At 35.4% G+C, this 115728-nt stretch overlaps 11 protein-coding genes, 1 non-coding gene and 1 pseudogene across 20 annotated transcripts; 6 read left to right on the forward strand and 7 right to left on the reverse strand.

Annotated features, from left to right (window-relative positions):
* Window positions 1–17819: 17819 nt before the first annotated feature.
* On the forward strand, window positions 17820–23119 carry LOC122310844. Of its 2 annotated transcripts, none has more exons than XM_043125040.1 (4): window positions 17820–17978; window positions 18281–18808; window positions 20533–21637; window positions 22644–23119. In XM_043125040.1, the coding sequence occupies exons 2-4, from the start codon at window positions 18343–18345 to the stop codon at window positions 22828–22830; spliced, it is 1758 nt and encodes a 585-aa protein (XP_042980974.1). In that variant the 5' UTR covers window positions 17820–17978; window positions 18281–18342; the 3' UTR covers window positions 22831–23119. The 2 variants fall into 2 exon arrangements, with proteins under 2 accessions (XP_042980974.1, XP_042980975.1); XM_043125041.1 differs by having other exon boundaries at window positions 20536–21637.
* Window positions 23120–23951: 832 nt separating this feature from the next.
* On the forward strand, window positions 23952–25118 carry LOC122311133 (arabinogalactan protein 41-like). The gene is made up of 2 exons (XM_043125547.1): window positions 23952–24184; window positions 24773–25118. The coding sequence occupies exons 1-2, from the start codon at window positions 24073–24075 to the stop codon at window positions 24844–24846; spliced, it is 186 nt and encodes a 61-aa protein (XP_042981481.1). The 5' UTR covers window positions 23952–24072; the 3' UTR covers window positions 24847–25118.
* A 2682-nt stretch (window positions 25119–27800) lies between these two features.
* On the reverse strand, window positions 27801–34589 carry LOC122308741 (mitochondrial carrier protein MTM1). Of its 2 annotated transcripts, none has more exons than XM_043121947.1 (11): window positions 34351–34589; window positions 33941–34238; window positions 33289–33378; window positions 32468–32596; window positions 32056–32115; window positions 31781–31951; window positions 30769–30868; window positions 29639–29730; window positions 29228–29377; window positions 28896–28954; window positions 27801–28266 (listed from the first exon to the last, which is right to left on the reverse strand). In XM_043121947.1, exons 2-11 carry the CDS (start codon window positions 34175–34177, stop codon window positions 28134–28136), a joined length of 1221 nt encoding a protein of 406 aa, XP_042977881.1. In that variant the 5' UTR covers window positions 34178–34238; window positions 34351–34589; the 3' UTR covers window positions 27801–28133. The 2 variants fall into 2 exon arrangements, with proteins under 2 accessions (XP_042977881.1, XP_042977880.1); XM_043121946.1 differs by having other exon boundaries at window positions 34364–34588.
* A 3445-nt stretch (window positions 34590–38034) lies between these two features.
* LOC122311432 (mavicyanin-like) lies at window positions 38035–39594 on the reverse strand. Its single transcript, XM_043125984.1, has 2 exons — window positions 39288–39594; window positions 38035–38575 (listed from the first exon to the last, which is right to left on the reverse strand). Exons 1-2 carry the CDS (start codon window positions 39469–39471, stop codon window positions 38217–38219), a joined length of 543 nt encoding a protein of 180 aa, XP_042981918.1. The 5' UTR covers window positions 39472–39594; the 3' UTR covers window positions 38035–38216.
* Window positions 39595–42745: 3151 nt separating this feature from the next.
* On the forward strand, window positions 42746–43965 carry LOC122311433 (annotated as a pseudogene).
* A 6923-nt stretch (window positions 43966–50888) lies between these two features.
* Window positions 50889–51344, forward strand: LOC122310444 (low affinity inorganic phosphate transporter 4-like). Its single transcript, XM_043124318.1, has one exon. It carries the CDS (start codon window positions 50889–50891, stop codon window positions 51342–51344), a length of 456 nt encoding a protein of 151 aa, XP_042980252.1.
* Window positions 51345–55027: 3683 nt separating this feature from the next.
* On the forward strand, window positions 55028–58246 carry LOC122311697 (plastid division protein PDV1-like). Its single transcript, XM_043126334.1, has 2 exons — window positions 55028–55864; window positions 57355–58246. Exons 1-2 carry the CDS (start codon window positions 55526–55528, stop codon window positions 57868–57870), a joined length of 855 nt encoding a protein of 284 aa, XP_042982268.1. The 5' UTR covers window positions 55028–55525; the 3' UTR covers window positions 57871–58246.
* A 12363-nt stretch (window positions 58247–70609) lies between these two features.
* On the reverse strand, window positions 70610–72504 carry LOC122309057 (ethylene-responsive transcription factor CRF4-like). The gene has a single exon (XM_043122413.1). The coding sequence runs from the start codon at window positions 71960–71962 to the stop codon at window positions 70919–70921; it is 1044 nt and encodes a 347-aa protein (XP_042978347.1). The 5' UTR covers window positions 71963–72504; the 3' UTR covers window positions 70610–70918.
* Window positions 72505–87141: 14637 nt separating this feature from the next.
* LOC122311316 (ubiquitin-conjugating enzyme E2 10) lies at window positions 87142–93776 on the reverse strand. 2 transcript variants are annotated; one of them, XM_043125839.1, is made up of 5 exons: window positions 93575–93776; window positions 93325–93405; window positions 88533–88660; window positions 88020–88124; window positions 87142–87503 (listed from the first exon to the last, which is right to left on the reverse strand). In XM_043125839.1, the coding sequence occupies exons 1-5, from the start codon at window positions 93738–93740 to the stop codon at window positions 87360–87362; spliced, it is 624 nt and encodes a 207-aa protein (XP_042981773.1). In that variant the 5' UTR covers window positions 93741–93776; the 3' UTR covers window positions 87142–87359. The 2 variants fall into 2 exon arrangements, with proteins under 2 accessions (XP_042981773.1, XP_042981774.1); XM_043125840.1 differs by having other exon boundaries at window positions 93325–93431; window positions 93575–93692.
* An 8898-nt stretch (window positions 93777–102674) lies between these two features.
* LOC122311317 (probable inactive receptor kinase At4g23740) lies at window positions 102675–106632 on the reverse strand. 6 transcript variants are annotated; one of them, XM_043125845.1, is made up of 5 exons: window positions 106401–106632; window positions 106139–106253; window positions 105826–105884; window positions 104406–105705; window positions 102675–103623 (listed from the first exon to the last, which is right to left on the reverse strand). In XM_043125845.1, the coding sequence occupies exons 4-5, from the start codon at window positions 105631–105633 to the stop codon at window positions 102941–102943; spliced, it is 1911 nt and encodes a 636-aa protein (XP_042981779.1). In that variant the 5' UTR covers window positions 105634–105705; window positions 105826–105884; window positions 106139–106253; window positions 106401–106632; the 3' UTR covers window positions 102675–102940. The 6 variants fall into 6 exon arrangements, with proteins under 6 accessions (XP_042981779.1, XP_042981776.1, XP_042981780.1 ...); XM_043125842.1 differs by having other exon boundaries at window positions 105826–105904; XM_043125846.1 differs by lacking the exon at window positions 105826–105884.
* Window positions 106633–110669: 4037 nt separating this feature from the next.
* TRNAM-CAU lies at window positions 110670–110741 on the forward strand. Its single transcript has one exon. It is a non-coding gene; the product is annotated as a tRNA-Met (tRNA).
* A 926-nt stretch (window positions 110742–111667) lies between these two features.
* Window positions 111668–112510, reverse strand: LOC122310445 (receptor-like protein EIX2). Its single transcript, XM_043124319.1, has one exon. It carries the CDS (start codon window positions 112508–112510, stop codon window positions 111668–111670), a length of 843 nt encoding a protein of 280 aa, XP_042980253.1.
* Window positions 112511–112516: 6 nt separating this feature from the next.
* Window positions 112517–114583, reverse strand: LOC122310446 (receptor-like protein EIX1). The gene has a single exon (XM_043124320.1). It carries the CDS (start codon window positions 114581–114583, stop codon window positions 112517–112519), a length of 2067 nt encoding a protein of 688 aa, XP_042980254.1.
* Between the last annotated feature and the right edge of the window lie 1145 nt (window positions 114584–115728).

Here is a 115728-nt window from a genome sequence, read left to right on the forward strand (position 1 = left end):
AATTCTTGGATTTTAGTCAACATGGTTTCCTGACTAAGGTTTCTAATCAACAGTTTTCTCATACTACATAAGAGGGAATTTACTTCTGATGAAGGAACTGATGAAGCTTCTTGTCTGCTCTTGCGGCTTAAAGCATCAGCTACCACGTTGGCCTTTCCAGGATGATACTTGATGTCGCACTGATAGTCGCTGATTAATTCCAGCCATCTTCTTTGCCTCATATTAAGATTCTTCTGCTCAAACAGGTACTTTAGGCTTTTGTGATCCGTGAAGACTTCACACTTCTCGCCATACAAATAATGTTTCCAAATCTTAAGAGCAAAAACTACTGCAGCTAATTCCAAATCATGAGTAGGATAATTCTGTTCGTGATTCTTCAGTTGTCGTGAAGCATAAGCAACCACTTTCCCTTCTTGCATTAGCACACATCCGAGTCCTGCCTTAGATGCATCACTATATACCACAAAAGATTTAAGAGGTTCCGACAGTGTAAGTACTGGTGCGGTGGTAAGTCTTTTCTTCAACTCAAGAAAACTTGTTTCGCACTTATCATTCCAAGTAAATTTCACATTTTTCTTAGTCAGGGCGGTGAGTGGTCCAGACAAACGGGAGAATCCTTCCACAAATCTCCTATAGTAACCAGCCAGTCCTAAGAAACTTCGGATCTCATGCACACTGGTTGGTCTCTGCCAGTTCGTTACGGCTTCAATCTTGCTCGGGTCTACTGCTACTCCTCTACTAGAGATCATATGACCTAGAAATTTTACTTCTTCCAGCCAGAACTCACACTTACTAAGTTTGGCATAAAGTTTCTGATCCTTAAGTATAGTTAAAGCCATGCTTAGATGATGTTTGTGTTCCTCCTTGTTCTTAGAGTAGATTAAGATGTCATCAATGAATACGACAACAAAATTATCCAAATAAGGTCTGAATATTTTGTTCATCATGTCCATGAATGCGGCTGGAGCATTGGTTAACCCAAAAGGCATCACTAAAAACTCGAAGTGGCCATACCTTGTCCTAAAGGCAGTTTTCAGCACATCTTGATGCTTCACTTTTAGCTGATGATACCCGGATCTCAGGTCAATCTTTGAAAACACTGCTGCTCCTTGCAATTGATCCAACAAATCATCGATTCTGGGTAATGGGTATCTATTCTTAATCGTCACCTTATTCAACTCTCTATAGTCTATACACATCCTCATAGATCCATCTTTTTTCTTCACAAATAACACAGGTGCTCCCCACGGCGAAGAACTAGGGCGGATAAAACCCTTCTCCAAAAGTTCTTCCAATTGTAGCTTGAGCTCCTTCAACTCGGTAGGGGCCATACGATATAGCGCCTTGTGAGTTGGAGTTGTTGCCGGCTCCAACTCTATTTGGAATTCTACTTCTCTATCTGGTGGTAAACCAGGTAACTCATCAACGAAAACTTCAGGAAAGTCTTCAACCACAGGTATCCCTTGGATTCCTATAGTTTTGGTTGTCTCCTCTACAGTTATCAATAGAAACGCTGAGGCTCCATCATCGATACACTTCCTAGCTTGCAACGCCGAGATTAAAGGTGGGGTGACCTTAATTGATGTTCCTGCGTAACTCATCCTATCTTCAGTTGGAGGTTCAAACACAACCTCTCGTTTCCGACAGTCTATCTTAGCATAGTGCTTGAAAAGCCAGTCCATCCCTAAAATCAGGTCGAATTCCATCTGACCAAATACTAACAAGTTAGCCTTCAGTATCCTTCCTTCTAGCTCTAACAGACAATCATTAACTAAACGGGTACAAGATACTGTATTCCCATCGGGAATTAATACTACAACCCGTCGTGGTAATAGTTCAGTCTGCAAACTACAAATTCGTGCAAACGCTACAGACACAAAGGACTGCGACGCACCTGAATCGAATAATGCACAAGCCGAGAACCTAAACAAATTAACCCTTCCTAAAAAAAATATATATACACCAATATTAATACTAATTCTAACACATTCATAATACCTGCAACATCATAAATACTAAAAGGAAAGAAAAAAAATATAAAATAAAAAAAATACCAGTCATGACGCCAGCTTCATCAGTTTCAGGTGCGTCAACATCAAAATCACCGGGTGTTACTGCATACACTCGTGCCGGGATGTGGGGCCTTGGCTTGCGATCACCAGCTCCACTACCTTGTTTGGCGTTAGGACAATCTCTAATCATATTTCCTGGTTTTCCACATCGGTAACAGACTCCATATCCCTTGTAACATTCTCCAGAATGAAGCTTACCACACTTAGGGCATGGTGAATAAAAGGACGGCTTCTGTCCTCCAATCATTATTCCCTTGCCTTTCTCCAGACTAGAAAAATGCCTCTTTTTCTCAGCACTACTGCTTGTAGTAAATGGCATGGTCCTCTTTCGATCGGTCATGTTCTGGATCGCCAATTCCTTCTGCTCAGCCTCTGCTATTGTCGCTACATTTACCAACTCTTGGTAATTCTCTATTCTAAGGCAAGCTACTTGACTTCGGATTCTAGGCAGAAGTCCTGCTTGAAACTTCTGTGCCTGCATCTTTTGAGTTGAAATCAAGTGTGGTGAAAACCTTCTCAATGCCATGAATTTAGCGGCATACTGCTCTACAGTCAAACTACCTTGTGTTAAGGACGCAAATTCCAGGGCTTTCAATTGTTTGACAGAGTCTGGGAAGAATCTATTGTCAAACTCTTCCTTGAACCTCTCCCAAGACAATGCAGCCATACTACCTAGTTCCCTAACTAGAAGTTGCCTACGTGTATCCCACCATATTCCAGCTTCTCCTTGGAATAGGTATCCAGCATATAGAACCTTTTGGTCCTCAAGACATCCACAAATCTAGTACGTTCTCTCGAGATCTATAATCTATTTCTCGGCTCTCAGTGGTCCTTCATTACCAAAAAAATTTGGGTAACGGTAAAGCATAAACTTCTCATATGGACAACCCCTAACTTCAGGTCTAGGTGCGTTCACTTGTTGCTGTTGCTGATGTCTAAGCACGTCAGTCAGCATACGCACAGCTTCAGCTAATCCTCCATCCATCGGGGAATCATGATTCTCCTGATTGATACCACCTTCAGGATTTTGAGGTATTCTACCATGAGTCATTTGTCCCTTCCTGTAACACACGAGTATACATATTACAATCACATAATACCTCTCATACCTTTAAGAAATTCAAGCCTAATGACAACTAAATTTCAAACCTAATATTTGGTGCATTTCCTAAGGACATGTGGATTTACTACCCAGAGACGTATTGCTCTGATACCACCCTGTGACGCCTCCAAATTCCATTTGGGATCGAACGGAAATTTGAAGCGTCGAGACATACAACACAAGGTTACCTGCCCCCGTTTATGACATATAAGATGCAATGTTCCTAACATGCATCTAACAATATGCAATATTCGTAGCGGATAATTTTTTTTTTTTTAGCAATACTATGCACCAAATTGAAAATATCCCAAATGCTTAAAACATACTCCATACATAAAAACCTATTGAACAACTAAAATCACAACACTAGTCCAAAATAGTTATGATCCAAAAGTACTGGAGATGCAACTCCATCGTATAAGTAGTAATTTAACTACTATATTAACATTAACGACGCACCGTCGTTCAATCGACTGTGTCTAGTTGGTCAGCTCCTGATCCTCCTTCAGGTCCTGTAACAAGATCTACCATTCGAGGGGAATGGTAGTTGGGACTACCACAGTGAGATTTGATTTCAAATTTCAGCAAGTTAACAAAAAACTTCCACACATGCTAATGATGCATGGATGATAGTAAAAGTATAAATGCATAATTAAATTCATAAATAATTAAAGCATAACTTAGCGTACAACATAGCATAATTGACATAACTTAAATTGAAACATGAACTGAACTTGACTTGACATGAACTTGATCTGAAACTTGACTTAGTATGAACTTATTCTGAAACTTGAATTAACATGAAAAATACATACTCCACAGTTGTTGTGGCCCCATATATTTTACGTGTAAATACATACTCCACAGTTGTTGTGGCCCCATGTATTTAGGGGTGTAACCGGTCCGGTTTGGTCCGGTTTTAGACAAAATCTAGGACCGAACCGATAGGTACCGGTTTTGTATTTTTCAAAACCGATTACGCACCTATTTTTCTTATAAACCGGTATTCCGGTTTTATCGGTTTTCGGTCCGGTTTGGTCCGGTTTTCCGGTTTTAATAAAATATAAATTTGTCATTAAAAAATTCTGTTTTTTAAAAAAAAAACTGATTTAAAATTTCTGTTTTAAAAATCTGCTATAAAAAATCTGCTTTATAAAAAAAATCTGTTATGTAAAAAAAATCTGTTACGAAAAATCTGCCTTATAAATTGTTAATATGCTATCTAAACAAAATTCTATTATATAAAAAACTGTTACAACACAAAAACTGAAATATGAAATCTAGTGTAAAAAAAATATGTCCTAAACTTATAAAATAAGTCCAAAATTACAAGTCCAAAATTACAAGTCCAAAAGTCCAATAAATTACAAGCCCAAATTCCAAATGTCTAAATTACAAGTCCAAAGGTCTAACAAATTACAAATCCAAATACCAAAAGTCTAAAATACAAATAAAAAAGTCTAACAAATTACAAGTCCAAAAGTTCAACAGATTACAAGTCCAAATTACAAATCTAAATTAGAAGTTCAAATTACAAGAACATCCAATAAAAAAACCTTACAACTAGAACAAATAGCTAATAATAATAGCTATGCACGTAGCCACCAAGTCCAATAGTCCATTCAACAAACCTTGCAATTGTATTAAAATAAATCAAGTAGTTAATTTCAATAAAAAGTTAGTAATTACATTAAATAAATAAATAAAACTTTAAGAAAATAAAATATACAAGTTGTCCTACCTTAAATTTAATCATCTCCAACTAAAGAAGTGGGTCTTGAAGAACTCCCAAAGTCTTCCATAAGCTCTACACAAAAAGGAAAAAATAAAGCATAATAATTAAAACAAATTACTAATATGATAAACATTTTAAAAACACTTAAATAAAAGGTGAATGATGCTACATACCTGTATCAAATTTCTCAAACTCCTCAACATCATCCATTAAAGTGCGAATGTTTAACGGGGTAGAAGATGAGCGAAGCCAATTTTGTGTACAGATAAGGGCTTCAACCATAAGTGGAGATAGGCTACTGCGGAAAGGATCAAGTACTCGACCTGCTGTGCTAAAAGCCGACTCAGAAGCCACTGTAGATATCGGAACTGCAAGAACATCCCGCGCAACTTTTGAAAGCACGGGGTATCTAATGCTGTTAACCTTCCACCAATTCAACAAGTCAAATTTTGGATCACTCTTTTCACATTTTTCAATTAAATACCTCTCCAATTCAGATTTACTCTCCAAAGAGTTCTCCGACTCCAACCGCATCTGAACTTTTAAACGGATATATGATCCCATTGATCCAAAATCACCTTCACCTACCCCAGGATTTGAACTTGTAGTAGTAACCCATCCCTCACTTGATTGGCTCGTAGTTTGATCTTGTGCCCCAACATTACTTCCCTCATTTGCACAATAACTATCATATAAACGAGTCAAAGCATCTTTAACCAAATCCAACAACATAAGAACTTTTGAAGTGTTATCCTCATAGAATCCTTCAAAAAGAATATCTAGACATCGCATTTTATATCGAGGATCAAGAATCAATGCAATATACAACAAAAGATTCATTTTTTCAATATTTCCCCAATACTTCTCAAATTTAGATTTCATATTAAATGCCATTATCCTCAATTTATGAGGCCCTTCCGTACACTCTAAATTAATTGCAGCATGAATTGTCGCAAGCTCAAATGCAAAACAGTTGCAAGTGACATAATTTGCCCCAGAGAAACGCAAGGTTGCGTCATAAAAAAGTTTTAGAAATTTTACAAACAACCTACTCTTATCCCAATCATCCATGGTTGGAGGCCCTAACTTGGATGACCCTCCTTTACCCAACTCACTAACACCATCCTCCTCCTCACTGTCATCCTCCCCAAGGCTCTTAACATATCCTAAATCTTCATCCTCTAGCCGTTGAAATGCTTTTTGAAACTTTTCAGCCCTATCCAACATCATAAAAGTGGAGTTCCAACGAGTTGGCACATCTAAGCATACACTACTTTTACAAGTAATATCCTCACCATCACAACATTGCTTAAATGTGTTCCACCTTTGTGGAGATGATTTCACATACTTCACAGCTGCTCGAATTCGTGCAATTGATTGATCATATTCTTTCAACCCATCCCGAACAATTAAGTTTAAGATATGAGCACAACATCTCATATGCAAGAACTCATGTTCCAAAATCGTATCTTTTTTATTCCTTGTCTTTCTTTTGATATACGAAACTATCCCATTATTTGAACTTGCATTATCAAGTGTAATTGTAAATATTTTGGGTCTCCCACATTCAAGCAAACACATTTCAATTTTTTTTCCCAATGTCTCACCCTTATGGTTTTCCACCTTACAAAAGCTGATAATTCTTTTGTTCATTTTCCAATCTTCATCAATAAAATGTGCAGTGAGACACATGTAGTTAAAATTTTGCACACTTGTCCATGTATCCGTGGTTAGACAAATTCGTTGCCCCTTAAGAGCACTTTTCAACTTGTCTTTCTCTCTCAAATAAAGTTTAAAAATATCTTTTGCAACCGTTACACGTGATGGAATCCCATTCCATCTAGGTTGCACAACAAGCATAAATTTCTTAAACCCTTCCCCTTCCACAAATTTAAAAGGAAGCTCATCAATAACCAACATTTCAGCTAAGGCTGCTCTACAAGCCTCAACACTAAAAGCAATAGATACAAGCCCCCCACTGCTTTCTCCAGACTGGAAACCTAATACAGATTGTTTTCTATCCATTTTCCTAAGTGGAGACTTCTTACAGGTTTTCTCCAAGTGCTGTAACATTGACTTTGTGCCATTTATATTAGGATCACAAGCATAAGTAGTCCCACAAAAATTACATGCAGCTCTAGGTCTTGAATTATCTTCAGTTTTAATCTTTTTAAAATAGTCCCAAACTACAGATCTCTTCCTACCACTCCCAGGACCACTAGATGGCTTACTTACATTGGAGGGTGGAGAAAGTGGATCATTAGTCGCCGTTGATTCCATGGTCTTTTGACTCATTTCCTTTAAAGGTCTTACATCGTCGGGTGTTTCATTTGATTGATCCATCTATAGTAACAACAATAGACCAACAAACACATTTTATAAAATAATAGACCAAGCAATTTATAATATGCACACTTTATAAAATAATAGACCAACAATCACACACTTTATAAAATAATATGCACACTTTATAAAATAATAGACCAACAAGTAATATGCACACTTTATAAAATAATTGTTGATTTACCATTGTATAAATAATAAAAGACCAAATGAATAGTTCCCACTAGTACCTTTCCTAGTTTTGGGTCGATAAATAGCCTGGAAGTGCATGATCGATTAATTCACTTTTTTGTATGTGGGATTACACGTTAGATGCAAGCTGAAGGCTAATTAATTAATTAATTAATTAAGAACCTGATCATTTTGGCAATGCGAGAAATGTAGGCATGCATGTCAATATGTCCACTAGCTTATAATAAGATCGATCATGATCATCACTTTAATACAATAGTGCTTGTTTGGTTGCATCATGATAACTACTGGCCAATTGGCTTCCAAGGACATGCATCATTTTCCTATGAGCTGAAAGTTTGGTTCGTTGGAACTAACCTAAATATATAAGTTTATTTTGTTTAAGTTCTTAATTCAAAGTAGGCCGGAAGTGTATATTTAGCATTGTATATTTATAAAATAATAGACCAATTTATAAAATAATATGCACCTAAATTTCGGATTCAACAGACAACAACCCTAATAACACAAAAATCCTAAATTTCAGATTCCTAAAAATTACCATGGGTCCGTGAGAGGGGCTGCGTGAGGGGAGGTTCACGGCGTCGACGAGGGCTGTGCGTGGAAGACCCACCGAGATGCACCAGGGCAGTGAGGCACGACGGTGACTGTGAGGTTCACGGCAAGACGGTGACTGTGAGGAGAGGAAGAAACCGAAGTCTGAAGAGTGAAGATTCAAGAAGAAGAATGGAAGAAGAAGAAGAAGAGACTAGAGAGGGGAGATTGGGAGTCGGCGCAGGGCAGCAGGTGTGAGGGAAGGGAGAGGCACGCCGCACGGGACCGAATGAGGAGAGAAGGAAAAAAAAAATTGTATCCTAAAGTGTAAACCTAATTTTCTTAAAACGCACCGTATAGGTATTCTCGGGCTGGGCTATAGTGGCAGTGAATGGGCTAGGCCCAAAACAGAAAAAAAAAACACTTAAATGGTTAAAATAAGCCCAGTAAAAAAATAGAGGATCCAATAAAATAAAAATGGTACAATAAAATAAAGGAAAATGCTACACATCATCTCACACCACACACTTTATATATTAAAATAATATTTTTTATTTTTTTTAATTTTTATTTTATTTTATTCTTATTAAGCTAATTAAATTATTCTATTTATCACCTACACATTACATATTTATTATAGAAAAAATGAAAAAAAAATTAAAATAAGTGTGGTGTGTGAAGTGTGAGGATGATAAGAAGAATTTTCCTAAAATAAATACAAGACAATTAAAAACACTATAACAATTATATTATTAAATATAAAACAATAACTAAGACTATTATAGTATTAGTGTTACTACTACATATAAGTCTATATAGACTATTAGTATTAGTATATATATATTACTATATTAGTATTAGTTATAGTTATATAATATATTAGACAATATAATAGTATTAATGGTAAACTATTAGTATAGCTATATATTAGTATTAGTTATGGACTTTATGGTGAATTGGTGATTTAGTATAACTATATCAGTATGAGTATAACTTAGTCTATATTAGACTATTAGTATCATTATAAATATTAGTATTCATTATAGTGATTATAACTACCATATAATGATATTAATATTTGTTAATTGTTATAGTGAGTTTGTTTTATTATAACTATATTACTGATAGACTATATTGATAGTATTAGTATATTAATTTAGTATTAGTGTTATTATATCATTATTTTATATATGATTATAAAATTATACATAGACTTAAAGTATGATTATAAATATTAGTGATTATTATAACTATATTATTAATAGACTATAGTGATTATTTTATATGTGATTATTTAGTGTAGTGATTTAGTTACTAAAATTAGTATAGTAGTTTAAACTTTAGTATTAGTTTATTATAGTTTATACATAGACTGAAAGTATAATATTAATAGTAAATTAGTAATATAATATTAAACTATTAGTATTTAGTATTAAGTCATAATATTTGACTATTTAGTACTAGTGATTATTTCAAAATTTAGTAATAATATTTGACTATTTGAGTAATTTTTTTTTTCTTAGTTCTTACTTCTTATAATAAAATGTTATTAATAATATATATTTATAATATTATATATTAAAAGCATATGATGAATTAAATTTTTATGTTCAAGATTAAACAATAAACATTTATTTTATAAATTATAAGTCCATTATCTTATATATAATTATAATTTATATTATTTTATATAAAAAGTCTATATAATATAAAACATATTATATATAATATTAATATATATATATATAAACAGTACCGGGCCGGTCCGGTCCGGTCCGGCCCACTATTAAGTGGAACCGGAACCGGACCGGAACCGGCCGGTTTTCTAGTGACAAAAACCGGTTCCGGACCGGACCGGTCCAAAACCGACACAACCGGTCCGGTCCGGTTTGGTCCGGTCCGGTGTTCCGGTTTTCCGGGTTTTTTTTACACCCCTACATGTATTCTACGCAAACTTGACTTAACATGAAAAATACATACTCCACAGTTGTTGTGGCTCCATGTATTCTACGTGTAAATACATACTCCACAGTTGTTGTGGCCCCATATATTCTACACATCACAATGCTATTAAATACATACTCTACAGTTGTTGTGGCCCTATGTATTCTACACAAACTGAATGTACTCAAGATGAAACGTGACTAGAAAACGAAAGGACTGGAGCCCTGACGTAACATAACGTGTTTTGAACATAATTTGAAATACATGACCAACTTGAGATAGAAACATTTCGTAACATGGCATAACATATAATAGACAACATATTTAACATGACATACTTGTAATGTACAGTAATACATGACAGAATATATTATGTAACAGATAAAAATTGATGACAGAATAAATTCTGTATAATAGACAATTACGTGATAACTTGGCATGGCATGACATATATGATAACATACATACATACACTGTAGTTCCTTTACTTAGCACACATACACAGTAGACTGCTAGTAAGTTAAAAGCTAACTTACCTCGATCTCCGCATTTCTTATAAAACTTCAAGTGCGATCATGAGGAACTATAATTAGTGATTCTAAAAGTTAGAACTAAATCACTAATAATTTGAAATATGGAAAATACTAACTTAAAGAGTAAAATTTTCATTTTACTCTCTACATGTGGGAAAATGACCGTTTTACCCATAACTTAAGAATTTTGCATACTAATTCCAAAAGTTTCCAAAATTTACATTACTCATGTAAATTTTGTCCTAAACATAAATATCAACTCAGAAAAATTTAAAACAAAACACAACTATGGCCGAAACATCCATAGGCCATTTCCCTTGATTTTTTTGTTGCAATTCTTTTCAACTTCAAAACTCATGCTTAAATCAAAATTTTACAACAAACATCTTCCAATCCTAAGTTCAAAACCATACTTAAAACATCCATTTAGAAAAAGTTAATAATCAACACCAAACTTTTTTGTAAAAAGATCCAAGCACTTGAATCACAAGTTTTGACCTTAAATCAAAACATCTCCAAGAGTTTCAAAAATTAAATCTTACTTCTAACATATTCATAATATCATCCTAACATCAACCATGCTTTAAATCATCAAACCAAAGTCACCAAAATCACAAAATAACATTTGGAGTTTTTGGTTTTACACTTAGTTCAAAAATAGAAACTTTTTCCTCAACTAGTTTTGATAAATCTCTTGATCTATGACTTATAAATATATGATCTTCAAACCAAACCATCACATGGTTTAAAAAGATGTCCTAAAACATATATAAGCTTCTAATTTAAGATCACATGGTTAGAAATTAACCAAAACATAAATTTAACCAAGAATATCCACACTTTGGCTTATTTGAATATCTCTTTACATAAAATTTCATATCTTTGAAACTAACATCAAATATCTTCAAAATAATAATACAACATGTATATAAGATACTTAGGACCCTCCAATAAAATTATTAAAGTCATTAGAATAGGTTTAGACCACCAAAGAGTTAAACTTTCTCAAAACAGAAACTGTTTTTCTTCTTCCAGTTTCTAAGTTTCTAAATCTAAGAAAATATTTCATCAAAACCTTTAATCATGCAAAAATCCTCAACCAATAGTCACATATACATGTTAAAAATACTCCATAAAAATTTCGGACCAATATCTATCCATTAGCTTGGTCAAAAACTCCAAACTATAACATATTCTCTAGTTTATCTCCCAGAATGACCTTTCTATAGGTTACACAATATTTGACTGACCAAATGGTCTTCAAATGGGACAAATAAGATATCCATGTAAACTATACTAAAAAAGGAACAACTTATATGAATGAGACTTTATGATAAAACACTTACAATAGCTTCGAAATGGGCGTGCAAAAGATCTCCTAAAAGCTGTCCGAGAGAGAGTGTTTGATAATCTTTTATTGGAAGGTGTAATTGAAGATAAGTTCATGGGTGCTGGCTGGACATATTTATGGATGAGATAAGGGAGGTGATAAGGCTGGATTTGAGAGTTGAGTGTGGTTTTCTCCTACCCAAAATATCTATAAAAGATTATCTCATAATATTCTATCCAATAATATCTACAAAAAATCAACTTAAGATATTTTTATCTAATAATATCTATAAAAATCAACTCAAAATATTTTTACCCAATAATATTCATGAAAATTATATCAAGATATTTCTTTTTATTCAATAATATCTATAGTTTTGAACAGACGTTTTGTCCGAAAATATGAAAAAATGTTATTGCGCCATAAGACTTTAAATAACCCTTCGAGTCTAATGGCACAAATCCTAATATATTTTGAAACTTCTAACTATCTCCAATAATCAAAAATACACTTCTGATACCATAGTAAATAATAACACTAACTATGTACTTAGACAAAAACCTATACGATTAATGGATTCGTGAAAACTTATGGGGTTTTCACGAGATTCCTAAAGTTAATAGAAATTTCACAATTGAATTTCTAGCGGGCTGTTACAGTAAATATATTCATAAGGAGTATGCATAGAGCACCACACAAATAGTTTGGAATTGGTTTGTAATTAACCAATTTGTCCCATAGAGCCTTCAATCGAGTGAAATAGGCACTAAAAAATAATTGGCCTTAAACCAAAAGCAAAATAGATTTTTGCAATTGAAAAATACGCTACCCATTCTTTTAAGAAAACCTTTCCTTTAGATCAATCCAAATCTCAAATGTAGAATTAATATAAATCACACTTCCAGAAATTTCTTTGGAAAGAGAATTAAGGAGGCAGGAAATTACCATGTTGTTGCATCGAATCCAAGGAAGAAGCAATGGATAATCAAAAGTAGTAGGTTTGGGGAGAGAGCCATCAAAAAACCTAATTTGTTCTTGGCCATTAAAGCCATAGACATGGGTCTGATCCAAGTATGGTAATTATCATCGGTCAAAGGTTGCATGACAAGAATGATTCCAGGACTGTCACCGTGGTGGGATATCACCGTGGTGAAGAAAGAAAGGACTCGCCATATCATTGACGGCAGTTGAGAGAGAAGCCATCAAAGAGAAAAGGTAAAGTTGCAATCTATTTTCACATCTTACTGTATGTAGTTGTACAAAAAGCTATATATAGGAACATTTACAACTCAACTAAAATATAAACTAAACAGTTACAAACCAACTAAATATGAAGACATCTAGTCAGCATAAATAAAAAATAGTACAAACTGCATTTAATAAGAGGAGCCGCCAAACAATTGTTGTGTGATCCGTAGGTGCTGCCTAAGCCTTGCAGCTTTTTTAGGCATCGACGGTTTTTCTGGCCTCCTACCACCATAGACGTGGCACAATTGGACTCCCCACATTTGGATCCTTCGGATCTTGGTTTCTCTGCTCTGTCCCCGTTGGCATGCACAGATGCGGCTCCACCACGCATTCCTTAGAAAGGCTACCAACTATGCAGATTGTATGATTCTGGCTATCTGGCTTATGTTATAGCTTTTTCTAACCGAAAATTTAGGAGAAAAGGATGTGAAGATCTTCGTCAATGACTCTACAACAAATGATTGTAGTGCTTCTTTATGAATGCAAATCACAATCGCATTTGACAAATCTACTAGTTGAATTTAATAATCGCCATTGTAGCATTTCTTTCCTTGACTTGGCCAAGAAACTAAGCCTCAAGTCTAATTTATTGATCCCATTATCCATTTATTTTTATTTTCTGTTGTATGTGTTGCAATCTTTGTAAATGAGTTTTTGTCAGGATCCCCTACCCTCTCCTCTTATTATCTCTTTTAATTCATGCAAGTTTATTTGAAAAAAGAAAAACTGGGGATCATTTTACCTGAAAGAAACTCTCTTGCAACAAGAGCTAATTAATGGTGGTGCCTTTGGAAATAATTTCATGCATATTAATCCATCTTTGCCACTGCATTAGTAGGTTCTTTGGTGCGGGGTTGAATATAAAAAATCTAAGGAACTAATACATCACTATCTAGCGCTAGCAATAAAACTAAAATTGTTCTGCCAACGTACAATCCCGGTTGCCTTGATATATATCGCACACTTTTTTGTTATAGGTAAAAGAAGAATCTATTCATATGATTGAGAAATAGATAAAGCCAAGTACACAAGACAAGACTTATATAAGAAAAAATATCTAATCAAGAGTGTGAAATGTTTTGCACCATTATCGACAAATTTAACCAACCTGCAACATAAGAAATGTGAGGGCAAAGGTGAGAGCTCGATGGGTGGGTGACAGCTCCAATGCCTAAGTACTTAGTATGTCTCTGGGAGGGAGGTTTTTATGAAAACCTGAGTCTTCTGAGTTTTACCCGTATTTAGGCTTTACACTCCTCTCTCTAGGTTGGCTTGAGCTTGTGCCTTGGGTGTCCACTGATTGTTCTAGATGCCATGTCGTTGCATTTAATTTGGTTGCTCTTGTCAGTTCCTTAGGTCATGTCTCCCATGACAGATGGTGAGGCATGGCCTTTCTCAAGATATCTTGTTGAGGACAAAATTTTCCACTAAGATCTCCTACCTATAATCCATATCGGGTCATTTAATGTAGCGTGACTCACTACAAATAATCCGGGCAGAGTCGTGTCCATGTAAACGCTAGCCCATCTTCCTATGTTGATTAAGGCCTTTTTCTCCCTTCCCATTTGCTAGGCTAGTAGTATTTGGTCCGTCAACCTTGGCAAGGTTGACTAAGCCCAACCTGGTGGGTGATGAACATGCCCTTTTAAAGAGTTAAAAATAAATACAAGAAAATCATGAAAGTCGATTGCCCATAAAATAAAAATACTCAAGAAGAAACAACGTCGAAGAGTATTAGTAGTAGACTCAACAAAAGTTGGTCAAAATTTGACTAGAAAATTCACTTTTACAAATTTAGCCAGTCACTTTTCAATAATACCAAATAACAGACTCAACAAATCTATTACTATTATATTAAAATATTGATTTTGACATTTTCATTTATTTTAATTCTAATTGTAATTTGAATATTTATTCATTATTAAAAAATTACACATTAGTTTCTAATGTTTATATTATCCCAATGGATAAAATTTTCTAACTGCCTTTTATTTATTTATTTTTTTTTACTACAACAGTCATATTTTTTCAATTGATATATTTTTTCAACTGATCATATTTTTCTTAGTGTAAAATTAAAGTGAAAAGCTACGCAAAGGATTAAATATGTTTAAGAAACATAAACTAGGAATGCAACAAGTAAGAACCGAAAAGCAAGCGAGAGAGTGAAATTTTTTATGCCAAAATAATATTTGCCCAACAACTAGGACTTAATAAATTTGGCAAGTGAAATTGATCAAAGCTAAAAACACTATAACTTTGTTGAGTCCACTATAACACCTTCTAATACAATCTACTTAAACTTTGGCCAAAATATAACTTTGTTGAGTCTATTACTAGTACTCTAAGGTAATCTATTGAGCATTCTTTTATCTTGAAAGTTCAAGTTGTTGTCATTAGTTTCCCTTCCAATGCACCATGATAGACATGATATAGGAACCACCAGCCAAACTATACGTACGTTGCAATTTACAAGATGCCATATAAAGTATAAACCTAATTTATAGCTAATAAGGAAATCAACCAGCCCTCCTCCTAGGCATAACCCATACTACTGATCCCACTATGTTGAAGAAATCATCCCACAAGGTCCCTAGCCAGCCACATCACAATAAAGAATTAGATTGTGATATACAACATGCATGCCTTAATTTTAGTTTTCCTATACACACACAAATGTATATATAACACCAATTAATTATTGTTATGTTCAGTCTTACATAAAAAATTAAGAATGAGATAAAATAAGATGAGATATTTCTTATATCTAAACTGGCCTTTAAGTTGTAAAAAAAAAAAAAAAACAGACGGTACAATTACAACAAAAACAACTAGTCGACTTAAGCAAATGCTGGGCCTCATCAATTAAATCGAACAATGTGTTGGGCTTTGGGCTATACAACATAGTCAAGTACATGCACCCTATCCAACCTTCGATTATACCATACAAAGGTGGGGTAAAAAAAACCTCTTGATAATGGGAACTCAGCCCAGGACCATATGATATCACAGTAATCCCTTTGACGAGACAGTTACAGCACAAAATGTGAAAGGAAATAAAAGAAAGAACAATTAGGGAATGTCAAGTACTAACTAAATTAACTGCAGATATGTTCTAGACTTCTAGTCTCAGGCTTTTACAGTGTCTTGTAAATTCCATCAAATGATCAAACAATCAGTGAAAATAACATCTTTAGATTAGCAATTGATAACCTTCTAAATTGTATTATGGATCCAATATTTCTCTTCCTTGAACCATATATTACCAATTTTCCTCTGATAAAAATGACCAATACGCCTATTTTCATGCTTCATTGCTTGGTCTAGAGTCTCTTAAATTTTTTTGAAGAAAAAGATGATATATGTATATTTTTTATATTTAACTTGAAGTGCAAGAGACATTGTAGAAAATCTAAGAACTCATTGTTTGTATTTGTGGGCAACTTCTTGATGTGAGGTGTTGTGAGCCCCGTTTGGACTGTTAGTCTTAACCTATCTCATCTTATTTGATCTAATTTCAATATCTAAATACCACTTAAATATAACTACATTTCAATTTCAAAATTTTAAATTATTAATCTTTTCATTTATTTATTATTTAATCATTACAAGTGCTTTTCTAAACTTCTAAATAAAATGTAAAAAATAATTCAACTTTTTCAAATCTCTAAAACAAAAATAATACTAAAAAAATTATATTTTAACAATATTTTAATTTTATAAATTTTTATTCAATATTTTCTTTATCCTATCCCAAAAACTTCTTAAAAATTTTAATTCAAATTATTTCACTATTATTTGCATACTATTTCACTACTATCTATAAATTTTGTTTATCTTATTTTATCCCAACATCAAAATAATAACTTTTTCAATATTTTATTTAACTATTATTTCATTACTACTGTTGGTAGCTCTTGCTGGTCTTCTTATTTTTTCTTTTCTTTTTTTTTTCTTAATGATTAAGTAATTATTTTTTAATAATGTTGTGATTTTTTAAAAATAAATAAATAAAAGTGTTAAAAAAATATATGTAAAAAAAAAAGTAAATAAAACACATAATAAGTAGCAGTAGCTCTCAACAGTGACTCTAGTGCAATCCTTTTTTGTTTTCACAAACCTATATCTAAACATGATCTTTTGCTTTCTTTATATTTTTTCAATAGAGGAGAATATTACAGGAAAGAAGGAATATGTAGAAGAAATTCAAATATAATATATGCGACTATATGGCCTACTTGTCTTAAATTTAGATTTTTTTTTTCTTTTTTAACATGAATAGAGTGTTCATGAACCCATATTTTGGTGAGTAAGCACATGTTAAAGAAATTGATGCGAATCTATAAGATTGGAAATCTCTTGAACCCATAATTAATTAAAAATTTATTAAAAAAAGTTAATAATTAAATTAAGAAGATCTATACCCGTTAAAATCTTCTCCACGGTGCCTATTAGAAATGTTTGAAAAATAAGATGCGACCAAAAATTTGTCAATAATAATAAAATAGATTGAGTTGAAATATTTTATAAAAAAATGATAAAGACACGTAAGTTTTCATAATATTTTACAAGTTTCTCTTTTTACCTTGTTTGGTTTAGTGCCAATCATTTTATTTTATAAAGAATGAATTTGAAAGAGAATTAAAAGTTAAATAAATTTTTATGAAAATATTATTTTTTAATATTATTATTATTTTAAAATTAAAAAATAAATTATTTATTATATTTTATATAAAAAAATTAGAAATATTATAAGGATTAAATAAAATGAAACAAGATAGATAAGATGACATAACTCAGAATCCAAACACGAACTAAAAACCCCAGGAGTAGCGAATAGAGAGTCCCTCTTCGAAATCGACGTTTTATTGCAAGTTCCACAGCATTACGACACCTTGTTTGTTGATAAGAACATTACTTCTCTTTCTGATCACTACTTTTTCAGGTAAGTTTCCAATTTGTTATTATCTGTTTGGTTCCCGAGAATATTTGGTGCAAAAGTGTATTTTTCATTTTATTACGAGGCTTTTTGTTTGCTTTTGCTTCATCAAGTAATGGAAAAACAATAAATGTACTAATTTTAACCAAAATTTTGTTTTATGCTGAAATGGGTATCGGCAAGGCTCGATGTTCATTGTAGTTGTTGTTGAGCATTAACTTTTGTTGGTTTGTCTTTAAATAACAATGATTGACATGTTTTGGTCAAATTGGCTTTTTTCGTACCATAAATTGATTTCTCGAATGCAGGCTTGTTCAAGTTGTCTGGGTTTTGAGTGGTTATTTTGAGTCGGGTAACTTTGAGAGTGAGTATGGAGATGGATTTGGAAGAATCGAAACATGAAGAAGTCCCAAACTGTAATAGCGTTTGCGACAGGGAATTGGTACATTGTCGGTGCGGTGAATTGGAAGAGAGGAGCAAGAAAGCTGAAGGGAGGTGTGTTGAGTTGGAATTGGATATTCTAAAGAAGAAGAGCGAAAATGAAGTACTTGAGGCCAAATTGAGGGCATTGGAAATTGACAGGCTTGCAATTGAGGATCAACTTCAGGTATTGAAAAGAGAGAATGGTGAACTTAAAAAATTCGTTAGCGGTTTTGAAGGTGAAAGTAAATTTAGTAGTCGAAGAGAAAGGATTGTTGATTTGACGGCTGAGAATGAGGACGAAGATAATCTCTTTCAGGCTTTGATTGAGAATAAGGTTTTGGAATATGAGAAGAGAAGAGCTGAGAGTGAGGTTGAGGTTTGGAAGGAAAAGTTCAGGTGTCTGCAAGCAACAGGTACGAATCACGGACTACCCCATTGCAATAATATTTTTCTAAATGCAAGATTTAGAGGTTAGGTCTTGCCTTATATTAGCAAATTGATTATGTTTTCTCAATTAGCCCCAGCGACTCCAATGATAACGATAATTAGCAATAATATAATTTTAATGACTTTTTTTTTATTTTTTATAAGTAATCAAAATTGTATTAATTAAAGAAAAGACCTAGCCCTGTATGTACAAGAAACTGCCCCTTTAGGCGGAGGCAAGAGAGACAAGAAAATCATGGAGGATCATTCCATTGAAATCAACAGCAATGGCCCAATTACAAAGCGCACTAAAAAACAAAGTCAGCAGCTCCTCTACTGTTCGCTCCATGTCTTCGAAAGTCCTTGCATTCCTCTCCTGCCATAAAGACCACATGATACAAAGTGGTATCATCCTCCAAACTGCTGAAATCTGGGGCTGGCCTCCTATGTTGGGCCAGCAGGCCAAGGCTGCCGCCACTGTCCTTGGCATAGCCCAGCCCAACTCCACTCTACTTAGCACCTCATCCCACAAAACCCTTGCAATCTTGCAGTGTAGTAAAAGATGATCTACCGACTCGCCCCCTCCCTTACACATACAGCACCAATCTGCCACAATAATCCTCCTTTTTCTCAAATTATCAGTTGTGAGGATCTTACCCAAAGCAGCAGTCCACACAAAGAAGGTCACCTTAAGGGGCGCCTTATGTTTCCATATCCTTCTCCAAGGGATTTGACAGTTGGGATTTTGCTCGAGAGCAATATATAAGGAGTGAACTGAGAACTTACCTTTCTTGTGTGGGACCCACCATAACCAGTCTTCTTGTTGATTGCTTGGCTTCATAGAGTACAAGAGACTATAAAAACCCACTAAGCTATTCATCTCCCAATCTTGCGCCGCCCTGCTAAAACTTATGTTCCAATGAAAATGTCCCCCCGACAAACCCATAACCTCCGCCACTTAAGCCTCTTTATTGCTGGCAATTTGATAAAGAGAGGGAAACAACTCATGTAACGTCGTATCACCACACCAAATATCTTTCCAGAATTTGATCCTGGTACCATTCCCCATCTGAAAACGGGCGTGCCGACATAAGACTGTCCAATAATGTTAATGACTATAACAACAATAATAGTAATAATATAATACAAATAAAAAGGGTTCTTATTTGGGGAAATACATTAGTTTGCCAGTACCGTTTGATTATCTGCATCCATAGGGCTTAAATTTTTTTCCAGGCGCTGGAAACTATAATTATATTTGGTGGGCTCAATCATTTATACACTCATTTCTGCTTGAGTTTAAATAAATTGGGACCGTAGCTGCAGATTGCTGAACTTATAGGTTGGTTTGTCGATATACCTGAAAACTGTTATAACTTGTTCCTTCAGCATCTCCTCAGTGAGCTACTTTAGCAGTACGTTGTGATAAATCTCATGCTCTTTATAGTGCAGTAACTTAATGAGGTAGCAATCTCTTATTCCTGGAGGATAGAATGAGGACTTTTTCTGTGGGCAGGGGTTGTGTTTTAACAAATATTTTTCTTATGCATATCAAATTGCCATGAGGCCTTATTTTTTTCAGGAAAAGAAATTTAAATGATCAGATATTTAATGATGCTTTCTGATTGAGATTACATATCAAAAAATTAATTCTGATTGAGATAGATCAGCAAGTCTTTGAAAATGTTTGTTTTTATTTCCTGTTTTGTAGCAGGCACACCTTTAAATGACTTTCCATATAAACTTGATGCTCGTACTGAGGAAAAAAAGAAAGGTGTCTGCTTGGAATATGGTAGGCGCGCAAGAAAACAGTTGACATTTGAAGAAGAGAAGAGCCCCAACAAAAAGTTGGCTCCATCCACTCCGGGTGGTGCTAGACCTGCTTCCCTTTGCATTCTGGATATCAGTGACAGTGAGAATGAACAAACTACCAATATCCAATTACCTGCTTCTCATAATGAGGGCATTCAGAATGTTCAAATTTTAGGGGATGGTACATTAGCATCACCTGTGGGAAGTGAAAAGGAATTGGTTTATGGAAATAGTTCGAAACAGACACATTATGATGAGAATGATGAGGAAGATGTGGATGCTTGCAATGAGAACCTTTTATTTACTCCGACTTCCAGAAGAAAACGAGTATCGAATATTGTTACTAGTGACAGTGAGAGTGATGAGGATGATATTCCAATCTCTAAACTCAAGCGGATGCGTCTTCAGGAAAAAGTTCCTGGTCAAGTAGTTTCTGAGTTGAATGGCTGCTCAGTGACGGCTACGACTACTCTGGGTGACAATGTCAAGGGCAGTGTAACCCCTCCAAGGCGCCGTGTGGCAACTTTGAGAAAACGTGAAGGACAGGGCAGGGTTGAAAGAAATTCTTCAATTCAGGCTGGTGAGTCTGTTTATCATCGAGGAATCCCTACAAGTAACAATGTTGAAGCTGATTCAGAAGAGGTTGGGTCAGACAGTGAGGGTGAAAGTTTGGGTGGGTTTATTGTTGAGAGCTCTGATGTTTCTCATGCTGATGATGCTTCTAGTGAGTCAACAGAGGTATCAGATGAAAATACTAGTGAGTCAACAGAGGTATCAGATGAAAATATTGACTTCGGTGAGATTTTATCCAAAATTCAACGGAGGAAAGATGGTAAATCAAAATGGGAGTTTGAGGGGGACATGCTTGCAGAATTGGGGAAGGATTCTGAACTATGCATGAAGGCTGTATGTGCTCTGTATCGACGGCAAACTTCTGATGAAAAATTTAGTAAGGAAACATTTTACAACAACCACCAAGGTTTTAGCACGTTTGATGCCCCAAGGTATGCATTTGACTCCATGGCATACATAATTATTTTATATAATTCAGGTCTTAGTTGAATTCCTCGCACTTTTAGATGGAATTTACAATATTTTTTTGATAAGTTAGATGGAATTTACAATTCATTCAGCCTATTGGTTTTATGAGTTCTAAATGCCAACGTATTATGGCCATATACATGCTTGTTATTGTCTTACATTCCTGTTGTTCTAGAGAAATAGAATATGTTGTTTGGTTGGTTATCTATGTTCTTTTTTTTGTTTCTTTTTTTTTTCTTTTTTTTTTCCGGGTTTTCATTTAATATTTGCTTCCTACTGCATCTGATTCAAATGAGTGAGATGATGTGGGTGTAGTTTACTTTCTTTCAATAAACTTCCCCCCGTTCTCAATCAAATAGCCCAACACGTCTCCAGTTTTAAGCTTAGCCTGAGTCAATGAGATTCCCCTTCTTATCGTTGTGCCATTTGTTTTTATTCATTCTAACATCTTAAAATTACCTTGTTTTTAAATGAACCCCGTGAGATCCCCCTGGGTTTGAAGTTTCATTCAGTACACATTGGAGCAGTGCACTATCCCTGCATTTGCATCCAGGCCTTGTTTCCAGCCAGTAAGCACACTAGATTTCCACTCAGATAAGGGAGAAAACCTAAGTCAACTTTAGTACTTACGCCTTGCGCTAACCAGGCACCACTCCATCTGGTGCCATTTGCCCAAATAAAGTTTAAATTACCGAGTCTAGGCCAAACAATAAGATGAAATGTTTTTATGAGTACAGACTTGTCAAAAAACAAGTGTAAATGTGTTGTTGAAGAGTGAAAGGATTTTTTTCCCAGATGTGCCATATATGTGATTTCTCAATATGTTAGTGAAAGCAATACGTGTTTCTGTATCTTTCTTCTCTTTTGCCTTTCTTCCTGTTCCTTGACAAATTTTTTTGTTCAACTTGATCGATTGATTCTGTCAGTTCCGTAAATTATATTTGTTGAATTATCTATGCTATCATACAGGGCTTCTTTTTTGGCCGAGTTTCTCACAGATGGAGACCCTGAAGGTGGTCTTAAGAAATCCGTTACAGAGTTACAAGAGTACGACCCAAAGGCAGTGGAGTTTTGCCGAACAATGGCAACTCGCTACTCTAAACAACTGTTTGAGATCTACAAGATAAAAGAGGATCCTCACTTTCTCCCTTCTTGACATGACTTGCTACTAATTCAGACAGATGTTAGAGATCAAAATCCTCGACTGGTGTTCCACTCTCTGCTAGATATTGGTTTGTATGTATATCATTCAGGTTGTTCAACGTGTTCTTGAAGTATGTTTATTAGAACAGGTACCTATATCTATTCTTAGGAACTGGATTCGTAGCTGTTTGTATGAAAATCTAGTGAATATGTCTTCCTTATTGTTTCATTAATATCGAAAGCTTCGAACAGAGATGTTGTATTACACACTTTTTTCAAAGGGATTATGCGGTGCTTGCGTATTCTATAACTGTAAATATCATTTTTATGATAAAAACTCACTATATTTGCAAAAATATTTCACCATTTCTGAAACAAAACTCTGGCCGTTGTAGATAAGATACGACTCAAATAGGTAAAACAACATTTGTGCCATAAAAGCTAGTGTCATTAAAGAATCTGAACGCTGCCATTGCCCAACATATATGTAAGTTTAGAAGAAAAACTTGCAAACTAAGAAATTTATCGATATCATATGATAAATTGGAGACTTTATGTTCGTACTTGTTATGAGCAAAAGTATTTTCTACTTTTCTTTTTATAAAGATTCCCAAAAGTTTTGGTGAGTTGTCTTAAAGATGTTTAATAGGTCACCTAAATTAATATTACAACCCTTGCCAGTTGCCATAACGCAACTTTCCATTCTGAAACGATTCCCATCCTTAATCCCCACAAAAAAAAAAAAAAAATATGGCAACAAGAAATTTATTAAGTATCCCGATCATGAGATTCTTCTAATTAAGAGGGACAATGAAACCAACATGAACAATGTAGACAGAAATGTCAGCATCTATGCTGGCAGCAACTAAGACACAGCTAGCTTGGAACTGCACTAAATCAATTGACAAACAAACCAACAAACCATAAGCATATTAAATCATAAACAAATAAATAAATTCATTTACAGCCAAGAAAAGCACAGGAATTTAGAGGTCACAATTACTCAGATCACATGGATGTATGTACGGGTCCCCTAAACATGCGGGTCCCTCCTTCCCACAAAACACTCTCATGCACACACGTCCCAGGTCCTCTCGTTAAAGCCAACACTATAAAAACCCTTCCTTTCTCATTGCCACTTTCACCACCTCCTTTTGATTCCTCTCGATCTTTTTTCTTTGTTAAGAATTTTTCTCTCTCTATCTCCCATTTCTCAGAGAGAGAAAAACAAATTGTCAAAAAGAGAGAGAGAGAGATGGCAGTTTCTAAGGTTTCATCATTCGGGGTGGTCGCTATCATATTCGCCATCATCTTGCAAATGGCTCAGGCACAATCTCCCGCTCCTGCTCCTGCGCCCACAAGTGACGGTAGGTTAATTTTCCTTTTTATCCTCGATCTCCTTGTTTTCTGTTTGATTCCCAAGAAATAGCACTTCACGTTCACGATATGATTCGACAAGTTTTGGACACTACTTTAATTCCCAGCCCAGGCTTTCTTGGCCGGCAAACATGAGAACCTAGCTAGCTATATAGCTCTTTTCTTTAATGAAAAAAGAAATCTTTCTGATGCGATTTAATTCCATGATCGTTGCGATATTTGTGAATGATCCAAGCAAAGATAATCAAGGTACGTAGATAAACATGTCCCACAAAGACAAGTTACAAGGATGGATGGCCTAGAAGAGCTGTCATTGGAAGGTCAACTGTTCCACAAATAAAACCATGAATGAATGTATATGTACATGATTTGGAATAAACTTTTCATGTTTCTTGTAGTAATTATTTTTTAAACATGTCAAATCCGTTTCTCAGTAGTAGTCGAGATTCTCGAAGGTTTCCTTTTTTAAAAACTGATCATGAAAAGTATATGATCATCATCAATATTTACCATATTGATCTGATATATATATATATATATATATATATATATATATATATGCTTAAATTAATTTGCAGGCTCGTCAATAGATCAAGGAATAGCATATGTGCTGATGCTGCTGGCTTTGGCGCTCACATACATCATCCACTAAATCCATATTGCACGTACCGTCAATAAATAACCGATCGATCGAGTGCCTCATTGTGTGCGATATCTAATGATGAATGTATTCTATATTTACATTAATGTACTGTAATTGTTAGGAAGTCATGATGGCGAGTGCGTTTTTGGATTGCGTGGTGTAATTTATCAGTCTGGGAAATGGGCGGATCATCATGAGATTTCATTTAGAAGCCCTTTATATGTACGTATCTACGTACGTACTTAATTTTGTAATCAAATGACAATCCCTTTATACATTAATTGTGGGCGTTTTCTATTTCTATTTTTATTTTTGCTTAATTAATAATCTTTATTCATTAATTTGCCATATTAATATATTCCACTTCCCTTCATATATAGTTAATTTGGTATATATTTCGAGAACATCTTTATAAAATGTCAAGAGAATCGGACAAATTCTGATCGCTAAAGCATTAATTCTAACATATAGTACTCGGAATATATATTTCGAAAAAAGAAAATAACTTTAAAACTCGACCGAGATTTTGGATCTCTTCAATTACTAGCTAGAAGGATTTTTTTTTTTTTTTTTCATTGAAATACATGAGTTTGACGTTAAATATAAAGTTATTTTACTCATCATCTTTACATCACGTACCTGTTAAGAGAAAAATAAAAATAAAAAAGAAAAAAAACAAAACTATATGTATAATATAGGGATGATGAGTAAATTCTCTTTAAAGATATTAATTATATATATATATATAGATAAATGCCTTTATGCATATGTCACATAGGATGATTCTTTCGATTTTTTTCCCAATATAAAAACGAAATCTTTTCTCTTCTTCACCTTCGATTTGTTCTTTTTTATTTTTCCCAGTATCAGAACATGTGCCCACATATGCTACAGTGATTATTTCGATTCTCTATGTGCACCGACAGATAGAGATGCATCTAATAGACTAGATATTCTACAGAACCACAAATATTTACTACCCCACGCCTTTCATTTTGGCTGCACAAAGATTGAATAATATACCCTATTTCATGCATGCAACCATGATCACTACAAAGCCTGTTTTCACGAAGTCCTAATTAACAAGTTGAAAACATTCCTAATCCTTTCTGCTGAACTCAAGTTACCTGGTCAAAAAAAAAAAAGCCCCCCCAGGAGAGATCGAGATCCTCGTGAAAAGGCTTCGGCTGTTTTTGGTTCGTGCAGTTTATATTTAAACTACACTCAACATCCAAACACGGTTTATACCATGAGAGAGCCTCCAGGCCGGTCGGGTGTTCATCTTCATTTTACACCAGCAAATTACAACCTGCCACGTAGGAGTTGTAGCACATTACAATTTAAACTCCACAAAGCTGGATATTTTTTTTTTACTACCCTCCCTCCCCCCCTCTCTCTCCCTCCCCCCACCCCGTCACCTGCTCTCCCCCACACCCTCCGTCGCTCTCTTTCTCTCTCTCTAGAATATATACGATCTGTGGCCACTGTATAAAAGCTGTGTTTCTATCTACATTTCTATCCCCCTCTCTCCCTCCCTCCTTCGATGGTTGCTCCGGGCCCAAAACACTCGATGAATATAAGAGGATTTTATGTTATGTCTAAATTCCTCCATATAACTTGCATGTATGCCATCTAAGGCACATCTGGTGCACAAACTAGTTCCAAAAGGGATGTCGGGCATTTATACCAACGGCTATATCTTCAAATATTGTACTCTTGTAGGGTTAATGGCTGATGAGACCACAAACCATAATTAACTTACACAAGATGTAATTAAACCCAAAAGACAACAAAGGTGGTGTGGTGATAGAAAAATACTGGTAGCTTCTACTATCTTAGAACATGTAAATTAAATAATATCCATATATGATTTGTATAAGCAGTTCCTCCTTCAAATTGAAACCCAGCTGTATGCATTTATAGGACATGTGAGCATATATAGATGAAATGACATTGAAGTAGTTGACGTATCATTTTCTCCACAGAGCCCAGAATCAATTTCAGAATGCCTTTTCTCAATGATTAATAATCAGTGGCAAGCATCAAATCTTAAAGGAAAATTGGGGTTTTTATATACAATTAGAGCTCAGCCTCTGGCTTTGGCACCAGAGATGCATTCTCAACTTCTAGTTCGAGTGGGTTCAAGATCAAAATCTCTTGATAGAGATGGGTTCGACAGAGGACATGGGAGAAAGGTTTCCAACGACAGAACGAAGGAATAAGAAGAGAGCTTTGAAGATGAGTTTGGAGATGAGATATGTTGAAGAAGACAAAGATGAGATCTGTGGGATCTCTTGAAGGTGACAAAGATGGGATCCGGATCTGTTGAGGGAGATGAATATGGGATATGTGGGATCTCTTGAAGATTGTTATGAAGCTAATGCGAAACGGTGAGGTTCATAACAGAAGAAGATGAAGATGAGAGAGTTTCGGGAATAAGAGGGAAGAGAGAAGGGAGAAGAGAGGGGAAAATAGATGTGCACCCACAGTAAGTTTGGAAAGTCCCGTGTTACAATTTTACTAACATGTGTAAGAGTGAACGGAACACACCGATTTAAGTCTCTTATACCATCCTGAGTCTAGTTCAAATTGAATCCATCACAGGGCCCATAACTGACAAGCTTTAATGGCTCTCCTTCCCAATTTTCCATCTCTCTCGTGGGGCCCCCAACTTCGTGCATATATATATATATATATAATATTTAAACACATTTTAACATCCAAATATACTTAAACTCATCTCAAGTGAACCCCACAAAATTCACTCAACTCACTACTCAATTCAACTCAACTCAGCTTAACATTCAAACATAGAAATCTTTTTTTCTCCACGTATATCTCTATAAACATGCATAACGCCCATTTATGATCCTCTAATTCCTTTTTACCACAGAAACTCCGTGTAGCCAAACAAAGTCCATTAAACACAACCAGATTAATTTGAATATTTCTATTCTTTAAAATTAAACGAAGAAGAGAATGAAGATTAGTATTAGCAAAATTTCTGCTCCTACAGAGCAATAAAAATTACAACAGAAGAATGTCCAAAACTGGGGATCAGGAGTCACTTTTGCCCTTCAGGGCCTACAGAAAAGGATCTACCATGGACAAGAATCTAGACCTGCATACCATATTTGCATGCTATAAACCAAAATAGCAGAGCTTATAAAAAAATCAACAGATAAAAAAACTTATTTGCTTTCGGGTAAGTGTCTCTCTCGCCAAATCACCAAAATTTCTTCCAGCCTTCCACTTGAAGAAGTCAAAACTGGATAAAAAGCAGCCGCCGCTCTATATCATGAATTTGCATAATGGTTCTGTAGAACATATTTAACAACTTCATAAAATGAAACCACAATCCCCACTGAAGGGCCTGCACGGCCAACACGAGGACCAACTCCAGTGAACAGCCCCTTCATCCCTCCATCCCTGTTGCAAGAAAATTTAAAATTCAAGACTGGTTAAAAAAAAAAAAAAAAAAAATTGATCATCGACTTAATTACTAACAACGTATAAAGATCAAAAGAATATATCAGACAGCCAAGACATCAGCCTATATATTAAAGGAAATCCCAACGTTTGGCTCCCCACTATAATAATGTCTGGCAAGTACAATATGAAGACGGAATGCTTGATTGCAGATTCAAATGTAGCAAGCAGTACATGATTGTTTTCCCCATTTGATCAGCACCCTCCTTTTATTTTATTTTATTTAATGAAGTACTAGAGCATGCAAAGAAAAGTAGCTCACACCTTCATGCCACCTAAGAAAGCTCAAACACATGATGATAGATTGGCTGCAGACACTTATACTATAGAAATCCTAACAAACTTTTTTCAACATTACAAATTGTTGAAGACATCTATCCCTAAAAGGCATGGGAATCTCGACTCCTTAGGCAATCCTTGTTACTTCTGTCTATCCTTCTTATAAAAAAGGGTTGAGATATCTATGGGTGCAACTTTTTTTTTTTTAATTTCTGTGCCGTTCTCATCAAAACTATAAATTGAAAAAAGAGGATACATTTATTGTACAGTTGTATAAACTAGAGACACACCTCCAAATTTCCACAAGTGTTTGCCTTGTTGTCATTCTTAATTGCCTGACAGGATCCTTCTGCAAATTTCAAGAAATAAAAGGTAAAGACAACATCGTTATATGAGAAAACATACTATAATGTTAAAAATATATATAATGTTATTTATAATACACAATCAAATATATGAACAGAAAGAAACGAAGCCAAGACACCATCCCAGCACATAATAGCGTCAATTCAGAACTTTCTAAATGAACACTCAGGATATTAAAAGGAAATATCATATAAGAGATTGGTGACTAAATCACACAGCAAAATCAAGCTTAAGTTTCAGTTTAAAGGGAAATGACCTCTATCTGCCTTCGAGTTTTCACAACATCTAGAGGACATGTAGCAGCAGCAGCAAGGCTTCCGGCAACAAAAGCAGCAGAAAAATTTGCACCAAGGATACTGGCTGCATTGGCTTCATCTCCCACCAGACCAAGGAGTTTTTTCCTTATCTGAAAAGATAGAGATCAGACATAATCATCAAACGAATACATAGTGTGATACCCCATGATAAGGGTAAGGGTAGGTGGTGAATAGGATTCCACATTGCTTGGGAAGGAGTTGTTCTTGCTCTTTATAAGGTTCCAATGAGACTTCAATTGTATAATTGATTAGTCCTTTTGGAGTAAAGATCATGTGGTTTGGACCTTCCAGGTGTTACACATAGACCCCTGATATTCATGAAAGAAGCAGTTTCAAGGAAAAAACATTACTGGTTCAAGAGTTGACCAACAGATTGCAGAGAAGGGAACATCACGAGCAAGCTGTGCTCCCATGCCTGTCCAAAGGACACGATAGCCTTGAACTGACAGGGAAAAAAAAAAACAATTATGTCAATCACAGTTAAAATCGAGTATAAGACTACTTACAAAAAATTAAAAACAATAATAGTAATATTTTATTCAACTTACTTATCAAAAAAAAAAAATACTTATAAAATAAAATAAAAAAAAAAAAAGTTACAATAGAGTATAAGATACTTATGGGGAAAAAAACAATAATCATGTGTAGTGCATCCAATATGAAAAAAGATGTGTGATAAGTACAATACTTTCTTGCATCTTCTCTTTAGTTGGCAAGTCATTTTTTCTAGAAAGCCACTATGGGAACTGATACAATAGAATTTTGTTTATGGAACTTTTTTTTAAAACCAAAGATGAATAGTTTACTATGGACTTGTTCAGTTGATGTTCTGTGGAGGGAACTTTGGGTATCACATATCAAGCTGCCACTAATACAATCATAACATTTTCACAAGTTAAATTTTATTAATAATCAAAGTGGTGAAATCCAAGCACACAAGCAATATGCAGGATCTACACCAAATCAGCAGAAGAAAAAAGTAAAAGAAAATCCTGAAATGTTGGTTCAGAACTTCCAAAAGTTCCACAAATGAAGAACTTATGGGCCAACAAAACGTTGCCACGTTTGGGTACCAAGAGTACCTGAGGTATTCTCAAAATACTTCACTACTATTCATTACTTTATTATTACTTTTCACCTACCTTTTAGTACTATTCATTACTTTTTACTATTATTCATTACTTTATTACTACTTTTCACCTACTTTTCTCAACACTTCTCACTACCCAAACCTATCTGTCTGATCATAAGCCGTCTCGCAGCTGTCTAGTGTTAATGGATAACTTTAAATCAGCCAACACGACAGAAGATATTAATCAAACTTAAATTTTCCAAAATTTACTTCAGAAATAGGGACCTTGGGCAACTAAATAGAGTCAAAATACAAGGGTAACACGCAATGAAAATAATTATTTTGATTAACATATGCCATCACATCATGTCACCCCAAGTACCATAATCACAAGAAAAGTCAACTTACAGTTGCTTTGACCACTGGTGCTGTTAACATGGGAGATGATCCCAAGAAGAGTCTGCCAGACTCCGGGAGGCTTTGCACCAGTTTGGGTCACCTTAAATGCCTATTGCCAAAACAAACAAAAAAAAGTTAAAAGATAAGAAGCCACTACAAAAACAAGAGTTGGAGTGGCAGAATGATGGAAAAAAATGCCGAAGAGCATACACCATGAACAATCAAATTAATCATGTTTGCAAAGACTTCTGAACGACATGGAAGACATAAATTCAAGAAACCAAAGGCTAACATGTAAAACATAACACAACTGTACCAACAGAAAAGGTATGAGAAACATCTGGTCTTAAGTTATTTATTACTTAAAGAATGAGACAGACATACAACTTATTATACAGAAAACATCACTGATGTGGCAAATTTTAAAGTGTATCAGAAAGTATTGTCTACACTTGATGATTACTGTATCATTAGCAAAAACATTATTATAGTCCTAAAACCTAAAGGTAGAGGAACATATGTGTGCTGAAGAAGGAATGACGACTGATGGGGTGGAAACAGTTCTCTCTAGACCAGAATCACTTTTGACAAAGAGAGAGCAATTTGTCAAAATTTCCCACTTACTTTCTGTCTCTGTTTTCCCATCCAGCTGGCATAGCTAACCACATTAAAAAATTACAAAAGGATTTTTTAAAGAGGAGCATGTGGAGGACCAGAAATTTCACGTAGTGAGCTGGGCCAAGGTAACCATTGATAGGTTGTTATACCATGTCACCACAAGCCCACTATCTTCATAAAGATGGAAGATGAAAAACAGATATCCAGGCTGTCTTCAAGGATGTTTGACAATAATCTGTTATTTCCCAAGTTATGTCCGTGTCCAAGAAATATGCACATGGTAATTCAGAAGTTTTCAAACTTTCTTAATCACAACTCAAGAAAAACATCATCCCCAAGAACATCTAAAATGTCCAAACTTCAGAGTGGGACAATAGAATGAAAACATCAATGTTCAAACTACCTGCATACGAGTTCTTGCCAATTCAATTGGGTAACAAGTTGTGCAAGCTAAAGAGCGTGCCAATGAGCCTGCAAATAAGGGGACATATGGAGTCACACTTGAAGCATGCTGGGCAGTTAGCTCCTCTAACCAATTGCGAAATATTTCGTAGCAAGGTAGGTAGATTCCCACCTGGTTTTCAAAGGAAAAAAGGACAATTGAGTAATTTCAAAAAAAGTATTCTCAATGGCAAAGATTACACTAATCAAATCCCACATATAACATAAGGAACTTACTGTAGGAACCGCAAGCGCCAGGCCTGCATTTGTGCCTCTCCATAGCCTGGCAAATCCTTCCTGCAAAAAGTGATTTTCCAATTATACCATTATGGTTAAAACATTATAGCGAACACTTCATTGAGAACTTAGACCGAGCAGATAAAACCTATTAATTCTTAACCATTTTTAAAGTTGTTTTGTTATTTAGAGCCTGCATTTATCAAATCAAATTCTCAAACTTTCTGAAACATAATGACTTCATTCAAACCTAGCAGTTGCCCTGTCCGGGATATATATACAAGCACTCAACATATTTAACCATCAAGCATTAAAGCAGGATACGTTTCACTCAATTTCAGCCACAGCAAAAACATTATCTTCCTCGTCAAAACAAATTAACTATATGCCCAAAAGTGACAAACCCACAAACCTGACGTATAATTTTGTAGAAGACATCTAGCGTTCCTTTGTATTGGAAACAATCAGGAGGACATATTGACACAGTACCATGAATTCCAGCACGTGTACATGTTGGGGAACATCTTAGATCGGCAAACATCTGTGCCAACATATATAGCAAAGGAAAAGTTAATTGACTACATACTGTTTGATGGTAAACTTTAACAAAAGAGCAATGCTCCTCAGATTGTAAACACAGAAGCAGGCTGTTGACAATAATATTAGAAAAGTGAGCCTTATAACAATCTGGAAATTCTTTCATTTGACACCCCACACTCCAAGCCCTTCCCAACCACAAAAAGATAAATAAAGTGATCAACCCCAGAAAGAAAAACAGAATAAAGAAGCTACACACGCATATGCCCTTAATAACATTTTCTCATTGGCCTCATTGTAGGTATGGAAATATATACAACATTTATGCCTCCTTCACTAATATGAAACAACATCATCCCCCCCTTTTATTTCCCTTTAACATTTTTAGCCATCACAACGCCCAAAGCTTCAACCAAAAGTAAATTTGGAAACATCATCACTTCAAAAACACTACTGGGGACCAAACAGAACAATAAATATGCACCAAATGTTATATGCCATTTGAAATTACAATTGACATACATTTTTCATGGGGTATTCAGGATCACCCCAAGGTTACAAATTTGCAATTACTAGTCAGTTAAACTAAGAAACTCTAGTAACTACTCATGTTTAAACCAACTACTGTAACAGTCAATTTACAATTTCAATTCAAACATTTCTAATGATCGAGGAATGTAATTGCAGAAAAATTACCGTTCTTGGTCCAAAATATGCCATGCGACTAATAATATTACTTAAAGGATGCGAGTAAGAAACCCCTGCAGCCTGTGCTTGCAACCTTGTCTGATAGACAGGAGAGAAGAACACTGGTTAGGCTTTATGATCCATAATTAACCATCTCGATAACAAGAAGAAAAAATATTTTGGTAAGAGCACGTGCTATATTTAATTGGAAGCAGAATTTAAATGATATTCACTACAAGAAGCAAAATTAATGCGGTACCCACAAAGCATTTTTCATCAACAACAACGTAAAGAACGCACCACAATAAGATATACTAACAATTTTTTTATTAGTACCAAAGACAAACAATTGAGAACCTCAGCAATCGAACCACCATTAAAGAATCACAATGTCAATTACAAACATAATAGAATAGTTTTTTAAGCCCTCTTTGAAAAGTATGAAAAAAAAAGACACAAAAGTGATATATTACGTATCAGAACACCAAGCCTTCCATCACTCAAAGCCAAAAAAACTTACAGGACCCTTCATCAATAAATATTTCCATTCATGCAATCAGAAGCTGGTTTTTTAGTCCATTCTACACAGTACCAGACCAACCATACGCATCATTAACCAACAAACAAGAAATAACAATTTTTTTTGGATGTGCTTTCTTACCTTGGCTACATCGAGAGGGTTAACGATTATCGCGGAGAGAAAGGCGGCGCCAGCAGCTGAGAAAGCTCGCTCTCCGATCCCCAAACTGCCATCGGAACCACCGTTTTTTGAACGCAAGGTTTGCGGAGCACCGAATCCCAGCTCTTCCATCATTTCGATCGTAGATTCCGGCGAGGCGGAATCATGGCCATCCATTGTGTTGACCCACGAATTTTGGGAGCCCTCTGAATCCACCATTCTCACTAGCTCTGCTCCTCTCTGTGTCGTTCGGTCTCCCAAGAACTTTCTAGAAAACAATCTGAATACCCGAAACCATAAGACTTATGCTATAATATTGTATTTAGGAGACCTAAAAAAAATATATATATATATATATATATATATGATAGAATAGAATTAAGGGAACACACTGGTAACTGATACCTCCTTTCCTTAATATGCGTTGGATGTTGGAATATATTTTCTCAGAAAAATACCATACATAGGAATAAAGTCCAATGCTAATTTTCCTGGTTGGTTCCTTGGAGGAGAAGTAATAGGAAGCCGAGAAAAACGCTCCCCGTCTCTCTCTGGCTCCCTATCTCTCTGACTCTTACAATACAGAATAGGGGGGAGGCTACGTTTGTTGACGCTACGAAAACTACAGAATAACTTAACAGGTTTTAGGGTGGAAACAAACAAGGCCTTTATTGTGTAATGGATTGCCGTTGGGCTTCTTTCTAGGGCTTTCTATTGCCGCGGTTCACACCAGATTCGCTTGCCGATGTGAAAAATTGTTTGATTTATTAATTTATGGATAAATAAATGCAAAAAAGTTTTATTCCTTTTTTCTTACCTTACTAATATAATTTTGTAAGCCACGTGAATAGATATTATTTTATATTATTTTTTATTAAAAATGTTATATACAGTCTTTGTTTATTTCTTATGTATTATATTAATATAATTGATTATATTATTTTTGTAATAAAAATAATTATATATATTAGAACTCTTCCTTTATATTAAACATTCTTTTTGAATAAATGAATTAATCGATTATAGAAAAATCAGGCAGACGATGTGAGCCAATTTATTTGAGCAGTGGGGCCCGCACATCCCTTTTCCATGGATTGCATAAATTTTCTAAGATTCGATAAGTTCATTGCAATATATCTCTAAAGAATAAAATCATTTCCATCTCACTATAAAGTAAGTAGGCATTTGATATAAAGGTGAATGATGCTTTATATACAAAAGTAATTAAGGTGTAGTACATAATATAAAACTTGCTCGATAAAATTGGTAAAATAGTGCGAGGAGTAACTGATCCGAATCTCTTATACATAATAATAATAATAATAATAACAATAATAATAATAATATATGGGTAGCTAAATTGTGGTGAATGTAAATATTTTATGAAGTCCAATCTCTCCATAACATATTTGATAACAGGTGGATCTCACTAATTATGAACTGCATTACTTCTGTATCTTATTTTATCATATTGAATTGAGAGGCGAGATCATCTTTCACACCAACTAGAGGTATTAGATAGGGAGATCATCTTTCCCCTTATTTATTTATCCTATGTATAGAAGCACTAACCTGTCTACTGAAGCAAGCTGAGGCAAGAGGAAATGCACCTATTGGCAATGGCCCAATTCGCATTAATCATATTTTCTTTGCAGATGACAACCTTCTATTCTATAAAACTAACTCTTTGGAATGGAATAGGATCTTACAGCTCTAGGAGATCTATGAAAAAGCTTCTGGCCAAGTGCTCAATGAGGAAAAGACCTCTATTTTCTTTAGCATGAATACTCTCATGACTAATGTTCAAAGAACTATCTTGAGGATTTTTGGAATTAAATCCTAAGTCTTTTTTGAGAAATATTTGGGGTTACCTATGTGGTTGGTAGAGTTAAAACTGCTGCTTTTCATTTCCTCATTGCTAGAACTTGGGCATAGATCACAAATTGGAAAACTAAGTGCCTCTCAGCTACAGCTACAGGAAAAGTTGTCTTCAAGACTGTCCTCCAAGCTATTCCAACATGCACCATGGGCATTTTTCTTCTTCCCCTCTCTATCTCTCAAAGGCTCAACAAGCTGTCAAGCAAACGATAAGGGTTGACTAAGATTTAGAGACTTCATGAGCTTTAACCTTGTCGTGCTTTATAAACAAAGTTGGCATATGCTTCAAAACCCAAATTCCCTTCCTGCTCAGATTCTCAAACAAAAATATTTTCCAAAAGGGACCCTCTTGGAGGCTAAACTAGGGTACATACCTTCTTATACTTAGAGGAGTATCGTAGTAGGCTTACACCTACTGAAGGAATGTCTAATTTGGAGAATTGGTAATGGTAAAAAAGTCAATATTTGAGGGGACAACTGGATACCAAACCCTCATACCTATAGAATTCAGTCTATAAGGGATGAGCCTGAAGAAAATGTGTTGGTGGCTAATCTCATTGACTTGGAAGGATGTTTTCACCTCAAAAAGTTGAGCTTATCAAGTCTATTCCTATCAACCTTGGTGGTAGAGAAGATCAGTTAGTCTGGAGATGCACCTGTAATGGGATATTTTCAGTGAGGAGTGCCCACCACTTGCACGGAGAAATTATGTCTAGATCTGAAGGAGGTCCTTCTCATGACAGATTGCAAGCTGAGATTTGGAAGCCTATTTGAAAACTTTAAGTTCCTAATGCTGTGAGGATGTTTGTTTGGAGAGCATGTAATAAAGCATTCCCTACCCTGTCGAATTTGTTTAAAAAGAAAGTGGTGGAGGATAACAATTGCCCAATTTGTCAACTTGAGATAGAAACTTCAGGGCATGTACTATGGGGAGTTGCTAAAGATGTATGGGGCCAAGGGTGCAGGAAGATAGAAGTTGAGCTTCAAATGTTCTTCTTTTCTTGGTATTAAGGGCTTTCTAGTTAATAACTTGCAGGAAAATGATCTTAAGGAGGTGGCCATGATTGCTTGATTACTTTGGTCTAGGAGGAATGACTTTGTTCATGGTAAATGATTCATTCATGGTAAATGATTCATTCATCCTAACCTGCTCATTAGTAAAGCCAAAAGGGTTGAAGCCATTCATTGACTTAGTGGTATTGATGAATTTGGCTTAAACAAAGGACAAGGGTTCGAACCACACCATAGACAAGAAAGCCAAAAGGGAATTAGAGCTTTATAGCAACTTAAAGAATACCCAACCTCTAAGCTTAGACAGGATCAATGGAACTTCCTGTTCTTTATGGTTGAGACCTTCTAAACGGAACTACAAGTTGAATTGAGATGCATCTATTAATGTAGAAGAGGGATTAGTTGGTGTTGGTGCAATTTTGAGAGATTGTATTGGCCAGGTCATTGGTACCCTCAAAGCTAAAAGAAATCTAAGAGCAAACTCTCTTAATGGTGAAGCCTATACTATGATGCTTGGTGTTCTTTTCTGCAAGGAAATTGTCGTCACAAAGTTCACCCTAAAGGATGATGCTTTGCAGGTGGTAAACATTCTAAAGGAGCCGAAATCTAATTGGAGTTATGGAGGCTTATTGATCAAGGTTGTAAGGCAGGTGCTGGATTCCTTTGCAATTTCACTACAAGAAAAACAGGTTTTTGTGACCAATTTATTGCAACTAAAAAATGTAACTAAACACTGTTAGCCATTATATTAAACGAGAGGCAAACAAGGTAGCTCATAATTTAGCAAACTATGATCTTAATTTTACTGAAAACTTGTATAATTTAGAAGATATTCCAAGTTATATTCGGCATATTATAATAAGTGAGATGATGTAATTCCCTTTATGAGCAATAATATATCTCTTTATCAATATATATATGAAGTTTTTCATTATAAGCTTGAAGTATTACTCAATATTTCTTCATAATATATAATATTGGATAATCAAGTTTAAATACGTAATTAATTAATCTTTTTCTTGTTTGATTTAATTTTTTAATTCAAAATCGTACTATTACACAAGTTAAAAGAGAACAAGATCCTCTCGGTTTCATATTTCTAATTAATCAAGATGATGCAGTCATTAATAATTAATTAATTAGACGCATGAATTAATCATGTGTTAACCATCCCATTTATACGTATGTACCCAACAACAATACCAAACTAAGAGTTCATGAAAACATGAAGTCACAATATTTGAGAGTCTAAGTACATGAAGTACTACTGCATGCCTGCTAGCTAGCATCGATCTCACATTAATGCTCACAATTAAAGATCTCAAATCTCAATTAATTTACACAGATCGAGCTGATCATCGTCATCATTTTATATAAAAAATATGATATTGATGATCATCATGAGTGCAAGAAGCAAACCCGAAAGCATACCGAGACTGTAAATGGAATCGGCCGAGCTGGAGCTGGAGCTAGACTTGGTAATTATCCCAAATAAACCACCACCATCGGAAGACGTATCTCCGTTCATCACCCTAATGCTCAACTTTTGGCCACCGTTGCAGAACTGATTGCTGAGACCACAAATGAAGAAGTGATCACCAGGTTTGGTGAGCTCAAAAATTGCTGGTCCATTTGTGTAAGTTTTGATCACATGCTTCTGGGTGCACTCATCATAATCCTCCTTTTTAACCTCTACCACGTTGTGCAAGCCCGTTGTGAACAAGAAGACTGTCAAAATTATCAAGATTTAGTTGAAAAAAGAGTATTAAATTAGTTATTTCTAGATCATGAGCTTAAATCATATTGTATTAACTATATATATATATATCATGCATGCAGGCGCTTAACCGACTAAATTTTTGTACGTACCGATTCAAATGTCCAACGAAAATTTTATTTGCAAGTCGATATATACATAGATCAGCAAGCACTACAGATATATATATATATATATATCGGATTACAAAAAAGAAAAGAAAATATTATAAATTTTAAACTTTTTACCAATTCAACTCTTGTTTTATGTTATATACGGGTTTATCCTCTACATGACTAGTTAATTTGCCACTAGAAATTGCTACTCTTTTGTAATTTAATATTAAAAAATAAAATAAAATACATGAACCATCAAATGAAATAACATACTTAAGAGGCATTGTATCATTTTCCATTTAATAGTTTGTGTAGCTAAGGTTCGTGTACAGTTTTGCTGCTGTTTCTTTTGGATTGAAACACCTTAATCATCATCATGCATTTCATGTGAAAAATTTGCGCAATGATATATATATATATATATATATATATATATATATATATATATATATATATATATATATATATATATATATATATTGTTACAAGTTGGTGACCCAATTAAAGCCCCTAGCTTGTAGGCAAAACACAAAATCTAATTAATTAGAAGATCATGCATTTACGTTACCCAGTTTGTCTCCGGCAGTGAAATTTCTCGGCCTGGCCCAATCTTGGTAAAAGGAAATATTAGCTGAAGGGAGACGCCAGCCATAGCTTCCTCCAACGATGTGCGTCATTGCACGTACCTGCAGCCCGCTTAGAAAACAGCCGATAGTTGCAAACAATATTAGACAAAGTTGCAGCTTCGCCATTTTCTTCACGAGACGACCTTCTTAATTTCCTAGCTAGCTTTGTGGTTTTAATTTCCAGACTTGTGCGCGTTGGAGGAGGATGATGAGGGTTTGATTACTTCCTCCATCACCTCCAACAAATTATTAAAGAGGGATATTGACCATGAATGGTTCCAATATTGTACTGAACTTACTATTTATAGCCTGGCCTCTATTATTAGATCCTCCCTAAAATCATCCCAATTGTATATATCATCATAATTAATTGTTAGAGAAAAGGTGTTCCTTCATCTGTAAATGTTATGAATTACCTAATCAGTCAAGCCAATAAGTATGATTGAGAAAAGGAATTTAAGATTAATAAAAAAAAAAAAAAAAAAAGGTAGCATGCATATATATATATATATATAGATAGTGAGGGGTGAAGTATCTAGGCTAGCCTAGTACTGGGCCACCACTAGGAGACAAGAGGAAAAGTAAAAAGAGAAGAGTCTCTCAAGAAGCAAGGGGTATAGTGTTAGGAGAAAGTGAGAAATTGAAAAGTACTCAGACACGCAAAACAAACTATGCCTCACCACGGCTGGGGGCAAGCGGAAAGAGGCATTAGATAAAAGGGGACGTCCAAAAGATTTCGACTTCTTCAAACTCTCGAAAGGAGTTTCGCTGAAAGAATCTTCTCCAGCAAATAGATTCAAGATTTTCATTGTACAGTGAAAAATGAGAGGCTATTAGAGACTGTAATAAGCATATTATCATAGATTTCTCCTCCTCAAATGCTCGTGGACGTAGGCATTATGCAAAATCACGTAAATCTGTGTGTTCATATATCTTACTTTTTCTGCACTTATTTTCTTTTCATTACCGTGGATGTTTGCATTGACACTGTACAATTGTACTGGACAGTTGCCAAGGGTATCAGATTACACTGAACAAGGCTCAAATGGTCATAATGGGCCAAAAATGACTATTTCTCCCCTCCTGACCTGTTGTACAATTTTTCAGGCATCAACATATTATATATTATTACTCTAATTATAATAATAATCAATCTATATATATTGGGCCAGAAAATCCTCTATTTTCTTTCAGTTTTAAGTGAGAAGATGCCATGTGGGCAAATGGAATCCAAAAATAAACAGCTTTTAGCTATATTTACTCTCTTAATTTGTCTATCTCTTTCATGGATATTGGATATCCTCGATCCTTTCCAAGGCTTTCCATATATTCTTCCATGCATCTCGATCTCTACCACTCTTTGCTCAATTTTTAAAAATACTTTGGTTGAATCGATCTTAATTTACACTGGAATAACCACCTTGTACAAAAACTTGGGTACCTGTACCTGACCATTGGTATCAATTTTGTTTGGGAAATGGGTGCTGATCATGGCCTGCCGGTGATTCATTGTTTTCGTAAATAAGCTAGAGACCAGTTAGTCTGCATGCATATAATTAATTTTCTCATCTCGATCAACCGAATTCTAATCCAGTCTAGTAGTACTCCTAAATAATTATAACCTCCCTAGCTAGGTCCCATGCATCTCAAGCTGATCACTCCATGCAGCTTGCCCTTGCCATCGAATTCTATAGTACCCCCAAGATAGAAACTAATTGGTTGCCTAGAAGAAACTCATATGGTAGTTTCGATGGATATATATCATGGATATTACTGTAAGATATCCGCTAGCTATAAAATTCCTTTTTACTGTACTTAGCTAGATCAGGAGCGCATAAGCATTACCCCGATCGACTTGATAAGTTGATCCGCTCTCATGAACCACTGAAATATGAATCTTGGATTAGAATTGAGGCAACCTAGCTAGCTAATTATATATATAGCTAGTCCCTGAAGAAGGATCTGATCTTAATAATTACAAGCAAAAACGTACCTTATAAACAGCATGCATCAGGCGCCATAGGGAATTCCTCTTCAGAAAACCTAGCTATGACATCCTAATTCTCGATCTCATGTATAACATGACCATGATATAATGTTGTACATCCTAAAAAACCCAAGCTAGGCATCCTAATGATTCTTATATAAGAAGTACTGCAACATGTATAAAAAAAAATTATACAAAATAAACCCACAAACTAATGTGGTTTCATAGAATCTATTAAATCTAATATTTTATAATAAAAGTAATTTTTCAATCTGACTTACCACATCAAATTACATCAATTTGTGAGTTTACTTTTATGTAATTCATTTGTAATTTAAGTATTTTCCTTCTTGTGTGTGTATATATATATAGTGTTTGTGTTTGTTTTATATATAAATTTATTCATGCAGAATATGTAATTTCAATGGACATGACGACATACTTAAAAATTCATAAATATCGATCTGATATATATGTCCACTGTTTTAAAATGATAAATACAAGAGTACGTCCGTAGTTTTTGGCCATTTCCTTCCTTGAAAGACGACGTAGTACTACTTGTGAAACAAGAAATACATATATCAACGACAGGCTAGCTAGGACATCATGTAGCGCTTAGGTTGATCAGAAAATATCATTTAAATTTAACTTAAAAGTTACAAGGTGGCAAGCGACAACGTGGATTTAAATTCTTGTTGGAAACTTAGAATTCCACAAATATCCGTATTGCACCACCTCGAAGTCTAAATCCGGCCAGTTTCCTAGCTATTGCTTGAACTAGTATCTAGTCTATCTTTTGTGCCGGCAGATCTAATTAAACGAGTTGCAAGGTAATAGTACTGTCCAAGAAAACAGATCCCGTCGATGTAGCTAGAAATTAATGTAGTATTTGCATGAGATCAGCGCAATAGATGACATGCCAAACTCGATCATTACCGTGCAATATAACAGGAACTATATATTGATGATCTCTTGATGTAATATTATAGGTCGTACGTCGATCTTTGATTTTGCAAAAGTAAATATCTTAATAATTGGTATATTATATTATATAATATACAATTAATTTTTCAAAATCATGTTCGGCCGGGCATTTATAGCGGAATTTGTACAAGTTTTCGGCTGTGATCGAATGAATCATGGTCGATTAATCAATTCGACAGCATCATGCATACTGGCTAAGCATTAAGGTATATCCTCTATTGTATCTATGCAAATAGAATATCCATCAAATTAATAGCTTGCTACTTAATTTTCTTTCATTCCCCACCCCCGTACGTGGCCCCAACGACCCAAAACATAGGATTAAACGTTCCTGAGTCCTCACCTCCTTAACATTTCTTCACAGATCAGCTATATATAATAAAGTGAGCATGCAGCTAGAAAAGTGTGAAAAACAGCCCACGTACAAAAATGACTTTAGCTGTGCTTGATGCCCTGACACTGCCCGTACACAATGGTACCATATAACCACCATTGTCATTGCTAGGATGGGCTTTTTCACAGATGCATATGACCTTTTTTGCATCTCAACGGTGTCAAAACTCTTGGGCCGCCTTTAATACTATGACACTGCCACGGGAAAGCCTGGAAAGGTCCCTCATGATGTGAACAACGCCGTGGTTGGTGTTGCCCTTGTTGGGACCCTAATAGGTCAGCTAGTCTTCGGCTGGCTTGTTGACAAGCTTGGCCGTAAAAAAGTTTACGACGTCACTCTAATTATCATGGTGTTTTGCGCCATATGCTCCGGCTTGTCTTTTGGTTCAAGTGCACAATCCGTTATTGGAACGCTTTGCTTCTTCAGGTTCTGGCTAGGGTTTGGTATTGGAGGAGACTATCCTCTCTCGGCCACGATCATGTCTAAATACGCCAACAAAAAAACTCGTGGGACGTTCATTGCAGCGGTGTTTGCAATGCAAGGTGTGGGGATTGTATTCGCAGGCCTAGTCTCCATGGTATTCTCAAAGATCTTTCTCGAATCATGCGGACACGTTGGCACATTCAAAGAAGAACACTTGTTTTCCACACAACCACAGGGAGATTATCTATGGCGGATTGCGCTTATGATAGAAGCCCTTCCGGCACTCTTAACTTACTACTGGTGAATGAAAATGCCCAAAACAGGTCGGTACACAGCCATAATTGAAGGGAACGCACAACAAGCTGCTGTCGATATGGGACAGGTACTTGATCTTGAAATTCAAGCCCAACAGGACAAGCGCCTGTCTGAGTTCAAGGTTGCAAACCGCTATCCATTACTCTCTAAGGAGTTCTTTCGGCGGCATGGGCTTCATCTAATTGGCACAACAACCACATGGTTCTTGTTGGACATAGCCTTTTATAACCAAAACTTGACCCAAAAGGATATTTTCCCAGCAATGGGTTTAATAGAAAAGGACGTGGAAATGAATGCTCTCCGAGAAGTCTTTGAGACGTCACGTGCCATGTTTGTCGTTGCACTGCTCGATACCTTCCCTGGTTACTGGTTCACCGTGTTCTTCATTGAGAAGATGGGATGGTTCATGATCCAACTCATAGGGTTTTTCATGATGTCGGCCTTCATGTTTATCATAGGGCTCAGATACGACTACCTCTGTTAGGCGGTTGTGGTACGGGGCATACAATTACAACTGAAGTAGAAATGAGAAAGAATAAGGAACTCCAATTGTAGAAGAATTTCACTTATAGCAAAAGGATTACAAGAATTTCTCTCTTGAATAAGGAGAGCACAATTGACAATACCCTCTCTTATAAAAGGAGAAAACTCACTCTTTCTTATAAAAGGAGAGACAATATATAGGAGAAACCTCACTATTTTTCTCTCTAAAACTCTCTCTCTTTCTCTAAATTTTTCTTTCAAAATGGGATAGGTTTCTAAAAGCAAAAACATGTATTTATAGGAGTTAAAGGAGGTGGAAGATGGCGGAAGCAACTGGAAGATGGCGGAAGCAACTGGAAGATGGTGGAAGTAAATGTGAACGCAAGCTTGATGTAGGTTGTCAACTAGCCACCATTTTTGACCCATAAAGGTGGCGGTGGAAGATAGCGGAAGCAAGTGGAAGATGGCGGAAGCAACTGGAAGATGGCGGAAACAAATGTGAATGCAAGCTCAACTAGCCACCATTTTTGACCCATAAAAGTCCATAAAAGTGGTTTTACCGCTACATATCTCCCACTTAAAGTCACTTTTGTAATCTTTCTATCTTTTCTACATTTTCCATCTCCATGCCGCTTACATATCTGCTAGGCCTAAGGAGGATCGACACCAGATAAACTTGTCATTATTAATTGGTTTTGTTAATATATCTGCTAGGTTGTCTTTTGTATGGATTTTTTGTATATCCACACTTCCTTCTTCCACCTTCTCACGAACGAAGTGATACTGAACTCGTATGTGCTTTGTCCTTGAATGAAATGCTGGATTCTTTGCCAAATGCAAAGCGCTCTGACTATCACAAAATAAATCAACCTTCTCTTGTACGTGTCCGAGCTCTTCCAGTAGCATTTGCAACCATATTGCCTCTTTGCTAGCTTGTGTAGCTGCGACATATTCTGCCTCCGTTGTAGAAGTAGCCACGATAGACTGCAATTTTGAAACCCAGCTTACAGCTCCTCCAGCAAGAGTAAACACATAACCTGAGGTGGACTTGCTCTTGTCAAGATCACCTGCATAATCTGAATCAACATAGCCTCTGACAGTAAAGTCTGATCCTTCATAACATAATGCGACATTTAAGGTACCCTTGACATATCTCAGGATCCTCTTTACAGCACTCCAATGCTCTTTACCAGGATTCGCCATGTATCGACTAACCACTCCCACTGACTGTGCAATGTCTGGTCTTGTACAAACCATAGCGAACATTAAGCTACCCACTGCTGATGCATACGGTACTCGAGACATTTCCATCCTCTCTGCTTCATTGCTAGGACTCATACTTGAGGATAACTTGAAATTAATAGGAAGAGGGGTAGAAATTGGCTTACAATCTTGCATGTTGAAGCGTCGCAAGATTTTCTTCAAATAATTTTTCTGAGAAAGCTATATCTTCCTATTATTTCTGTCTCGGTAAATTTGCATCCCTAGAATCTTGTTTGCTGGTCCCAAGTCCTTCATTTCAAACTCCCTAGCCAACTGTGCCTTTAAGTCTGTAATACGATCTTTGTTGGGGCCTGCTACCAACATGTCGTCAACATACAACAACAGAATAATGAAATTACCATCACCAAATCTCTTGTAGTAAACACAAGGATCTGAACTATATCTGTTGTATCCAAGGCTCATGATAAAGGAATCAAATCTCTTATACCAACATCTCGGCACCTGTTTGAGACCGTATAGAGATTTGTTCAACCTGCAAACCAAGTTCTCTTTTTCTTTTTCTTCAAAACCTTCTGGTTGGAGCATGTAAATTTCTTCTTCAATTTCTCCATGAAGAAATGCAGTTTTCACGTCCAGTTGTTCTAAGTACAAGTCAAATGTAGCACACATCGCAAGGACTGCTCGAACCGTTGAGAGTCGAACAACAGGAGAGAATATTTCGTTGAAGTCTATGCCTTCTTTCTGAGCGAATCCTTTCACCACCAATCTAGCACGATACCGCTCCACTTGATCATTGCCATTTCGTTTGATCTTGTAAACCCATTTGTTTCCGATGGCCTTCCTTCCTTGTGGTAGTGGTACAAGATCTCATGTTTTGTTTTTATGGAGAGCTTCAATTTCTTCTTGCATTGCACCAATCCACAGAGAAGCTTCTTGACTATTTGTAGCCTCATGGAAATTTGACGGTTCTCCATCTTCTGTTAGTAGACAGTATGCGACATTTCCCTCCATGATGTACTCTGAGTGCCAAGCTGGTTTTCTTCTTTCCCGAGTTGACCGTCGAACTTGTGGAATTGCACACTCAGCTTGTTCTTGTTCTTCGTGCTCTAATATTGCTTCAGAAGAATCTGGAACTTCTAATTCTTGTCTTTCTTCAACTTGAACTGTAGTAGTCTCTGGTTTCTCTTTTGAAGCGCTATCATTTTCTTTTTCTTGTACCTTATCTTCTACAAATACAACATCCCTGCTGATTAGCACCTTGCGGGCAGTGGGATCCCACAGGCGATACCCCTTGACTCCATCAGCATACCCTAAGAAAATACATTTTCTAGATTTTGGATCTAGCTTTGATGTTTCTTGGGCGTTGTACATAACATAAACAGAACTTCCAAATGTATGTAAGTGAGAATAATCAGCTGGCTTATCAGTCCACATCTCCATCGGCGTTTTCAGATCAATTGCGGTTGATTGTGACCGATTGATCACATAACAGGCAGTCTTGACTGCTTCTGCCCAAAATGACTTGGCCATTCCCGCAGTTCTCAACATCGCTCTTGTTCGTTCTAACAAGGTTCTGTTCATCCGTTCTGCTACTCCATTTTGTTGTGGAGTGTATGCCACCGTGAGCTGCCTTTTGATACCTTCTTGTTGACAGAAGCCATCAAATTCACTACCAGTATATTCTCCTCCATTGTCTGTCCTTAAACACTTGATCTTCTTTTCAGATTCAAGCTCAACCCACGCTTTGAATATTTTGAAAACTGGAAATACATCTGCTTTAGTTTTTATTGGATACACCCAACATCTCCTGGAGTAATCGTCAATAAATGACACAAAGTATTTTGCTCCTCCTAGGGACAAAACTGGTGCTTGCCAAACATCAGAATGGATTAGTTCTAAGATAGCTTTACTTCTAGCAGAGGAACTACTGAATTTCAATCTGTGCTGCTTACTAGTAACACAATGCTCACAAAAGGGTAATGAAACCTTTTTGAGCCCTGGAAGAAGCTTTTGTTCAGCAAGAATCTTCAAACCTCGTTCCGACATGTGGCCAAGCTTATGGTGCCACATCATTGTTAATTCTTCTGCCGAACTTGCCAACGCAGTGGATGCTTCTCCTTCTTGTTGTGTTTCTCCTTTAAGCATGTACAAATTTGCAGCTATCTTTTCCGCTTTCATCATTACAAGCGCGCCTTTAACTATTTTCATGATCCCATCTTGAATATGGGTTTTACACCCACTATTATCTAATTGTCCTAAAGACAATAGATTTTTCTTCAGGCCTTTCACATGTCGTACCTCCTGAATGGTGCGAACTGTACCGTCACACATCTTCAATTTGATGGTACCAATACCAGCAATCTCCAAGGCATGATCGTCTCCCATGAACACAGATCCTCCTGAGATAGGTTCATATTGATGGAACCATTCTCTCCGGGGAGTCATATGCCATGTTGCTCCTGAGTCAATAAGCCAGACATCAGCAAATCTTCTTCTACCTTCAGTAACTGTTGTTGCCTCACTGTATAAAATTTCACCATCATCTGAGGTGTTTGCTACACAACCTTGAGCTTTTGACAACTCAGGGCCTTTTCCTTTGGCTTCTTCGTTCTTCTTGAGATGCCAACACTCCCTTTTGTAGTGCCCTTTCTTGCCACAGTGATGACACTTGACATTCTTCTTACTTCTGGATTTTGATCTACTCTAATTTTGACTCCCACTGGGGCCACGTTCCGTTGATCTCCCTCTCGTCATTACCAAAGCTTCGGCTTGTTGTGAACCTCCTGGTCTATCTTCTTTGCTTTTGCGCCGACTTTCTTCTTCAAGAACCGCAGCTGCAATATCATCGAAGACTAGAACTTCAATGTTGTTGGTTAAGTTGATGATGAGTTGATCATACGAATCAGGTAGACTTTGAAGTAGAATTTCAGCACGTTCACCCGTCTCTATGTTATGCCCCATTGCTGTGAGCTGTGAAAATAAAGTGTTGAGGGTGTTGATGTGGTCTGTCACCATAGTTGACTCCATCATCCGAAGGGTGTAGAGTTTTCTTCTCAAGAAAATTTTGTTGTGTAGTGATTTGGCCTCGTACAATTTTGTCAGAGTATCCCATATCTCTTTTGCTGTCTTTTTCTCCGCCACACTTGACAATACTCCATCAGCTAGTGCTAGGTGCAGATTAGCAATAGCATTGCCATCCATCTCGTTCCACTTGTCGTCGTCAGTGATCTCATCGGGCCTAGCTCCAATTGCCGTCAAACAATTATCTTTCCTCAAAATTACTTTTATTCTCATTTTCCACAATGAGAAATTACTCCCATTGAACTTCTCTATTTCGTACTTCGTCGCCATTATTGAAGATGCCTCCTTTCCACTAACTGGATCTAACTATAGCACGAAAACATGCTATAAACCTGATGCTCTGATACCACTGTTAGGCGGTTGTGGTACGGGGCATACAATTACAACTGAAGTAGAAATGAGAAAGAATAAGGAACTCCAATTGTAGAAGAATTTCACTTATAGCAAAAGGATTACAAGAATTTCTCTCTTGAATAAGGAGAGCACAATTGACAATACCCTCTCTTATAAAAGGAGAAAACTCATTCTTTCTTATAAAAGGAGAGACAATATATAGGAGAAACCTCACTATTTTTCTCTCTAAAACTCTCTCTCTTTCTCTAAATTTTTCTTTCAAAATGGGATAGGTTTCTAAAAGCAAAAACATGTATTTATAGGAGTTAAAGGAGGTAGAAGATGGCGGAAGCAACTGGAAGATGGCGGAAGCAACTGGAAGATGGTGGAAGTAAATGTGAACGCAAGCTTGATGTAGGTTGTCAACTAGCCACCATTTTTGACCCATAAAGGTGGCGGTGGAAGATAGCGGAAGCAAGTGGAAGATGGCGGAAGCAACTGGAAGATGGCGGAAACAAATGTGAATGCAAGCTCAACTAGCCACCATTTTTGACCCATAAAAGTCCATAAAAGTGGCTTTACCGCTACAACCTCAAGCATCATGGCAGCATGTTCGCGGTTTTGTATAGTTTAACATTTTTCTTTGCAAATTTTGGGCCTAATAGCACCACCTTTGTACTTCCAGCAGAATTGTTCCCAACTAGGGTAAGGTCGACATGCCATGCTCTAAGCGCGGCTGCCGAGAAGGCTGGGGCAATAGTCGGGGCATTTGGGGTGCAAAACTATACTTTGGATGGTAATTCACACAAAATTAAGCAAGCGATGATATTTATGGCAATTACCAACATGTTAGGCTTTTTCTTCACATTTTGTGTAGCCGAGACCAAAGGACGGTCTTTGGACGAAATATCGGGCGAGGATGGTGACGGTAACAACACAAAGGGTTCCACTGGACCCGTGGGGATGACTCAAACTATCGGAACTCATAGGGAGTCCATGTGAAGATAAGATTTTCTCTGACTAGAAGAAGTTAAGGAATATAGAAGATATGTATGTGATCACACACAAAAAAGAAAAAAGAAAAAAAAAAAAAAGAGTATGATATGAAGCAGGCGTGACATCAAAATAAGTCATCAGAAAAAGACATCTTGCTTTTTAAATATTGTTTTCTATACGTTATAGTATATGTCGATCTGGTTATGTCCTACCAATAAGAGCTGTGAAATGTTGTGAAGTTATGAATTGATTAAGGTATTAAACTTTGAAAAGGGTGAGGTTTGTTTATGTTATTTTCTTTTTCTTTTTCATTTTCATTTTTTGGTGTTTTAGATATGATGATCTTGGTTCTGCTCGGCAGTACCCGGCTTCATATATATGTAAGGGAACCAACTTGATCCAAATTAAAAGAAAGAACAGTGTTATATACAGTTGTGGAATTGTAATGTCGCGCAATCGCTTTGAAAAAAAATAGGATCTACGATTAAAAATTTAATTTTTTTTTCATGTAAGTCCCATATTAATTTATTTTTTTTAAAATGACTATACACCGCTTGCACAACAACTATAACTACAAATATTATTTCTCCAAAAGAAATACAAAAAAAGAGCATTTTGTCTTTTGCCGAATGTGGACCTTGCATGATTTGAAAAGACCGGAAAAAAAAAATGATTTAGTCGTGTGTTTTAATAGGAAATTATGGAGAAATTGAAAGCCACGTCAGCAGACGACCTAGCAGTTTTCCACTGCCGTTTGTACGTAGAAGTACTGTGTATATACTTCTAAGGCTAGTGCTAGTGGTACGGTTTTGCTAGTGGGCAATATTGTGGATCTAATTAGTTTTTAAAATTTTAGGGAAGAAAAAAGTTTGATTTATTTTTTAAGTGACCTAAATGTCCCTATATTGTAATGAAAATATTTACATAAATTGGTTTGTCGTCAACCATGCAATTATTTAATAATTAAACAATAACATAAAGTAAATAAATTGTATAACATCAAGATTGGTAACGAATGTAACTCAACTCTTTAAAGATAAAACCCTATTGGGTAACAAAATCTAGAAAAATCAATTTTATTATTTGAAAATCAAGTACAAGTAAGTCTCCATTACAAACTTTTATCAATTGACTCTTTTACTTGATACAACAAACAACTTGTTTGTCTTTACCACAGTAGTACGTAGTAGAAACTCTGACAATTTTCAATCTACTGGAACTCTAGTAGTTGAATCTTGATCATACTATTTCAATCTTAGATCAACGATCACACTCTTTGAAATAAACAATAATAAAATTTGTAGATCATAGCACTATTTCATGATGTCCGCCTTCATGCTTATCATAGGGCTCAAATACAACTACCTCAAGGATCATGGCAACATATTCGCGGCTTTGTATGGTTTAACATTTTTCTTTGCAAATTTTGGGCCTAATAGCACCACCTTTGTGCTTTCGGCCAAGTTGTTCCCAACCAGGTTAAGGTCGACATGCCATGCTATAAGCGCAGTTGCCGGGAAGGCTGGTGCAATGGTTGGCGCATTTGGGGTGGCAAACTATACATTAGATGGTGACACAAAAGATATTAGGAAGGCCATAATGTTTTTGGCTGTGACCAACATGTTGGGCTTTCTTTGCACATTCATAGTGAGTGAGACAAAGGGGAGGTCTTTGGACGATGTATCGGGTGAGGATGCAGGCAGCAACGACACACAGAGCTCTGCTAGACAATTACCAGTTGCGAATCGAACTGCAAGAACTTATGGGGAGGCTATGTGAAGGATGATATATTTGGCTGCATTGATACGAAGAAGTTAATGTGTACGTATATGAAATATAATAAGAAACGTACATTACGTTATGAGTCCAAATAAGTTATCAAACAATATTGGGTTCTTGCTGCTATGATGTAATGAACTTGTGATTTCAAAGAAGCTTTGGCTAAAGATGAGAATTTGTTTCTTTGTTTGTTTTTTTTTTTGTTTTTGTCTCTCTCTCTCTCTCTCTCTCTCTCTGTCTCTCTCTCTCTCTCTCTGGTGTATTTAATTTCATCGTTGTCACTCTCTAATATGCTTTACTATATATGGAGTTGAATGTGAAATGTTAATTTCATTGCACTATATATATATATCTGAAGATCGTCCTTGGCTAGCTATGGCTAAGATCGAGAGAAATGCCATACATAACAAAAATGTAAAACTCCATGTGGACACCAATCTCATTTAAAGAACGAGAAAAACAAAAGGAAGTAACGAAAAAGCAATATACATAAGCAAAACATAAGGAAAAATAAATAAATAGAAAAGCAACCCAACAATGCCTCTTCAATGCCTAAATATTTGCCTAAATAAAGAAAAAATATATTTATCATCTTCTCGTTGTCCTATATTAGATTATAGGTTTGTAAGTAAAATATAATAAATAGTCTCCAGTTATCTAATATTGTTAGGCGCTTGTGGTACGGGGCATACAATTACAACTGAAGTAGAAATGAGAAAGAATAAAAGAAATAATAAGGAACTCCAATTATAGAAGAATTTTACTTATAGCAAAAGAATTACAAGAATTTCTCTCTTGAATAAGGAGAGCACAATTGACAATACCCTCTCTTATAAAAGGAGAAAACTCACTCTTTATTATAAAAGGAAAGACAATATATAGGAGAAACCTCACTATTTTTCTCTCTAAAACTCTCTCTCTTTCTCTAAATTTTTCTTTCAAAATGGGATAGGTTTTTAAAAGCAAAAACATGTATTTATAAGAGTTAAAGGAGGTGGAAGATGGTGGAAGCAAATGTGAACGCAAGCTTGATGTAGGTTGTCAACTAGCCACCATTTTTGACCCATAAAGGTGGCTTTGGCAGTGGAAGATGGCGGAAGCAAATGTGAACGCAAACTTGATGTAGGTTGTCAACTAGCCACCATTTTTGACCCATAAAGGTGGCTTTGGCAGTGGAAGATGGCGAAAGCAAATGTGAACACAAGCTCAACTAGCCACCATTTTTGACCCATAAAGGTCCATAAAAGTGGTTTTACCGCTACAAATATCACATCATAAGATGATAAGAAAATGATGAATAACATTACTCCTAGATAAAATTCAACATGACTCAGACACTTCTCAAACCCCTGCTTTATAGACCCAGACACAGAATATGAACCAAACTGAATCTAGTTTTGGTATTAAGAGAGGGACGAAATGACTGTGTTTCTAAATCGATGAATGAAATGAGCTATATGAATTCATGTCAGGTTCTTAGACCTCCTACAGATTCAGTTGGTCCTTTACTGATCATAATGTTGACAATGATGATTAGTTGAAGAAGCATGTTTTAGATCAGGATCAAAGATCTAGCTTCCTCGCATGTTCCCAGTCAATGATGCATCCCTCATTTACTATGGAATGCAGCATGAAACTTCTTACAGCATAAGGGGAATTCGGATTACTTGCCAAGGATCATCCCCAACAAAACCTGCTTGTTGGGGATGATCCCTGGCAGTAAGCACTCGAAGTACTTCTACCTTTTTTCATTTTTTGGGTTCTTTCTTCTTTTTTATCATTCAATCCTAAAGAATTTTTTTCCCTGTTTTAATGATGTTTAAATGTGTAACTTCTTACATAATATGATGAAAATAGGACGGTTGAATGATGTATATATTTTTTTTTTTCCAGAAATTAATTATCCAGGCTCTCGTAATGATGTATTGTAATATTTATACATCGTAGATTCTTAAAATCAACAATTAACATAATTTGAACTCTGATATAATATTTGTCAGTTAATTTGATTATGTTACATATATAATTTACTTTTTCATCTATGTTAACTGCTGGATTTTAATCTTGTATACAAATATGTTCGTTTAGAAGGATAAAATTATGAGTTTTGATAACTTAATTAGAGCAGATTGTTAATTAAAAGAAAAATAATATGCATATATACAAGATTTTTCACATGAAATTTATACACAACTTTATTTTAAATAAGAGGTGTTTTAATAAAATTTTTCTCAATTTAGAATATAATTACACATGGTTGAATAAATCAATGTTTTAAAATATAATAATTTTTTTAGCAAACCAATATTAATGTTCGATGGAATTTCTGGAGTAAGGCCAAGATAAATCACTGTGACCAAGTTGATGGATAAGGGGTAAGTGACAAAAGCAAGATGTAGATTAAACATGAGGTTCTATGTGTGTACGACATTTTCAAGAAAAATCTAACGAATTTTTCTTATTTATTTAATTATTATTTTTATTTTATAAAAATGTACGTTTCATTAAAATAAAATATATATTTTTTAATATTTTCTTATGATAGAGTATATTTTTTATAAATAAAAAAAAATGCCCAAAATCTATTTATTTAATTAATATTTGTTCAAATTATAATTATCTTCAAGAGAGAGGAAATGGAATTGGAGGTATTTTTTTTTTTTTTTGAAGATGTGAATCCATTCATCATAACGAAGTTACAAATGTGATTTAACAAATCAGGACAATCCCAACTGTAAACCAACCTACGCAACTGCTCTGGAGTACCCCGCACACTAAGTGACGGACTTTGTCTTTTAACTTCTAAACTTCTCCGAAGAGAAAAACACTCTGTATAAAACAGAATGACCAGCCCTCCAACCTTCTAAAAAGGTGGATTAAGGGACATCACTGTTTGGACTCTTAAGTCCAAAAAACGCACTCCTAAACTATCACTAACAAAATAACATGAACACTACACTGCCAAACAACCAAACCGAGCAGCAGCGAGAGCCCCGGCGGCACACCCACCCCAGACGACGGCAGCAGGAGCCCAAGCACAGCACGGGTACCCAGCTCGCGTGCGGACCACCGAACCTCCACCAGAGGTTGGCCGTACGTCCACTGGCCGTAACCCCGACTGTCTATCTCCCCAGCACAAGCCCCGGGTTGTGTCCGGTCCAAAAAACTCCATCACCCGCTCAGAATACAACAAGTAAAGCAAAACAAAAACCAGAAAAAACTGACTGACGGACGGACGAAAACTAGAGAAACAAATAAAACAGACGGAAGAAACCAAGACAAACCAGTGGTGCGTGCAACGCAACCACTCTTAGAGGGAGTCCGACGGACGTTCGATGAACACCCGGAGTCTTAGGACCCAGAAAAGCCAAGATTTGAGCCGGCAGGTGGCTCCCCGGTGGCGCGTGGCAGCCACGTTCTAGCTCGGTCCGAGACTCCGTCCCGCGCGTACGGGCTACGCTCCCTCCCTTTTGGCGTCGCGTTCGGTGTTCTTGTAGATCGGCAGCTGGCCAAAGCCCTGGTGGGATGCGTGTTGACGATTGTTGGCTGGAAACGGACCCGCCGGAACTCCCCTCCGTTATTTACCTGAAAACACATAAACCCAAACCAAAAGGTATTGGTTCTTGTAAACTTGTGCGTGCGGTGAAGCCAATAAAAAAATCATGAAAACAACTTCGCGCATGCAGGAAGATAAGGAGCTAGCAGCTAATGTGCAAGTCTTTCTCAAGCTGCTCTGATGGCATCGCCCCTCCTTTGTCGAAGGAGAACTTTCCAATTAGTTCCAAGAAAGAAGGGAATAAAAAAAGGCCCCAGAAAATACAAGGACAATACCGTTTGTTCCGAGGGCAGAGGGAATTTGTCATTCAACAACTACGTGGTGGAGGTGCAAGTAATTGTAATTATGTTTGAGGAAGAAGACAATCCCTCTTTGCCAATTGTTACAGCGTTAATCAATTGTAATTATGTTTTGAGGAAGAAGACGCCATATGTCAACGTTTTTGTGGTCCTTAATATCTGAATTGAAGTGTTGTCGTTGTGGTTGGACAACATGTGTTTTTTAGCCTTTTTTTTCTTTTTAAAATAAAAAATTTCTAGGAAAAGTGCTGTTATTTGCTGTTCCAGAATTCGATCGGTAAAAAAAGAGAGAGACCTCAGAAAATTCAGGATCAGGATTTTCCCTAATGAAATGGGAAATGGAGCTAGAGGAAATCGAAGCGATTCTGGAAAAAATCTGGGACCTCCACGACAAGCTCAGTGACGCCATCCACTCGATTTCGCGGACTCATTTCCTCAATTCCGTCAAAGCCCTGAGGAAGCCCGAGAAGATAAAGCATCCCTCCTACAACTGCAAAAATAGCCACAATGACGCCACTGAGGACAACGTCCGGGCCTCCGGGTTCGTTTTCGTCAAAGACTTCCGGGTGGACGAGGGCGACGACTCGGCAGTTCAGGAGGCCAAGAGCCTCAACGCCATTCGGACCGCGCTCGAGAACCTCGAGGACCAGCTCGAGTTTTTCCATGTGAGTTGCTTGTTTCGTTTATGTGCGAGTATTCTGGTTGATTTCTCGACGTTTCAATGTCGAGAAAAAATTGTGTGAGAAATAACGAATAGCTGCTTTTGATATTTGAGCCCTACGTGGTTAGAAATAACTTGATTTCCTAGGATTTATATGTGATGCTTTCTATCTGTTTTGGTTAAATTCTGTTTGCCTTAAAAGTCTCATGCGATTTTGCTGCAACTTTAAAATTAGCTTCAATTATCTGGCCTGAGTTATAACTGTATTATTTCATATGAACATCATGCAAGTTTTGTTGGTTATGTTCTGTTTGGTTGCTGAGAATATGAAGCTTGAAAATGTAGCGTTGCGGTGAGAGGGTTGTCTTTTAAGGAATTTCAAGATTAGCTTGAATTCTTTTAGGTAAATTATATTTCGGTTTCGTCCTCGTATTTTGTATTTTGATTACATTCTGTCTATTGTAAAAGTGTAGTATAGGAAAATAGAAAAAGAAATGCTCCTCTTTGTCTTATGGTCCTAATTTTATTGCTAGCCAGAAAGATTGAAGATATTTTCTCCACTGCTTTCTCTAAACACAAACAGAAATCGATTTGTATTGTCACTATCTTTAGTTGTCTTGACATTAAGCACCACTAGTTTGGTTTTTGTTGGTGTTCTGTTTGGTTGCTATAAAAATTGAGGAAAAGGAACATGGAACTTTTAGTTTAACAGTTCCTGTTATTCTTTTGGATTCTAAATGAAAATACTTTACTCGACCAAGGTATTGTCTTGTGGCTAGTTTAGTTTGATTCGGGTTGAGTTAGGGTCAGTCTGGTAGCTGAAACTTTTTGGCTTCTCAAAAGTCACCTAAAAAGCACCTCTGTATTAGCTAACAACAAACAGTTGGCTCCTGCTTCTTAAACGTTAAAGCACACTTGGAGGGAGCCCATGAAATGGATCGTACGTGAGCTGAAATTGGTTACAATTTTCATATTAAAGGGAGGAAGAGGACTTTGGCCTTGAAATTGGACAAGAATGAAATAGGCGAGTAGCCAACAAACTGTTTACGAAATTACGGGAATATGGCACGACAGGATGACTGGAAATGGAGTTGGCTACATGGTACTTGTAACTTTTGGATGGAAATGTCTCACTTTCTAAGGCCCCTTAGAGACTATCGAGTGATGAGTCACGTTCTTTTACAATGTTGTTGACTATGACTAAACTGGAGTTTTGGTCCCAGAACGAGTAGAATGGAGTCAAATTTTATACATATGTCCATTTTAATAGTTGGGGCGGGGTTTTGTTGATAGGAATTCTATCTAGGTGCTAGAATTTAGATAAAGAAATGCTTTTTTTGTCCAAAATCCTTCTGTATTTTTGTTTTTTGTTGTTTTTTTTTTTTTTTTCAATGGGAGTAAGGGTAAGTAAGATATGGCAGTTAGTGCTGATATTGGGGAATTGCAACTTGCTGACAGGTTCCATGTTTTTTCTTTTCTTTTCCTCTTTGACAGACTGTTCAAATGCAGCAGCGAGCTGAAAGAGATGCTGCAATTGCCCGATTAGAACAAAGCCGGATAGTTCTTGCAATGAGATTGGCTGAACATCATGGTAAGAAGTTCAAAGTCATCGAAGAAGCTCTGGCATTTGTGGGAGATGTACATGATGCAGGTCACTTTGTTTCACCTGAGAAACTTTATGGTCAACCATATAGTCCATTCGGTGAAAAACTTGCAACTGACGGAGACAATAGGCCTAATATACTGATCAAAGTTCTCATCTCAAGTTTCGATTTTGCAAAGAAATCGCTTAAGTTGGATGGCATGGGTGGGATATTGGGCAATGCTGCTTTGTTCGCAGTAAGCATGATTGCATTGATGCATCTGCATCAGGTGGCTTATAAGGAGCATCCAAAGAAGTGTGAAGATGATATCACCAGCAAAAGAAATGTGAGACAAACTTTTTGGGCGGAGGAATCATCATCCAATAGTCATTTAAGCCAGTTGGATGTGTTGTCAGGCAGGGGATGAGTGGAAAATTTGGATTCTGCGGCAGTCTGTCGAAGGATGCACTGCCTAGCTCCTATGATTCTAAAAAGCTCTGGCTCAGCCTCTACCACGAAAGTTTGAAAGGGTTTGGCAAACTAGTTAGGACGATCATTCATATCAATTTGTTGATCTTTGTCGGAGCTACTTCTGAGGCTTTAGATTAGTATGGTAGTTTGCACGTTTCTGGTCTTTTCCCGACTTTAGACTGAGCTAATATCTCTTTGTGAATATTTTGTTCTTGCAATTTTTATGTAGACTGCTGTATCTTCTTGGGATGTTCGACATTACCGCGAAGTCTTTGACGCATTGATGTCCTTAGAAGCGTCCATGGAATGGATGTCTTCGGAATCCAAAATCACTTCTCTCTCGGTGAGTACTTGGATGATGTTTAATGGTTTACTGTAATCGCCTCGATCCCTTATCCTGGGAAGAGAAATATGGAACAAGTTATATTTGTTAAGAATACAATACAAAATTAAATTTATCACTTTATATCAGTTTAAACTTTTGAAATAAGTAGAGATTTGACATAATATAAGAGTAGAGGTCCGCTGTTGATCAGCCAGCCATGCATATCATCCTTTTATTCTGTCTACCATTTCTCAAAAATTCGAATTCATGGAAAAAATATCTTTAAATTTTTGTTCGTATTTCAGAGTCTCAAGGAAGAAGAAATAGGTTTATGTTATTTGTTTATATTTCTCTCTCGCAAGTAAGAACTCAAGGGAAAGGTGTAAAAGGGTGTCATACCGACTCATACGGGGCCGGGTTGTGGCACATGACATTGTGGATGCAAAGAAAGTTAGTAACTATAGAAGGAAAGAAGGGCCCAGTGGGCTATTCTCTGTAGGCTGGTTTCTGATGGCTGGATATGTAGGATTTTGAGCTTTTTAAGAGGTGTGTGTGTGTGTAACTTCACTTCACTTCACTTCGGATGAGGATTTCTTAACATATTTTAGGGAATTCTATTGGTTCGTTTATTCAAATCAAAATTATTATATTTTAAATTTGATGGAAATTATTTTTCCTTATCAACGTTTATAATTTTCAAATCTAAATATTTATCAATACTGAAAATGCATGCCACGATATGTCACATTCATTCAAACTAGACCAAGAAGAAAGAAAAAGCCTTTTTCTTAATTTGCCGCCCACCACAGCATTTCCTCGTAGCGTTGTCATATACAAACAGCTTGTTGAAAATACGAACAATATTAAAGTCAGGGTAAATAGAAAACCTATAGAATTAGGTACGTGATACAAAACATTAATGAGTTAAAAGAATGTCGGAAAGCTAATGTTGATCCCGTTCACGCTATGTTGACTCTGTTTTTTTTTTTTTCTTTTTTTAGAGAGGCAAAAAAGTTGGAAGTTTGAACACATGATTAGCCTCATAATCTGCAGCTAGCTGTCAAACCGCTCTCTTTGACTTCCTATTGGATGCATGACTCAGAACTCAGAAGCCCCCACGTAAAAATGCAAACGGAATTTCCCTTTTCGAAGGTGAAAGACAAGACAAGAAGAAAACATCTACTTCCTGGCCTTTTTGTCCAACTTTGCTTCCCTATTTTCCTCCTCTTGTCATCTCAAATCTCAAATGAAAGATTTGGGTGTTTTCGGTGCATTGATGGTCATGTAAAGTTGTTTCCGATATAGATTTGGTCAGCTTGAAGAGAAACTCAATCGTATTTATCATCTGCTAGCGGCTACGTCAACTTTTTCTTTCCATGTCAACTTTTCTTTCATATATATTTGCCTGCAATTTGCAAGTTGCACACCCAACACACACACACACACACACACATATATATATATATATATCCCACCTCGAATTGTACGAAAGTGATGTGAAAGATGTTGTTTAAATGCATGCCATGAATATGAACTGATCACCTTGTATCGACGCTAAATATTCAAACATCAAAAAGCTACGTACGTACAACTGGAAAACTTTTATCATTTGAGGTGGAAATATGACTACTCTTTTTCATACGGATCATAGACATTCTGTGGGCATGCATGCATCATATGTAGGCACCCCCAAATTAAATAAGATTTATACGTACGTGTATGAACAAGATTGCAGGCAAAGTTGTGGGAATGATGTTGACAAAGTTGTGGAATGATTTGGGAACTATAATTAAAACATTGTCCCACCACCATCTAGCAGTAGACGAAGATGCTGATCAACGATTCAACATTTATAGTTTCTTCGTCTAGTTCCCACCCACCCGGCCAATAGAGTGATGATCATGAGAGACAAAGAAAGTTTAAATTTTTCTAATTAAGAAGTACTCCCCAGTACTACATGATCTTGCAAAATCCAATTAAAAACGAATACATCTTTTACCAGTACTAAATCCTATTAAGTTTGAAATTATTTTTATTTTTTAAAATGAGTGCAGGCTGAGGATTTGGTCTGTGGGAGGAAAAAATAAAAATAAATATTATATATAGTCATTTTTGCGTATTCTTTATGTACTCCACTGATATGATTGGTTGAATTAATTTTTTTTTAATACACAACAAATCACATTAATGGAGTGTATAAAAAATACACAAAAATAACTGCATATAGAATTTTTAACAAAAAAAACGTAAAGTACAGTAAATATTTCAGAGCAATAATAATCGTTTCAAGAGCCATATATACCAACCAATTTCATAATTACTAATTTACTAACCAATTGATCTACCATGCCTTGAGTTTAGTCATCTAATACATTTCAAAAGGAAAAGTAAAAGAAAAAGTTGTAGGTAATAAAAATACAAGATCGATCAAGTTGATCTTGATCATGTGTTTACGAACTTATTTTATCTCAAGCCGATAAAAACAGGAATGAATATGTAATCAAAGACGTCAGAGTACAAAGATTCGAGTTATTTCAAATTGGAAGGAAGCTCATGTTACTGTGTTCACGCGCACAAAATGCATTTGGAAATGCAATCCATGATCATCAAAGATCGGAAAGATTTTCATGACTTCCCATGACCCTCAGCTTCTCGGTAGGTGAAATTGAGGACTTCATGTGTCGACCCAATGGGGTATCAGGTATGATGCCCTTACCATCCTCGGATTATCCCAATGCTCGATCTCTATAAAATACGGGCCATGACTTTCACACCCATGCCAGGTGTAAATGATTTGGCTTAATTTGCTGAGGATTGATCATGGCCGTCAAGTGGACAAGAAATCGGCCGGAGACAAAATGTAATTGGGTGCAGGGGTCTTGCTACACAACCTCCCAACATGCCAGTACCTCATATTTTTTTAAATTTTTAATATTTTTTTCATTTTTTTTGAATTTATTTTTTTAAATTAATTTAATTATTTTATTTATTATTTATATATTAAATATTTGATAAAAGATAAAATAATAAAAATTAAAGAAAATATAAAATGTAGAGTATTGAAAAATTGTGAAGATTTTTTCTTGGATGCAGAAGTCCCATACAGATAATCACGTGTTGCAGACCTGATTTGCCTTCGATCTTTCTTTATTTCTATTTTAATGAGTACTTTTGAATAGGCCAGGGCCCATCTGATTATGGTGTACACTCAAATATTAAAAAAAAAAATCAAAGTTTTTGGTGACACCGTCACAAAGTGCATGGGAGTAGGATGGTGAAAGGGGGCAAGTTAGGTTTCAAAGATTGGACGGACACCATAGATTGGGCACGTGGGTGATCATTAGTCAACCTCTGATAAGATCCTTTGAGGCTAAAAAGGTCATGATTTTGCCATAAATTGTGCTCAATCTATCTGGTGGAGCTAGCAGAGGTACCACTGCTCGATCATCAGTCGTGTCAAATTGCATGGCCATCTTTAATTTGTGGGTCCAAAAAACTCCCCAGTCAAACTAAGCTCGATCTGGTCCATCATTTTTTACCTAATTTTCCCATTTAATTCCTTTCAACAGAGGAAATTCGGTTGAAACAGTAGAAGGGAAGTGAGGACAGTGTCGATTACTCAAGTCATTTTTTTAATATAAAATAATTATTTTAATTAATTATATCAATAAAATATTTAAAAAATAAGTAAAAGTAATTAGAAATAACAAAATTTAAATTTTTATGTAATATATTTATTTTTTATTTTTTAAATTAAATTAAAAATTAAAACTTAGATAAGAATTATAAAGAATGTAAGTTTATTGGTAAAAAGTGCACCTGTCCATCGTTGAAGTGATGCCTGCATGATGTGATGCCTAAGTGGGGGGACCAAAGCTTTGAACACTGCACGTTGAAAGGAGGAATTAAGCAGCAGCAAGGGAAAGCAAAACAATGCAAGTGGCTCAGGTGCTGTCCCTGAGCATTAAATTACACCGCCGCAGCACTTCAAGTGTATGGCAGAGATCAGTCGACAAAGAGGCCACAGCTTGCAGTGCATATATGCAGGGCGCTTTCGGGAGCAGCTCGATCCCCCCGTTTCTTTCCCTTTTCTATCTAAAAATAAAAACAAAAGCCAGAAATATTGTAGCCGTCATCTTACCTCTGCCTCAGCAACGAGTGTCTCCTCCCTATCTCCTCCCTTCTCTTCCCCCAACTAAATTTCCACAACTCATGTCAGTAATAACAACTTTCATGAATATTGCCAATATTGGACCCCTTCAAGACATCATGGTCCACTGCAGCTACCGTTAGGTAAAAATATATATTTTTAAATCTTTTTTAAAAAATAAAATTTTTGACAATATTATTAAACAATATTTTTTTAATTATTAAGTTAAAAAAATAAAAATAAAAAAACAAAAATTGTAACGATAACTCCAAGCAGAATCCTAACTTTTTTCATATATCATTTCTTATGTAAAAAGAAAAATCTTTAAAAGACAAGAAATGCAATGCATACCCAAGTATTCAAATCAAACTAATTAAGTATATTATTTTCTTCCTTCTGTTTTTTTGGAGGGGTGTGCCAAATCAGAAAAGAAATCTGCAACTGTCTTCTTCTACCACATACTTTGCATTGACTCAACTAAAAATGGGTTGGTTCCAGAAACTAAAAAATAAAAATGAAAAAAGATAAGGTACTGATGACTGTTGAGATCTACATATTTGGAGACTATTCCCTGGCAAAGAAGTGGTACAACATTATTGGTTAGTCCTCTAACAGAAAGAGTAAGATCAGAAGCCGATGACTGTCATGAGGAATTGTGTGCCACAATCCCTGGATCGGGCCTTCCAACATAAATTAATGAATTACTGATCTACCGTGCATGAACAGTTAGTCACATGCTAGCAGCTGGAAAAGAAGTCTGATGTTTGAAGGCAAAAAGGTTTCACCATCATCATGTACGATGTATACGCCACGTCGCCAACAATATTAATGAGCTCTTGTTTTATCCCTTACACCTCCCTACCTTCTTGTTTGTTAACTCAGTGGTCTTCACTCTCTCCACACTCCCTCTATTTCACAAAAATCTAAATTCATTATTATACCCGTGAACTGATGTTTGCTATAAGAGGTTGCATGCCCATTTGATCATGCATTTAACATGTATGCACATGATCATAGTCATGACTAACATTCTGAATATAGTATATGTATATAATATATATATATATATATATATATATAAAATATGCGTATCATTTATTCTAGTGGTCTAGGAGGAACAGAAATAGTGTTGGCTAAATAAATATATATTAAAAAAATGAAAGATAAAAGGATCAATAGACCATAGTCTTGATCGTGAGGGGGAATGATTTGCATAATGTGACAGCTCAATACGATTATAACACGTGATCAAGTGGACAAAATTCACCGGTCAGTCATATGATCTGGTATAGGAAAGTGAAAAGTCTTTTCCTTCTTATACTCTTTTCTTTTTTTCTTTTCTTTTGTGAAAATTACATTAATTCTACATCATGATCGACTAACTATGATCAGTAATTAATTTTTGACTCTCAAAATTTTCACCCTAAGTTAATTATAATCTAAGTTGGAACCCATATTTCAAATTGGAGATGAGATTACTTTATCTTTTAAAGTAATTAACTGTATATTCCTTTCAGAAAAAAAAAATTAAATTAAATTGAGTGATATATATTTTCTTCAAGGAATGGCAAAACCAACTAATAAATAAAAGATCCCGCGGGTGGTCCTTAGTTTGGCAACCACCACCTAAGTAATCAAGCTGGACCTGATCTTGTTCGTACCAGAGGGCGGGGAGGTTTGGATATTAAAATAAAAAATTATTTAATTTATATTATCTTATTTCATCTAATTATTATAATTTTTTTAAATTTTCATATAAATATAATAAATAATTCAAAATTCTCAAATTTCAAAATAATAATAATCTTTAAAAAATTATATTGTAATAATAATTTATTCAACTTTTAATTTTTAATTTTCATCTCAATTTATATCATTTCAATTCACTATCCAAACCTCTCATATGGTATCGTTTGGATAGTGAGTTGAGATGAAATAAGTTGACATCAATAAAAATTGAAAGTTAAATGAAATATTGTTATAATATTATTATTCTTTTGATATTTGAAAAAATTAAATTGTTTATTATATTTTATGTTAGAATTTAAAAAAATTATAATGATGAGATGAAATGACAACTATCTTAACAATTGTAGATTTTAAAAAGAGAAGCTCTTCTTCTCTTTAGAAAAAACCTAAATCTTTCCCGAGTGTTTTCACCTCTCACCATCATCTCAACTCCTTTTCTAATACCGCTTTGTGTATATGCTTTCATCTTTATCTCATTTCCACTACATCGGTTTTAGTGGAATCTAGCACACTTTGACAATCGCCTACTGACACGTGCCCCACTATACAATTCTCTAGTCACCGATCTATCGGGATGATGCAAAACCATAGCTAAATTCTTGGCACATGACCTCATGCGCGGTTTGTTCCATGCATGACCTTTATGCACCGCCGTGCCTTGATGATTCCATTAGCTACAAGCATCACACCAATATATTTCCCACCTCAAGATTTTTCAAATCTGCCTCACTTCATCTCACAATCACCAACATATGGTCTCTATGCACCACCACATATGCATGTGAAGAAAGTTGGTTCGGCGTAGATTAGTCCATTCGATGTCAATATTTTTACGATATTTTCGTTTTCTCTAACCGATGATCATGAGGAATGAAATATGGACCTCTCTAAAAAATATCTCAAGACAATAAACCGCAATATACCTTTAGTTTCCACCGCCTCAAACGATGGCTCTATTGTTCATGGGTGGGTAGGGACCAAGTATTTGGTCCTAAGACCTTTTTTTTTTTATTTTTTTTCTTTGTTTTCTTTCACTTTTACACTGTAATTATTGTAATAGAATATTTGTTTGGAAATCACACCCATTCTCATGTATTATATTTTTCTTTATCTGAACGATAATTTGCAGGCTTAGGACAAGAAAAATTGAAATGAAACAGTTCTTATATCATCCAAACCGTACAAACTTATAAAGTATTACCACGAGTACTGTCGATTTCTTGCCCAAAGAAGTCAGTAAAAGATTATTAATTACACCAACAGCAGTAGAGCCATTGATCAGATCCGATCCATTGATATCTCACGTGAAAAATTAAGAGCATCATGATGATTGTTCGACAGAACATATAAACATATATCTAATATTATTCATTTAACAAACTAAGTCATTTTTATAATTTTCCCGACATGACTACTTTGCAATCATAATGTCATGATCATTTGTACGTAAGGGCATGCAATTTATTTATTTATTTTTGTTTTATTTTGTTTTGTTTTCCTAGTTGCAATTTTGCCGGTCAGCAAATTAATTTGATTTTTCCCTTACGATAGGATCCTCCATAGATATAGATCAGGCCGTTTTAATCCCTGCCTCTTAAGATAATTTATACCCTAAAATTAGACAATAATTCCAAATAATCTCATTTTTTTTAAAATAAAAATTGTAAGGTAATTGTCTTTCTGAACAAATTGCATATGTGTCATATAATCTATAATATTATTATATGCGGAATATTATTGCTAGCCATCTAACTCCATAAATTTAACTCTCATCCGGTACATATCAAACTAGATAAGTAGTTATAGGTTGGTAGATATAATTAAGTTGGAGTGGGAATTATATATATATACATATGTACATATCAAACTTCGCCCACCCTCCTCCATTCTGGCTCACTTTAGATCTGTCCATAAGATTATTATTATTATTTTTCTTTTTGAATTTTTGTTTGTTTTCCATCCGTAGTATCGAGATGCGCCAATTTGTTGCTGGCCTCCTATGACTGCCATACGCCCCATCACTAGATTCTCCAATTGCCACTCCTTCAAACAGTAGGAAACAAATTGACCAAAAAAGCAGTGAAATCATTAAATATTGGTAGATGAGTAAAGACGCTGAAGGGAAAGTGCTACTACTAGGTCAATGTCGATAGAGTGGGCTGTCGTGAATGTCGAATTCGATAGCATAACAGAATGCTATGATCTTGAGGGTTAAAGGTTTAATCAAATTAGTATCTAATAATCTTAAGACTTTTGGATCAATAATTGGTTATTTAACCAAATATCATTTGATCTCTTAGTTTTCTTAGAGAAATTCACTATTTAGGCTAAGTAAACGATTAATTAGGAGAAATGTAGGAATATAATACAAGATATTATATATACTATATAGATATCGTTGATGCATTTTTCTATGGGGTAGAGCCCAAAAATACTATTGAATGGCCCACATTGATGGCTTGGATGTTGATACAGTGCTCAAACATTCATCTACGAAATAAGCAGTAAATAAAACATATAAATTATAAATAAAGAGTAACATAAGAATTTATATGGTTTGACATAAAAACCTACATTTACAGATCATTTGGGACCAATGAAATCTATTATATATATTGGATGATTTTACAGTATTTCATGACCTCCTATAATATCTCGCAATATAACGAAAGAAATAAGGTTTGAAGAAGGTTGAAGAGGAGACGTGCTTGTAGAAATCTATAGAAGGGAAACCGATCATTCATCTTGATTTGTAGAGATTTCATCCTTTTATATAGATCTTTTTCCTTTCTTTGGAATAATTGAATCCTCTTACCTTATATAATTAATTTCGTCCTTAGTTTCTGATCTGTCTTTATCTATCCCTTTCATTCTTATTTCTTGACAATGGACGTGTAATTGGCTAGCTGGATGCTGGATCTTAGTTAATTGATTTCATATCCAAACAGGTATTGATCGAAGGCTGTTTCTAATAAGTAGGTAACATTAACGAATAGATAGATCATTTCCCAGAAAAGAAAATGTGCTGTACATTAAATGTTAATGGGAAATAACTGTCGTTGGGGGACCCCTTAATTTCATGACTGATCATGTCATAAGGAAGACAGAATTAAAGGTGCCGGGTGGGGAAGAACATTTGCTGCTGTTTTCCAGAAACAAAAGTTGGTTAGAGATTTAACGCTACATCAATATCTACATCTCAATGAGAATATATAGATTATGATGTAAACGCACAAAATTCACAAATAGAAAAATCATGTTATATACAGTACTTATAACTAATTCGCGAGAAAAGGTAATCATACGGATCGAGCATCTGTACATTTCATGAAGATCATGATCATCTGTGCCTCCTCGTGACAAGTGGTTCTTTAATTCAAAGAGTAGTAATAACAGGGGTGTGAAAAAAGAAGGCAAATCATTCAAGATGCAGGCCGAGGCCGATCTGAAGCGAGAGCGGCATGGCCATGGGACAGATTCTCACCTGTCATGGGTCATATATCCCAAACCCAAAAGTACCTGCAGTATTACTCTAATTGCCTAGCTCCATTTTTTGTTGTCCTAGATTTTCTACCAACCGGCAACCACCATTAAAAAAACGAACCCTCCATTACTACAACCATTATTTGCTTCTAGAGCCCCCATCCATGACATTTCTCTCTCTCTATATATATATGTATAATATATGTAGCCCCCATTAACAGACTGGTACTGTTTGCATTTGAAATCCACTCTCATTCGTCAAAAACCTGATGATCTAATGGAACATGATTTAGTTCTCTAAATGGAAAACCTGAATCTAAAATCTCACTCTCTTTATTAAAAAAAAAAAATACACCCTCATTAAGGGAACACTTCACAATCATATATGTGATATTTCTTTTATTAATTTCAAGTTAATTAAGGGTCGTGAACACGTGAGAGCTCGTGGGAGCTGAATTGCTATTTTAGAAAATAAAGCAAAACAATGGAATTATTCTCTGGATTTGAGACATAATCATGGGTACTTTTTCGTGTCACTGATCCTCTGCCTCTTTTGAGTATTCGTTAAGCAAGTACTCTTACTCATGCAGAGGATATACATGCTCAGACAGTCTCTCATCACGCAGGTTGTGGACGCTTCCCTGTGACCATTTATATAATATAATTTAGAGGTCCTTTTTGTTTTTCATTACCGTTTATTTATTTATTTTCCCTAGCCACACGAAGCTGCCACAAGGGACAACACTTGGCAATATGGTACATTGTGTCCTTTTGTTTTCCATTCTTGCCAAAGAAAAAATCATCATATAATAAAATAAATATATAGATTAATATAATTTTATATAAAATATATTAGATTTATTTTATAATAAAAATATTTATACTTTAATATATCATATTAAATTATAAATTTATTATTATAAAATTACTTCTTAAATAAAATATTAAAAATAAGGTTTAGTACAAGTATGGGTGTAAAAATAAATCAAAAAAATTAAAAAATCGGTCTAAACTAAATCGGATTAGTTGGTTCGGTTCAATTTTCAATCGTTCTAATTTGAAATTAGTTCTTTTATTTTAAAAACCAATAAAATTTAGTTCAGAATTAATTTAATATATTACATTAAATTATATTAAATTATGAATTTATTTTTATAAGATTACTTAACGAGTAAAATACTAAAAACAAGGTTTAGTACGAGAATAGCTGCGCCCACTTAATTAGCACCTATACTTACTAAATTTCAAAGTTAATTGAAAAGTAGGCACAGGAATCTTACAAGAATCCTCGTATTTTTTTCGATCGAGGAAAAGGGAAATCAGTACTTACTATGACTTATTGTACAAAATATACCATTAATTCTGCCAGTTTGTACATGAATCATGAATTAAACAGAAGCGAAAAACATGCTGATAATGGGTTGACCACATGCAATTTAGGAATGTATTTTTATCTGAGATATAATAAAAACCACTAAACCAGTACGTAGACATGAATAAAATAGGAACAACATCGTAAAAAGAAGCGATGAGGATCACAAAACCATGATTTTTGAAGAAATTATTTTAGAATTAATACTCATAAAAGCTTCCAAGGAGCACTGATGTCTGTAGGTGCTAATACGGACGTCCCAATCAGCATTCCTAACGCAACTATTGCCAGCACTGAATACGCTACGCGCTAATACGTACGTCCTAAAGTGAATTCTTTGGTCCAATCACATCAAAGAGTTAACCCAATCTCAATTATTCCTGAGGCCACAAACGTTTGGAATTAACAGTAAATAATATTAAAAATATAATAAACAATATTAAATTATTTGTAAATGGTAATATTTAGAAAATTAATAAATTTGAGAGATTTCATCTAATATTATAATATTAAGTATTTACTAAATTGTAGAAACTTATTCCGTATGTTTATCTCTTTTTTTTTTAAATTCAAATGATAAGATTCCGTTCCATCGATTAATCTTTCTTCTAATACGACGGCTGAAAAGATAATGTAAGTAACGATCCTATTCATTCGAATTATTTAACAACTTGGGTCATTGCCAGCTATGTTCGTACACCCATTCTCACTCATTCTCTAATTAATATTTCGCCGAAGTCTCATAATGGGTTATAAGTATGAGGCAAATTAGCAAGTCACCTAACTTTTTTTTTTATTTTTTGATAAAAGCAAGTCACATAATTAAAGCTTTTGTTCATAATCGTTTCCAATATTGTTCTTCTAGACTACTTTGATATTTATATAAGTAATATTATATATAATTATGAATTACGTAAAATATTATACAGTTATTTTATAAAAAAATGAGATCTCTTGTTACTGCAGTTTTTACTTCTTTATGCAATTTTTACTTCTTTATGCTAAAACTTTGGTTTTGCGGCAGCATGACTTGGCAAAAGAAGAAATTGGAAAACGAAAACGCACGCCTGACTTCAGAAAATTCTAAATGGTTTTGTGTTCACACGGATACGCCGACTCCGACCCCATCGACCGTCCCTCAAGCGCTAATTGCGCCTACGCGTGTGAGGTGTGGGCGCAAAAGGAATGCCACTGAGGCTGGCCTTGCTGCATCACAACAATCATTTTTATTAGATCTGTGTTTTTTTTTTTTTAACCTTCCTCTTCTCTAAGAAAATTAAAACGGTATATGTCTCACAATCATCACAACAATTATTTAGATGATTCGGTTATGTTTCTTTTTTGGGAAGAAAAAAAACCCCCAAATTTATGGGATACATAAATCTTTTACCCCATAATCCCATTCTCTTACTATAATTAAGACCAATAATTATTAATACATTCCCATAATTCTCTCCAAACATTACACTCTTTACCTTTACAAGAAAATGTTTCCAGAACTCGTTTTGATTTCATTTCAAGATTCCAGTATCATTAACATTAGTCAAAAGTATTAATAATATATATGATAGAGAACATTAAAAGCTGAAAATAGATTAATTATTCGCTTCATAAAATTATTATTTGGTCAAAAAACAAACAACTTTTAACAGCCTTGTAAATAATTCAGATCGAAATTAAACAAAACTTCACTCATTTCTCCGTTAATTTTGATGGAGATATTAAAAAAAAAAAATATCAACACTAATACAAAACTACTACTCGATAGTCCATACTCCATAGTGACGTATCAAGAAATAAATTTAAAAAAGAAAAGAAAAAAGTAGCCGATTCTTTTGTTGCGACCGGAACAAAATCCGCCGAGAAATCGGCAAGCCAACGGCGGCAGCCAACAACACTCATCTCAAAAAAGCAGTAGTCCTCACTCAGAGGACAACAAGAGGATCTAAACCAAACAAGATGTCTTGAAAATAATCGTCTCCTTGGTTCTGGTTCTGGCTTTGATTCATCATCGATGAGGATCCCAAACTTTCGTCATTTGATTGCTCGCCGAACGGGAGACCGAAGTCGTCCATCATTGTATCGTTCGACATTGGTTCATCGAAAAGCAAATACGGCTCGGAACAGTTGAAGACATCATCATCCAAGTATGGCAAATCGAACGGTAAATACTCACCAATACCCGAATCATAGGAGAGACTCGTTTCGGCTTGACATTCTACGAACACTTCCTCCATAGCCAGTATTTCTCGCTTAAACTCTCCCACCCATTCTTCTTGTTGTTCTTCGTGTTGTTTTGTGGGATGGGCTTCTTCACTGGAAGGAGTTCTGTATTGAAGAACAGAAGTCGGTGAAGAAAGACCCTGACCGTGACAGTGAGACTCGTCACCCGAATCATAGCTCGAAACCGAAGGAACATTAATTTCGGGCTTTTCTTTCGGTGGAGTAACAAAGTTCGTTAAAGCGTCAGGACCTCGAAGCTTAATGGCTGCGTTATCGTAAACCATGGCAGCCTCCTCAGCGGTGTCGTAGGTACCCAGCCACACTCGTACACGTCTTGTGGGATCTCGAATCTCGGCCGCCCACTTTCCCCATGGCCGTTGTCGTACTCCTCGGAACTTCTTGCCATTCGACGGAGCCACCTTCAGTGGCCTCCGGCAGGCCGTGGCCTCTCCAGCAGATCGTTTCCGGGTTTTCGAAACAACGTTGTTCTTGCAACCGGACTCGATATTGATCTCCTCGACGTACCGCTTCACACGTTGCCGGCCGAAGAAATCATCGTCCTCATCGCTGGACGAGTCCGTGGCGTCAGGGTCGGTCACCGATATCCGTACAACTCTCGGGGGCTTTGGCTCATCTTGTCGTTTCCGGTGAGCATCAGGCACTTGTCCGTTCTTTGTGAGCTTTTTGATAATATTTCGGTGCTCGGTGTATTTGACTGGGCATAGGATACCTTGGTCCTGTTCCATGTCTGTATCTTTTCTCCCTCCAAGTAAAAATTTCTCTTATCAGATTCTTTCAAGAGGAGAAGAAAATAAAAGAGGTGGAAGAAAGTGAAAGAGCAGTGAACAACAAGATTAGAAAAAAGGGTGATTTCAGAAATATGTCATAAAGACATGAAAAGGGTGGATTCGAAACAAAAGGCAAAAAAACTAATAAAATCTTGAGATTCCATCAAGAAAAAGATAGAAACTTGAGGCATATGAGTCATGGGGATCGGAGGACGAAGCAGAGGGAAGATAGGAGAGAGACTTCAACAAAGAGGAGAAAAGAGATTCAACGAGCAGTAAGAGAGGTAGAACCAGAAGAGAGACAGTGATCAAATTTGTGTTTTGGCAGGAGGGATGAGGAACACTGATATAGAGCTCTACACAGAAGTCATTGTGAGGTCGTGGGTTGGAGATTTTTATAGGGCAGCCTCTCTGTAGATTTTGTTTTTCTAGAGAGAGAGAGAGAGAGAAAAAAAAAAGGGTACCGGAGGCTTTAGAGGTAGAAAATGAGTGTGTAAACGGGAGAGGTAAATAGAACTGAAGGGCTCTCTGTAGATTTATAAGGCAGCTTTGTTTATTTATTAACTAAGAAAATAATTTGTCCGTGCGTGTAATTAATTAAGTCAAGAAAAAAGAAATTATAAAGAAATAGCAAACACTTTTGATTAGTTTTTTTTTGTCTTTAAAAATAATTCCAAGAATTTGTTAGCTCCCGTTCATAATTCGTCCGGTACGACTTACGAGGAAGAGAGAGAGAGAGAGAGAGGGGCCTGAGTTCTAGAGAGCGTGACAACCGGTAGCCAATTCACAATTTCATAATCGTACAATCTCGACTCTCGAGAAATACATATTTTTCATAAAAGAAAGATATCATTTTAAAAAAGAAAAAAAGAAAAAAAGACTAGTTTTTTAATATTTTCTATAGAACTCTTATAACACCAATTCAGATGGTAATTATAATATTATCCTAATAACACTTCTATTACTTCAAATGAAGCTTTTAGGCTAAAGAATTTAATTAAACCATTTTATAAATATATAGGTCAAAGTAACTTTAAAAGCCTTTCTTGTATGTCTTTTTTTGCTTCTTTTAAAGAAAAATGTCGATGTGGAAGCGCGTGGCAACAATATTGCTGCTATTTTTCGCTTTTTGAAAAAAATAAGAATTCTAATAATGGATTTATTGTCTTGTTTTAGACGTATACCATTCGTTTTTAGTTAAAAATTAAATAAAATATTATTTTTTAATATTATTATTATTTTAAATTTTATAGTTCTTTTAATGGATGAGAGATACATCAAAGACTTTGGTCGGATTAGTATATGAAATGAGTCGTTGTTGCTCAAAAGTACTTAGGAATAGAATCCACGCGAATTTATTAGATTCTTAGTGGTTGACCAATAACACGTAGACGGCCTTTGATGTTGATGACCAATTTCTATTTAATTTCCATAATCTAAAGCAATAGAGGATTACTTGGGGGTGGAAAAACCATGTGGTTCTGGATTTCAAACCGGTAACCGGTAGGCCGACATGGACCAACAATTATCAACCGGTCATAGCCTTTAATTGTGTCTAATCTTCGTACGGTGTGGTCGTCAAATGAATGCCATTCTGTCTGCAAAACAATTATCTTGCTCATGCATTCCCATAACCATATCATAAGATTATATGCTTACCTTAAGTGAAAATTCTCCTCTTATTTGCATTTAAGATTTTAATCAACACTTCGCAGTCACCGTGGGCTTGTAGCTTTGGTTTTTTTTTTACTAGTTTAGGTTTTTTTTTTTTTTTTTGTTGTTTTTGATCTTATGTGTATTGTGTTGTGGATTTTATTTGTATTTGAATCTTGTATTTTGTTGTAAATTTTTTCTTTTCTTTAATTTTTTTATTTTTTATTTTTTTCGATTGTACCAGTTGTGGGTGGGCGGTGAGGCAGACAAACCAATAGTCCACCCTCACACCCCGACACACAAGCAAGGGCCCGGATGTGGTGGCAAATTCCAAAAGGCCAGATGCGGGAAAGGAGAAATCCCACCCTATTGGGTGTGGATAGCACTTCTAATTTTGGGAATGATGATGATTAATCTGAGAATGTGCATATAATGCAGCACAGCCAAAATTGGACTAGGAAGCTATATAAGCTCAAACCCAAGTTGGAGATCACATCCTCCATGCTGTCGACACATCATATTAAAAGAAAATAAAATATATAAGTGCTATATATTTCTTTCTTTACTGGCTAATTGTAAACAGACACAATATATATTAAAAATATATTTGCAAGTTCATTTATTTACATACCAAAGCACAACTTATATGTGAAAGTAATTTGATAATAAGATTTTTATTTCTAATTTTATTGTTTACAGGTTGTTATTATATATTTTTATTATTATTTTTTATTGCTGAGACTGAGGGTAACGTGGATGGCAACCAAGACTTCGCCGCCATTTATAATTGGATCTTGTTACACGTATCCTCCAAATTATTATATATGTTCTTTTTGTTCGTGCAATTGAGATATGCCACTCACACGCGCGCGCCCTTGTTTTCTTTTGTTTCCTTTTTGTTTTCCTTTTTCTCTGTAAAAGGTCACACATACGCTCCCCATTGCTATAACCTTAGAGATCATGTCTAGTTGATCAAACGAGACTTTCATGTATGTTCTCGATCGAATTAAACACATGCGGATGGGAGCTTAATTCGATGTTTAAGTAAGTTCATATCAATGTTTTCGACATTTTGTTAAACAATAGTTTCTCAATTACATGTTGATCGAAATCCAAAAAATCTCTTTCACTTTAATTTTTAGATAATGTTTATTAAAATTTTGCTATATCTAAGATGATGTGATAGCACATTACATATATTAGGGTTTATTATAATTTAAAAAAGAGAATTTTTATATATATAAAAAGATTATATAAAATAAATTTATAAATTGATATGATTTTATAAAATCTGTTAGATTTAATTTATAATAAAAATAATTTTATAATTTGATGTAATTTTATATTAATTTATAAAATTATTTTTATATAAAATATTTTACTTTTAAAATATTTTTCTTTTAAAATATTTTTCTTTTTAAGAGAAAGTATCAAAACATTAATAACTTTTTATCATAGCTGACGTGGAAAGCTTCCCAATCATATTTCGATGGGTGAGCGCGTGAGATTAACTTGTGATGCCAAATTTAATGCATCCCTCGACGAAAAGTCTTTCCCACCTATAATCGTTGCCAACAAAACAAAACCTTTTCTTCTATGATTAGGAGAGAGGAAAAAAAAAAAGGGTCGTGCTACGTACAGTCCCCTTTGGGGCTTGCGTGCGCACGAAAAGGGTGTATAGGTCATTTCTTTACAATTTGGTTCAAATATCAAAAATAACCCTAACTTCATCTTCCCCCTTCTTACGGATGATAATCTCTGCAATTCGGTAGGTTCCCTGTGTATTTCCGTCCACCGACGTCAACGTGCTCAGCTCCTGCATAACAATCGGTCTGTGCAACTCCTCCTCCACCACCACTGTCGGCTTGTGCAGCTCCCTGTGCAAAGCTTTGCAGCAACCAAGTTCCACCCAACCCGCACCATCACTGTTGGCCTTTCCAGTTCCCTGTGCAAAGCTGTGTTGTTGTTTTAGTCGGCCTGTGCAGGCCGCACCATCAAAATACATTTTTTTAATCTCACTCTTGGTGTTCACCTTTCTATTGATGAGCCCAATAAAAGCATTTGTAAATTTCATTATTCTCTTAGTTCACAAAATTCTTTTGTGATAAGGTGAAATTGACGTTGTAGGCATGAGAGAGTGTGGAAAAAGCTCTTTTAAGACTAGAAAAGTGCTTCAAGAGTTGCATTTATCAAGTGCTGGTTCTGGATTTGGTTATCTAAAAGTGGTTTCTTCTGACCTTGAGAAAACAACGAAACTTAAAAAAAAAAGGCTGAATTTTTTTAGGCATCCTTCAGAGCGAAAGCAGCTTCTCTTCAGTAAATTTTCTTCTTGTTACCTGATATTTGTTCAAGAATAACTGAGACCAGTGACTACCACTTGACTTTCTCACTGTTTTGAAGATTCCTTTGAGAAGGGAAATAATGGTAGTGAAGATGACCATCAGAAAGAACAAAGAGCGAGAAAATTGTGAAAGTGTTGAATATAGTCTGCAAACCCAAGAGAGAAAGAGGCAAAGGAAGGGGACGATGGTTTCATTCAATAAGCACCGTTTCTATACATGAGAATTTCTAACTTAAATCAAACGAACCGTTTGATCTCTATATTTCCACGTTAGTCGTGCACGAGCAGTCCCCTGTTGGGGACTGCATAAAGAATTATTCAAAAAAAAAACCTTTCTTCTTTCTTTTGTTTTTTATTTTTATTTTTATTTTTTTCTTCTAAGCTTACACCGCTCACGTACGGGTTGTGTCGATGGATATGGGTGAGAGTTTTCTATCATTTTTGTTATTTTCTACGATTTATTGAGAACCCATATTTTAGTTACGAATAATTTTTTTATTATAATAAATTAATCACAAAAATTTATTTTTATTATAGTGACATATAGAGAAATAATATATAAATTTGAAAAAGTAGTCTTTCATTTTTTTATTTTTTTACTCTATTTTTGGGGCAAGGAATTAAAATAACGGCTTTATAAATAATATTGAAGGTGGTTGGCTCCAACTAGATGAGCTGCATGCGGTGCGTACGTATTATTTCATTAAAATTAGTAGCTGGTTTATACCATATTATATAATTATAGGTCGAAACCCATTAATCGGAAAAGAAAATTTCTAAGAAAAACATCAAAAGCCATTTACCAAATTGGATGGTTTTTGGGAACAACATACATTAGTGGATCAGATGTGGTACTAGTACTACTAGTAGTACTCATGTTATAATGTCTAATTCTGAACCATGATGTACTTCAAATTGTCCCATGCCGTGTGAATGTTCCAATGATTAAAGATCGAGTTCAGATAGACTGAACAATTCCAAAAGAGAAAAGACACGATCGATATATATCTTAATATATAAGATGATCATAATTTATCTTGCTTACAGCAATGAAGACAGGCCGGCATGGTACGTATCTTTAAGACAGCCATGCCCATGGATATATGGTTTTGTCCTGGAGATTTGACTCGAGAGAGAGAGAGAGGCCAGCAGGGAGAGCTAGATCATGATCACTAATTGCTAGCTTATCAATAATATTAAATTTCGAATTACTTTAATTCCTCAAACGGTGCATCAAACAAACAAGCCGACTTGCTTATCAATATTAAATTTCGAAATTGTCAAAAATAGAAACCTAAACAAATATGTTTTACGTGTGTGACCCGGCTTTCATATGTCTGAACATGCATATATCCTAATGTGGTACCCAATGATTGGTTGGAAATAAAATCGCTGCAAAAATTCTTTATTTGCAACAATTTTTATGTTGTTGCAAATTTTTTTACATCAAAATTCGAAATTGGTCTTTTGCAACACTTTTTGGCTTTTTACGTCGACTATAAATTGCTGCAATATTCAAATTAATTTTTATGGCGATTTTTGAATTTGTTGCAACAAAACAGTCACTGCAATAATAATAAAAAAAAAAAAAACTTTTGCAACGGTGTAAATTTAGTTAACAAAACCGCTTAGTCAGCCCTCTACACGGCCACTCCCATGCTCCACAGCCCCTCCACAAGCTCTCTGTCTCTCTCACTGTCGATCTGCTCTCCCCCACAAGGATCGGGCTCCACCTCCTCTCAATGCCATAAACGAACCCAGAATAGAGTAAAGTTTGAATTTATGGTGGACGGTTTGCCGATGTAAAGTTAAAACTGTTATGTGAATTCTGATTCATCGATGGAAAACCTGATATTTTGTAGCGGAAAAATATGCGGTATTGCAACGTTACTATTCGACCCAAACTGAGTGATGCAGCGATTACAAACATCACTCATGACATAATTTGCAGCGGTTTCCTCTATTTTTCCCATCCGTATAAAACGATAGAAAACATATGTTTTTCTAACAATTCACAACATCAGCTAAGTTAAACTAGTTGCAACGAAACTTTGGCGTCCAAGTAGCGACGAACCTAGAATTGTTGGTACATGCAAATTGCTGTGTTTTATAGGGTGAATTTCGAAGGATTTAAGAGCTGCAACAAGACCTTATTCTTGTAGTGTCTCAAAATCACAATTAGGTATATATACGTACGTATGATGGGTTTTAGATAAACACATATGCATGATGTAATTCGATCGCCGATTTTGAGTCAGCTGCATGCTTTGGTTTATATTCCACCTGCTTGCATTTAGATACATATGTTTGAACCTTTAGATACAAGCTATTTTCACGTGGATCATCAGGACCTTTATGTGTATGGTAAGCATTTTTGTGACCAAACTAGCTACAAATTGGAGCACGCCTGCACGTAAAAAGTACGAGGGACTATATGGAGCTCATTATGTGATATTGGTGGTCTCTGGCCCCATGATTATGTCGTTGTACCATTTCGTGTGTCACATGATCCTTATTTGGAGCATACATCGATCTCTGCGATCGAGGCCGACTTCTTGGTAGAAAACTCAGGTTAGTTTGAACATGATCAAGTGATGAGCTTTAAATATTGTTCAAAGTTTGCGGAGCGGAGGTTGATCAGGTTGAAAATTTACTCACGCAGGATCAGTTCACATTTTACGTATCAAGGCCAGTTCAATTAAGATGTCAATGATGTACTGTGTATAACGTATATATAGCACACCGCATAAAAGTTCAATTAATTATTAAGATATTTAAAGGGAACTTGATCATCATAAGTTTCATTTGAGTAAACCACCAATTATTCACTCTGTACGGCCGCCACTGTATCTTTGATTATAATTTATCTGAATAAATTTTTCTGCAGTTTTATGAACGTAGATAAGTTATTGAATTTAATATTTTGAATACCGTACCGGATGTTATACTAGTCAAAATACGGTATTCAAAATATTGAAACGAAATATTTCAATACTAGTACCATTTCGTATGTATACCATTTCAGAATAGTCGATATATGAATAAATTATATATATAAATTATATTTCAAAATAATAGTTTATATATGAATAAATTATATATAAATATATATATATATAAATTATAAATAATCCGATATGAATAAGGAATAAAAAATAAACTTTTAATTTGAAGAAATAAAAAAATAAAATAAAGGCCAAAATACCGGCCGATATAGACTGAAATATCTATCAATATTTAGACCAGTACAAAATAGATAAAATACCTATACCGGACCCATGGCCAATATGGCATATACTGGCAGTATCTTGGGTTGAATTACGGTATGGTATTTAAAACATAGGTTGAATTACGTAAATCTTGGGTTGAATTCGTTCCCAACAGAACACGAATTTTCCTCAAAACTCATAAGAGTAAGCGAGAGATCATCATGACAAATGATCAGCTTAACCAATAAACTGTTCAATTTAAGCCGCAGATGATCTAACGAGTTAATATCATCAGAAGTTTTTTTCTTCTAAAAATCTTTGGAGGAATTGATTTTTTTTGCAAAAAGTTTCATCAGCTTTCTGTGTGTGAGAATGAGAGTAATAATTATATATATATAAATATACATGTTGTCTATGACAATCCTCATTGCCCTGCAGTTTCTTGGACTGTGTCCCACCTAAATATTGAGCCAAGTGAAACATGCATATTACAAAAGACAGCTAAGGAAGTACATCAAATTCGACAAAGCACCCGGTGGTCGTTCTGTTTTCGAGACTACGTAGTCCCGCCCTGTTGTCTATTATATACAATTGTAACTGATCATGTAGCAATATTTTTGGTGTTTGTTTTTTGTAACATGCACTACTTGGTGGTTTGCTGAAACTAATAAGTAAGCTAGGGATTAGTCAATGAGCATCAAGTCCAAGATACTTTAATTTGATTCTTTACAGTCCTTGTAAGTCGCCCCTCCGGCCCCTCAATCATCAATAATTTTATTTATGCAAATTAAGCACTAGATGCCCTTGATTTGAGTGAAACCGGCGAATCATGTTCCTTATGTTTCAACGGTGATCATAAGATCAATACTAGAGAGCATGGGAATTTATAAGGTCGACCATATCTATAATTAGGCCGTTCATAACATCCTTAATTATATGGTACTGCGTACGTACGTATACGTGTCTGTCTGCATTATCAGTGCAAGAGAAATGGCTATTATTTGTATGTAGGTATGCATATATGTACGTATGTAGTAGAGGGATGATCATTCGGTTTGGGGGCACGATGCATGCAGGGAATTAGAGAACTTTTTTCCTGTTTTGGTTGAGGTCAAAGAAGCAATATTCCTGTCTATCTATTAATCCCTGCATGATCTGTTTCTCATACAAAACTCGAAGGTTAAAATAATGGACAAGATCCATTCTAAAAAGAAGGACCACCTCAGTACACGAATTTGAAGCTTTATTATCGTGTCGGTCTTTAGTATGTGACTTTGATGCAGGTGAGAAGTCGGAGATTGTATTATTATAATTAAAAAAAAAATGCTATGATCTTCATTGAAAAACAATATATATATATATAGTCTTATTATATAAGCTGCTTCTCTTTGAAGCAAGAGATCGATGTCGGTTTCTCTCAATCTCTCTCTGCTACTCAATTCAACCCAGAAGACTATATATATATATATAATGTTTCTTTAAAGAAACATTAAACCATTGTTTTCTCTTTCACCGATGCAGTGAAAATAATTATCAAATATATTTTGAGTACTGAACGCTTCGATTTTCATTCACATTAAAACGGTAAAAGACGGCATGCATTCAGCTATCATTCTTACCCAAATGGATCTATCCCGGGGGTTTAAAATATAGCTATCTGCTTGATGCCCCTAAATGGCATGTTAGCACGTTAGATGAATCACATGATGACTCTTCCTTCTGAAGTAATTAGCTGTAATTGAAATATCCAAAGATCGCTTTTACTGTGCCCGAAATTGAATGCACTACAACTTTAACATATATAGTACTTTAGAGTAGTTATGCTATGAATTAAGGATGATATATCGTTTCTCTTAATTGAATTGTGAAATATTAATCATTAAAAAAGGTAATTGGTTGCTCCCTAGCAAGTGAAGATTTGCGTTTAACTTATAAGCAAAATAAATAAAATAAAAGATCTGCTGTAAAGACCAGTACTAATTTATATAGAATGGGTCCTTTTTTTTTTATACGGGTTAATGATACGAACCCAGGTTTTCCCTTTAGAGAATCGGATAATTTGTTATCAGGCCATCAGATTTTTGGCATATCGAATAAGTACTATTAAAACTTGATCACCCACTTCCCTTCATAGAAAAAACAGTAAACTACCCCCTAGAGGGGTTTATATATATGACAGTAAAAATGTACCAAAAAAACTCGATCATGTGTACATGTTACTGACTAGCTACTTGCATATATATATATATATATATATATATATATATATTTATGTGTGTGTGTGTATTCAAATCTTCTCTGCATATTGTATATATATTTTATTCGGACTTTAATTTGCTCGAAAAAATGACTCCAAGACGTTCTAAATTACTAGTTTAAGAGAGGGCGTGCGGGCATCATGTGATAGTGTTCAGAGAGGAGCACTTGGAATGCAGTCATGGCATCAGATAGGCCTGCTCTTAGAACGTTTATACAGAATTTAGTTCAGAGACTAAACTAAGGGTCGCATCTTAAGACCAAAACACTTGAGGGCATTTAGAAAAGATAAATATATTTCGTAGTTTATCTTTTATTTTGTCTCCAATTTGTCGAGTGCCTTATAATTTATGAATAGACTCACATTCAAGAATATCTTGAGGTAAAGATTTCGGGAAGGACTATGGATGCATTAACTGGCCTCTGAAGGGAGCTTTTGCCCCGGGACTTGATGACAGACGGTGACCAGCTCAGGCGGTACAACCAACTGACACATTAGCTGTTTGACTACCGGTGACCGGCACCATTCGCGCCCTCTCGATGATCATGGTCCATGGAGGTGGCACGTGTCCTTTCCCATGAGCGGATGATGTGGCCCTTGATTGGAAAAATGAGTTTCTTTATATGTGAATAATGCAGAGATAATTGCATGTATGGATAATGGAACTTTTGCAATTGCACCGAAACCTCTTGATCATAATTGGTTTGGAATCCATAAAGCTCCAAAAATCATGAGGGTTAAAAATACAACTTTTTGTATAGTGCCTCAAAATGCGGGGTGTGTTAGAAGGACATGCTCTGTTCTTTTATATGTTTTGGTTTCAACATGCTGCTTGGAGACTGTAGAAATATTAATGGGTTTGGTTTGGAAGTTTGACTTTAAACCCAAAAAGCCTCAAAAAAAGGTGCGGAGGCCGGGAGATTTGGTGGGGGAAAGACGGATTTCTTTAATCCCACTCAATATTAATCTGTCCCATACAAGTGTTTTTGTTAGAAACTGCTGGATATTCCGAAGACATTAAATATATATAGTACGTGCTGGCTCCACCTCTGTGAAATAATTTCAGATAAATGTTGTGAATAACCCAGAAACAATGCGTATTCAACCATGTTAATCGATCACATACATGAGAAGTACTTTAAGTTACCCAAATCTTACTGGATAACGATTAATTCTAATGTTCAATCGATTGAAAATTATTAAGTACCCTGTGTATGCCCATGGTGGGAGGCATGAGACCCTACAAAAATGTACAGGAATATTCTAAAATATTGTTAATCCTTATTGTTAATCAGAGATCATATTGTCCGGCTCAGTTATCAGTTCGCACCCAATGAGAGAGTACCTCTTGACTTTAGGGACCACGATCCATCATGCGCTCCCCAGTAGATCATCATGATCAGGGTACGTACGTAGGAGATCAGATGACAAACGATCAACTAAACCAAGAAACTAATCAAGCTTATATAAGGGCAAGATATTCAACCATTATTTAAAAAGTTATAAATAAAAGAATTATTGAGTTCTACCAATTAGGTGAAATTAATAACACAAACAAACATTGCGCTGCATCCATATATATATATATATATATGCATGCAGTAGCTTCTTAATTTTACTCTAGATCGACTACTCCCAATTCATGTGGTGTTTGTCATTTGTTATATATATTTGGTGGTTTGCTGAAACTAAGTGGCTAGCTAGGGATGAGTGATCAATGAGCATCAAGCCCAAGATTCTTGTACCATTTTATATTGTCATTAGTCGCCCCCTTCAATCATCAATAAGTAAATTTATGCGAAGCCCTAGATGCCCGGCCTTGCTTTGAGTGAAATCACAAGGCTAATTAATCCTGATCCTGCTCTTTATCATGTTTCATTCAACGGTACTACTGACTGCAACAAAGAGCGAGAATCATGAGTAGATTGATATTAGGTGCATATGCATTCTCGTCGTTGCAGCTTCAAGAATGTGTCTTCAGTTCTAGTTTCTTTTAGAACAGACGCTTGTTATTTGGTACGTTCATTACCTCATGAATAGGATTACTTAGAGCCATTGCATTAATGAATGTCAATGATGGCAAGTTTAGTCAATAGAATTTGTATTCATTGTAGTTATAACATATTAATCTCATAAAATAAAATGCAAATCTAGCATAGTAAACTACATGTTACTGAATTTCTCACCTTTAAGTACTCTACTCATGGGTACTGTTTTCCTCGGACCTTGAGTTGCTCAGTTAAATGACTCCAAAACATCTAAACTACTAACTTAAGAGGGGACGTGCGGGCATCATGTGATGAAGTGTTAGAGAGGATCACCTGGACGTAGTCATAGCATCAGATCATACGCCCGTTGTTGAATTTAGTGCAAAGAATAAACTAATGCACTTTTTATGACAACAACGGTACTGCACTTGGAAAACATTTAGAAAAGAAAAAACAGAATCGCTTTCCCATTTGATCTTTTTATATGTTTGTAATTTGTCTCCAACCAGTCCACCAGTACTACTGCCTTATAATTTACAGCTAGTAACCTTATATTCTATTCAAGTATATCATCTTATGGTCAAGTTTTGGGAAGAACTAAAAATACTACGAACATCAAGTGGTGTCTGAAGAGCTTTTATTCCCGGGACTTAACGTCGACAGATGGTGACCGGCCACCTCAGTCGATTCAATTCCAAATGACATTTTCACCTTTTGACTACCGGTGACGGCAACATTCACGTCCTCTGAATGTCCATGGTCATGAAGGTGGCACACGTACTTTCCCATGTGAGGGTAGTGTATAACTGAAGTGAACCTGATTGGAGAGAAAAGTTTCTTATTAAGTACTATATATATACGTCAATAATGCAGAGATGTATAATTGCATAGGTAATGGAACTCGTGCAATTTCATGACCTCTTGGTAATGGGTTTGCAATCCATAGATAAGCTCAGAAAATGAGGGGTGGGGAATCTCATAAACTTCAACTTTTTATAAGTGCTCAAAATCATGTGGGGGGTGTGTTAGAGGGCCGGGACATCATGTTCTGTTCTTTTATATGTTTTGGTTTCAACATGCTTGGAGATCGTGAATAAAAAAACATACTTAATTGGAGATACTCAAAATGGGGGAGTATGATGTGGGAGACTTGGTTTAATCCCATTCAACATTTGCCCCATACACATATGTTTTTGTTAGAATCTGTTAAATATATAAGCTAAAGACATTTATATCATCATGTGCTAACTCCATTTATATATATTGTAATAATTTCCGAAAAATGTATATATATATTTCAATTTTCGACCATGCTAGAATCACATGAATGATAAGTACTTTATGTTACCCGGGCCCCACATGATTTCACTTAATCATGATTCAAAAATTGCACATATCAATCGAGAAATATTTCTGTGTGTCGAGACGTATATATTATATGGTGGAACACATGATCAGACCCTTAAAGATTATTTTAATTTACAGAAAAACATCTGTAGTTAAACTTAGCTTTTAAATAATAATATTAAGGATTATCTTGGCAGACATGTTGAGGTAAGGGACCACATTGCACCCAATGAGCATGGAATTGACAATTCGCCACGTAAAAATCCAGAGGTCGAGTGGAGGAAGTATATATTATATAATGATATGATATGATGTTGAGCTTGTGGTCATCAACCTTTTGCCCATGTCTCTTAGCAGAGAGTAGAGACAACATGGAACTGGGATTAGCTCCTTTTGTTTATGATTATTAACTTAAAATAAACCCGATTTCAGGGGCCATGTGCTCCCCCGGCCACCCCCACTCGTGGGCACGGCCTCTTTGCTGGATTTATTATTTTAGTCTTGCATACTCTCGGGTTATCAAACATTGAATTAAGATTCAACGTATTAATAAGTAAAATACCCATAATATATCTATATAAACAAAATGGGTCGCATTTCCGAGCTTTTATTATATATAATTTCTAGGCATTGTTCTTCTTCTGTAACTTTCTCCATGGGCTTCTTCTTAATTAATCTTTGTGGTGGCGTGTGGTTTGTGATTGATATGGCACAAAAACTTATAGGTATGGGATCATATAGAGACGTTATATGCATTTTTATAAAAATGGGATCACTAAAGTTCTATTCTGCAGGCTTTGACCAATGAAAATTGGTATAGACTTACTGAGTTTTTATGGAAAAGGAGTTCTTTTTCTTTTCCTTTTCATTGCCACTAACTTGCAATCACCCAGCTCTATGACAAGATTTGCTTGAAGGAATTGTGGAATATGAGAGTAGAGATAGGTACAACTGGACGAGTACTAGAAATTTATTTGAGACGGAAGTCTAATGAGGCTTCACATGTTGAGCAAAACCATTCTCACAATCAATCGCACGTGCCTGAGATACTCATGCCATGGGCAAATCATCTGAGTCACAGTCTCCCATATAACACTCATATAAGCTATTCATCCAATATGGTGGGTCTGGGTCACTTCAACCAGGTGCAGCTGCTAAGTATTAGGATTTGATTTGGAGTAAATCCTAATCCACATTGTTTTGAAGTACTTATAAACATATGGCATTAACATTGCCTTTAAAACAAACACTTTCTCAATTCAAATGTGTGGAGATCATCTCACTATTTCCCATAAATACTCTGAATCAGTGACTTTAAACCATTGTTTTTAAAATTGTACCATACCGGCCGGTATATTCTGTACCGGCCACGGGACCGGTACACGTGGCCGGTACAGAAATTCTATAATTTCGTACCGGTTCAAATACCGGCTGTACCGGCCAGTATTTCGGTCTGTACCGGCCGGTATTTCGGTTTTTTTTTCTTTTTTTTTTCATTTTTTCAAACTACAAATTTATTTTTTTACTCTCAATTTAGACTAAATTATTTATAATTTATATAGATATATGTATTTATGTATAATTTATTTATATATAAATTATTATTTTGAAATATAATTAATATATATATATTTATATATATAATTTATTTATATATCAACTATCCTAAAACAGTACACGAAACGGTACCAGTACCAAAATATTTCATTCCAGTGTCTTGACCGGTACGGTATCCGGTACAATATTCAAAAGATTGCTTTAAACCACAAGTTGACACAATGGTGTCCAAGGACTCTTAACCTTAAGGTGTTTGATAGAAAAAACAGATATCGTTTCACTATGACAAATTATAAGAAGTCAATTTAGGTTTATTGAATGAGGTTTATCATTGTATGAACTGCATTGCTGATATTGACCCCAAAAGAGGAAAGATAGGTACAGCCTGTGATATTGGTTCCATCTAAAGGTCATTTGGGCTTCATTATGACGTTCGACTCTTCTACTGCAAAAATGTAAACTTACTTTTGACATTACAATAAACCAAAAAAAGGCATTCTTTATGCACTGGAGATTTATTGAGCTACTCCCCAAAACACCCAAGAACTGAAACTTTGTATCTGGAAACAGCAACTCGAGTTTCCCTGGGCCAGACCTGCTTAAAACAGAGGTCATTCCCAGGTACCGTAGTTACATATGGAAAAAGGAAATGCTCCTTCAATTATCCGGAGACTATACAAATACAGTCCCGGACTTTATCAATTTATCAAGAACTGGAAGAACCACAACAGGCTGCTGTCCCTCTTCCATCAAAATGAAAATTGGAAACCAGAATTGTCATGAGGTGCTCGAAAGGATCAGGGGCAACAGTTTCATTGTTCTAAAGATAAAATTATCCATACAAATAACGAGACAGGACCATACGTGCTTCTTTCATCTTTAACCGAGGACACGTTACGAACCTCTTCTTTGGTTCAGAATAGAAGAAACAACAAACATTGATACATAGGGTGAAATACGGTAAAATGAAAAAGTGCCCATCCCCTCACGTACCCCAGCTTGTTTAGCCCATGGCATACTTCTGGGTCCAGCTCCTTGCAGTTGTTTCATATTTGTTTCTGTCGGTCTTATACATGTGAGCAATCTCAGGCACCAAGGGATCATCGGGATTTGGATCCGTCAACAGTGAACAGATTGAAAGCAACACCTAAAGATGGAAAGAGAGAACAGTTTTAAACATTGTCAAATAATTTAGTCACACCTTGAGTAAACAAACAGCTCAAACTTAATAAAGGAATGTTTCCTATGGTTCCCTATAGACTAGGCTGCAAACTCTACAGACATGAAACAAATATCAGCTAACTTTCGGGATGTATCAATAAACCGATTTATCGGGATGTGAACACAGCAGGTTGATGCCATATCACATAGATATTGCCATATACAAAAATCATTTCAGATTTCTATCAGCATCTCAGAGTACTAGTTTTGAAATTGATCTTTTCTCTGCTACGGCCCAAGAGATAGAGGGGGATGGAGATGGGGCTGGGCATATTGGTTGTGTTCCAATTGATGATTCAGCTTATAGAAGCTGTTAAAGATGAGCAATCTCAGAAGAGTAACATAAGAAGCTTGAAAAAATATTATCTTGTACAGATTTTTGCAGAAAGCGACTATAATGAACAGAAACCTTTAACTTCTAGGATTTTTTCAGGACAAAAACCTTGGAAATTGTTAGGGCAGGGCTCCACTGCTCCTTCAAGATGTCAAGGCAAATGCTCCCATTGCTGTTTATATTAGGGTGAAACACCTTCGTTCTGAATGCTACCTGCAAGATCCCCAAACATCCACAATTGATGAGAGAGAGAGAGACAGAGAGAGAAGCATCAAGGATTGATGACACTTCAAAGTATACAAATAAAAACCAATATTCGCATGCCTTACATCCCAAAATCCTTAGCAAAGACCAGACCATTTTTAGCACCCATGGAGCCCTAATCCTAATAGATTGACCCCAGAATAGCATATCCAAATGATAAGAAATCAAACACCAAGAATGTTACAGTTTTCTGAACCATGGTAGAGATTAACCCTATCACACTTCAATTTCACTGTCACTGAGTAAACAATCAGAGTTACAAGCATAATGAGCAGTTGAAACTTAAATAAATTACAAATTAAACTATTATAGAGCATGAATAATCTCCAATGCAAACATAACACATGAGCAAATTACCTTGGGTGGCTTAAAGGGATAGTCTGGAGGAAAATGGATAGTAACTAGGAAAACACCCCCAGCATAAGGACTGTCTGGAGGACCCATAATTGTTGCTTGCCAGTGAAACATGTCTTCGGCAACAGGGCCTGCAGCATGAATACTATGAGACTGAAACAAAAATACACACTACAAGTACCCAAAAAAGGTAAAACTAATGAGGACAGATACAAAAGCATTGTGGCACTACCAGCACAGGTCGAGTGGCTGAATTACAAATATAACATATAGCAAAAATATTTGCATAACATTGATGTTGCATCAATACAGGTCGAATTATTTTAATGCCTCATATCGGGAATCGTATCCAGTGTTGTTAAAAGCACTAGGCACACTTAAGCACATAAGCCACTTAGAGCCAAGGCACAAAGTGCAAGAGCGTGCCTAAGCAAAGTAAAATGCACATTTAAAAAAACAAAGATAAAACTCTCTCTGCTAATAAGAATTTTATTACCAAGCATCGGCACAGCCCAAGTATACAGGAAGTATACCAAGGAAATACCTACTACACACTAGAAAGCAGGAAACTATGACAGAAACAGATTCAGTACATTATCATCATTCATTACAAAGATCCTAGCTCACAAACTCAAAGTAGAAAAGAAAAAATAATGAAGATCTTCAAAAGAACGCTCTTTATCTTCAAAAAATGATAAAATAATATATATTTTATTTTATATATTTAGCATATTAACTCTTTTATCAGAGTATAATACAACATGACAACCAGTGATCAACTAATTATATAAAACTCTAACATCAAAATGTATATACTTCTCTTGTGGCTTACAAAATATAAACAACCATGATATTTAATAGATATAACCAAAATAAAGCATATAGTTGAAAAAAAACTCAAAATACATCTCAAGGCAATGCCCAAAACAAACACCAAAAATGTTGGAGTGTGCTAAAATATACACCAATACAATGCAATCCTGGAATATACAAGCATCCAGTTTATTTTAATAACCCATGTGTTATATATTTATTATTTTTGGTGTCTAGCCATAGAGTCACATGCTTAAGGAATGATAAGGGGCTAAAGCTATCGACTTCAATGGGCTTGATTTTCATGATTTTCTTGTATCTATTTCTTCCTCTTCATTCAGTGTTTTCCTCTTGTATACTTCCTGTGTACTTAGGCTCTGCCAACTCTTCTATTATGAATAAAATCATTTTTTTTTTTTTTTGATAAACAAATTATTTATATTGATCAAAGAATGGCAAAGCCAGTTACACAACTCTAATGCCCTAACTAGGTAGGCACATTAGAGACAAGAAAATCATGAATAAAATCTTTTACTCATAAAAAAAATTAAACTGAACTTAGATGTCATCCAATAATAATAGAGAAATGCTTGATCCACAAAGAGAAATATAAAAGACTAATTTAGAAACTAAGTAGCTTGATGTAGTACATTAAAATGTAATACACTTTTTATGGTAAAATAGATTTAACATACCACATCAAAGTAAGTGAGTTTGTAAGGTTTTTTTCGTAATTCTCTTTGTAGACGTAACACATCTCGTAATAATATGAAGAAAATTGAAATAAAAAATGAGAACAGAGTTGATGATGTCACAATATATTACAAGTTTCAATCAATTTAAAGTATTGAGTTGAAAAGGGATTTTTTGGGTATGTTTTGTTATGGAAAGTTGTTTGGATATAATTTTTTAAGAGTATTTTTGTTTTGGAGTTGTAAAAGTTGTATTGATTTTTTTTGTTTGGGTGATGATTGGATGAGAATTTGCAAAGTACAATTTTTTTTTTTTTTTTTTTTTTTTTTTGAGATTCAAAAATGTTTGGTTTGATTTAAAAGATGTAGAAAATTTTGCTCAAACCAAACATACCCTTTGTTTATGCAAACACTTCTATATGGGCTGCATCATTTTAAATTCTAACCAGCCAGTTCCTCAGACTTCCATGCCTCAACCGCACAATGTACTTTAGGGCAGCGAAGAACACTCAAATTAAGAAGATCAAGCCAGATGCACTAGTTCAATCAGTAGAATGGAGGTATGACCTGATAAATTGGCCTGTCCACAGAAAAAATCCAACAGGATCACTGTAAATTTTACAATTTCACCAGGAAACAGTGAGCCTGAACATGCATATCATAGCTCCATGCAAAGGTTACTCTCACTCTACCTTCTCATCTAACTCTAGAGTAAGATCCCCAATCCCAACTAATTGAATATATCATTATCGATGTCCACATAGACATGAATTCCACTTAAATGGGACAAGAATAAAAGCTGGCCCATATCAACACAAACCCTTCACTAGAAATAAAGTTTTTCGTAAAAAATGATTGCCTTGATACCCACTTATTTTCCAATTCTGACAAGTAATAACCTTTGGCTCATTTCACCACCTTGACAGCCATTCCAAAGCATGGGCAGAGCCACGTTACACCAAGTGGGGGCACTTTAATTAGAAAACATTTTTTGCGTCAATTATGAAAATTCACTTTAACAATTTAAAAAACTATTTCTAAATTATATTAAAAAGTGAGGAAAAAAGGATACAGAACCTGCAAGAAGCTGGAAAAAAATTGTCTCCTTTTGTCACAGTAGTCAGAAAAAAGAAGTCAACGACCCTTGAAGATTAAAAAGTTTATATTCTTTTATAAATTAATCTCCATATATATATATTAATAAAAATTTGAATTAATTATCACATTAGTAATTTTCAGTAGACATGATGTGCAAAAAAATGACTTCGTAAATGGTAATATTTCTTACTAAGGTCCAGAGCAAACAAATGCATGTATGGAACATGTGTATGCATAGTTGTGCTACATGATCAATCATATATTCATAGGTTCAATCTCGCTACAATATACTTAACATATGCCATGTGATACCTTATATGATAAGGATAAATGTAGGTGGTGTATGGGATCTCACATTGCTTGGGAATGGGAAGTTCTTGCTCTTTAAAGGTTCCAATGAGAGCTCCAATTGTATCATTGACTAATCCTTTTTGAGTATAGACCATGTGGTTTGATTTGGGTCTTCCATTGAGGCATTATAAATGATATCAGAGTCTATCTCAACCAAAAATATGGGACTTAAGCCATGCCACCTACAATGGATAAGCCCAATGATAAAGATAAAGGTAAATGATGTATGGGATCCCACATTGGAAACGAGAAGTTTTTGCTCTTTATAAAGTTCCAATGGGGACTCCAATTGTATCATTTACTAGTTCTTTTGGAATATAGGCCATGTGGTCTGAGTTTTCCATTGGAGCATTACTTGCTAATTGTAACGACTCAAAAACAGCCCCTTGAAATCATTAGAAATGACAATAACTTCTCACTTCCAAGCAATGCAAGATACCATTCATGAAGCTCCTACACTCAATTTAGGGTATTACAGAATGTTATATATTTTTTCCATTTCATGACATCTAGGACAGCAATTTCAACTTTTTTAAAGGGAAATCTAGCAAAAATAGACAACTCCAAGTATCATCAAGTACCTCAAACAAGGATCCTGGCCACAGCACCCAAGCATGATGAAGTTCTAATAGTACTAAACAAAACAAGTACTGAAAAATACAATGGCACTGAGAGTTCCTCGAAATCGACCCCTTCTTAAGAAAGGCACGATTGTTATGCAAATTAAATATGTCCCACCCTACAGTTTACAGTTAGTTTCCCTCAATAAAACCATATAATGGCTGACATTTCGGAAAAATACAACATGTACAAGTACCCCAGAATTTGAAAGCAGACTATGATGTTAAGCACAATCCCCAAAAATGGGATAAGAATCACATTTAAACTTCAAACTATGTTTGTTTTGAAAAAAGACGATAGACAAAGCAAAAGAAAACATAAGAAAATCAATCACACAACACAGAGTTAACATGGTTCGGCAACATGACTACGTCCACAGAGCTGCAAAGGATTTTATTGTATTGAGGAATAACAAAATAGACTTTGGGACGAATTCTCCCTGTTCAAAACACTCAGGACTCATATACTATTAATTAATTACATATTTATAGTGTCATAGGACGAAAATCCTAATTTTCACTTTCTGTATTATTCGCTCGAGTGGATTGTTGAACGCGCCTCAAGTGAATTCTCTGTTGGGTCAGGCCAGGTCATCAAATCGGGCTGACGCACCAACAAACCAGGCTCCATAAACCAACAATGTTAAAACCCCTTGTCAAGCCAAAAGCAATACAAGCTTAGCACAACCATAACATCTTCTAGACGTGCTTTGTGTTGAAAACAACATTCTCGCATTGAATATTGAAACTATTTCAATCCCAAGGGCCTGAAATCCACAAATTAGAAAAGCCCAACATCTAAGACCCAACCAGAACTGAAACAATTAATGAGCTATAACACATGGGTCATTCGCCGGGCAAAAGAAGCTCCTAATATCATTCCAGAAAAAAAATAATTTGAATTCTCCACGCTTGTGACGGTCCCAGATCATCCATTATGCATGTTCCATTTTAGCGACTTCAACCAGAACTCAAAGAAGAAAAATCGAGAATTAACTATAATTACAAATAAGAATAATACCAAAATGAAAATAAAAATTATGGAATGAACAACCACACCGAGATGCCTTCGAAATGAAAAATAAAAAAAGAATAAATAGAAGCAGTAGTAAAAATCGAAATGAGAACAGAGATCAAGGAAACAAATATACTAAAAGCTTAAAACTTTGAGAGAGAGATAGAGATAATGCGACGGCCAAAGACGGGGTCATGAGAAAGTACCGGCGCTGCAAGATGTAGGAGGATCCTTCTGCAAATCCTTGAGTTCCTTCAAGATCCGCTTGGACGCCATCGCTAAAACCCCTAATTTACAGAAGATCGAAACCGCCCTATCCTCAGATCACAACAAAACATCACACAACACAACCCGAAACCAAACCGAACAAAAGAAACACGAAGGCGCGTACAATAATACAAAGGCATAAACCTTAGAAGATATATAATATGAGAAGAAGGGGGGAGGGGATCGTACCAAAAGAGGGAGAGATAGAGATCCTCCTTCCTTTGTGCAGCTTTCCTCGTGGTTTCCGGGCAAAAGCAAGGAAAACAGAGGAGGAAGGAAATGGAGATTCGGTGAGGTGGTAACTTGTTTTATGCAAATGCCCCGCCTTCCGGGCCCTCTTTGATTGGTTTCCCATTGGTTGGGTCCCGCTCGGTCTTTTCCGTATAAATTATATTGTTGATACCATAATGCTACTACACACATTTTTTTTACCTATTTCTCACGTACTCAGTATAATTGATCAGATTAATTTTTTTAATATATAATTAATCAGTAAAATATAAAAAAATTAAACAAAAACTAACTGGGTATAGAATTTTTTTTAATGATAATTGATTGAGATTAACTTTGGTACTTATCTTAAAAAAAATTTATGTACAGTCAGTTTTACATATTTTTTTACATATTTTAATGATATGATTAGTTAAGTATTAAAAAAATTTAATACAGTCAATTATATCAATAAATTATACAAAAAGTACACAAAAATAATTATATATAATATTACTTCTATTCTTTTTTATCATTCTCATCTCACCGTAGTGGCGGAACAACAATGTTTTTTTAATTTGAAGGGCCAAATTTTCTAGTGTGCTAGATATTAAAATTTAAAATTTATAAAAATATATATAATTAAATCTAGATAATTTGTAATTTATACGTAGAAATAAAATTTTAAAAATACAACATCTTAATATATGTTTCAGATTTCTTACGATAATGTTTTATGAAATAATATTCATCTATTATTATTTTTATAATGAAATATTTAGAATTTATTTACTTCATATAAACTATCAAGTAATCTTTGAGAATGTTATCTTTCATTCTAGTATATAAGATAGTTTATTAAGTTTCATGTAAATTTTAGATATTTTCGTGTCATATTAAGTATATAATACTATAATACAGACCTCAAACAAGTTTTTTCTTGCTCAATGAAGTTTAGAGGATAAAAATTCTCAACTATTTTTCATATAAATCACCAACTTAAAATAATTTTTTATTTTTTATTTTTACTTTGTATTCTATATTAAGAAACCTAATATTGTATAACAAAAAATTTTGGAATCCATATTAATAAGTTTTTTTTTTTTTTCTAAACTTAGTTTTAATTTAATTTTGATGAGACCATACTCTTAAAAATAAATAATATATAGAAATTATACAAAATTATGTGGGAACAAAATTGGAGAGACATTTATAAGTATATTGAAATTTTAAAAAATTTTGTAGAAGATATAGAGATTATAAATCTTTTTGAGAGGCCATTTTATATATTTATAAAATTATTATTAAAAACTAGGATATATTTTGATTTTTCAAAAAAATTTGGGGGCAGTCCTACACTGTCTCACCGTCTCATTATATATTATTAAATAATTAAAAATTATTTATTATATTTTACTTATAAATCAATTATTTAATATCATATTAAATAATATTGAAATGATAATAATAAGAAAGAAAAATAATTTATGCAATCTTAAAGTCTATATATCTCACGTATTCTTTTTATTAAAAGTTGATAATTTTAAGATCCACTTAATGGTGTCTTATATTACATATAAAAATTATTACATTAAACTCTACCATAATTTAATTATTAATATACTAGGATAGGAGCTGGACGACAGCCTAATATTCTTTCTTATATCAATCTAATGGGAAAATTCATAAGTTATAATTAATTTGTTCACTTAAATATTTTGAATTATATTCAAATTTCCTAAATGCTCTCCAAATTGAATATAAAAATATAAAGAAAAAAGTTAGTCATTGTCATTTTTACTAGAGTAATGCTAGAAATAATTCGGGATATATAAGCCCCGTCTACTATTTAAAAATTATATATGACATGTGGAATAAGTATTTAAGGATTTTAAAATTTTTAGTGGGATAGGAACTTAAATAGAGAAATACTCTAGCTAGAAAGTGATTATATAAAAATAATTCTATAAATTAATGTGGTTTAATTTGATTTGTCAGATTGTAAAGATATTTTTATTATAAAATATATCTAATAGATCACATAAAATCATGTAAATTTTTAAAATTATTTTGATATAATCACTTTATAACTATAACACATATAAAAAAAAATAATGGTTGAATCGCAACTTGAAGCAGTGCCATCAAATTCTTACCGTTTAAGTCTCTTTTATCTGGTTCTAGTGAGACTACAATAATGAGAAAAATAGTTTATCTATAAAAAAATTTTACAAAAATAAACTTCTAATTAACATGACTTGATATAATACGTCATATTATTCTTACTATAAAATATATTTCAATTACATGAGATAAGTCAATTTATATGTTTTTTTAATAAAATTTTTTTTATAGCTAGCACATCATCGGTCAAATAGAAAAGTCACCTCTTCTCCGACCATTTTTTTAATAGAAACAAAAAAACTCAACAAAGAAAGAAAAGAAATTATAGGGGCTACGAGTTGATATGAGCGGCGATCACGTCTAATCATCTCTGTATCACAATTTTTTTTTCCCTTTGTACCGCGTATAAGGATGATGAGCATATAGTCAGCCTAAAACTCAAGTATGAATCTAAACCTTACTCTGAGAGTGTAGATGCAATTTTTTAGAGGGTCAGAGACTCAGACGGGTGAAGACTCAAGAGCCCCTCCTACAAAATAAAGAACATGTTATCGGAATCCCTTCAGTCTTCGTTCGTGTTTAATTTTATGCAATCAACAGAGCTTGGGTGCATGAGATCATAGGTTCCAGAACTATTGGGTGCCTACATAATTTGCGGACTGAAAAGAAAATAATAAATATATATATTCTTAATCAAGTTGAGGAATAGCTACGGTACTTCATGCAAGGATTTTACGTATACAGAGAGATATTGTTAGATGGGGGATAATGGAGAGGTTTCTTTTTGTGAACGGTAGCTGGTCTTAGAATGCATAAGAATTTTGAGACGTCTGCAATTCCTGATCGCAGTAATTCTTGTTTTGAAAGAGTATTGCTTTCTTATAAGTTCCTGTAATTTTAACTTAAGAATGATGCCCGAAATTTCTTAAGAGTTGTTCTTACTAAGATCTTAATATTGAACCTTGTAGCTTATTAAGAAGAAAAGATCAAAAGTTTTGTTGTTAAATCTTCAATTTTTATCTATAAATTCTGTTAGAGTTGCAATAAAAACTTGTTCAGAAGAATGCTCTTTACTGGGTGTATGTTGTTCCATATCTCCGGAAGGTTCGAGTATCATGTGTCAACGAGGAATAATATTAGGCACTGTATTAAGAGAATTATGGAGGAATGTTAGGCACCGTTTGTTGTATATAATTGACTTTCCATGTATAGTATTCGGTGGCATAGTTTATATAATAAAGAGAAATCTCAAGGCCAGATGATTCGATCATTCACATAGAGTTTCATCTTATCTTTGACATGGTATCAGAGCTATGTAATCTTTGACTCAGTTTCTCTTTCTCGGCAACTCAACGTGAAACACTGATCTGTACCTCTCGGCACCATCATCTCGGTAGATTCTGCATCTCTCAGTTCAGCAACCCAACGTGAACCTCTGGTTCTGCAGGTTGTCGGCGTCTTCTGGAGTATTTTCAAGAACCCAACGTGAACCTCTGGTTCTGTAGGTTCTCAGCGCCTTATGGAGTATTTTCAGCAACTCAACGTGAACCTCTGGTTCTGCAGGTTCTTAGCAGGTTCTCCTCTCCTCTCGGCAGGTTCTCGGCACACGAGAGCTCCTTGCTATTTCGTTTCTTTTTCTCTCAGCAAACCAGAAAGCATTTCTCTCGGCAAACCACACGAGAGCTCAACAACGTGATCTCATTTTTTCTGGGTATTTCTCGGCAGCTACGGAGCGCACGAACGAGCACTTCTCCGAATTTTTGGTGTTCGAAAATTTCTAGTGGTTTGGTGTTCTTTGTTTTTTGGCTGTTTTGGTGCTCTCTGATGAATCTGTGAGATGACACCTTCTCCAAATATTTTTTCTTTCGGTATTTTTCTCGGTGCATCTTCCTCTCGGTGTTTTTCGGCACATTTATTTATTTATTTTTTGGTCTTCACGTGTTGAGAGTTCTTTTGGGCAGCTCAAGTAATATTTTTTTTCTTCCTTCACGTGGGTCTCTTTCTTCACGGGTTGGCTCTAATTTTTTTCTATGGATTCTGCACATGTGTGTATCAAGTTTATGGGCAACAATTATTCTACATGGGCATTTCAGTTTGAACTCTTTCTGAAGGGAAAAGATCTTTCGGGTCATATTGATGGCACGAATGTTGCCAAACCCTCTGCTTCTGAAAAATCTCCGGATGACAGGTCTTCTCCGTCATGGGCTGTGCTTGATGCACGCATCATGTCTTGGCTTCTTGGTTCAGTGGAGCCTCATATTGTCATCAACTTGCGACCCCATCACTCCGCTCAATCTATGTGGGCTTACTTGAAAAGGGTTTATCATCAGAATAATTATGCTCGTCGCTTTTAGTTAGAACATGTGATTGCTATGTTTCAACAGGATAGTCTTTCTATCCAGGACTACTACTCGGCTTTTCTGACCCTTTGGCATGAATATGTTGATTTGGTTACAGCGGATGTTCTCGATGCCTCTCTTTGCACTATTCAGACTCTTCATGCGACTAGCCGCCGTGATCAGTTTCTTATGAAGCTACGTTCGAAATATGAATCTGTTCGCTCCTCTTTACTGAACAGATCTCCTGTTCCATCTCTTGATATTTGTTTTGGAGAGTTATTTCGTGAAAAACAACGTCTTAATACTCAAGCTATTTTAGAGCAATCTCATGGCAGTTCTGGGATGACTACTGTAGCTTATGCTGCCCATGGACGAGGACCACCTATAAATTCTAAAAACTTGCAGCGTTTCTACTGCAAGGCATATGGGCATATTGCTGCCAATTGTTCTAAGAAATTTTGCTCTTATTGCAAGAAGAAAGGTCACATTATCAAAGAGTGTCGTACTCGCCCTCAGCTTCGTCCGGCCCAAGCATTTCAGATTTCGGTTACTATTCCTCACACAACACATGGCTCTCCTTCCGATGCATCCTCTGATTTTGCACCTCCTGCAATGAACTACTGCACCCCCGACATGGTACAACAGATGCTCATTTCGGCCTTATCAGCAATGGGGTTCCAAGGTAACAATTCTACTAAACTCTGGTACGTGGACTCGGGGGCCTCCAATCACATGACTAATAATCCCACTGCTTTATGCCATGTCTGGCCTTACGTTGGTCAATCTGCTATTCAGAATGCCAATGGCAGCTCTTTGTCCATAGCTGCTGTATGCCTTTTCAAAGCTCACTGATGTGTTTCTTGCTCCTCAGCTTTCTACGAATCTTATTTCTGTTGGCCAATTAGTTGATAATAATTGTGCTGTTAATTTTTCTGGTGATGGTTGTGTTGTGCAGGACCAGGTAACGGCGGAGCCGATTGCGAAGGGACCTAAAGTGAGGCGCTTGTTTCCACTATTTTTGTCTGTCCCCAATTTCTCTCCAGTTTCTTCTATTAAGTTTTTTGCTTGTAATAATGTTTCAGATCTTAGTATGGTATGACATCGTCGTTTAGGTCATCCTCATACTCAAATCTTATCTCATGTATTGAACTCTGGTTTACTTAGTAATAAAAATCGTTCTTCTTTATCTCTTGAATGTGATTCTTGCAAACTTGGTAAAAGCAAAACTCTTCCCTTTCCTTTGCATGCTAGTAGAGTATCTCACTGCTTTGATCTTATCCATAGTAATATTTGGGGACCTTCTCTGTTCCTTCACATGAAAAGTTTAAATACTATGTGACTTTTATTGATGATCATAGCAGATTTACTTGGGTTTACTTTCTTCGCTCTAAATCTGAGGTCTTTCTTATTTTTACTGAATTTTTAGCATATGTTGACAATCAATTTTCTGCTTCTATTAAGACATTACACACAGATTCCGGTGGTGAATATTTGTCTACTAAGTTTCAAACATTCTTGGCTTCTAAGGGTATTATTCATCAACGTTCATGTTCCTCTACTCCTCAACAAAATGGAGTAGCCGAACGTAAAAATCGTCATCTCCTTGATGTGGTACGTACTCTCTTGTTAGAATCTTCTGTTCCATCCATATTTTGGGTCGAGGCTCTGAAAACAACTACTTATCTGATTAATCGTTTGCCTTCTCAAGTCTTAAATATGGAGTCTCCCTATTTCCGCTTATTTGCTACGCAACCTAGTTATGATAACCTTCGTACATTTGGTTGTGTATGTTTTGTGCATTTGCCTCCTTATGAGCGACATAAATTATCTGCTCAATCTGTCCGATGTGCTTTCTTGGGATATAATGTGTGTCAAAAGGGATTTATGTGTTATGATCATACTTTACATTGTATACGGATTTCTAGAAATGTTATTTTATTTGAAAATCAACATTTCTTTCCTGTGTCTTCTGTGTCATCCTCTTCTACTGTGATTCTCCCCTCCTTTGAACAGTCATTCTCAGATCGTCATCCCGTCAGTTCTCGCTTTAGACTAGGTTTTGTGTATACGAGACGCTCCCACCCACAGTCTCTTCCGGTGGCTCCATCGATATCTGCTCTTACCATGCTCCAGGACCAATCAGTTGCAACACCCTCAGAGCACTTGGCACGTCGCTCTTCTCGAGTGTTAGTACCTCCAGATAGGTATGGATGGTTTGCTTCTGCTCTTACTGCTACATTATCCAATTTTGATATTCTCACATGCTACTCACATGCTGTCAAGCAAGATTGTTGGCGACAAGCTATGTAAGAAGAAATTGCTGCTTTAGAGGCCAATCACACCTGGGACATTGAGCCATGTCCTCCTACCATTGTTCCTCTGGGTTGCAAATGGGTTTATTCAGTCAAAGTCCAATCTGATGGACGTTTGGAACGTTACAAAGCTCGACTTGTTGCACTTGGGAATAATCAAAAATATGGTGTCAATTATGAAGAGACCTTTGCTCCTGTGGCTAAGATGACTACTGTTCGTCTGATTCTAGCTCTTGCTGCTTCCAATGATTGGCCACTACATCAGATGGATGTTAAGAATGTTTTCCTTCACGGTGATCTTAAAGAGTGTATTTACATGAAGCCACCTCAGGGATTGTTCACCTCTCTGACTTCACATGTGTGTAAGCTTCGTCGCTCCCTTTATGGTCTCAAGCAAACTCCAAGGGCTTGGTTTGATAAATTTCGTACAACTTTATTATAATTTTCATTCAAGCAAAGCAAGTATGATACTTCATTGTTTCTTCGAAAATCAGACATGGGTATTGTTGTTCTTTTAGTTTATGTTGATGATATTGTGATCACTGGTTCCGATTCTGTCCTACTCGGCCAGCTCAAAACTCATCTCTTAGAGTCCTTTCATATGAAAGATCTTGGATCTCTCACATATTTTCTTGGTCTTGAAGTGCATCGTAGTCCTTCTGGTATTTCACTCAATCAACATAAGTATGCTGGTGACTTGGTGACTACAGCTGGCCTACAGGAAGCTACTTCTGTTGATACACCTATGGAATTAAATGTCAAGCTTTGCAAAAAGGAGGGTGACTTACTTGTTGACCCTCGATTATATCGAAAGTTGGTGGATAGCCTTGTTTATCTCACCATTACTAGACCAGACATTTCTTTTGCTGTACAGCAAGTCAGTCAATTTCTTCAGGCTCCTCATCATCTTCATTTGGCTGCTGTCCGTAGGATCATACGCTATGTTTAGGGCACTTCTGCCCATGGTTTATTCTTCCCGGCTAGCAACTCTACTAGTCTTGCTGCATATTGCGATGTTGATTAGGCTGGTTGTGCAGATACACGACACTCCATCACTGGTTGGTGTGTGTTCTTAGGTAATGCATTGATCTCTTGGAAGAGTAAGAAGCAAGATAGAGCTTCTAAGTCTTCTACGGAATCGGAATACCGGGCGATGTCTTTAGCTTGTTCTGAAATTATTTGGCTTCGAGGTATGCTTGATGAGCTAGATTTTTCAGAGACCGATCCCACACTTCTACATGCCGATAATACAAGTGCTATTCAGATCACGACCAATCCTCTCTATCATGAGCGCACGAAGCATATTGAAGTCAATTGTCACTCTATCCGTGAAGCATTTGACACTCGTGTTATCACTCTTCCACATATTTCTACTGAATTTCAAATCGCTGATATCTTCACCAAGGCTCTCACTCGTCATCGACATTGCTTCTTAAGTAACAAATTGATGCTTGTTGATTTACGAGCATCAATTTGAGGGGGGCTGTCAACGAGGAATAATATTAGGCACTGTATTAAGAGAATTATGGAGGAATGTTAGGCACCGTTTGTTGTATATAATTGACTTTCCATGTATAGTATTCGGTGGCATAGTTTATATAATAAAGAGAAATCTCAAGGCCAGATAATTCGGTCATTCACATAGAGTTTCATCTTATCTTTGACATCATGAAGCTGCTGAACTGGTGAAGGAAGTACAATTTGAGGAAGTTGAGGGTCTGTGATACTATCAGTAAAGAAAAGACTTCTGCACTAAGAGAAAAACTACTCTAGTCAGACGATATTTAAACATTTTGGTTTTTGGTTACACTGGTTTTCACGAGTGTTAGTGTTCCTGAAGCTCTTTTATATATGTAAATTTCAGTGGTGTTCCCTCGAGTTCTTGTGAAAAAACGAGTTGCACTTCATTCTTATGCCATCACATTTTTGTACACTCTTCTGGGGATTGACACTAATGTAAAGATGAAGCATTCTTTAGCCATTGCATGTCGAGGTTGTGCTGAGCATCAAGTTCAGCTCAATTGAGAAATATTTTTCTTATTCTGAATTGAAATATCTTACGTTTATCCTTTGCAAAAGAAGGGATACTTTGATTTTATTTTATTTTAATACTTGCAGCAGTTCATGTCGATGTATTGAATGGGATTATATAGAATTTTGAAATTTATCTGAAAGGATGTTTGCAGCTAGACATTCTGCCTGCGCTTGTATGTTTGTCATGTCTTTCCCTTTTTGGTCAGCATCTTGAAAACTAAACTGATCGGCCCATAATAATCAAGACAATGCATTGGCAGAAATCTGATCTGGAGGAAAAGAATTCCAATAAACAATTTTGGTTGAAGAAATTGCAGTCACATAACCCAAGAATGTACGACAAAAAAGTACAATAAGAAACTTATGTATATTAAGTTCTGGAGGCTCACTTCCCATGGAGTTGATAACCTTATTTATGCATGTTTCTGAACGCTCCTCGATACACAAACAATCTCAATAACCAAAGGCATTTGCCCAACTCAATTTCAATTAAATCTCAATGTGAAAATCATAAAATTTGCTAGGACTAGAGAATCTCAAGGGGTAACCATGGAGGATCCCATGACAGAGGAGGATCCTATATCAGCTATAACAGGTGATGGGGTTGAGATTTCTGACTTCTGATCGGCTGATGGTCGCTTTCCTTTGTTCACTCGACGAATTTCTTCCACTAGTTTCACTACATCCTGCATGTTTGGTCTATCCTCTGGCATTTTAGTAACGCAAGTCAATCCTATTTGTAACATCTCTACCATTTCCTCCTCTATATTAGGATACCTCAAAAGCTCTACATCAAACACTTCCGCTGTCCACTCTTCCCTAACCACAGAATTCACCCACCTGACTAAGTGAACAACCTCATGGCCACCTGTGTTATGTACAGGCGACTTTCCTGTGAGAAGCTCAAGCAGCAGCACACCAAAGCTGTAGACATCAGATGCATGGGATGATTTCCGGGTGTCTGTTACTTCTGGGGCTCGATATCCTGCAGCCCGCATTGGCAGAGACACGGGGCTCATCAATGCTGCTAAACCGAGATCAGACACACAACCATATCCTTGGGAGTTGAGGAAAGTGTTGGAGGCTTTTATATTTCCATGGACAAGTTTGTTCCCACCATTTTTTGTGTGGATATGAGCGATGCCTCTTGCTGCACCGATTGCAATTCTGAGCCGGGTGTCCCAGTCTAATGGAGTCCGGCCGTCCTCTCCTCTTTTACCTGCAACAATTGCAAACATATGATTTGCCAAAGAATGAAACTTATTTTGGAACTGTAAGGGTCACGGTAGGTTTTATACAATTTTGTTGTTGGGCATTATGTAAAGGATGGGGCTACATCCACCACTCCCAGCTCCCGTTAGGAGCTATCGTTAGTTATCATAGTATTTTTTTTTTTTTTTAGATGTATTTTTTTAACACTTTAATTAGTCTTTTTTTAAAAAAAAATTCACAACATCATTAAAAAAATACTTTTTTAGTCACTAAGTAAAAAAAAATAAAAATGCTAGTGATAGCTCCCAACGGGAGCTTGAGTGGTTAGACTATCATTTTCCTTATGTAAAAGCATTGGGCATTATGTAAAACCACATTATGTACAATGTGGTTTCCCTAATTTCAAAGTTGAAATGAGATTTCACCCAAGAAAATAGGACTTCCTAGCTGGGCGGGTGCTTCTAAGAATCTGACCCCAAAAATGGTATCACTCCGTATCAGTTGCTCCATATAGTTTTACCTTATTTTTCTATTCTTTTTTATTTTTTAATGGTCATAACCGACACCGACATACAGTAATTTAGAACAGCTAGTCTTCATACAATATCCGACTTTAATGTAACTAAAAAAAGATCAGGCTTTATAGGCTGAAAACAGTCCACAGAGAGAAGTAACACAACAGCAACCATTCTTGACAATCTATAAGTGCCTTTTCTGCGCCAGGGGATTAGCATGAATTTAAGGTCTAATGCTACTGAACAGGGGAAGAAGAAGAAGGGTTCAACATACCATGTAACATTGCCGATACGCTCCCTTGACCATGGTAATCATACACCACAAGCTTCTCATCCTTCGAATGGTAATATGCCCTTAGCGCGACTACATATTCATGCCTAATACTCCCAACCACTTCCATCTGCTGCACAAACTCCCGTTTTCCCACACTCACTTCTTTAAGCCTCTTCACCGCCACAGTATTACCATCCTCCAGAGCCGCCTTATATGTTGTACCAAATGCTCCTTTGCCAAGTACCTCAGCAGAGGACATCAACAAGTCCTCCAAATCAAATGCAAGATTATTCCCCTCAAAGAAGGTAAGCTTCTCATTCTTGTCTTGGCTCCCAGAAACCCCTTTCCTTAAAGAGACTTCTTTCTTTTTTTGCTTCTTAGGAACCCCACTTCCATCTCTATTTGAGCAAAGCATCATAACAACGGCAATAACTGCAAACAACAGAACAATTCCAATAATTGTTATTCCCAGTATTGCTTGTTCTCTAAGTCGTCTCGCTTTCTTCGGTGGTTGAGCATTAGGAGGCTGAACTGGAAAAGCAGGTGGAAGAGCATTTTCCGTTGTTAGATTGTTACCAGAGAACGCAGAGCTCGGAAATTTCTGAAGGATTTTGGGCACACTTCCATCAAGCCTATTGTTGGATAGATTTAACTGCTGCAGACTAGGAACATCGAGATCAGGAATTTCACCCGAAAGTGAGTTGTTGGCAAGATTCAACCTCATGAGATGGGTCAAATTTGAAATTGAAGTGGGGATACTCCCATTAAAGCCATTGTTTGAGAAATCAATGACAGTTAAATTCTTCCAAACTGAGAAATCCAAAGGCAATGGGCCCGTGAACTTGTTGTGTTGAAGATAAACGGCGACCAAGTTTAAGAGATTGGAGAAATCAGAAGGGAAAGAACCTGATAGAGTATTCGATCTGAGGCTTAGAGTCTGAATTGCCGATAGGCGACTGAGAGTGTTTGGGGGAATTGGACCACGTAAGCCAACTCCTGGCAATCGGAGCTCTATGATTCTGGAATGATCATTATTACATAACACTCCTGTCCAGTTTGTACATACAGAATAGTTCTCAGTCCAATTGAGAGAGTGCGATTGCGACATGTTCCGAAGAAAATCAAGCAATGCTTGTTTATCCTCAACTGGTTCGGTAGCAACGTGCGAGAAAATTGTTCCAAACAAGAATATGAACAAGAGAGAGAATTTCCTGTCCATCTTCTCCATCGGTGTTACACAGACGAATTGGTCAAGCAAATTTGCAGTTAAAATGAAACAGTCTGCAAAACTTTCTCACATCTACACGAATTTAAAAAGAAGATGGATTAGAATCGGAAAGAAAAGACACTCGGAATTTTCTAATAAGATAGTCAATAATAGTTTAGGCATTTCATGGAAATTTAGTTATAAAAGATTCACCTGTATGGATTTCCAGTCATGCTCTATTTTGTCAAAATAAGCGGTTGTAGCTGGAAAAACTGAGTTCAGATAAAGAAATCTGAAATTCAGATTTTAGACATTCCATTTATTAGAACCAAAGGAAAGATACTCTACCAAGCCCGACACAGCTTTTTGTTTCAATTCTCATTTTTATCGCAAACAACAAAATAGACAAGAGACACAAAATTTCCCTTTTTGGCTTTTCCTTTCACTTTCTCATGACACAAACAAAGGATTCGAACAGAAATATCATAATAGAGTTTAAAAACAAAAAAACAGAACACAAACTTACTTGCTGGCTCCATCCAGATGAGACCAAACTTGCTACTTCGCACAAACAGCATCTCCTGTCTCACTCTTTCCTACTAAATATTCCCAGGTTCAGCCCTCTCCAAAAAGATGAAATTCTACCGAGCATTAAACCAGAAGCAATTAAAAGGCAGTTAGTTGCATTCATGGACTTTCAGAAGAAATTAGCAGAGAGAATCCACTATGGGACCTCGCAAATGATGATGGCATTGATGGTTGATAAATCGTTAAGCTAAATCGTTTACCATTTCTATTATTTTCTTTGTAGCGCGGGACCAGGAGATTGCATGTGGGGGAGGCAGAGAGAGAGAGAGAGAGAGTACAGACAAAGACAAGAGGACAGAATGATGCAGAAAGATAAGGAGGTCGCTACGCAGTTAGTCATTAGCTCCAGAATTCCGCCCCTGATGGTTCTTATTCTTCTTCGAGGAAAAATTATTTTGTTTGGTAGTTTGCAAATAAAATATGAGTTGGATTCAAAGGATGATTACATAGACAGTGAGTTGGGTAATTGAATATATAGTTTTTTTTTTTTTTTTTTTTTTTTTTGTCTAAGCAAGCGAGTAGACTTTATTAAAAAATAAAAAAATATGATACATGATGAGGGGGTGAGGTTTTCTAACAAACGTTCTAGCACAATAACAACAGTGTAAAAAGGTGAAAAAACATGAATTTTAATGATTAATTTCCTACTTTTCATCTATGTTCTATCAAGAGAATGCCGTCTTAAAAGATAATAATAAGACGTTCATAAAAAAATGTCATGTTGGATTGGTAGCGATAATATGCCATGTTAGTCAGGGGAAGAAGATTTGTTTGATTACACAGTTCAGATAAGATGAGATTAGATATTTTGTTAAAAGTTGAATAAAATATTGTTATAATTTAATTTTTTAATATTAATTTTATTTTTAGATTTGAAAAAATTAAATTGTTATTATATTTTGTGTAAAGTTTTAAAAAAATTATAATAATAAAATAAGATGAGATATTTGAAATAAACAAACGGAAAAAATGAAATGAAAATAAAAGAAAACACAAGATTTAGGACAGCACTTTCAACTTTGTAGTTAGTGATAATCCTATATGATTAGTAAATGCTACTTTCAAATTGGAATTGTTTAAGTTGTTTGCATTTGTCAAACAATTCACACCTTTATTTCAAATCTTGGTATAAGTGAACACGGAAGCTAATTCCATTGTGCATGATGATGATGATGATTTAATTTTATAAGGGCTATAATTTTTTTTTTTCTTAGTCAAAGTATATACCAAACCCTAACGCCTGTTTGGGATTGTAGTATAAATTTTAAAAAGTGTTTAAATAATTTTAAAAACTTTTTAATAACATTAAAAGTTTTTTAATAGAAAAAATTAAATTATTTGGGTGTTGCATATTAAAATATTTTAATTTTAAATAAGTTAAAAGGTTCTTTAAAAGAAAAATATCATTTGCCTCAAACGTTCTTTTTTAAATAATACGAAACATAATTCAAATTTTAAGAAATTGTCAATAAACAAAAATATCCATATAACTTTAAAATGATAACAACTTTTAAACTTTTAAAAATATAATAATAATTTTAAAAAATTTAAATAATTATCATTTTTATCTCAAAGAGTATATTTTTAATTTGTTTCCAAATATATATAATATGTTTGAATTTAAAAATAATTTAAACATATAATTACTAAATAGTAAATAATTTTTTAATAATAAAACTTATTACTTAAGTTATATCTCACATCGTAATTTTAAATAAATAATCTTGTTTGACTAACGTGTTTAAAAAAAAATAAAAGAAAAATAAATGAGTTGGAAAATCTTAAATTTTATTTACATTTATAAATACCATATTTTTCAAAGAATAATTTAAATTTAAATTTATGTAAAAAAATGTATAAACTGCAGGTTTGGTAAACAAACCTGTATCTATTGGAATTTGACAGCCACCGAATATAAATGGGTGTTCGGCCAATCAAGAACGACGGTCTCGTAGGTGACGTGACAGAGACGGACCTAATACCACGTGCAACGTTATTACACGCAACCCTACGGTGTTTCTATCTGACAACGACAACCAACGTGGGCCTTCTGATGTGGTGTACACGTGTGTACAAAAACCAATCTCTACGGTTCATATTTCGTCGCCAATCGCCATTATCACAGAGCAGCAGGGAAGGAAAATGACAGATGTATGATATTTTTTATAATTATTTATATAATTATATTTTAAATAAAGATACTTTTATAAAATAATTTATAAAATATAACATCATTTATTATAAGTATTTTTTATTTTAAAAAATTATTATAAAAAATTATCAAAAAAATCATGCGTGTATTATTACTTATTAAAAAATAAATTCGATTCTATTGAATATGCAAAAAAAAAAAAATGTCGTGAGTTGCATCCGCATGAATTATTTCTTAATGGCTCAGGAATAAAGTCAACGAAGTTAATTATAATTTTCCTTGAGTGTGCTTGCAGAGGCATGCTTGAACATGACGATGATCTATTTCTTACAAAAGTAAACTAAATCTGACATATAAAATACCAAGAACTTAATTGAAATTAAAACCAAAGACATTAGTGATCTAAACATGGTGGGGATTTTTCTTCTTTTAATAATTATTTCCACTTGCAATTACATTCTATTCCTTTTTCCTGATTTTGCAGCATTGATTAGTGTTGGGTTACATATAAAGCCTAGTTGTGAGTTAAAAAATTGCAAGTAGAGAGTTCGCTTGACTGTCACTTGATTTTAGCTCAAGCGAATATCAATCCATGAGTTCGTTCACTCGATAGTGGATTCAAACGAAGGTCATACAGATTATTTGCCCAAAATTTATGTGACAGCAAGTTCGAGCAAAGATTAGGTAGATTGTTCACTTAAGATCCGCACGATATTGGGTTTAAGTGAAATACAAACCTTAGTATTCACTCCAGAAGCGCTTGACATGCTACTTGAGTCAATGTTCAATTGGTTGTTCGCTCGAGAAGTGCTTAATACGGTACTTGAGCAAAGAACCCAGTTTTTGCAAAATTAGAGTTTCTAGTGCCATTTTTATAAATATGTTATATTTTTATTATCTTGGTACAAAATTCATTAGTTTCAAAGTGAACTAAGCAAAGGCAAAGTATGAAAGCATATTGTGGGAAAAAAAAAAAAAAAGCTCTAGAGAGAGAGTTGAGATTGTGTGAATATAGTGTGCTCTTGTAACTCACTGTATAGTTTTAATCTTAATTGGAATAAAATTTCATGTAACTTTGTGGATGTAGACACATTTTTAAACCACATTAAATTCTGTATGTCATATGCGATTACTTGATTCTAGTGTTTCGACAATTATTTCATTGTTCCATTATCGTCGTGTATGAGTGTGGTGACTCTGGTGTTTATACCACAACAATTGATATCAAAACTTTGGATTAGAGTTTGAGGCTGAAAGATATTTAGAGAAGATGTGAAGATTGGAATCGAGAAGTCTGATGGCACAGATTTTAGTTTTTGGAGGAGGCAGATCGATGATTATCTCTACAAGAAGATCAAAATGTTGCTTGAGTGAAAAATCTAATTTTTGCCAAATTAGAGTTTCCAACGCTGTTTCTAAAAATATGTTATGTTTTTGTTCACTTGGCATGAAATTCAATAGTTTCAGAGTGAACTAATGAGAGACAAGTATGAGAGCATATCGTGAGGAAAAAAAATCCCTAGAAATAGAGAGAGAGAGAGAGAGAGAGAGAGAGAGAGAGAGAGAGAGAGAGAGAGAGAGAGAGAGAGAGAGAGAGAGAGAGAGAGAGTTAAGATTGTGTGAATAAAGTGTGCTTTTGTAACTCACTATATGATTATAATTTTCAATAGAATAAAATCTCTTACAGCTCTGTGTATATAGGTACATTGTCGAACTATGTTAAATTCTGTATATTGTGTGTGATTGCTTGATTCTTATATTTTCGTAGTTATTTCATTGTCTATCTCATTATCGTTGTATTTGGGTGTGGTGACTCTGCTGTTTATACCACAATAGTTAGATTAGTTGGATTAGGTTGATTTTCTCAAATTGGGTTTAAAGAGGACATATTCTTTGACCGGAAAAAAAGAAAGAAAACACAATCCCAAGTTAATTGGGCATACCAAACCCTGCATTGTTTTTATTATTGTTTTTTCTTTTAAATTATTTTCAAGCAAACCTTTCAATTTTATTTTTTTTTCCTTTCTCCTCGCTGTTGGGAACATTTGTTCATCTCGTTTCTTTTTTACCACATGAGCACTAATTTATTTATCAATTTCAATTTTACTTAAAACGAAAGCAAAATAATATGCATATTATTATTATATGAATACTCGTAGGGATTAGTAAATTGATATTGAAAGTCATACGCATCCTTTATTAGTTCTTCGTTAGTATACGGCCCTAAACTCACCACCACAACCTCAAAGCCCAACAAAAAGTGTTGTTCATAAAGGAAAGAATTAATTATATTTTGTAACATCTGAATTTCAACAAAATCAGAGTGGCGCAGCGGAAGCGTGGTGGGCCCATAACCCACAGGTCCCAGGATCGAAACCTGGCTCTGATATGGTTTTTGGATAGTTTTCCTTGATTTTGATTCATTGCCAAGGAGTCAAATAGTTTAAAACTCGGTGATTAAAGTCTCTAAAACTTGTCGTATGGGTCGGATAGAAGTGCATTGACGGATGGACCGTCACATACGTACACTCATATTACACCGATTCTATCTTTTCTCTGAGTCAATGGGGGCTAAATTTCTCTATATCTTATAGTTTGGGTAGAAGTGGACCACTCAAATATCCAAGACTTCCCGGAATTATATATAGCTAAGACTTTCGATCTCTAAACCCTGTAGTATGGGGACCTCTTTTTATTTTTCCCTAAAAAAGTATAGAAGATTTAATTTATATATATGTTAGAAATATCCAAAAGAGTGCTTTTGTTCTTTAGCTAGCTTAGGGGTTTATCAACTTACGAGTAACAAGTAGCATCTGCATTCCTGAGGGTATAGTGCATGGGGGACTAGGAGACCCAAAAGATAGAACTTTTACAGTGTAAAAAATATCTGTAGTAGTTGTGGGTTGATCAGATATATTAGATCAAAAAAGAGATCAAGAGCTGATATATATGATCCATTCAAAAGAAACCCATAATCTCAATGCAAGTGTAATTCTGTTTTGTTTTGTTTTTTTTTTTTTTAAATGAGATGAAACTCTAATTTTATTGATTGCCATAACTTTTGGCAGAGAATTACAATAAAAAATATGGGGGGTTTACAAATATTCTAGAGAGACCAAAACAGGCCTCAGAAAAGATCCATAGACTCCAGTTCAAAATTACAATATTCCAAAACATCATAAAGACAAGGAAAATCAACCTGCAAGAAAAAACCAACACAAACAGATATAAAATTACTAATACAATCCCATATCATGTATATTAAATTCTAAGGGTGTAGCATGATGATGATCTCCTGTCATTTTTAGTGATATTTCAAACACCACCAAACATGAGTTTATACTTGATGTCATCGAAAAACTTGAAGTAAGCAGATCTCCAATCCTTCCTGAATGCCAATGGACCAATTACAGCCCAAAACCCCACTGCAAATCCCAATGGCATGCTAATATAAAACCACTTCATCTCAATCCATCCGCTATCCTCGCTGCCTTCATCTTCAACGTTTGGACTCGTTGTTGACACCAAGGGCGTGTCATCCCCATTGCAGCTGGTTGTAAGTGGAGCTCCACAAAGATCATGGTTGCCTATGAAACTCAGTGCACTGAAGCTTCGTAACTGAGTACTTGAGGGAATTCTGCCAGATAAGTTATTGTACGACAAGTTTAACTGACTCAAGAATGTTAAATTCGCCATGCTTTGAGGTATTACACCGGTGAGTTGATTCATTGAGACATCGAGAGACTCCAATAATTTCACGGCATTGATCTTGTCTGGAATCTTTCCGTGGAGTTGATTGTGGGAGAAGTTCAAGAATCGCAGGCCGATGAGAGTGGTGAGTTCCTCAGGGATTTCTCCAACTAAATTGTTGCTCGAGAGGTCCATGCTTATGACGAGAGGCAGTGTATTTCTATATTCATACTCCATTCCCTTCGTTACCAAGAATGCTTTCTGTGAGTATCCTCCGTTTGGTGGGCCAAAATCAAAGATTCTGTCGTAGCCTTCTTGTCTCATCATCGCGGTGAAATTACCAAAGCATCTTGGAATAGATCCTGAGAAGTTGTTATTTCCAAGGTCCAAGATTTGAAGGGAAGTTTGTTGACAAAGCTCCAGAGGAATATGACCACCAAACTTATTCGAATGAAGCACCAGAACCATAAGAGTTTATAGACGGTTCCCCAACCAAATGGGCAAGACACCAGAGAAATGATTTTCACTGAGATCTAAAAGCTCTAAAGCAGTGCAGTTCTGCAGGGTTGACAAATTTCCAAACAGATTGTTTTTGTGCAAGGATAACGACAGAAGCGAGGGTATAGAACCCATGGAGCTTGGTATGTTTCCTGTTAGGTTATTGTTCCCCAAGTATAACTCTTCTAAAATATACTTCGTCCAACAGTCAGGAAGTTCTCCCGATAAAAGATTTGTTGACAGATCAAGAAAGCTTAGAAGATGTACTACTCCGACAGCTTCACAAAAAATTGGAGAAAATCCATTGAATGAGTTACTGGAAAGATCTAAATACCGAATTGCAGAAGAGATGTTGGGGACAGGGCCAGAAAAATTGTTTGAATCAAGATAGACTTCTCCCCCACAAGATAAACTTGGAATACTTCCACGAATTTGGTTGTGAGAAAGATCGAGTAGATTGAACTGGGAAGAGTGGTTCCAAAACCAAGAGGGGATTACGTCTGAAATTCCTGTGTTCGATAAATCTAGAACTCGAAGACCGTTGATCAGTGACTGAAGCCATGCAGGAAAACGGGGCCCTAGTGGCCATGACCCCAACTTCAAAGTTTCAAGTTGGAAGGGAGGAACCCAATTAGAGCTTACTTGCAAAGTGAGTGGATTCGAAGAGGCTGAAAGTTTTTTCAATCTTGTTAGGTTGGAAAGAAGCATGTTGGAAACTGAACCCCCGATAAAATTTTGAGAGATGTCTAACTCTTCAAGATTTGAAAGCTTTCCAATACTTTCGGGAATTGTTCCATTTAATTGATTGTCAAAGACGGATAATACCCTCAATGACGACAGGGCTTCTCCTATAGACATGGGAATTGGACCAGAAAGCAAGTTAGAGTGAAGTAAGAGAGCAGATAGTGTTGGACGTGTCGCTAGTTGATCAGGCAAAGCGCCTGAAAATTGATTCTCAGCCAAATTTATGAACTCCAAAGTCCTCACGTTACATGCAGATGCATTTCCTAAAATTTCAGACAAACCTCCCCCAATCTTGTTGTTAGATAAATCCAAACGTTGCAGATTACAAAGATTTGCAAAGGATTTTGGTAAAACTCCTTCAAGGTTATTGAATGACAGGATAAGATGCAACAGTTGGGAAAGGCCTCCAATGGCACTAGGAAGTACTCCTTGAAATTGGTTATATGACAGATGGAGACTTTTAAGAGTAGTTATATTGCATAACCAATTAATCGAATCTAGATCAATGCCACTGGAACTTAAATCAAGTGTATCAATTGATCTAAGACCACGTATCCAGTCAAGTTTTGAAACAAAGCGGTTGAACGAAAGATCTAAAACTCTAAGAGAAGAAAAATTGACATGAGGGATAGGATCCCAGTTATCAAGCCGGCATGAATACAAGTATACCTCTGTAAGAGAAGGAAGCGTGTTCATCACCTGTAGCCAATTAGATGCTTTGTTAAGATTGACGTCACTCATGTCTAGGAATTCTAGCAAGGAAAGATGAGACAACCAGGTGAGATTGTCAATATCGAGGCCTGAAAGACCTCGAATATCAAGATAGTGCAAGTTTGAGAGATTTCCCAGCTGATACGGGTTCCCACCCCTGAAACTTCCCGCATTTGATAACTTCAGATATCTTAGATTTTGAAGGTAAGGAAAGAAACTTGGAAAATGATCATTCTCGAAATGATTGTAACTTAGGTCTAAATATCGAAGATGTTTCAATTGCAGCAGAGAATCGCTTATATTCCCATATAACGCTGATTCATCAGATGGATTTTGGAGGTTTAACTGGATGACATGCCCAGTTATGTTGTCACAACCAATTCCATTCCACATGCAACACTCTTCGCCAGTCCAAGAAGAAAGTCGGTTTGAAGGATCTGTGATACCTTGTTTGAAGGTCAGAAGGGCTTCTCTTTCCTTTTTTCTGCAAAGAACATTAGGATTTCCATGACAATATTGGGTAAGCATGGTGATTGCTAGGAAATGGTACCAGAGTAACATGATAAGGCTTGTCTTCTTGCTGGCCATGATCGTTCCTACTGCACAAAGAAAGGAAATAGAATCTCAAAAGATATGACGGCAGTATAAAAAAGAGAAACCTCTTTGACTAGGTTGTCGCAAGTGTTGGAAAGATAGACAGGCTATTGCTTCGAGCTTCCATTGTTTCAACTTAAAACTTGAAAGGACTGAGTTTATAGGAGATGGACGATGTGGTCACGGGGATTGGAGGCGTGGTTGGCTAGTATGAAAACCTGTAGCAGGGTTTGGACTTTGGACTGGATCCTCTGAAATTGAAACCGAGTAATTGGGTGGTGCTAGGATCCCGGTGGATCCCACCGCTTTTATCTTTTGAGTTTTTTATTTTTATTTTTTATATTATTTTTTAAATATTATTAAATATTTTTTAAAAAATAAAATATTATTAAAAAATAATTTCTTAATCACTAAATTAAAAAAAATTAAAAAAATAAAATAAAATTGGGAGATGGAACTCCCAGTGAGATTCCTATCATTTCATAAAAAGAATTGGCTCTGCCCAGCAAGGATTACTGACTGGTAAATTTTTTTAAATATATTTTTAAAATTTTTTAAAATATTTAAGAAATTACAAAAATAAAAAAAATCATAAATTCATAAAAAAAATACTTTTTTAATAATTAATTGTAAAAAAAAAAACAACAATAGGTGGAATTGTCAGTAGCCACTCTTGGCCTTCCTAAAAAGAAAATGATGCAAAAAAATAAAAATAAAAAAATGGAGTAATAGTATACACATAACACATTTTCATAATATATTTTATAATAATATTTTTATAAAATTATGTTATTTTTATAAAATATTTTATAAAAATATTTTTTATTTAAAATATAGTTATATAAAATATTATGAAAAATATTTTGTATAAATTATTTTTTATTGAGAAATAATTTGTACAAATTTTAAATAGATAAATTTTAAATAGATAAATTTTATACAAATCCTTATTAAAAAATAAAACCTATCTTAAAAAAATGTAAAAAAAATTATTTTTATATTAATATAATTTTAATATAATTTACATATTTTTATTAAAATTTGTACCGAATATTACTATTTGCCTTATTTAGAAGCAAATTGACTCGGTCAACCCAATTGAATTTCGTGTGAGCTTCTCGTAGCTCTCTACTGAATTC

The sequence above is a fragment of the Carya illinoinensis genome, chromosome 5 (genome assembly GCF_018687715.1).
Source record: "Carya illinoinensis cultivar Pawnee chromosome 5, C.illinoinensisPawnee_v1, whole genome shotgun sequence".
NCBI classification, from domain to species: domain Eukaryota; kingdom Viridiplantae; phylum Streptophyta; class Magnoliopsida; order Fagales; family Juglandaceae; genus Carya; species Carya illinoinensis.

Excerpts from the sequence above, each read along its gene's own strand:
- LOC122310844 (XM_043125040.1), top strand. The coding sequence starts at position 18,343 with ATGGAGATGGATTTGGAAGAATCGAAACATGAAGAAGTCCCAAACTGT. Across the intron at positions 18,809-20,532 it reads CAGGTGTCTGCAAGCAACAG|CAGGCACACCTTTAAATGAC; the intron begins GTACGAATCACG and ends CCTGTTTTGTAG. Across the intron at positions 21,638-22,643 it reads AGCACGTTTGATGCCCCAAG|GGCTTCTTTTTTGGCCGAGT; the intron begins GTATGCATTTGA and ends GCTATCATACAG.
- LOC122311133 (XM_043125547.1), top strand. The coding sequence starts at position 24,073 with ATGGCAGTTTCTAAGGTTTCATCATTCGGGGTGGTCGCTATCATATTC. Across the intron at positions 24,185-24,772 it reads TCCTGCGCCCACAAGTGACG|GCTCGTCAATAGATCAAGGA; the intron begins GTAGGTTAATTT and ends ATTAATTTGCAG.
- LOC122308741 (XM_043121947.1), bottom strand. The coding sequence starts at position 34,177 with ATGGTGGATTCAGAGGGCTCCCAAAATTCGTGGGTCAACACAATGGAT. Across the intron at positions 33,379-33,940 it reads ACCCTCTCGATGTAGCCAAG|ACAAGGTTGCAAGCACAGGC; the intron begins GTAAGAAAGCAC and ends CCTGTCTATCAG. Across the intron at positions 28,267-28,895 it reads ACACTTGTGGAAATTTGGAG|GGATGGAGGGATGAAGGGGC; the intron begins GTGTGTCTCTAG and ends TTCTTGCAACAG.
- LOC122311432 (XM_043125984.1), bottom strand. The coding sequence starts at position 39,471 with ATGGCGAAGCTGCAACTTTGTCTAATATTGTTTGCAACTATCGGCTGT. Across the intron at positions 38,576-39,287 it reads CACTGCCGGAGACAAACTGG|TCTTCTTGTTCACAACGGGC; the intron begins GTAACGTAAATG and ends TAATTTTGACAG.
- LOC122310444 (XM_043124318.1), top strand. The coding sequence starts at position 50,889 with ATGTCCGCCTTCATGCTTATCATAGGGCTCAAATACAACTACCTCAAG.
- LOC122311697 (XM_043126334.1), top strand. The coding sequence starts at position 55,526 with ATGAAATGGGAAATGGAGCTAGAGGAAATCGAAGCGATTCTGGAAAAA. Across the intron at positions 55,865-57,354 it reads ACCAGCTCGAGTTTTTCCAT|ACTGTTCAAATGCAGCAGCG; the intron begins GTGAGTTGCTTG and ends CCTCTTTGACAG.
- LOC122309057 (XM_043122413.1), bottom strand. The coding sequence starts at position 71,962 with ATGGAACAGGACCAAGGTATCCTATGCCCAGTCAAATACACCGAGCAC.
- LOC122311316 (XM_043125839.1), bottom strand. The coding sequence starts at position 93,740 with ATGGGAAACCAATCAAAGAGGGCCCGGAAGGCGGGGCATTTGCATAAA. Across the intron at positions 88,125-88,532 it reads ATCCCTTTAAGCCACCCAAG|GTAGCATTCAGAACGAAGGT; the intron begins GTAATTTGCTCA and ends GGGATCTTGCAG. Across the intron at positions 87,504-88,019 it reads CTGCCCTAACAATTTCCAAG|GTGTTGCTTTCAATCTGTTC; the intron begins GTTTTTGTCCTG and ends TTCCATCTTTAG.
- LOC122311317 (XM_043125846.1), bottom strand. The coding sequence starts at position 105,633 with ATGGAGAAGATGGACAGGAAATTCTCTCTCTTGTTCATATTCTTGTTT. Across the intron at positions 103,624-104,405 it reads CGTATCGGCAATGTTACATG|GTAAAAGAGGAGAGGACGGC; the intron begins GTATGTTGAACC and ends CAATTGTTGCAG.
- LOC122310445 (XM_043124319.1), bottom strand. The coding sequence starts at position 112,510 with ATGGTTCTGGTGCTTCATTCGAATAAGTTTGGTGGTCATATTCCTCTG.
- LOC122310446 (XM_043124320.1), bottom strand. The coding sequence starts at position 114,583 with ATGGCCAGCAAGAAGACAAGCCTTATCATGTTACTCTGGTACCATTTC.